This window comes from Tenrec ecaudatus, chromosome 7, assembly GCF_050624435.1.
Source record: "Tenrec ecaudatus isolate mTenEca1 chromosome 7, mTenEca1.hap1, whole genome shotgun sequence".
Lineage (NCBI taxonomy): Eukaryota > Metazoa > Chordata > Mammalia > Afrosoricida > Tenrecidae > Tenrec > Tenrec ecaudatus.
The window spans coordinates 130,784,260-130,924,187 of NC_134536.1; the positions used below are offsets into that span (position 1 = coordinate 130,784,260).

Sequence of the window (139,928 nt, forward strand, 5' to 3'; positions counted from 1 at the left end):
TCTCAATTAAGTTCCCATGCTGGAGCGGGGTGAATCTTGATTCCATCTGAGTGGTGTTTTAGAAAGAGGAAGAACAAACACAGAGACAGACAGAGAGAATCCAATTAGAGATGTATCTACAAGTCAGTCAAGGAACATGAAAGATTGCCAGCAGCTACCAAAAGCTAAGAGAGGGGTGAGGACACTTCTCTCTCAGGGCCTGAAGAAGAATCCACCCCACCAGCACCCTCATTTGAATTTGTAGCCTCTAGGACTGTCAGACAACACATTTCTGTCCTTTAAAGCCTCCTGCTTTGTGGTATTTTGTTAAAGCAGCCCGTGATAGGTTTATTGTGCCAACTAGGCCAATGGGAACATGTGGGCAGAGTTAAAGCAGGTCACAGCTTGATTGGAGGGCAACCGAAATAAAGACAGTAGGCGTCCCATCTCCCTCTTGCTCCTGGTGATTGGACCAGCATGCTGATGCTTTAGCTAATTCTCTGCCTCAACCTGTGTGCTACGCTACCTGTCAGCCAAGCCAACCTACGGACCCTGTCCCTAGAGCTTGAGACTCCTTTCAGACCTGCTTTGCCATGCTGCTGGTGTGTACTTTACTTGAGCTTGAGGCTGATGGAGCCTGTTAGTAGATTTGAGTTTAAGATCCCATAAGAACCTCAATCCCAGCTGTTGCCCTTCCTCGCTCGCTTCCTGCAGGTAGGAACTTGAAGTTCCTTCTCAGATCTATAAAATGGGGGCAAGTCGAGGGTTTAGGATTATTTGGAGAACGGGTGAAGTGCCTTAGAACAGGGTGCCCAACGCAGAGCTGTCAGTAGGCTGGTGGGTGCCTGCTGTCCAGTTGGTTCCAGGGACAAAGGAGTCAACCTTGCCCAGGCCGGCACTGTTCTCACTACCATTGCTATGTTTGAGCCCATGGTTGCAGCTGCCAATTCATCTCACTGAAGGTCTTCCTCTTTCTTGCTTTCTTCTTCTTCTTCTTCTTTTTTTTTTTTGCTAACCCTACACTTTACCAAGCAGGATGTCCTTCTCCTACTATCGATGTGTCCTAAGAGGTCAAGAGAGAGTCTTGCATTCCGTACTTCTAAAGAGCATTCTGGCCGTAGGTCTTCCAAGTCTGATGAGTTCTGTGTTAGTCTGGGTAATTAGAGGAACAAATTCACTGAAACTCATGTATCAGGGAGAGTTTTATATAAAGGTTAAGTGTGCATCAAGAAAACACCCCAACCCAGTGCTGCCCAAGCCCACAAATTCAACATTAACCCATATGTCCAACACCAATCCACAAAGTCCTCCTCAATCTCACAAAACACACACTGACGCCAACTGCAGGAGGAAAGCTGAGTCAGTGAATGTGTAAGCATCTCAGCGCTGGTAGGAGTCTCCACACGGCTGCTCAAGCACCCAGGTCTGCATCAGGGTAGGTCCATGTGGCTTCTCCTTGGGGATGTCTTGCAGGAAGTGAGCCTTGCCAGCTGAAGCAGGGAGCTAGCTAAGGCAGCTGCACCCTGCCCTGGTCCGACCATCAGAAAGCAAGAGACCCGAGAACTCAAAAGGCGAGGCTCACCGAGCCATTTATCCCTCCACCCTTCAATTAACCCCACCTGTGTTTTTCGGCCAGGTGGGCACAATGAACTACCTCCCTTAGGTTCCTTCTAGTAGTTCATGGGTGTCATCAGTAGTCTTCACCCACACTGTAATTCAAGAGCACCCGTTCTTCTTCGCTCTTCCTTGTTTGTTGTGCAATGTCTGCATGCACGTGAGGCGACGGGGAAGACCACGGCTCAAGAAGGTGCTCCTTGGTCCTCAAAGTGACATCTTGACTCATCGCCACTTCAATGAGACTCCGTGCAGCAGATGAGTCTCTGCAACACGCTGATCTCGTGACTCTGAGCAAAGGGCAATCCTCGACGACTGTTGACTCTGCTTTGTTTCTTTACCACGATGTTGCCTCTTGGTCTAGTCATGAGGGGTTTTGTTTACGTTTGGTTGAGTGATAATCAATACGGAAGCCGGTAGCATAGATCTCCCTCCATCAGGAAGGGCTTCCAGTCCTCGCTTTCAACAAGCAATGCTGCGTCCTTTGCTGATGGCAGGGTCTTAAGGTGGTGGTGGGAGATGCCATCAAGCCACCTCTGACTCATAGAGACTCTGTATGCGACGGAGCCAGCCTCACAAATGTTATGATTGAGCAGATTGAGCACATCCTTGCAGCCCTGCATCCATCCATCTTGCTAATGAGACTTCCTTTAATCCTGAAGTCACAGCCTGAGGCGTGGCCTGCCCTGAGCTGCTGCAGCTGCTGCTCTCCCTGCCCTCCCCGCATCCCCTTCACCCCGCCTCTGAAGCATGAAGCTAGACCCTAGTCCTGACAGTTACTCAATCCCCCGGAGCCCAGTTCCCGTAGTCAGTGCCTGGCCTGCTGGCCCTCTCCTTTCAGCAGCCCAAGGGGAGAGGGCATCTTGCACAAGGCACCCCTCGACTGGCCACATGGATCCCCTGCAGCTGATCCTCCTGCTCGCTGCCACAGGTAGGATGCCCATCCTTCTCCTCTTCCCTCAGCCCCCAGGACCTGTCTTCCCCCTGGGCCCCTATTCCTCAGGCACAGCAGTCCCCCAGAATCAAACCTGCTGCCAGATTCTTCATGCATCTGGCCCCTGAGCAGGGAAGGCCTCCCGAGAGAGGCATCTGAAACACTAGGTGCAGTTGAGGGAAGCTTGTGTGTGTGTGTGTGTGTGTGTGTGTGTGTGTGTTTGTAGGAGGGAGGTGCAGGGGCTCTGATAAGAGCCCTTAAAATGGCCTAAGTGTGTGTGTAAGCCTGGGGTGGGACCAGGGATGACAAGGGGAGGGGAGAGGGGACAAAGGAACTGAGGCAGCATGGGTCTGCCACCACTATGGAAGATTGGTACCCCATGTTCTTGGAACAAGCTACCTCTTCCCTTTGGGAAAAGACCCTCTCTGCTTGCCTGACCGATAAGGGAGATTGTCAATGGGGTCTTAGCCTGAGGGGGAGGTGGGTTGCTGGCTGGCGCTGACCCGAGGCAGCAGGTGGATGAGAAGCAGGTGCAGATGGCCACTGTCCATCAGTTCCATGTGGCAGGATGCCAGATCCCAGGAACCACCTCTCAAGAGTCTATCACCATCTGGTTGGAGATGGGCAGGAAGGAGGAGGACCAGGGGAGGGGAAACTGAGGCAGGAACTCTAGCTGAGTCGTTTCACTGGGGGTAGGCTGGGGCTTTCAGTCCATCTCCCCCACCCTAAGGAGGGCCTCCCCAAAATAGCAGCCTCATGTCTCCTCCAAAATAACTCTGAGACGGGGTCCCTCCTGAAAGGGGAACAAAGCCCCAGAAACAGGGAAGCTGGAAGCGAAGCTGCAGGGAAGCAAAGACCATGAGTCCGGTGGCAGTGTGGGCGGCACTGAGGAAACAGCATGATCAGGACAGCGAGTGTGCCCAGCCCGGCCACCCAGGAGCCGGCCCAGGCCTGGCAGGGTCCCAAGGAAGACAGGCCGGGGTCTTGTCCTCATCTGATAGGAGAGATGTGCACAATAGAGCTAGAGGGGACTTACAGACCAAATGTTTCTGGAAAGGGGTCCAGAGAGGGTCAGTTAACACTCCTTGAATACCCCACAGGCCAACAGGAGCACCGGATCCAGGGCCCGGGCTTCCTGGTGCCCCACGACCCTGACCCTGTGCTCCCTTCTCCCAACTTCAATAAGAATGTTAGGGCCCCTGAAGGGCAGGGGTTTTGTCTGATGTGCTCAGTGCACTCGAACATCTGATAAATCAGTAAAGGAAGGATACCAGTGGCACAGTGAGCTGCTCACCAAAAGGTCAGCGGTTTGAACCCACCAGCTGCTCATTGGGAGAAATATGAGGCTCTCTGTTCATAAGGATCGATGGCCTTGGAAACCCTAAGGAGCAGTTCTCCTTGGTTCTTCAGGGTGACTGTGCATCAGAGTGGGCTCAATGGCAGGGTGAATGAGTGAGGGAATGGGTAAATGTCTCCTTCCCAGGCTTGTCGGCAGCCCTCAACGTCACCGTGGTCCAGGGCGTGGCGGGTTGGCCCCTGAAGGTCTTCTGCCCCTATGACACCTCGAAGTACTGGGCGAAGCGCAAGGCATGGTGCCGCCAGCTGGACGAGGAGGGCCCGTGCCAGCGGGTGATCAGCACCCACCGCTCCTGGCTGCTGTCCTTCCTGAAGCGGCGCAACGGGAGCACCGTCATTACGGACGACGCCCTGGGCGGCACGCTCACTGTCACGCTGCGGAATCTACAAGCCCAGGACGCTGGCCTCTACCAGTGCCAGAGCATCCAAGGCAGCAAGGCTGAAGTCCTCAGCCAGGTCCTGGTAGAGGTGGTCGCTGGTGAGTGGCGGCTGGCCACACCTCTGGGCCACCAATGGGCTCGGGTCTTTGGTGTTTGGGTGCAGAACTACCCGCTGGGCTTTCTGAGGTGATGCATTGGGCTGCTCACTGCCATGTCAGCAGTTCGAAACCCCAACCATGCCACAGGAGAAAGATGAGACTTTCTACTCCCATAAAGTGTTGCAGTCTAAGGGACAGTTCTGCCCTGTCCTGTGGGGTGCGGATGAGTCGGGATCAACTCCATGGCAGTGAGTTTGGTTTTGAGTGTTGAGAAACCCACAAGGCAGTCCTTGACCCCCACCGCCACCCCCCCGCCCCCTCAGGGCCAACGCAGATGACTGCTCAGGTTGCTTACAACACACACGAAACCAACTGCTATGGAGTCGCTGGTGGCCTGTCCTGTGGCCAAGCAGACGTGGGCCTTTGGCTTTCAAGGGTTTTACTTGGAAAGGAAGCAGATGCCAGGCTGTCTTCCATGGTGCCTTGGGGTGGGCTGACACCACCCACCTTCCAGCAAGTAGTCAGGCACGTAACCATCTGTACACCAAGACTCGTGGCAGGGGAGGGGTCCCGGGGCCGCTGCACCCTTGCAGGAAGGGCACTTTCTTTCCACTGCAGGAGGCTTTCCTCGTGGGAGGCAACAGGAATCCAGCTTCTCTGATCACTTCAGCCCTAGGAGGGGCTGGGAGCTAGCCGGGGCTTCTCTCTCCAAGTCTCGGCACCACCGTTCTTACGGGCATTGTTCCTCATTGCTCGATTTTACAGGCTCAGAGACTGAGGCTCAGAGAAGTGAAATGGCTTGACCCACACGAGACCAGAGCCCAGGAGCCCACCCCACCGCAGGGTTTCCCAGCCTGCACCACAGGCTGCCCCCAGGAGGAAGGCCTGTATGTTCACTGATGCTCTGTCTCCCACAGACCCCCTTGACCACCAGGATTCTGGGGATTTCTGGGTCCCCGAGGAGCCTGAGAGCTTTGAGGAGGCCCAAGTGGAGCACAGCATCTCCAGGTACGGTGACAGGTCTTCCTTAAGAGCCATGGTCAGACTTCCACCTGCCGGGGCCCAGGCTGGGGTGGAAGGCAGGACTCCCAGAGCCACAGATCCCAAGGGAAGGACAGCAGGAAAGCATCTGGCTATGGTCTTGTCTTAAAACCCTTCCAACCAGCCAATTAGAAAAGTGAAAATACATTCATAAGCTAAAACCAAACTCACCGCTATTGAGTCAATTTCAACTCGATAAAACTGAGTAGAATTGGCCCTTCGGGCTTCTGAGGCTGTAAATCTTTATAAGGGAGGAGAAAGCAAGGAGTGGTGGATGAGTCTGAAATGCTGACTCCTCAGTTAGCAGCCTGACGGATAACCAGCCACTCCACGAGGTCTCCCCAAACGCGTACATCCATGGTAGCTTGTACATAGCTGCTGCCCTAGGGCATCTTCTGCCTTTCCCAGGCAGTCCCTCCCCGCCCCACCAAAAAAAAAACAAACTTAAAGGCAATGACAGTGTTAGGATCATGCACAGCAGGGACTCCAGGACCCTGCTCTGGGAGAAAAATGAGGCCTCTGCTCCTGTAAAGATTTCCAGTCTCGGAAACCCAACGGGGCCTTTGTACTGTGTCCAGCAGGGTTGCGGTGAGTCGGACTGGGCTCGATGGCAGTGAGTGAGGACTCTGTACCTTGGGCACGATGAGAATCCCTTCTGATTGGCCCATGACTGTACACACACACACACACACACACACACACACTCCCATCAGGTCCAGCAGGAAAAAGCAGAGAGGCAAGGTTATGGGACAAATGCATTCAGCAAGATCGTGGCACCTCCATGGCTGGACTCAGGTCTGCTGAGCCCATGCTCCCCCAAGCCCCACAAAGCCCTGTTCACGACAGGTGCTTGGAGGAAAGCACTCTGAGCCCCAAGAAGCTCTTGGTCTCTCCCCAGTCCTCTCCCCAGTTCCCATCTGCACACCACCTCAGGGCCTCCCACCAACCTCCTTGCCTCTTCCAGAAGCCCCTCAGAAGAGGACTCTCGCTTCTCACACACCTTCAGCCTCCTCCTCCTGGCCTGCATCCTTCTCAGCAAGTTTCTGGTAGCTGGCATCCTCTGGGTTGCGGCCTGGCATGGGTGGAAGCTAAGGGCATCCCCTGCCACTGTGCCCAACCATGAGCAGGATGCAGGGCAGCAGCTCCAAGCCCTGACAGGTGAGCTTTAGAGCATAGTGGGAGCTGGGTGGAGGGCCAGGCAGGTTGGCTAGATGGGACTAAGAGGATCATGGGAGGACCTGCTTCATTGCAGAGCAAGGAGACACCTGAGAAGACGGGCCTCCGAGCAGAGAAGAGACCCAGGAGATGTCCAGCCATGATCAACCCATCTGCACATTTGCCTGCTCGGCCACCAGGCTGCCTGGTTCTGCCCTCGCAAGAGGCCACTCCGCCCACATTCTGCTTCCTCGGGCCCCTGGGATTGGGAGCTTCTTGGGGAGAGGCTTGTGGAGGGCATCCCTCCTCCCCTGGGCATTGGACATTAAACCCTCTCACAAATAAATGCTCGGGTGTCATGTCAATGGCATCGGTCTCTCCTGCTGGGGCTAGGGACATCGACTGGGGTGAGGCGAAGAGGAGGAGCTTGGCTCCTTGAGGTCCAACGCTGTTAGGACACCAAGTGCCCCCCAGATCCACAGGCATCTTCATTCTTCCCTCGTCTTCCTCTCCTACACTCCTCATGCCCCCCTCCCTCCCATCAGCTTCCCCTGGCTCATCGCTGGCCTCCCTGCCCCACAGCTCCCCAGCCTGCCCTGCACCACTTCAGGCCCATCCAGCTCCCCAGCTGACTCATCTCCCCACTGTGCTGTTTGCTTCCTGTGGGGGTCCTGCAAGGATGTGAGTCATCCTGTGCCAGAGCTGGGCGCTATGGTCTGCTAGGGGTTGACTGACGCTCCCCCCTATGATGTGTCCCCTCCCCAATCCCAAGTGCGGGTGTCATTTTATTTGGAAGTAGATGATGAAGCCATATCAACGTAGACAGAAATGAAAACCTTCCCCGCCAGGGAGTCACTTCTGACTCACAGTGAACCTATAGGGCAGAGGAGAACTGCCCCTGGGGGGTTCTGAGGCAGCAATTCTGTTTAAGAACGTTTCATTGGCACATGATCCACACATCATACAACTCAGCAATCGAATCCTATGGGGAAGAGTTGTACAATCATCGTGACCACCAACTTGAGGACGCTTCTCTTCTCCTTGTGCGCATTGTTGGTAGCTCTCCACCTCCGCTCACCCTCCCCTGCCATACCCCCAAGAAACCATTCATCCAGCTACTGTCTCTCGATTCACCGCTCCTGGACTGCATCTCAGGGAAACCCTGGCGAACAGCAGCAGCAACAGGACAACGGAACTCACAGCCAGACAAAGGAAAACCTCAGTCGGAAGGAAAGTAGGAAATATTGAAAGAGAGAACACGTTTTAAATTGGTTAGAAGGGAAATCAAATGATAAGGGATTAAGTGTTCGCCTGCCTGTATCCGCAATAACCCACTTCTCAAAGCACTCGGCATGGGAACGAGGCTTCGCACATGCTTGCTTGCTTTACGGTCACAGGGGATCCGTGGGAGGTTGGATCCATGTGTTTTCCCCCTTCATTTTATTTTACACTAAAACAACTTTTAATTAGGTCAAAAGGGAGGTCAAATGAGCCCTGGTTGGGTAGTGGTTATTGCTGGGCTGTGACCCCAAAGGTCCGTAGTTTGAAACCACTAGGCGTTCTTTGGGAGAAAGGCGGGGCTTTCTACTTGTGTAAACAATTGGTCTCTGAAACTCACAGGGAGAAGTTCTACCCTGTCCTATAGGGTTGCCCAGAGTCAGAATCGACTTGAGGACAGTGGGTGCTTGAATGGTAGCTGTCATAATTGACTGTACAATGCGCTGTCTGATAACAAGGTCACTCACATCCCTTGACTTTGGTCAGGGGGAATTCACCTAAGCCTGAATCCATGTGTGGACACTGCCAATGGATTGGGGGCGTCCCCTGTCATCCATGGCCTTTTGCAAACCAGGTGTTCACAATTTAAGCTCTGATACCACTCCCTCCTTCAAATGTGGACTACATTACTTAACAATCCTTAGACCACACAGGCTAGTGTGTGCTTCCTCCCTATGGACGCCTCGTTTAGATGGCTACTTGTTTGGCGATAAGCCGTTAAGACACTATTCTTTCTTACAGTCGGGCACCATCTAGTTTCTTCACCACACATTGCTTTACCATCCAGATTTTCAGTCATCTCTTCATGAGGTTGGGCATCAAGCAGGGCCATCAGATAAGAACTAATTGTTCTTAGAGTGGGGCTAGAATTAAGTGCAAGCCCCCAAATCCACTCATTGATCTATGGTTTATATATGTCTCTGATTCACCTTGCAGATACCATTGCCATTTTATGTTAGAGAACATTATCAATCATCTCCAAAGCATACAGTAATTCTATTGATAGTGGCATTAATTTAGCCAATGGTATAGGATTTAAAACACAGTTGATTAAAGGAAATTAAACAAGTGTAGGCTGGCAACGAATTGTAACACACGAATTGTTGACTTGTACAGACTAAACTCTTCAGTGATTGGATACTATTTACCCAAACAATGGGGGTTGGTGATAGGGCAAAACTTTCAATAATATTCATTGATATTGGCAGAACCCTATCTACCAGATTAATACATGTCTTAATAAAGCAAGGAGGGCATTAAAATGGTAAGTACTGGGTAGTCCTGGCCCACCATTCATTGGGCACCCGGAAGGCAAGAGATCGGAACCAAAGTCCAACAACTGGCAGTTCTATGCCCTTTGGGTAGTAGTCATCTGCGTCTTCTCCCACGAGAGGTTCAGCCTGAAGTCCAAGGGCATACCGTAACTCTGTGCAGGAGGAGGAAGCCTCTTCTTGCTCCTGCAGAGCCGCTGGTGATTTTGAAATGCTGACCTTCCGGTTAGCAGCACAACATGTAACCCATTATGACACGGGAACTCCTTCCTGTGAAGTCTACCAATCCAACTTTCATTTGGCATCCAAGGACACCTATCCCTCGAGCTCAATCTGACTCAATTCCTGCTTAATTTGCTCAGCTGGGAGTTTTTGAGCATCTAAAACGGGGGCAAAGAAACTCTGTGGCCCAGTGATGAAAGCACTCGACTGCTAACCAAAAGGTTGGTAGTTCTAACTCACCAGCCATCCTTCAGGAGAGAGCTGTGTCCGTTGCTTCCGCAGAGGTGTCTGGTCTTGCAAACCTTATGGAGTTACCCTCCTCTGTCCTATAGATACCCGGATGGACTTGATTGCTGTTGTTTTTAGCCGTGGGGCAGGTACTATTATGGGCGCTGGACATGTAGCCATGAACAAAACAGGCCAAGAGTTCTGCTAACGTAGAGATCACCATCTTGCGGCATGGGGCGGGGGCTGAGGCTGAGTGCAGGCCACAGAGTTTGAAGGAGTAGGCAGGTGGTGTGTCAGTGGGCAAGGCTGGCTGCGGGATGCTGGCAGTACAGAGGGGCATTCTGGGGAGGAGCCCCAGTGGTGGAGTGGTTATGTGTGTTGGACTGCCATCTGCAAAGCTGATGGTATGAAACCACCAGCAGCACCGAGGGAGAAAGATGGGGCTTTCTACTCCCATAAACAGTTCCACTCTTGGAAACTCACAGGGGCGGTCCCACCCTGTCCACTAGGGTTGTGATGCGTCAGTCCTGACTTGATGGCAATGAGTTTGATTTTGGTGTGAGAATACTGGGCGGAAAACTTGGCAGCTGTCAACCATGAAGCCTCAATGGTTCACTGAAAAGTGGGGGGCTGGAGCCCACCCAGAGCACCTCGGAAGAAAGCCCTGGTGGTCTGGGCTTCTATGGTGCCCTAGTCTTGACAACCCCATGGGGCAGTTCTGCTCTGAACCCCCGGGGCCAACAACAAGCATGAGGCAAGTGCAGTGGTCGGCAGGGGTCAGAAGGTGCCCTTTGAGTGCTGCTTGCAGGAGGTGGGGGTGAGCCATGAGGGTGGGGAGGTGAGCAGGTGGGTGTCTGGGGCAGAGGTGACAGCGAGGGACGCTCCTAGCTACTCGTCTCCCCACTCCATACATCCACCTCAACCCTGAGCCAAGAGCGAGGCGGACAGGGGCCGACTCCTGCCCGCTGAGAACCTGGCCCACAGCCTGCTGCAGGGGAGGGGCGGAACCCAGTGGGAGAGTCACCTTGTGGCTGCTTTGCCACCAGTCTGGGCTTGGACATCGGCGTTTTGAATCCTTGGGACTAAAGCAAAAACCAAACTCACTGCCACCAAGTTGCTTCTGACTGATAGTGACAAAGGAGAGCCACCCCTGTGCGTCTCTGAGCCTGTCACTTCCTTCTGGAACCGGAGAGCCTCTGCTCTCTCCGGAGGAACAGCCGGGGGATTCAAACTGATGCCACCAAGACACCCTAATGGAGCCCGCTGGCTCCAACCTCTTTCACTCAGTGGCTGTGTGGTCCTGGCCCCCTTCCACCCCCACTTGGGCTGCCCCACTGGGCCTGCCTGGAGCTCCCTGGCTCAGGGACAATCTGCTTCCCCCGGCCTCCCTGACTGTGCGGCAAGAAAAGAGTCCTCACTGAGTGCCATCAAGTCCCTCGGACCTGAGGCGAAGTCTAAGCACCCGCCTGAACCAAGTCACCCCCACCACCTGCTGCCGACTTCAGGGGTACGAATGCTGATGAAACGGCCAAGGTGGCTCCCCAGCCTTGAACCCGCTGCTGCCAACAGCTCTAGCCCTTCCTGGGGTTCCGTGACCCCGGGAGTCGCTAGGAGTGGGTGGGGGGGGTCTGGTCCCAAAGGCCCCCGGGGTCACGGAACCCCAGGATGATCGGGGTGCGTGGGTGTCAATCACAGATGATGTGAGATCCTAGCTTTGCTGCCAGTGTGGAGCAGGTCTCCTTTACTGCGCATGCGCCACCTGGGAGGGCAGCCGTGTGCCGGCGGGAAAACTGTCTTCCAGACTTGTGTCTTAACCTGAGTACCACCCACTGCTGCGGGCCTAGGACAGAGGGGGCCGGGAGAACGAGTCCTGGCCGTGTGGCTGGGCAGCAGATATGGGACGGAAACCCACCCACGTTGCTGGAGTCCCTGGGTGGCTAGAGCTCCGAAGTGACCAGCCAAAAGGTTGGCAGAGGGGACCCACCCTGTGGTGCCTCGGGGAACAAGCCTGACGACCTGTTTCTGAAAGGCTCAGGACCTGAAAACCCCCCAATCCTGGGGAGCCCCTCAGTTCCAGACAACCTGGATGGTTGGCCACTCCATCAATCACAGCCCCCCCCTTCCCCCCCCCCCCTTTGCCCTTAGCCCAACAGCCAGATCCCACTGCCATCGAGTCGATTCTGACTCACTGAAACCCTACAGGACAGAAGATGACTGCCCGCTGGGGTCTCTGAGACTGTCCATCTTTACGGGAGCACACAGCCTCATGTGTCTCCCTCAGAGCAGCTGGTGGGTTTGAACCACTGACCTTGGAGAGAGCAGCTCCATGCCTAACCCACAGTGTCACCCGGACTGTCACATACTACTGGTTTCGTCAGAGAGGGAGGGGGCGGGGAGGCAAAAGCAGGCAGGGACAGCTTTCTCAGCGTCTTCTCCCAAGACTTGGATTCCCTGGGGGGAGAGGGGGCAGTAAAAGCAGTTAACTGTGCTCAGCCGGTAAGGCCTGGAGTTCTGCTTCGGAACGCCAGGTTGCTGGGTCCTCGCTGGAGCCCAGGCCACCATGAGCTGTCATCAACTCAATGGCCGAGGCAACTGTTCCTTGTCTCACCTTCCATGCCAGGCGATTTGCCTTCCAGTCCACTCCGCCAGCCCCACTGTGGTTCTCTTTTCTGGACCCTTCGTTCTACAGGCAGCTCCACCTCTCGGCACCCCCCCCCCCCCAGCCGTCTTCTTGGCTGTGTCTGCAATCTCACTCTGCACTGACTGCTGACACAAGGTGTCATGAGTTCTACTTGGCCCTTTGCCCAGCAGGCCTGGTTGGCTGCACAGTGACGTCACTTCCTCTCCTCAGTCACCCAGGGGAGCGTGGGCAGCCCACAGGCAGAGGTCCCACAGCACTGTCTGCATTCCAGGCACACCACGATGCTGCCAACCCCTCCCCCGCCCCCACCAATCTGGTAGTGTAGTGGTGACGCACTGGGCTGCTGACCACAAGGCCATCGGTTCGAAATCACTAGCTACTCTGTGGGAGAAAGATGGGGCTTTCTACTCTCCTAAGGAGTGACATCTCAGAAACCCACAGGGGGTTCTACCCTGTCCTGGAGGGTTACTGGGGTGGGAGTTGACTCGTTGGCCGTGAGGAGAAGTCTGAATAGGCCTAGGTGTGGAGCACGTGGACCGGGCACCCACCAGACTCACCCACCGATGGAGGGCCCTGCCTCTAGGTGCCAGGCTCACAGCGACATCCCCACATGGGCTCCAGACAGGGTGGACTCTTTCTCACCCCTTGTCACTGTGTCCATTCTGATGTGCGGTGGCCCCATGGGTGTCTACGCAGAACTGTGCTGCGTCGCGGTGCGGGGCTGGCTTTTCGTAATTGGGTTACCAGGCCTTTCTTTGGCGGCACTGCTGGGTAGTCTCAAACCTCCACACTTTTCTGTGAACCAACGTGTACAAGAACCCTTTGCATGCCCAGCTGCCTCCATGTGTCCTTGGCCTTGTGGTGACAGTCCCAGAATGTCAAGCTCTTCTGTGTCCTCAACCCAATTTATAATTAAGATGGAGGTGCACACACATCTGGCTCCACAAGGCAGCACATGCATCCACCTGCTCACCCTCCTGAGCGGGATTCCAGACCCCCCGCTCCCTAGTCTTCGTGCAGCTGGAGAGAGGCCATGCAGTCAGCTGGCCCAGTCAGGACCCCCAAGACGTGACTTGGGAGCCAGTGACACAGAGGGCAGCCGGGTAGCTGGGCCTCACTAATGAGAGGACGTGACAGCGGCCTGCTCCATCCGTCCCTCCTTACTTTCCAGAGCTGGATCTCTGGCCTCTCCCCTGGGGGTTCTGTGGGAGGTCCAAGATCTTTCCACAGGCTGGCTCCTGCTGAGGTCGATTCTAAGAACTCCAACAGATAAGCAGAGTCATCTGGAGATTCTGAGTTAAAAGTTCTCCCCACACCCGAACATGCACATGGACACATCCCACCAGGAATTATTCCTGCTGTCCTGCCTACCCCGTGGCTCTCTGTCCCCTGGGCCCATGGCAGACTGGGGACAAAAGCAGAAGGCTGATCCATTGTGAGCGAGTGAAAGGAGCAGTACCGGGAGCGGCAAGCCGGAGGAGAGAACTCGGGGAGGTGGAGTGGGACAGAATGGGGCGTGGGGTGTGGGTGGGCGTCGATCAAGTGGTTTGAAAGGTGGAATGCCAAGTTGATGCGCTGCGATGTAAACTTCCCTCCTAATTCACAATGAAAAGTTCATTGATAAAAAGAAAGAGATGTGGTGAGTATTCACAGTATACTTATTCGTGGGTTACACATTGGGCTGGCAACCACAAGGTCATCAGTTCGAGACCACCAGCTGCTCTTTGGGGAGGGAAATGAGGCTTTCTACTATGGTGGAGACTTACAGTCTCAGAAATCCTCCGGCAATTCTACTCTGTCCTATATTGTGACGATGCGTGGCAATCGACTCGATGGCAGTGAGGTTGGTTTAGATGAACGAAGTAAGCAAGGCATGCTGATGGTTCAGGTAGGTGAGGGTTAGGCTGCTAACCAAGTGGCCAGCAGTTCAAGCCCACCAACCTATCAAAGGGGGAAAGCTACGGCGATTTGCTCCCCTAAAGATTCACAGTATCACAACCAAGGGGGAAATTCTGGTCTGCCCTATAGGCTCGCCATGAGTCGAGACGGATTGGTGGTGGGGCATGAAGGGGGTCTCCAGGTAAGTCTGTGTTTCTCCAGCAGGCTCTTGCCGACATGGTGTGTTATTTCAAGGTCTTCCCAGTCACTCGTGAAACATGGCATTTCAGTGTAGTTTCAATCTACCGTTCCCTGCCTCTGCCTCTGTCGGGGAGCTATGCATACAGTTGATGCCTGAACGACATGGGTGGAACTGTGTGGGTCCACTTAAATGTGGGCTTTAAAGCTGTTTATTGGCATGTAATTTACACAGCATAGAATCCAATGGTTGAATTCCATTAAAAAGAGTCGTATCATCATCACGACAATCCATTTGAGAATATCTTCTTCTTTCTCGTACTCATTGCTATTAGCTCCCAATTTCCTCCGACCTCCCTGCCAGGCCCCCAAGAGTCCATTTGCTGTCTCTTCAGATTTACCTAACCTGGATTTCATATACAGAAGATAGCTGTGGATTTTAAAACAACAACAACAAAAACAGGTGATGCTAATCATCTCCCTGCGAGCAGCTCATCTTTCCAGCAAATTGTTGGGCTGAGGGGAGGGGAGGGGGAGATGGGCTTTTAAAAATCCTGAGGCTCAGGCCAATCTGATTGGAATCTCTTTGGGGTAGGAGCCAGGCATCAGCACCTTTGAAAGCCCCCCCGCCCCCCAACTACATTCCAAGAGAGTGGGCTCTGGGGTAAGGCCCTTGTATCTTTAGCTTCTTTGCCGGTGTCTTGGAGACCGACCGCCATGGGGCTTGGCACCCATGTTCCTCCATCTGTTCTGATGTTCCTGCTTCTTTTTGGTTGAGAGTCCTGGTGGCTTAGTGGGTTGTGCAGCAGGCTGCTAGCTGCAAGGTCAGTGGTTAGAAACCACCATCCTCTCTTCAGGAGGAGGCCGGCCTCTCTACTCCTAAAAAGAGTTACAGTCTCATCAACCCACAGGGGGCAGTTCTACCCTGTCCTATAGGGGTGCTCTGACTCAGAATTGACAGGATGGCAGTGAGTTTGGGGGGGTTTGTTTGTTTGTTTATCTTTTGGATGAGATGTTAACACACTAATCCCGCCTCATTCAAAACACCATGGCAACCCGTGTCCAGATGGGATTGGAATCCCAGGCAGAGAGGTTACGATTTACGACACACGTTTTAGGGGGGATCACAACTCCATCTGTTACTCGTGTATAAAATATCATAGGGAGAATGAACTAAGCAGGAGATGCTAGTTGAATCTGGGTGGAGGCGCTAGGAGGTTGGAGAGTGGAGGAGGTGGGGAAACGCCACTATGATGAACTCTTCATCTGTTTTGAATTTTGAATCAGGCCAATGTATTACTATTAAACTCAATGAAAAGAGTGTGAGTTTGAAAGACAAAAATCGAGTGCTATTTCAAGGCCTAGGACAGGGTAGTGGGGATTATGAGTAGATATGATGATGATGTCGCCTCTGTATTAGAGTTTAAATTCTGAGCACCCCTGCTTGAAGAAGGTTATGGGTGACAACGACAGCCCCAAAGCCATTTGTCAAGTCCGCACGGGGATTAAGCCTCCACTGAATTCCTCCTGATCATTAACCAACGATACGGATAATCTTGGCTTCCCACAGAGAGCCTTGGAAAGTAGACCACCCCTCTCCAGTCAGCCCAGGGAGGGACAGTCTATCTTCGGGGCTTGCCTGGGTGTGTTCTTGATGGAGATCACTGTACTGGGACAGTCCAGGGGTCACATAGCCCTGAGTCATGCCCTATCAGTCTTTCCCAGACTGCCTTGGCCAGGAGGCCCGGAACGAATCTTGTAAACTCTCCTATCTAACAATGAACACGTCCCAAGTGTGGTCCCATTCCTGCTTGCTTCTGTCATCCCACCTGCCACTGTGATGTATTGATCTGCCACCAATCAGGCTTTGGTGGCTGTTCCCTTTGTTCTTTGCCTTATTTAACCAGAGCCGGTGAGTCCTTGCGCCGTGGCATGACCCTGTGCTCATGGCCTCCCTCAGCTGGGCGATGCATCTGTATCTGTGTGTTGCCTTTGCCCCTTGGTAAGACTTTAATAAATGTTCTCCCTGAATTATATTTGAGCTTCGGGGGTTTTGCTGGTCCCCCTGAAACACCCCACAGAGGAGAGTAATAGAAATTCTCTCTGGGGCGGAGGGTGGGACCTGGAGGGAGCAAATGAGAGGCTCAAGCTCTATGTAGGGGCCACCCAGTCTCGCCACTCCGGGGTTTGCATCTTGGGCTGGGCATCTTTCCCGAGAGGGTTGACAAGGAAGGATTGCAGCCAAATATTGTGCCCTACGCTTTGCCGAGGCACTGCCACCATAGACTAGAAATGGCAGCCTGGTTTACTGTCAGAAAAAGGATTCGAGCCCCCACCCCGACGACCAGCCCAGACTAGGTGGGGTGAAAAAGATCAGACTGAAAGGGAGTCTGTAGCCTGGAATGGCTTCTGTGGTTCAAATGATTTCCTTGTTCAGCTGCTAACATGGGGCTGGGTGGTGGAGGTGGAGATGGAGGTGGGGAAGCCTAGCTATTTACTTCCAGGGAAACCAGCCCTTGAAAACCCCACGGAGCCGTCCTTCTCAGACAGGACGGCATTGCGTTGTCCTGCCTCGCCTTGTCCTGCCTCTGAGTCCGCTCGGTGACCCAGGGCTGGGAAGAGTGTCCAATACAGACACAGAAGACCCCAACCAGGGCTCACCATCCAGTGGCTCGCTGACCATGCAGGAGAGAAAGACAAGCCCCCCAAAATCTTGGGGCGGAGGAGGCCACCCTTAGAGAAGCTGGCATCAGAATGACCTTGGGTCTTCCTCCTTCACAGCGAGACATGGGAGTCTAGAGTCTGAAGACCCTGAAGATCTCCATCCCTCTTGTTCTCATGCTGCCCCCCCCTTTGCCACAACCCCTGCCCACCCCTCCCTGAGCTGGCTCTCAGCCCCTCACACCCCTGCTTTGGGTCTTCTCCCCCTGCTTCCATCACTCCTGTCCCCAGAGCCAGTGCCTGGGCTTGGGAGTGGACGGACCAGGGTTGGACAGGCAGTCCTCCCCGCCCACCGAGTGCCCACCAGTCCGTGGTCACCAAGCCCCACGTGACTGACTGTGGCAGATGTTTCCTGCCCTCAGAGGGGTGCCATGTCACTGCCCAGGCCCAGGCCAGAGCTTACATCTCCTGCTCAGCCATGGGCCCCAACTTGCTCCTGCTGCTGCTCCTAGCGCTCCAAGGTAAGGTTCCCAAGGAGCTGGCCCCAGGCCCCAGGATGGGTGGCACACATGCCACAGGGCCCGGAACATGGGCCTCTCGGTCCCAGTGGCCTCAGCCCTTGCCCTGCACACTCCTTCTGTCCTACCCTAGGTCCAGCCTCTGAGGGCATCCTCCCTGAGGTGCTGCGGGTGACCGAGGGGGGCTACATCCGGGTGCAGTGCCACTACCGGATCCAGAACCTCAGGGGCCCGAAGGTGTGGTGCCGGTTCGTGCCCGAGGGCTGCCAGCCCCTGTTGTCCTCCAAGGTGGACCGCAGGGCCCCAGGCGACGGGCGCTCCTTTCTCACGGACCTGGGCGGGGGGCTGCTCCAGGTGGAGATGGTCGACCTGCGGGAGGAGGACTCAGGCGAGTATGGCTGCATGGTGGAGGGGCCCAAGGGGCCGCAGACGGTGCACCGCGTGTCGCTGAAGGTGCTCCCGCCAGGTGCGTTCCTATGTGCTAGTTGTCCGAGGTCCCCACCTCCGTCTCGGTCCCCGGAACTCTTGGGACACCCCCCCACCCCTGGGTGGGGGCGCGGGCTCCCCCGCGAAGCAATGGGGGACACACCCCTTCCCCAGCGCTGCCGGGAACGGGAAACCACTCCGGCTGGGAAGCCAGTGATAAACCAGCCACAGGGCACCCCCTCTCCAGGGCCCCCAGAAGTGGCTTCCCTACAGGATACGCTGCACAGGCCCCCTCCAACCCCACCCCCCACCCCCCCTAGACCTCTGCTTCTCTTCCAGGACTTTCTACACCCTTGACACATCTGCTTTTCCACTTAGCCTTGCTTTCAACCACGCTATCGTTCGAGCATAGAAACTGAGTTATTTTTCCAAGTAGCTTCCAGCATTTCACTTGCGGACTATGTGTGATGGCTCGGGGCACCGCTCCATATCTTATCTAAGTCCCTGCCTCTTCCCTGAGCATCTATCTAGTCTGAGCCTCGCCCGCAGGCAGGGAGTGGGGCGCATTCCATTCCTGGGCTCTTCCATCTCCTTCAGTTTTCAGAAGTGCGGGCAGGCTCCCCAGTAGCTAAGGCAACCCTCCCAGCCCTCTTCTCAGCAAGGAGACATTCTGTTCTTTCCGTTTCAATTCGCACAGACGACAGCTTTCCAGTGTCTACACCATTATGAAAAGAAATCTTTACAAAACAAAACTTTCAGACAAATGGAAGGATGCTGTAAAAGATCTTGAAAGGTCCCTGGAAGTTCTGTGGGAGCCCTGGTGGACGGTGGGTGATGGGAGTTTGGGCTGCTAACTGCAAGGGCGGCTCTTCGAAACCACCAGCTGCTCCTGGGGAGAAAGATGAGGCTTCCCACTCCTGGGGGAAAAAAGTTGCAGTGTGAGAAACCCACAAGGGGGCGGGTGGGGGGGGGCGATTCTGTTCTGCCCTACAGGGTCACCATGCGTTGGAATGCTCTCAATAGCAGTGTGTTTCGTTTGGTGTTTTTGTGGTGCGGTGGCTTAGACAGTGGGCTGTGAATCCACAAGGCCAGTGGTTCAAAACCACCAGCTGCTCTGTGGGAGAAAGATGAGGCTGTCTGCTCTGCTCAAGGTGGACAGACTACACGGGGTTGCTAGGGGTTCAAATCTACTCCATGACACCCGTGTGGTTGGTGTGTTTGGGGGTTTGTTCATGTTTTATTTTACTGTACAATTCTTGGTAAACGATGCTTGGAGGTAAAAGGGCCAACTTCACCTGCTCCTCCATTCCTTGAGTGGACGCTGACTTGATCTGGTTTGTAGGCTGCTCTTTTCACCCAAGTAATCTGTATACAGTCCCCAAACATTGACATGAAGAGTGTTTCCATGTCCTTGCCTTTCTCCCCCTCCTGTGAAACGCGAGGGTTCGCTTGAGCTCCATCAGACGCCTTTTTGAGCCCATGATGAGTACAGCATCCTACAAATCTCCTCCTGTACATCTGGAACCACCCTTCGTCCGCACTCTTCGACACACTGGAGGCTGCGTGAAACCTTGCTTCTTTGACACTCAGATCCACAAAAAACCAAACTCACTGCCACCAAGTCGATGCCAACTCACTGCGACCCTATAGGACAGGGTGGAAGTGCCCCTGTGGCTTCCAAGACTGTCTCTGTTTGCGGGAGTGGAAAGCCTCGTCTTTCTCCCAGGGAGCTGCTTGTGGTTTCCAACCTCTGACTGTGTAGATCGCAGCCCCAACCATGGTGTAACCCAGTGTAACCACGGTGCCACCCAGGGCTCTGATATCAAACTGAAAAGTCAATGTGACCAAGTGTGATGCACTAGAAAACGCACAGGGACCTGGGGCTCCCGCCCACTGCTATGGGGCTGTAAGAATGGGTGTCTGGACAGACAAGTTGAACCTGGGAGCCAGGGAGAAGGTGGGAGTATCTCAGGCAAGCATTTTACTCAAAGAGGTGGCTCTAGGTGACCCATGAGGCAGCAGGGAGTGGCCTAAAGCATCTTGGGTTGCTGGTGTGTTGTAGGGTGGGGGTAGAATGGTGCCTCTCAGGAACAAGGCACTCACCCCTCCCTTCCGCCCGAGCCGAGGGCCTGGAAGGACTGCCCAGGTTCCTGAGACAGACCCTCAGTGAGGGCAATGCTAGGTCCCAGAGCCAGAAAGCAATGATATTCGAGGAGCATCAGGTGTCCTATTGCCACAGAGCTGAGTCTCAGAGTCAGAGCGAGGCTCCAAGCAAGGGCCAACTGGTGCTGCACCCCCGCTTCCAGTCAACCCTCTAGCCATGGGGTCAATTCCGACTCACAGCAGTGCTATGGGACAGGGCCCAGAGGCCTCAAGCATCTCCATGGCTGCCATCTATGCAAACAGCCTGCCGCCTCTGTCTCTTGGGGGGCGGGGTTGCGGCGTTCAAACAGCCGTGCGCTTAACCACATTGCTGCCTGGTCTCCTCTCCTTCAATCTGGAGGGCAGAGCTCAGCCGGGGCTTGAGCAGGCTCTGGGTAGGGTCACATGGCCGCAGCTGGCACAGTATGGAGGAGAGGCCTTCTGAGAGCCTTGAAAGATGGTAGCCAAGACCCTCACTGAGCAGGTGCACCAACCAAAAGGTGGTTGTGTCAAATCCGTGGCAGAAAGACCTGGTGGTCTGTCCTGCAAAGCTGACAGCCTAGGGACCCCCATGGGGCAGTTTTGCTCTGGCCTCTAGGGTGGCTATGCGTTAGAATCGACTAGGCGGTAGGCACTGAACAGCAGGCATGAAGACCAAGGGCCGTTCCCTGGTCCCGAGGGAGGAGCGTCCAAGGCTCTCCTTCCTCGGATCCACACCCCAGCCCCTCGGACCTCCACAATGGCCTGTGTCCACTCATGTTTCCCCCGGCTCAGCTCCTCGCCTGAGAGAAGAGGAGATCAACAGGACCAACAGTGTGGCTGGCGATTCCTCCTCGGTCCCTCTGGGCAGTGCCAGCCCAGAAACTAGCCTGGATACGAAGAGGTACTGAGTAGAATTGCATTCGGGGTGACTGGGAGGATGGGGGCTGGGGGAGGTCTGACTGGTTAAAGCCCCAGATGACATCCGAGAGGGGGGCTTTCTCATGCCTTCCACCCTGGCGAACCTCTGAAGAGGCAGACTTCTCCGCCCCAGCTCGGCGACGGGTGCGTCTTCAGCCATCTGGGGGTCTCAGCCATCTCATGTGCAGCCCTGAGAAGGCACAGCTCGTCTGCCCTGGTGCAGCCTGCCTGCCTGCCTCATTCCAGTCCCCGATCCTCCTTTCTCCCAAAGATCCTCCTTTCTCCCAAACGTGGCCCATCAGGAGTGTGAACCTTCTTGCCAGGGCTAATCCAGCTGTCCCTTTCTGCCTCTCAGCATCCCACTGATCTGGGGCGCTGTGGTCCTGCTGGGCCTGCTGGTGGCAGCGGTCGTCCTGTTCGCTGTGATGGCCAAAAGGAGGGGTAGGTGGCTGTCTATGCATCTGTCCAGCCTGGCCCCCCTGCTCATGTGCCAACTAGCTTTGCAGGCTAGGCTGGGAGTCCAGGACTGCTCCCCTACAAATGAGTAGTTACGACTTTAGTACAAGGCCTCCATACTCCAGGGTTCACATGGCGGAGGGAGGGAGGGAAGTTTCGGGGGGCACAGGTCTGAAAGAAAGGCATTGGCAATGGGATTGGGTGAGATGCGGGCCAAGGTTTAGGGAGGTAGGCTGAAGGGAGTGTGGGAGCAGTAAGTGGGTGAGGAAAGTTAGGGGAGGCTGAGGGGCAGGCAAGAAGGAAAAGGTAAAGGTAAAGGGGGTGAGGGGTGGGGTGGGGGGTGGGATAGTGGGAGAGGTTCAGGCTGGATTGGGAGTGGGGGCTGGGTGGACCCAGAGCCAGTGCAGGAAGCACAGGGCCCTGCTGTCCCCTGTCCTACCAGGGAACAGGCTTGCTGCGGGTGCCCAGTTCCAGAGCAGCAGAGTCTCAAGCGTGGTAAGAAGTTCGGCCGGCCCCCAACACCCTTTGTGCGCTGCGGAGTGGTCCCGATGAAGGGCCTGGGGAGGAATCGGGTGCAAAACCTCTTTCTAATGCAGGCTATTTGCGACCCGTGGCTTCCTTGGTGTCTCGGCTTCCCGGATTTTGCGGGGGGAGGGGACTTCTCACTCACTGTCATTTAGTCGATTCCCACTCCTAGCGACCCTCTAGGACAGGGCAGAACTGTCCTGGTGGGTTTCTGAGTAGAAAGCCTCGTCTGTCGGCTGCGGAGCCGCTGGTGGTTTCAAACTGCTGGCCTTGCTGTTAAGCCCAGCACATAACCACGACACCACTGGAGCTTCCTGCTTGGAAATCTTCAATCTTCACCGCGATTCGCTGAGCATTTGCGAGGGGCGGAGCTTCGGGGCTCCCAGGAGCTCGCTTCCCAACTTGCATTCTTTCTTTCCAGGAGCAGCAGGCCCCCTCCTCGGTGGGTCAGCACGTGGGCGATTCTGGACTGGCGGCTGAGTTGCCCTCTAACGTGCCCTATGTGAGGCTCGACTCTCCGCCCTCCTTTGACAATGCCACCTACACCAGCCTGCCCCTTGATCCCCTCTCGGGAAAACCCCCATCCCCGCCCTCATCCCCGCCTCTGCCTCCTAAGGCCCCCATCTGCTCCAAGCCTGTGACTTAGGCCACAGGCATCTCCGTGGACGGGCCTCCTGTGAGCCAGCCCCGGGTCCACTTTGTCACCAGCTCCCACCCAGCTAAGTGGCTCACACACCCCCTTTGTGCTTCCAGAAGCCACCAGTCCCGGGCCTCGGAGCCTCTGCCCATCCCGGGCTTCCTAGGGCCTAGAGCAAGGGGTCTCTGAGCAACCAGGGGCTGGAGTGGCTCCTGGAGCGCTCTCCGTGAGCAGCTCAGCACAGCTGGGAGGGGGCGGGCGCGACAGGAGACCACCCCACTGCGATCCCTCCACCTTCACAGCCCTGGGTTAAATAAAGGCATCGAGATGATGATGATGATGACGACGACGACTGCAGCATGTGGGCTCACGCGGGGTGCGGGGAGGGCTTGAGTCCGACTAACCACATGGCTGTGATGGAAGACTGCTCGGCACCTGCCCTGCGGGTGGGGTTTCCAGGGGCATCTAGAAGACAGCCTTGAAGTATTCCCGGCCTCTCACGGCATTCAGTACCCAAGAGAACAGGCGCATTTGCTGGTGTGGAAAGCTCTTTGGCTTTCTGCTCGACACATTGTAACCGGGGGACATCTTTTGATTAGAGGGCTGGCGTCATGAGTACGGCGATTACAGGAAACCCGGCTCAGATTAGGGGTGAGAAGAAACAAGGGGACAGCCAGGAACTGAGAGAGAAGGTCGAAGGAGAAAGGAGGACTTGGTAGCTGTCCGTGTTAGCGGCAACGCGGTGGCAACGTGACTGCGCCCTTCTGCTTGGCTTTACCTCCGGAGCCTGCAGGGGCCGGTGGGGTGAAGGCACAGGGCTCGGCCGAATGGCAGAAGCGTGGCTACGGCCAAGTGTGCAGGAAAGCTAGTTCAGGTCTGAGGGTCGCTCAGGTCCTCTCCAGGACTTCTTGGGAAATGGTTCAACTGGAAAGTTTGCTCATTTTGAGCAAGACTTCAGCGGAGGCCACAGAGCGCTCTGGAGCCCAGCCTTGTTACCTTCACAGGGGGCTCAGTAGAGACAGGTTTTCTGGCCAAGGCAGCTCGGAAGCAAGGAGGAGAGAGCTGCCTGGGGCTCCTAGCTGTGGAGGTGGGAGGACTTGATCTTCAGGGAGCAGAGCAGGATGTACTGAGCTTCCCGACAGAGCCACAGACTGTGACGGAGCCACGTGTCCCTGCTGACCTGGGAGGAGAAGTCTGCCCACTCCTCAAGCAAGCCAGCTTTCCCCCTGGATCGGTCAGCAAGGGACTGCTGGGGAGCGAAGGAGAGACAGAATAAAATCTACCAAGAACCCTCTGGGGAAAACGGACCCTGGTCTGAATGCATCTAGAACAGCAGTTCTCAACCTGTGGGTCACGACCCCTTTGGTGGTCGAACAACCCTTTCACAGGGGTTGCCCAATTCATAACAGTAGCAAAATGACTGATGAAGTAGCACCAACAATAATGTTATGGTTGGGGGTCACCACCACATGAGGACCTGTTTGTAATGGTCACAGCACTAGGAAGGTTGAGAAACCACTGATCTAGAATGTCTCAGAGCCCGAGAGACATAAAGGCCTGTTTTACAGCATACAAGAGCATACAAAGGAAGCTCACCTGGGTGATGGCGGGAGAGAGAGAAAGTGCACCTGTTCCTCACTAGCCGACTCTCCGTGATCTGACATTTCACACTTACGACATAGAAAGCATTCTCCGGCAGCACCTCTGACAGCCCAGGCCCCACACGCGGTCCACAGCCACGCCCAGGGCATCACCTGTCAGCCATGCCTAATGATATGCCAGAGGCCCCCAGGGTGACCGAGGCCCATGAGGAGGAGGAACAGAGAGGCTGAGAGACACCTTCCCCTAGTCTTCTGCAATGTCTCAGTGTGACCACACCAAGTGCAGGGGATGCAGAGAGATACAAGGACACAGGTGGACTGGAAGCAGCAGGGTGAGGGGCCAAAGGTGCTGGGGAGGTTGGAGGCAAGGCAGAGGGAAGGGGGCTGCATGGAGTGGTGGGGTCAGCACAGATACGAGATGACCAAGGCTCTCACGCAGGTTAAGTACCAAGAGGAAGTGGGCGGTGGGCATCACCCAACCCATCTGACCATCCCCATCCCCTGTGGGTTTTGTCATGGCATGGAAAGAGAGCTCACTGTGCCACATCCAGAGATGTTCTGGGGATGCTTGACGGACAGTCACTGCAGGGGTGTCATAGTGCTGAAGATGGGGCACAGCGTCCGACTCTCACATAACATCCACTTAGCACAACAATCTGGCCTTTGGGACCTTCCCATGTCAGTAAGTGAGAAGCGAAACAAACACACTGCCATCGAGCCAGTGCTGACCAACAGGGACCCTCTAGGACGGTAGAGCTGCCCCCATGGGTTTCCAAGACGGACTCTTTCTGGGACCAGAAAGCCCCGTAGGTGAACATTAATTCCACCACTGCTCATGGTAGGGAGCCAACCAAGGTCACGGTTATAAAAGTAACCTCTAGTGACTTCCTCAGTTACAAAAAAGCAGACACCACACCCAGCAAAGGAAGTGCAGGCGAGCTGGGAAGCACCACCGCCTGAAACCAAGCGAACACACTCAACGTCACGCAGGCTGGACGACCACGAAGAAAAAAGCCAAGCCTTGGGTTGCACCTGAAGCCCTCACTGATGGCGATCAGAGAATACAGCCTTCGTTTGGATGATACCGCACCATAAAACAAAGATGCTCACAATTGGGCCTGTAAGGAGCAACCTGATCAATGGAGAAAAGATGGACGGTGTCAAGGATTTCACTGGATACTTGACACGCATGTGCATGGAAGCAGCCGTCAAGCTGAGAAAGCATGTACCGCTTTGCAGTGGGGAAATCTGCTGTCGAAGACCTCTGCGGAGATGGCCTCATGAAGCTGCAGGTGCACCTGACCCAGCCCACGGTCACATGCACGCAGAAGATGCACAATGAACGAGGGAGACCACAGGGCTGCTGCATTTGCTTTATGGTGCCGGCAAAGAATACTTCATGTGCCCCGGAAGCCAGGAGAGCGAAGGGCAGTACTGAGTCAAGTGCAGCCAGAATGATCCTGCCGAGAGACGACGGCAAAACTCCTCCTATGTTTTGGACGTGTTAGCGGGAGGGACGAGCCCCTGAGGAAGGCTATTGTGCTTGGTAAAGTAGAGGGTTCGCCAAAAAGGGGAGAATTCCAAAGAGGACTGGCGCCCATTGTGAGGTGCTGGTGCCCGGGCGTGCTTTGTCCTGCTGGACGCAGGGTCAGGGTCGCTATGAGCTGGGCCCAATCTGATGGCACTAACAACCCTGGCTCGTACCATCGCAACACGTCCCAGGCCGCCTGCCCGCGCCCCCCCACCCCCGCCCTTTCTGAAATTCCAGCTGCCGTTCCGCTAATGATTAAGAGTTAGGAAACGCCTTCAGATCACGCTCTCTGAAACATAGCTTTTATTTCGACAAAACTGTAGACAGACTGCAAATGTTTAGCATAGTTAATGTATGTACATATATGGCGTATTAAAGTGGAGAGCCTGGGCGGTCCATTGTCTTATATACACCAGCACCCATCCCGGTCCCTTCAGAGGAGTATTGGTGGTGTTTAACATGCACTTTCTCGAATTTCTTCTTCCTTGTTGCCCTTGATGCCAGCCGCTCTGTCAAGTGCTGAAAGCAGACGGTGAATGTCAGAAACAGGAGGAGTGTGCACAGCAATGACACACGTCACTGTGGCCCTGGAGGAGACAGGAGGCGCTCTCTCTAGGGCAGCGGTTCTCCACGGTCCTCTGCCGAGACCCTTTCATACAGTTCCTCACGTGGTGGTGACCCCAACCATAACATGATTGTCATTCTGTTACTGTTATGAATGGTGAGACCCCTGTGAAAGGGTCATCCAACCCCCAAAGGGGTCGCGACCCACAGGTTGAGAACCGCTGGTCTAGGGGTTCTTTTCCGTCTCCGTTGTTCTTCGCCTTAACCAGTTACCATCACAGGCAAGGCCTTCTTCTCCCCTCAGGGACCATCCAGCCATTCCAAGGAAGTGCCTATTGTTTGGAGCTGGGCCAACGCAGAGCTTTCTAAGCCAGGGGAGCTATAGACACCCCTAGCTGCGAGGGGCTGGGGAAGTGGTTCTGGTTCAGAACCTAAGGGGTCTCTGTTTCGTGAGGCAGGACCCACCCAAGTACAGGGAGAGCTGGAGCATTGCTTCCGGCGGAGGACTAACACGTTACTTCGAGGGGAGCCTTTGGCTGCTTGGGAATACGAATCTGAGACTGCTCTGCTGACTCTCAGACGAAGGTTTCGGGAAGGAGTGCTTACCTTCCACTCCTAACTGTCCTTCTGCAGAGGGGCTGTCTTTGAGGAATCCCTCCTCTAGCCAAATCTCGGTCAAGCAGGTGTCAGTCAGCAGCACGGATTCTCTATTTCCACATCTCATCACTGATGCTTTAAGCTCAGTGACCCACTGGTGATAGACAGGGCAGGTGACACACCGAGAGAAGAACCCCTTGAAGTACTGAAAGGAAGAGTGGGCCCATCAGCACAGAGATTGGCACCGTTCAACCCCGACGTCTGCCAGAACATGCAACAGGCCTTGTTCTGTGCGCTCGCCCAGGGCTGGGGGGCAGGGAGCGCTTACTGGTGCCAAGTGGGCCTAACACAGCTTGTTCTAGGACACGGAAGGGCGAGGACGTGTCTCTTGGGCTCAAAATGCAGGGCTGTAGGGAAATGTATTGACTTATCGACTGAGCCACTGAGTGGGGGCCATTGAAAAAAGCTAAATGTTAGTGGACTTTTTTAGCAGCAGTGCCATGGGTGGGGGGTGAGGGCAGGATTTAAGGAATCCACTCCTGACCCAGTCTCAAGACTCCCTGGGAGAGTAGAGGAGCTGCGTGCACTAAAGGTAGAGAAGCGAAAGGCTCCAGCAGGAAAGCAGGCGGAACGAGTGAAGGTAAGTGTGTTAGGAAGAGAGGCCAGCGGCAGAAAGAGTAGTAACCAAGCAAGCTGTCCGGTGGAGAGCAGCAGAGAAGCAACACCTGGAGCATCTGGCCCCGCGTCTCTGGGGGGATGTTCACGCAGACGCCCTCTGGCATTCGGTGTACCATTAGCACCTGGCACTCTAGGAAGCGAACAAAGCCATGTGAACCAAACAGCGAGGCGTTGGTTCTTTCCACCAGCTGGCGAGCCTTCCGGAGGTGGTGCTCAAACAGCTCCCACTGGGCGTCCTGGGCGAACCTGGAGGGAAAGAGCCACAGCTCTCAGCTCGGCCCCCTGCGTGCCAAGGGCAGCACCTGGATAAAGCATCACTTCCTGAAGCTCTAAGGAACGGTCGGATGTCTGAGGCTGGGAAACTCACATAAGCGATTAACTCACATCCAAGGAGACTTTAAACAAATTACTCTAGCACTTTATGTGAGCACTCACCCACTCAAAAGTTACCCCATTCCTCAAGCTTTGTCCTCAATGTAGAGAACTTCATCCTCATTCTATTGAACCTTTTTTACTGATGGGAGAGCAAAAGTAAGCTAAACCAGACACAAAAACCAGACCCGCTGCCATGGCGTTGATTCTGAGTCACAGCCAGCCCACAGGACAGAGACGTGCTGCTTAGGGTTTCTGGGGCTATAGCTCACAGAAACAGACTGCCGCCTCGTTCTCCCTCAGCAGAGCCACCCTTCCCCCCGTGCCCCACGAGGGCCCCTGAAAGGGAAGGGAGGCATGCTGGATTGTCCTGCCTGGAAGGGGACAAGGACATAGCTTAAACGGCCTCCTGGTGTCCTTCCATTCCCACCCTTCCCGGTCCGCCTCGGAAAGCGACCCTGGTGCCCGCATTACCACATGGCCAGGGAGGAGTGGAGCCCCAGCATGATGTTGCTCCGAGAGGCTAGGACACAGCTGTGCTCGTGGCGCTGGACGAAACGCAGACATTCTCGGAAGGGTCGGCACCGCCATCCTGTGGGCACAGAGGGGACCCCGACTAGGCCATCACGGCAGGCAGGCAGGGACGGGGCATGGGGTAGCAGGCAGAAGGGGGAGACGAGACCTGAAAGGCAGAGAGCCTTCTGAACCACCCAGTGGGTCTTGTCCTTCAGGGACCAGCAGCCTCGGCCATGCCTTGGAGGTCGGCCTCATGATTGCATGTTCCAACCATGCAGGACAGCCGGCTGCCAGCAGTTACCTTTCCCATAGAGGAGCAGATCCAAGCAAGCAGAGTAGAAGCAGGCCAGGCCCAGGACGTCATGTCCCTGGGAGATGAGTGCCCACTGGCTCTCCAGAACCCGGACACACAGAGCAAATCTGTGGAGAGACACACACTGGTCCAGGAAGGGAGTGGAGAGGACGGGGCCCCGGGGAGCCCCGTGTGCACCTCAAAGTAGAGGTCTTCGAAGGAGGTGGGAGAAAGCCTGTCAGGCAGTTTCCAGAGTCAAATTGCTATTAAGTCCCCAGAAAATGGAAAACAGATAATATGTAGATAAATATAGAGAACAGCAAGTATCTTGAAAGATGGTCCACGAGGCACCGCAAAGGATGGAGTAGTTCTGACTCAGCAATACCACTGCCAACCCCATACACACTGCTTTCTGGGGTGCCTGGGGACAAGACCCCTGGACTGTGGTAACAGTACAGCGTCTCCCTCTGCAGCCCAAACCTCCCTGCCAGAACATCCCCACCCCTTCTAGACAACAGACATCAATGACGGAAAACGAGGGTAATACTTCTTCTCCAGAAATGCAGATCTGAAGAGAACTGCCAACACCAGGTTCTCTAGAGCGCGGATCCTGAAGTGTCTGCATATCTCGTAGGCTTGAAACCCTGGGGAGGTCAGAGAGCAAGCACTGTGTGAGTTCTAGCTAGGACCCTGGGCTCCCCAAAGCCCCAGGCCTGCCAGCCCCAACCACCATTACCGAGGCTGATGGCGAAGTCCAGATGGCCGAGGCAGAGTTTGGTGTAGGCCAAGGCCTGCAGGAGCTGGGCCGTGGCCAGCGAATCCACTCTGGAGAGCCAGCATGCGCTGCTTTTCTGAATGGCCACCTTTTCAGAGCGCAGCCACGCCTCCCTGTCGCCCACACTTTGTGAGTACCGGGAGAGGTCCACATAGGTAGAGATGACCTGTGGAGCAGCAAACATGGGCCACACAGACTGTTCACCCCATGCCCGCTACAGGACTCTGCTCTCATCTGCCCCATCCAGCGGTGTGTCTGCCGCTGGCCTCTCCTCCGGCTCTGAGGGCGTGCTCCTCCGGGCCCCTGCACTTCTAATCTCCTTGTGCCCTCAAGATCATTTCCAGAAGCTAGCCAGCTCCTCTACTTGCCTCTCTCCTTCGCTAAGCTGAGATTTTCTCCTTCAAAATACTGGCCAAACTGCACCTCGTTTGTGTTTTCTTAAATTACATCCGCTTCTGAACTGCTGCCTAGAATCTCGATAGCTCTGTGCAGACCGGGCAAAGCTCCGAGAGCTCGCAGCTTCTGCAAACACTGTCTTCCCTAGGTTGCCAGGACACCAGGCTCTCTTGGTCTTCCTCCTGCTCCGGATCCTTCCTTCTTCTTCTTGGGTTGGTGTCTTTCTCTCTCCCACTGACCTCTGAGCATCGCAGATTTCCTCTCTCTTTGGACTTACTCTCTTCTCTGTACCCGGTTCCTTGGTGACTTTGCCTGCCTCCTGGTTTAAGTATCTTCTACACATTGATGAATTCCACACTTCTAACTCTAACTCAGAACCTCTTCCCTAAACCCTACATTTCTACAAAGGGGGTACTCCCCACAAATGGGGGGGGGGAGCTCTGCTGGGCGGAGCTTTTATAGTATACATTTTCCCTGCTAGTCGGGCATCGAGCCACTCACTCTGAGCCAGGGGCACTGCCTGGGAAGGTTCTCTCTGGTCACAGTGAATTTTTTCATAAAGCAGTTTCACTTGAACCTCATTTTTGTGATGGCCGATTTAAGAGAACAGGGTCCAGCTCTGAAACTTTGTTTCCTGCTGGGGGAAAAGTGCTACAGATACTGCTGTGATGTTGAACACAGCTTACAAGGGCAGCACTATGGGAAAAACTCAAACGTAGGAGTGGTTTTCTTGTTTCAAAAAAGGTAAAATGTTGGTTTATGACAAAACCTCATTCTAGACCTACGTCAGCTTCCCAAATGGACAAAAATGTTGACAAAATCCATGCACTTTTGCTTGAAGATGGATGAAGGGCCGTTAAAGAGATGGGGAAGTGATGTGACTGTCTTGGAGCTCAGTTCAGCAAGTTCTAACAGAAGATTTGGGGATGACGAGGGTCACTACGAAATCTGTGCCTCGGGTTCTGACTGACCAGGAAAGAGTGTCGAGTGGAAACATGGTACACTTTGAAAGATCAACTCTGAAGCCACCCAGGCTTTTTACAAGGTCATTACTGGTGACGAGACATGGTGCTGTTCTTACGACCCTGAAAGCAGACATCAGGCAAGCCAGTGGAAGATGCCATCACCACCTCCCCCCACCCCCCAGATCTTGTCAAGTGAAATCAAAGATCAAGATGATGCTCATTTGGCTTTTTTTGAGCATGTGAGGGTGATAGTGTATTTGGAGTTCGTTCCACCAGATCAGACTGTTAAGCAAGCTTTCTATTTAGAGGTTCTGAAAAGATTGCATACCAGCGTGTAACAAAAAGGCCTGATTTGTGGCAGATGGGTGACTGGCTTTGCCACCGCAACAATGCACCTGCTCATGCAGCCATCTCAGTGTGCCAGTTTTTGGCGCAAAACAGCATGACTCTCTTGCCCCATGTACCTGACTTATGTGACCTCACGCTGTGCAACTCCTTTTTGTTTCCAAGAATGCAGAGGGACAGGAAAGAACAGCAATTTGAAGACGTAGAAGAGGTGAAGAAAAAAAACGAGGGAGATGCTGTCAGCCATCCAAACAGATACGTTTGAAAAATGTTTCCAAGAATGGAATCGCAGATTGGACAAATGTATCCAGTGTAGTGGAGAGTACTTTAAAGGTGATAAGGTTGCTTTGTAAAAAAGTTTAAATACATAGCTTTGGGAAAAAATTGCTTTTGGGGGAGGGGTAACCCCTCGTATGTTACCTCTTCACTGTCTGTTTCTCAGTGCCTGGCACACAGTGTCATCCAACATTACATGAAGGAATGGCGGGAGGGAAGCAACAAAGAACCAGATAAGACAATGAACAAGACACATTTGTCCCTTAAAATCGACACTACTACTCCTTCCACAAGGGCTTCTCCAAGAGCACGACTAAAGCTGTGACCTGCCCAAAGCAGTTCATAGCCAGCTCTTGACAACCTCCTGTGTTTCCGAGAAGCTGTGCTTCCGTGACTGAGCATTTGGAAAGGAACCCTGGTGGTGCTATGGGTGAGGCGCTGGGCTGGTAACGAAAAGGTTGGCAGCTGAAACCCATCAGCTGCCCAGGGGGCAAAGATGAGGCTGTCTGCTCCCGTAAAGATGAACACAAACCCTGGAGAGACAGAATGGACTTGATGGTTGTGGGGGAATCTTTGGGAAGTGAATCACCGGGCTTTTCCATTAGCAGACAAGCCCTTCACCATGTGTACCGCCCAAGGTATGGTTTCGAACAGAGGCACAAAATCTGTCTTCAGTTCAGGAGGGAAAGATAACCCCAAACTCACCCAAACACTGCAAACTGAAACATCCCACTCGAGTATATGAAAGTATGTGAAACGTGGTGGCGTCATGTCTGGGGTGTTGAGGAATCACGTGAAAACCAAGCACTGAGCCGGTCTCTCTCTTCAGCACCTGCTCCCGAGCCTGGGTCAGGGGGAAAGAAAAACTCCCTCACCTGGGCTTCGTCTCCAAACTCCTCAGCTAAATTCTTCTGCATGAGTGTGGCCAGGTAGGCAAATCGGCGATTGCTGGCTGTGGCGTCCAGGTTGTAGAGTTGCCAGAGCAGCGAGAGGCAATGCACCTGCTGCTGGAGGATCGCCAGCTTCTTCTTACTGTTGTCGAGCACGAGCTGGTTAGTACACCCTACTCTGCGCCACCTCCCAACAGTACCGCCCACAAGAAGTCCAGTCTCCCCAGGACAGGGCCATTGCCAGACCTTCCAACTCAGGGATGGTCCCGAGATTGCACTGCTTCTAACTCCGTATGCACTACTGCCAGTCTTCCCTCTCAACCGGGACAATAAACTAGTGCAATTCAATGACTAGGAGGCAGTAGATGACAGGCCTGTCATTTGAAATCAAAAGGCCAGCATTTACTCCAGGACAAAGATCAGAAGGGTGAGAGAAGAGGAATGGAAACAGGAGACACAGGAGGAAGTGAGGTAAGGGGTGTTTCATTGTGGGGATTGTAATCAATAAAGTGAAACAAAATGTGTATGAATGGCATAGAAAGTGGATTTGCTCTGTTAACCTTCACCTAATTTGCAATGAAAGGTTAAAAGAACACAATAATAAATAAATTGGTGGAATGTTACATTCTTTCTCTGCTTTCTGTGTGTATATATATGTAAATCTACAGATGCTTAAGAGCTCACTGCCATCGAGCCGATGACGACTCACAGTGACCCTATGGGACACTCTGGGTTTCTGAGACTGTAGCTCTCTAAGCGAACAGAAAGCTGCATCCCTTTCCCTCAGAGTGGCTGGTGACTTTGAACTGCAGCCCTTGCAATTAGCAGCCCAACACTGAACTACTAAGCCACCAGGGCTCCTCTCCACAGCTATGTCTACGCGTCTGTAAATAGACATGCAGATATTTATAGACATATGTATATTTATTGTCAAGGGTTTCATTTGATGAGGATCTACATTCAGTGATCATGGAAGGATCAGTCAAGAAACCACACACTATACCGCACCGGGGAAATCTACAACAAAAGGCCTGCAGAAAGTCTTTTAAAGCCCGTGAAGACTACGGTGCGCCTGACCCAAGTGGCGGGATTTCAGTGGCTTCATGTGATGCCTGGACAAGACCTAAGGAAGTCTGGAGAAGCGGATGCCCTGTCACTACGATGGGGCACATCATGGATTAAACCGGTTCTGGAGGCTGAGCCTCAGAGGGACCACAGGGTGAGGTTGCCTTTCCCACACGGGCTCTGTCGCCAGGAGGCTCCAGTCACTAGCCGAGGCCACTTGGGTGAAGGAGAGGGTCCGTGAAAGAGAGGCAGACTCTCAGTGAGACACACTGACGTGGTAGATAGTGGCTTAAAACAACAGTACCTGTGAGGATGGCCCAGGCCGTGTTGTTTTTGATTTACAGAGAGAGGGTCACCGGGAGTCAGAACCCCAACCCCTACAACGTATTTATTTGATAAGGCAATACTATTCTCTACAATCAAACGGTTCCAGTTCTGCTAGGCTGGAGGGGTAGGGTGGCAGACCTAGAAATGTGAATTAAATGTGCCTGGAAGGACAAGTGCGGGTCACTGTAAGCGAAGCCCCAGGCTGGGTCCTGGGGTGGACGCAGGGCCCTGTGGCTGAGGGGGCCAGTGCAACTTCGTCTGGCTTCTCACTTTGCACTCGGGTTGTTTGCAGGTCGGCTCAGGAAACAGGACGGCCAGTATTGTTCCAGGAATGTTTGGAAAAGGACGCCAAGCCAGGTCCAAGGGAAATTCCTTTTCAGCAACCGAAGGGCCTGCCTCGCCAGTTTTTTGGCCAAGGTGATCTGCCCCATGTTGAAACAGACCTGGAGAGGGGAAAGGAAAAGTGGGCTTGTCCATGAGGGGGGAGCACCACAGACACACTGGGCTCATTTCCCTCGGGGATGTGCAGTTGAGGTCACTGCGGGGCTAGAGTGAGCTGGTTGGACCAGAGCCTGCTCGGCAGTCACACTAACATGCACCAGCAGGGTCATAAACAAGCAAACACCCCGCTCCGCACAGAAACAAGCCCACTGCCATCGGGCCAGTTCCAGCTCATAGCAACCCGAGGGCAGCAAGAACTGTGCAACCGCGTCGCCATAGCTGCCATCTCCACATCTGTCTCCTCGCGGCCAGCTGCTGGGTTTAGACTGCCAGCCTCCTGGCTAGCAGCTGAGTTCCTGACCAGTAAGCCACTAGGGCTCCTTTGAAACCAGCAGAGTGGGATGAGAGGACAGAACAACGCGAGGGCATCTGCCGCTCTCACGGTCCTCGTACCTGGCAGGGAATGGTGGCAGGGAACGGCTGTCCTTTACCAAGAGCTGCTAGACTATGGTGGGAGAGTCATGTAAGTAGAGACTCGGGCCATCTTGGATGCCACAGACATGAGCTGAAAAACCACCACGCCCCCCAGTTCATTTCTTCCCAGGTCGCATCACAGAGCCCCCCCCCCCCAAGATGTCATCCCGCAAGATGCAACCAAGTACTGTGACTCCAAAATAATCTTGAGAAGGCTGCATTGGGCCTCCTTCTAGAGGGGAGGAAGGACGATTGCATTTGAGTCCAAAGACCTCTTGGTCAAAGCATACATAATGCAACACGGCAGACAATCGAAACGTTCCCTCAGTGTCCCTGCGCATTGTAGACGGTAGGCTTGCTCTCCACACAGATGAGTGGAGGCTTACAGTTGAACCCGTTCATATATGCGTACACTCCAACGAGTCGAGGCCATGAAGGGCACTTCACACAACTACAGACACACCGAACTCCAATAAACACGAGGCTGCTTATTAAGAAACACGTATTAAGCCTTCATGGAACTTACATTTATAGAGTACTCTCAAATCGTTATTAAATATAAAGTTGTCCATATCATCCACTGAGCATCTTAATCTCTGGAAAATCCTCTGATAGGGACATTTTCGCAAAGGAAGGCAGAGAACTTGATAAGAATGCTCACGGTAGCAATGGTTATGATAACCAACATTTGAGCCGACCTAAGTGCACATGAAGGGAATGGCCGCATCACGCTGATGCATCCGTCACTGGCACTTGCCCTTGTTGGCTGCGTGATGAATAAACCACCAGGATGCAAAGATGCTTGGTCTGTACTACCAACCATAAATGCCAGATGCAGCTGAGAATCTCAAATCGGATCCTATTAAAAATAACAATATGACTGTGCATGTCAATATGCACCCAATTTTGATATGAGTTCGGTGGGGCTTCTCCCTGATCCTCTGCTCCTATAAAGATTACAGAGCAGGAAACCGTATGTGACAAATTCCTAGATTTTGAATTTTCATAACCTTGGACCACATCTATAAGTACACACACACACACACACACACACACACACACACACACAGGAAATCTGACAAGACGTAATAGGGTCGCCGTCAAAGGGAAATAACCAAAGCTCCCAGGCCATCCCCCCCACCTCACCTCAGACCTCAGCCTGCAGAAGGTGGCCTCTTCAAACTGACAGATGTGCACTGTCCGCCTTCTCAAGAAGGAGAAGGCCGAGGGTTGTCCCAGGAGACTGCTCGCCTTCCGCAAGTAAAAGAAGGCCTCAGGGGGAGATAGATGTCAGATTAGGATTGAAGGGGGGGATGGGGAGCAGACTGGGGCGAGGGCTGGAGTCCCAGTGGAGGAGCCAGGCGGCTGCAGTAGGCGCTCTCTCACTGCCCCACTCCCGTGTCACGTGCCTTTTCCTGAGTCCCTTCCCTTCCCTCTCCTCTCTCCCTCCCACCTTCTACTCAAGGTTACTGGAAGTAAGGAACCCCCAAGGCCGAGAGCGGGTCTGCTCACCATGTAATTATCGGCAAGGTCCAAGGAGGCTGCCGCAGCCTCCAGGAGGTAGTAAAAGGCACACGTGTTTTCTCCGACGACCAAGCAGTGCAGTGTGAGCGGGGCGAGGACTAACTTCAGAACCCTGTCACAGTGGCACGGCTTGGCGGCCCACATGCCTTTCTCGGGGCTGGTCTGGGCCAGCATCCTCTTCACTCCATCCAGAAAATCCCCCTCTGTTCTTTGTGGAGAAAGCACGGACACTTTGATCAGAGGGCTGCCAGGTCTCAGGGCCAAGTCCCCCGGGAGGCTTCAGGAAGTCTTTCTGTCTCTTGCCTCCATCACTCCATATGCTTTTAAAAGTCAAGAACCGGATATTCAACCGCGAAGCTCTACTAGGGCTCTTTGCAAACCTAGGCCAACTCAAGCACGCGCAATGCAAAGAGGAAAGCGCCATACACGAACAGCTCAATGGAAGCATGAAAACGGCAAGAGGCAAAAATACATTTTTATATTGGCATCCTTGAATTCTGCTGGAGTTTCACCTTCTACACCATCTACTTTACCTGATCTTGTAACAATTCTGCAGTTATGATCGGCAGAAATTTCCCCCTCTTAGAGATGAAGAAGTCGAGGCTCAACGAGATGAATGGATTTGGTCTCACAGCTAATGAGAAGCACAGCCCGAATGAGAGCTCACCTCTTCGGATTCGCTAGTTCAGTGCAGGCTCCACAGGCACCCAGAGGCCGGGCCTTTGGGAGCTAGACTAGAGCTGAGGTGGGAACAGCAAAGTGGGAGCCAGGGAGAGCCTCTGACGGACAGTGAACACCTGACACACGCGGGAGGCGCATTTCCAAAAGGGAGAGTTGTGAGAGCAGAGGCACACGTGGGTGAGTGAGGTGGTGGCTCATGTAGAACACATGCACACATGTAGACTACAGCAAGAAATCAGACTGATGAGTGAAATGGGAACACTGTATAGATTACATGGTGACCCCAAGGCAAGAACGATTAAAACTGATGGGGGGGGGGGGTCCTAGAGAGGTAAGTTATTTAGAAAACAGATCCATGTTGATATCATTTGGGACTGAAAGTCTTTAAGAAGGCAGATTTCTAGTTGAAGACATCCGTTATATGCAAATTCTTTTGCAACTATTCATTTTCTTAACCACTAAGAAATACTTTCCCTGAAGAGAACTGACTTATCAGATCTGTTCATCTGAATTCTGAACTGAGTGTAAGAATCAGTCCTGCTGGTGGTAGGGTATCCACCCCGGGCAGTAGCCTGCCCCGTTTAGTGGTGTCTGCCGCTTGGTCCCCACCCTCCTCCGTGCCCACCCCCAGCACCTCCACCTACCTGCAGCGGCCACTGGAGAAGGGCTCCTGGCTCTGCAGTGGTTTTGTCTGGGACTGAAAGCTATCTGCAGGGAGAGAAAAATGATCATCTTTAGTGATGTGTGCTTGAATCATTTGAGAACATCTTACATTCCTACCTTTATGTCGCAGCTCCACTATATATACGGCAGCAACAACAAACTCACTGGCCTGGAGTCATGGGTTTCTGAGACGGTGACTGTTGACGGGAATAGAAAGCCCGGTCTTTCTCCCGCTGAGCTTGTCCCGGTTTTGAACTGCCAACCATAAGGCTGGCAGCCCTACACATAGCCACCCCAGCGCCAGGGCTCCTTGCTATTATAAAGGTAAGTGCTAACATTAGCCTGCAAACACGGTAGATTGCAAGTCCCTTCATGGCAGCTCTTGGTGATCTAAACCGTTGCCAATGGGTGCAGTTGAGGGGGTTCCAACCCCAGGGGACCCGCGTACAACAGAGCCCAGCTCTTCCCCGTCCTGCACCAGCCTCACAACTGCTCCCTCGCTGAGCCCACCGTTGCAGCCACGGTGTCCATCACACGAGGCTCTTCTTCTTATTGTCCAAGAACAGTGTCCTTCTCCAGGGAGGGTTTCTTCTTAATAACATGTCCAAAGTACATGAGATCAAGCCTTGCCACTCTCACTCCTACAGGGCATTCTGGTCGTCCTTCTTCCGAAATACTTGCTTGTTCTTTAGGCAACGCATGGTCTATTCAATACTCTTTGCCAAGGCCACAATCCACAGGCGTAAATCCTTCTGTGGTCTTCCTTATTCATGGTGTACGCTCCAAGTGTACGTGAGGCCCTGCAAAGTATCAGGGCTGAGTCAGGCGCGTCTTAGGCCTCAAGGCGGCATCTTTACTTCGCAACACCTTCAAGAAGTCTTTGCAGGGAGCACTGGTGGTGCAGTGGTTCCGTGCTGGGCGGTTAACCACAAGCTCAGCCACTTGAAGCCACCAGCTGCCCCCTGGGAGCTTTCTATTCCTGTGAAGTGACAGTCTCAGGAATTCACACGGTGGTTCTACCTGGTTCTATTGGTTCTCTATGAGTCCGCAGTGACTTGATGGCAGTGAGATCAGTCTTTTTGGTTTGAGCTTTTGCATATTTATTTGTCCAATATAATATTCCACTTGATTTCCTGATTGCTGGTTCCATGTGCAATGATTACGGATGCAAGCAAAATTAAATCCTTGACATCTTTTCCCCATTTGTCATGACATTAGCTTATTGGTCCAATTGTGAGGATTTTTAATATTTTAAGTTAGGGTGTAATACATACACAAGGCTGTAGTATGTGATCTTCATCAAGAGGTGTTTCAAACCCTCTATGCTTTCAGTAAGCAAGGCTGTGTCACCTGCTTATCACAAGTTGCTGCTGAGTCTTCCTCTGGTCCCAATGCCACCTTCTTGTACATACAGTCCACTGTCCTCCATTAGTTACTCGGCACGCGGATCGAGTGTGGTGACAGGACACTATCTTGTCGCACACCGTTCCTGATTTTCAACCACACACCATCTCCCTGTTCTGTTGGACCATCTACCTCGTGGTCTGTGTGTGACCCCCACATGAGCACCATGAAGTGTTCTGGAATTCCCATTCTTGGCAATGCTATGCCTAATTTTTTATGACCTACATACTCAAATACCTTTGCATAGCCAACAAAACGCAGGTAAACATCTTTCTGGTAGTCTGTGTTTTCAGCTAAGGTCCATTTGACGCTGACATTCTTCAGTCCATGTCCTCTTCTGAATCTAGCTGCTTCAATTTCTGGCAGCTCCCTTTCACAATCGGAATAGTAACTCCTTTTATTCCAACCCTCCAAACAAGTTCCCAACCCAACGAGGCCGTCGGTGTTTGCTAAATAAAAGAAGCAACGAGTAAACCATGTGTCTCTCCTCAACTCATGGCTGCCTCTAACAGTGGAAATCCCTATGCTTGGGTCAGGCTCATAAACACATCAGAGTAAACCACAGAGCCCAAGACGCAGCAAAGAAAACCATGAGACCACAAGATGCCACCGTCCACTAGAATCACAGCAGCCAACAGAGTTTCACTATTGCCTCGGTGACCTTTATCTTCCAGATTCGACTCTTCCTTTGTGGCTACCTCTAATGTACCAAAAGAGCAAAGACTGATGCTGAGTTCTTAGGTACTAGGGCTCAGAAGCATGGCTGGTAAGACGGAGTGTCTGAGAGAGAGCAGTGCGGTGGGGCGGGTCCGGGTGAACTAACAGAGCTGGCTAGCCCCCTGAGCGGTAAGGATGTCAAACAACAGCTGTGTGCAGCTCCAGGGGACCACCCTATCATCGCAGTGAAGAGTACCCTCTGCAGGCGGGCAGTGCGTGGTCTTCCTAGCCACGCACAGAGGTCCCAGGCCCCTCCAGGACCCCTCCAGTGTGTGGGAACATCTTGAGTCTCCGTCAGGTAGACTCATCAGGCTGTCCAATCTAAAGTGGACACTGACCTGTCAGAAGCAAGGAGCCACACAGGAAATGTGAACGACAGTTTATTTCCTTCACAGTACCAGGCCAGGACATTCACTGTCATTTCCCTCTTTCCCCTTTTAAGATACAAACAGTGTAAGTGCTACAGAGTTCACCAGCCAGTGAGCAACTGCTCTAAGGAGCTGCCATCTCCCTAGAGCCATCAGCATGCTCCACGACAGCTGCACGATTTCCTTGAGGAGCATCGGTCGTATCACCCATATTTTATCCCTTATCACCAGCAATCCATCAGACCTCCACGCGTCCCCCAACAAATGCCAATGCCACAGCCAACACCAACACCAACACCATCTTTTCTGCCGAAGGGCAGAGAAAGAGAAAATCTGGCTGGGGCTCAATGCAGTCTTTCAGCATGGAAGAAGGCACAACTATGAAAAATGGACAAAGTCACAGAGGCAGATTTCCCCTTGGTGAATGCACCTTCCTATCAGCGGAGACAATGGGACGAGCTATTCTCAAACAAACTCACCTCCCTGCCATTGAGGCAATGTCTACTCGCAGCACCCTACAGGACAGGGTGCAACTGCCCCTGTGAGTCTCTAAGACTGTCACTCTGCGTGGGAGTGGAATGTCCATCTTTCTCCCGAGGTGCAGGGCCTCTCAACCTTCCTCACACCGCGACCCTTTCACACAGTTCCTCATGTGGTGGTGACTCCCCCAACCACAAAGTTATTTTCGTTGCTACTTCATCACTGTCGTTTTGCTACTGTGATGAATTGGGCGACCCCTGTGAAAGAGTTGTTCGGCTTCAAAGGGGTCACGACCCACAGGTTGAGAACCACTGGGCTAGCGGCTCCAAACTTCTAACTTTGCAGTTAGCAGCCCACCTTGTCACCACCAGAGTGCCTTCTGAGAGGCAAGCTAACGGAAAGATTAGAACAGAGAGGAACTCTTAGCTGGGGGGCAGTACAAGGGTTACAGGCAATGAAGAACACCTGCCCAATAATCCAGCCTTCTTCAAGCAGCTAACTCCTACCAGGCCCTCAAGATCCAGTTCTGGGGTTAGCTTCCTCAAGGGAGCGTCCTCTCTGATTCATTCCCCAGGTGGGGTCAGCAGTTCCCTCAATAGCTACCCACGTCCTTAGGTAGGCCATTTCCATGGCCTTTATCATGCCACCTGCAACTCTAGTTTAGTGTTTGTATCATCGCCCACTCAGAACAAACAAACAAACAACTGATGGTGGCAGGAGGGCCCAGATGGGAATTTATGCATCTAGTATAGATTTTGGAACTTATTCATGGTGTACTCCTGACAGCTAATGCAGACTCTGATCCATATACAGTCTCAATGTAGAAATACCGAAATGAGCAAGAACAATAGCTAAAAAGTATTATGTGCAATTCAAAGCATACTGCATATCTGAACTCACCTAATCCTCAAATAACACTCCTCCCCCAATTAATTGGGGTTAAATAACTTGCACAAGGTCGTCAACAAAAACAAATAGGACCTCAAAGTTTCCTTGTAACTTGGACATGCTATTTTTTACATCACTGATATTTCAGAGCTATAGGGGCCTTCTTTTCTCCCTTAATCTTATTGGTACTTTCCCCCCCCCTCTTTCCACTGCTACTTTTTGATGAGTTCAAGCCCATGAATCCAGTGACGCGCTGCCCACAACAAAGCCCACGTGGAAGAAGCACACCAGCCAGTGAGATCACAAGGCGTCGAAGGGATCAGCTATCAGGCATCAAAGACCCCACCCCCCAAAAATCATAGCATTGTGAATGAGGGGGTGTATGGAGTGGGAACCCAGGGCCGATCTGTGGGAAACTGGACATCCCCTTGCAGAAGGGCTGCGGAGAGGAGATGAGCCAGTCAGGGTGCAGTCTAGCAATGAGGAAACATCCAGTTTTCCTCTAGTTCTTTAATGCTTTCTCCCTCCACTATCATGGTCCCAATTCTACCTTACAAATCCAGCTAGACCAGAGGATGTACACTGGTACAGATAGGAAGTGGAAACACAGGGACTCCAGGGCAGATGAACCCCTCAGGGCCAGTGGTGAGCGTGCCGGTACCCGGAGGGTGGGGTAGAAGGGGGAAGAGAATGCAAGGATCTACATGTGACCTCCTCCCTGGGGGAGGGATAGCGGAGAAGTGGGTGAAGGGAGACATAGAATAGTGTAAGATTTGACAAAAATAATAATAATTTATAAATTATCAAGGGCTTGTAGGGGAGGGGCAAGTGGGGAGGGAGGAGAAAAATGAGGAGCTGATACCAAGGGTTCAAGTAGAAAGCACATGTTTTGAGAATGATGAGGGCAACAGATGTACAAATATGCTTGACACAATGGACGGATGTATGGATTGCGATAAGAGTTGTGTGAGCCCCCAATAAAAAGATTAGAAAAGAAAGGTCTACTTCTCTGCTCTGAGTTTACCTTGAGGAGAAGGCAGCTGCAATCTCTCTGTGACTACTCGTGTTAGCACGGAGCCGGTATCTTTGTAACTACAGAATCGGGACATCCCACTGGAGCGCTTAGCAGAACAGATGGCAAATCGATGGAAGGGGACAAAGTCCCCCCTGTGGCAGCTCCCACAGCGGCACGCCAGCTCTTGGAGGAAGCAGGCACACTCAAGGTGCAGGGCTCTCTGCTGCTCCTTGGGCCACAGCTCCCGAGCAGCTGCCTGTAAGAGCGGCACTCCGAATTCTAGCACCTCCGTTTCCAGTGGGGGGGATTCCTCATGCAGCTTGCCAGGCGAGGCTGAGCCAGGAGCTGAAATACAGAAAACTGAAGTCAGCCTCTCTTCGAGTCCTTGTAGGCTGTCATGCAGCAAACTCCCCAGCACGTCACAAAACTCAAACTCGCTGCCGTTGAGTTGAGGCCAACCCACAGCAACCCTCTAGGACATGACCCTACAGAACTGTCCCTGTGGGAGGAGCAAGGGTCTCCCAGGAAGCAACTGGTGGTTTTGTACTGCTGACCTTGCAGTTAGCAGCCCAACATGTAGCCAGTATGACACCAGGGCTCGTTTCTAAGAAAACGTTATTTACATCTCCTGGTTGAGATCACTGCCTCCTTTGTTTAAACAATTCTGCATCAATCTGAGAGATATTGACAATATCCAGTGTAGCGTACAGGAGGAAGAAATGACCAGGGATATAGAAGCATATTATATTTTCTAATTACTTTTAAATTGATAGAGCCCTTGTAGTGCTGTGGGCTACAGCTATGGCTCCTTCGTGATGAAAACGTTCATTTTGTCTCCTCCCCGTGACCCTTCCATAAGGGGCTGTCCACTTGCCTACAGATGAGCTTTAGGTCCCCACTCCGCACTTCCCCTCATTCACAAGAGGAGACAAGTCAGTCAGGGTGCAGTGAAGCAATGATGAAACACACAACTTGTCTCTAGTTCCTAAATGCTTCTCCCCACCACCACCACCCACTCACTAACCGGATCCCAATTCTACCTTACAAATCCAGCTAGACCAGAGGATGTACACTGGTACAGATAGGAACTGGAAACACAGGGAATCCAGGCCAGATGATCCCGTCAGGACCAATGGTGAGAGTGCGATACCGGGAGGGTGGGATGGAAAGGGGGAACCGATTACAGGGATTTACATATAACCTCCTCCCTGGAGGACGGACAACAGAAAAGTGGATGAAGGGAGACGTTGGACAGTGTAAGACAGGGCAAAATAATAATTTATAAATTATCAAGGGTACATGAGGGAGCGAAGAGCGGGGAGGGAGGGAGAAAAAATGAGGAGCTGATGCCAGGGGCTTAAGTGGAGAGCAAATGTTTTGAGAATGATGAGGGCAATGAATGTACAAATGTGCTTTACACAGTTGATGTATGTATGGATTGTGATAAGAGTTGTATGAGCCCCAAATAAAATGCTTTTACAAAGAAAAGAAAATGTTCATTTTGTTGTAATGTTGCACCTCTCTGTTTTCAGAGGCAGAGGCCGCTGGTGTCTGGCCTGGATGGGTTTTCTGAGCAGAGATAGCCCAATTTGGGGTTCTCTGTTCAGGCCTGAGAACAAGGGAGCAGCCCTTCCTCACCTGACTTTCTCTCCTTTTCTGTGGTTTGTTCCAACATCTCGACAGAGGAAGGCACTAAAACTGGCTCAGCGGGAAGCTCCTGGCTCTTGGTGATCCAGTGGAACACCTGCACCTCCACCAGAGCCCTCAGCACCTGCAGCAGCTTATGCCTATCCCAGCCAGGCAGGAGGTGCTGCAGCAGCTCTACGTGGAAGGAGTGCCCGATGACGGCCGCGCACTTGACCAGCAACTGCTCCTCTGGGCTCAACTCATCCAACTGGTTTACTGCTAGGTCTACAACAAAGATAAACTCGAATCAACAGAGGATAGGACGTCTTCACATCTAGAACACGCGGTATCGACTGCCTGTCTATTCTTACATTTTCTCTGCCCTCCCCCCTCCTCACCATGAGTCAGAATCAGCTCCATGGCAGTGAGTTGGGTTTCTTGGGGACATACTGCCTTGCTATCACGCTCCCTTGTCCACTCACTCCTATCTCTTAGCTCCTTGTCTCGGCGCCCTCAATTCCCACTCACCTTTCAGTCAGAAGGAATCGGGTCTCTACTACACTATGGAAACTGCTCTCCAAAACCTGTTGTTGGTGCGCCCAACGCAGCTCCCTGAATCACTCCATGGCCTGGGGGCCCTAGCAGTATAGTGGGTACACATTGGGCTGCTAACTGCAAAGAGTCAGTCTTGGGAGCCCACAGGGGCAGTTCTACCCTGTGCTATAGGGTTGTGGTAAGTTGGCACTGACTCGATGGCAGTGAGCTTGATGTTTAGTTTTCATTAGAACCTACACCTTGAAAGGGCTCTTCAGGAAATGCCAGAACTTCTTTCTGAAAGGGTTTTTTTTAAATGAAAACAATTACCACCAAATTACTAATTGCAATGACACCTGTAATTGGTTCACTTGAGGTCCCGAAAAGACATGCCTTTTAACAGCGGTGGGAGAGGCACTGTCTCCAAGTGCACATCATCCTTTACTGTGCAGACACAAAGGTCCTGGGTTTCTTCTGCGCTGGCAGGAGAAATACTGTACATTGTGTATTTCATGGCACTGGCTGGATGGAAAGAAGACTGTGGTTGAGAAATACACCATTTAGGGGCTTACAGAAACATAAAAATACAAGATCGAGGTCACGAAACTAAAAGGACAAAGACAGAGCAGATCACAATTTAAAGTAGCCTCTCCCACTCACTCCAGCTCTTCACTAAGTCTGTCCTGAGAACTGACCACAGCCTCTGGACCATATGGTCTCTTACCTCTGCTCACTGGGCTTAGTCATCAGCCAATAACCCTCACTTCTATTACATCACAATTCTAGGAAACTTAAAAATTTTTTTTTAAATTTACACATACTTCTAACCCTTTCTTACGCTCCTACTCCTCATCCAAATCATCACGTCATGGTTCTCGTCCGTAATGTTCAATGATCTATTTTGGATTCTCATCTGTATGAATCTTATTTCTCTATTCCCACCCTTGAGCAGTTCAAAAAGGAACCATTCTAGATTGATGGATAATTAAGTTCTGTGTGGCAGCTACAGTGTTTTCATGGTAGTCACATAGTTAATAGTGTGCTTGGCTGGGGAAACCTGGTCTGGCCCGCAACGCCCTAAGAGACGAGGTCCGCGCTTCATCGAGTGCAGGCGATGCCATGTTGGAGCATGAGCTCCAGCAGCCGGGCCTGGGGTGCTGGGCTTACCTGAGAGATTCTCCCACTTGTTCTCCTCCTCCTCCTCTGGTAGGTCATGAAACAGCAATATGTCCCTAGAGAGAAGGTCCTGACATAGGGCCTGGCAGTAGAGGGGGTTTCCAAAGCACCTGCGGAGAAGGTAGCTGCAGAGAGGTAAACAGATCGCTGACTAAACAACCCACTGGAAGACCGCCAAGCATAAGGGTACTTGATAGTGAGGACTCTTTCTTCGTTTGCTAAGGTCAGTTCTTGATGCATTAACAGAGGAAAGCAACAACACAAAAATTCAAAAACAATTTCTATTTCACTTTGAAATGCATTTTTAGCAGAACATTTTCCCACAACTATTTTGCTTCTATTGATGTTAAGAGTTATTAGTGAATGATGTTGTTAGTTAATAGAAATGAATGTTTCTCCGCGTAGGGGTCGGACAAGAGCTAATTTGATCACAGGTAATTTACACAGTAAGCAAGCAATTTAAATCCTCACTTCTCCGTGAACATTTAGGTGGACAGCTCCTGCAGGTAGCCCCTAACTGGTTTACTTGAGTCTAGCCCTGTTCTGGAAATTATCATCGTTAATACTGCCACTCTCTCCCCCAACTCCAGTAGAGTGGGGCCTGCCTTCCACTCATACTACAGCCTGGGCGTCTCCCTTCATGAAGTGCCGCTAGCCCTAGCCACTCACATCTGCAGCTCTTGGGGGATGCTCACCACCCCCAGTTCCCAACATGCCATTCTGAATAGCGAGGTCGCTGCCAACATCGAAATAGGCACCAGGGTGGCCTGAGGACACTGCAGGAAGTGCTGGGCCCAGCCACACAGGGGGCCGGCGGGGGTCAACGTCATCACCATGATGATGGGCACACTGGCGAGCAAGGTACCCAGAAACTCCCAGGAAGCAGCGTCCATAAACTGAGCCTCGTCGATGAGGAAAATCAGGGGTGTTTCCCTCACTGCCTGGAAATAACACCAAAGAGAGAAAACCATTTCTGGTTAGAAAGGAAGTCGCCCGGTTTTCCAAATCTACCATGAGCCTACCACCCATAATTTAAATACAATATCAAGGCAAGCTGCACCCTGAATTCAGCTAGTATTTTGTTTTCTGAGTAAATACAACTTCTCAAGGAATGAGTTTCTTTAGATTAGAGCATAACTGAAACATTAAGTATACTTAGGAAATCATCTACAAGTCAAATTTTGAAGCTTCCGAGGATTTCATTTTGGCAAAGACTTCATCCTGTGCGGAGCTCAAGGCGCTTTCGGCCAGCAACTCCCAAGTCAGCTGCACAGTGGCATCACTGGGAAGTGACGGCTCGTGCCACAAATGACCTGACTCTATTTGTGTAGATTTGGGGGGGTGGGGGGTGGGGTGAGGACGGCAACGTATCCACTTCTCCGCATGCCTCACTTTCACCCATTCCAACTGTGGCCGGTCATCAACCAATCTGTGTTTAACACATAACCTTTGTGTGCACTGTGCACTGACAGCATGCGTTTTGTCAGCTGAGCTGCTTCCATGTGAAGGCTCCTGTATGAGACCCCGTGATTTCTGCCTTCTCACTGAGGCACGTCTTGTAGGTGCCGCCCCTTCACGTCTAACTCTTGCGTGAATTCCATCATCTTCATTCGTGTGTTCACATCCCAGTGTCCTGGCCTCCCCTTAGGTGGCACACTGCAAGGAACAGCTCCCCTCTCCCACACCCCTGGGCTATACAAACAAGGGAGTATGTGGGGAAATGAATGAGAAAGAAGGTCATGGATCTTTTCCCAGGAACTCCCTGAAGTCCACTCACGGATCCAGGGCTGAAAGTGCTGGGTCTCAAGGATGCATGCTGTTAGAACGACTTCTACTCACATGACCAGGTAGTTCTGGGCAGAGCCTGCATAGCTGTGTTTCTAGTAAACGGTAGGTAGAATAGCTACCCACCTGCATAGAGACGCCACTGCTTTAAATGGAGTCGTTAAAATTCCATGGAGAAAGAGGAACAGGAAGTGTGGAGGCCCTTTCGGTCTACTGTGTGCTGTCGGGTGGATACAAATGCCAACAGATGGGCCTCATCAATGGGTGGGGCGGACAGATTAAAATGCACGCGAGCCCCATGAGAAGAGTTACAGGTCTGTGGCGAGAAAATCCCCACCTTCTGAAGCACGTGGACGAAACAAAGTCCAATCTCCTTCTGTCTTGCCCGGTCGTCCATGTGCGAAACTTTGAAGGATAAGGGAAACTGACCAGAAAATTATTTTTATATTAGCATTCAAAATTATAATAAAACAACATCAAACATGCAGGCTCAGTCCAAGCGGAAGGGAAAGCTACTGTGTTCTGACTGAGGGAGGGTATCTGCAGGATTGAGCATGGCGCTACGCCGAGCCTCCATCAGTGTGCAGTGCAGGGGTAAGAACCAAAGACCCCTAGGGGTTAGAGGGAGACATCATCTCTTCATACTCAGCCCAAAGCCCCGCCATCAAGGCAATTCCACCTCACAGTGACTCCCTAAGGCGGGGGACAACATTCCTGTGGGTTTCTGAGACTGTAACTCTGTCTGGGCAGAGAAAGCCTCGTCCGGCTCCTGCTGACCTGGCACTTAGCAGCCCAGTGTGCTTGGGGCTCCACTATGTCACGGGGCTCTGTCTTTTCCTATCAGACCCTGGGAGGTGTGTAGGGGTGGGACTAGGGAAGACCGTGACTGGTTGCAACGCCGTTAGCCCAGGATGGATGTGGACAAGAGACTAGCCAGGAAGAGAGGGCGCAGGGCTCTCCTCCCACTGCTGTCTGCGTGGAGCTCACCCACACAAGCTACCACGGACCCCGCGGAGCCCGGCTCAGAGGGGCTTTCTTATTCTCCTTTAGCCAAAGCAGGGCCTCAGAACCAGGCCCACCTTCAGAGAGGGTGGTGAGGGGGATCCGACAAATACCAGTTTTCTCTATTCTTCATTAAACACAATCTCCTTCAGGTTGGGAAGATTGAAGGCTGGAGGAGGAATACATGACATTGTGGGAATGCTCTCTATTGGGTGCCACACAATCCAAAGACCACTGGGAGCTTTTGAGATTCTGAAGTTTATTAAAATTGATGTACCCTGTGGCTAGAGAATAGAGATGTAGGGTTAAAGAATGGGGGAAAAAATCTCTTATAACTGACTCAGAAACACATAGATATAATTGCTGGAGATACTTTACTAGTCTGGCTCCCCCTAATATGCCTAACCCTTAAAATTGATAGTGCAGTCTCTTATATACTATCTCCTTTAGAATTCACACAAAACTGCTATCTCTGCCATTTCTTGCCATTTCACAGGAAGACTGACCTGCTCCAGGACTTACAACTCGTGAGTCGTTGAGTCAGTCCTGGAATCCACTTTCCTTATAAAGGAGAAAACCTATCCATTTTTGTCAAAAGGCTTTCTAATCTCGACTGTGCCGATGACTACTATGTGGTTTTTAAAAAAATGTAATCTATCGATAAAGATGCACACACACATCTCTTGGTCTGTAATCTGTAAGTTGTGGGCAGATCCACATCAGGGCAGCAGTGAGGAGGAAATGAGATAGTTCGTGCAGAGCCCCTGGCACAGCTCCGTGTTCGGCATACACTCAGGGAAAAGACTGGGCTCTCTGCTCCCGGAAACAGCTCTAGTCTCGGGAACCCACAGGAAGGAGGTCACTATGAGCCAGCCTTGACTCGGTGGTCCTGAGAATTTGGAGGAGTTCAATGAATTTTTGTTCCCTTCCTTTGATTCCCAACTCAGTGCTTCTCTAACTCATCAGCTAATCATCTTAGAAAGAAGGCATCCAGAAGGGATAACGTTAAAGAGAAAAACCCAGAGTCTAAGGGTATTATGCTAGAAGACAGAGTGAGTCTAGGGTCCGGCTGTGCATTTAAAAAACCAGTCACATGTGTTGCACAATTAGGAAGCCATTACCTTTACAAAAAAGAGGTCATTAAAAAGGCAGTGGAGCGGCTCCTCCACCATCCCACGGAGCTGTCTCTGAAGGCACTCTTGGCGGTAGTAGGACGGACAGACATCCACCTCAAAGAAGATGGCCATGAGGGTCTGAACGGCATAGAAGCATTGCTTGGAATCTGCTTCCTTCAGCTTCAGTGGCACAACCCTGGCGAATGGCACTGTGGTCAGCACGGAGCCCTGACCCACAGAGAGGTCCCTGGCACTCTCCATCCGAGAGCCCCACCAACAAAGGGAAGCAGCCCCCCGGAGACGCCAGCTGGGTCTCTACCTGTGTCCTTGCTTCTGGGCTAGGAAGTTAATTTCCGCCAACAGCTGGCTTTTCCCATAGCCTTTTCCACCTTCATACAAAACCGCTCTTCCCATCTGGTGCTGCAGACACTCCTGCTGTGCCATTCGGAAGGCTTCTAGTTCTTTCTCCCGGTCTGAAGAGAGACAGAGAGTGCCTAAGACTGTGGGTGTTGTTTTGTTGTTGTTGTTGGTTTTTTTTTTTAAGAAGTCATTCTAAATATTAGGTTTAATTTGTAAAGTTAAATCTCTGGGTATCTCTCCTCCTTCCAAATTCTAAGGCTAAATAACCCTATCTTTTGGATCTGCCTCATATTCTTTCTAAAAACAAACAAAAAACAACCACTCAGAGATAGAGAAATATATGCTGATCTCGAAGGATTTTGGTCCAGAGCTTAAGTGACAGCATTCAAACCAATCCGGTACCATGACGACATGGGGCCTATGAAGGGGTTTCAAAAAGTTTGTGACAAAACTTCTATTATCCTTTAATTCCATTTTCCATAAACTGTTTGAAGCTCCTTTGTACTATGTTCTCTTCGTTCTTTGTGAAAATTTCCACAACAATGATTTAAAATCTTCAAAGTCTGTCCCTGTCATGTGAAGATGACGGATGAACAAGGGAATCCGTGATACAGGTGACAACAGTCAGGGTGCTCCGTCACACCCCGTGGTTGCTAGGTGCCATGTCAAGGCAGCTCTGACTGACAGCACCCTGGTACCAGGGAACCGGCCACTGCCTGCCCCGGCAGGCACCTTCCTCACCACGGCTGCCGGCTGAGCTCCTTGTTGCAGCCACGGTGTCAATCCCTCTCATCGAATCTTGCTCTTCCTCACCGACCCTCCACTTTATCAAACGCAATGCCCTTTCCCAGGCATCTGTCTGTCCTGCGTGAGCTGAAGCCTTGGCATCTTTGTTTCTAAGGGACACACCGGCCGCTCTTCTTCCCAGCGAGGCTCGTTTTCCTTCTGGGCGTCCACAGTACATTCAGCGTAGTTAGCCAACACCCAAGTTTAAAGGCATCCAGTCTTCGGTCTTCATTCGTTGTCCAGCTTTTGCTTGGCTGAAGCACAAGGGCTCAGATCAGGCGCACTTAGGGGCTCGAGGCGACATCTTTGCTTTCTGACGCTTTACAGCAGTCCAAGCAGTGAGCTGCTAACAGTAGGGGTTGTTCAAACCCAGCAGCCATTCTGCTGGGGAAAGATGAGGCTGCCTGCTCCTATAGGGACTGACCGTCTCTGAAACCCTAACACACCACTCTCCTCTACGGGGTGGGCAACATGAGTCTCACTCAACTCGATGAGCAGGCATTTGGGTTTTGGCTCGTAGAGCCACTGCCAGATGCTGTTTAATGTCTTGATTGCCGCTCTTATGGGCGTTGATAGTGGATTCAAGTAAAATGATCATGCTGCTACTTAGGGTCCAGTTGTGAGAAACCTTCTTTGTGTTGAGGTGTGTTCCCTACTGAAGGCCGCTGCCTTTAGTCGTCGTCAGAAAGCACTTCAGGTCTTCTTTGCTCTCAGCAAGCAAGGTTGTCTCGTCTGCATCATTCACTCACTGCCATCAAGTCTGACTCACAGTGACCCTGTCAGACAGGGTAGATTGCCCCCGTGAGTTCCCGAGACTGGAGCTGCTTGTAGGAGCAAAGGCCCTGTCCCTCAGAGCTCCCAGGGGTTTCGAAGTTCGGACCCTGTGAATTGTCGCCCAGCATGTACCCACGATGCCCCCGGGGCTCCATGTCATCTGCATATTGCACTGCTCATGAGCCTTCCTTCAGTCCTAAGGCCATGCTTTCTTCATATGGGTCAGATCTCAGATTATTTGCTCAGCTTATAAATAAATAAATATGGTGAAAGAACAGAATTTCAACACTGGCGGCATTATGTCTTAGGCTTCTCACCGCAGGGTCGGAAGGTTGAAACTTGAAAGTGGGAAGGTGAAGCTTTCCACACCCAGAGAGCGCGATGGTCTGAGAAACTCACAGGGGCAGTGCCGCCCTGTCCTATAAGGTCACTGAGAGCTGGCAGCAACTTGATGGCAGTGAGTCTGGTTTTACATTAGTGGGCTATGCACTGGGCTGTTCACCACGAAGTCAGGAGTTCGAAACCACTAGCCACTTCACAGGAGAAAAATAAGGCTTCCTACTCTCACAATGAGTTACAGGCTCAGAAACCCACAGGGGCAGTTCTACCCTGCCCAGTGGAGTGACTTATGAACCAGAACGGACTCGATAGTAGTGAGCTGAGCTAAGGTTAGGAAATTCCCCTCTAACGAGGATCCATAATAAGTTGGTCCAGCACCAAATGAATAAACTCTGGTTTTCACGTTGCTAGCTTCCAACAGAGGAGTGGGGTACCACATGTATCTGCGGTCACCACGGAAAATCAATGGCAGGTCCTCGTCAATGAACATACACTCATTACGAAGGCTGCTCGCTTTGTTTTAAAATACAATCTTAGAAGCATTCAGTCTGGTGTCTGACTTGGTCTTTAAACCACGTTTAGCTATTTACAGTTAACAAAAACACGATTTAAGTTAGAAAAAAACTTACCTAATAAAGGCTGGTTTTCATTTCTCTTTCTGGCTAAATGTCTCTTGCCAAACATTCTGGGGGGAAAAAAGAACAAAGGGAAATATGTCTACCAAAAATTATTTCAAGGACAATTTGTCCTCACAAGCAAATGCTTTCATATGACTAAAGAGGGACAGAATGCTGTGTGCAAAGGTTTTTATTCAAGTAAGAACCGTAGGAGCAGGGAAGAGTGTTTGTGGTGTTCTAGGTCAGGAACCAAATACGTGACGGAGGACTCAGGGCGGGGAATACAACATCTGGTCAGAAGTCTAATGCTAGTCTCTTCCTATCAGAGTCCAGTAAGTTCACTGAGCACTGAGTTCAAGGATAACATAAACGCTAGACACCCCTTTCCTCTTCTCCTTATTCTGGCAGTAACTTCCTCGTTCCAGACAACTGAATACCTAATGGCCCCTATGCCTGGACTCTGGAAAAGATGGGAATGAACTATCACAAAATGACACTCACACACATCTTCTATGGCCAAGGTATGTGTACATCTTCCCCGGGTTGGAGATGTTCTTCATCATCTTCTCTGGGAGTTTCTTGAAGTTGTAGGCCGGTAGCGTGGATCTTAGGTATGTGACCTCATCGCAGGACACCATCCCTGGGTACGCGGTTATCATTCTGGCCACTAGGCTTACCTTGGGGCCAATAACTACGTCAGGGAGACAGGACCGAGAAAGGGAAAGCATTTTTGGACTATCTCCTCCACCTTCATCCCTTAACCAGAGCTAATAGTTCAATGTGTACCTGTGTATTCATGTCGTGCCACTGCCCCAACAACACCACAGAACACCGGTCCATTGGTGACACTGATGGAAACAAGCCTGGGCATCAGAAAAACAACAATCAGTGAACTGTCAGAATTTCCTTCCCTCTGACTCAGAAGCCTCCAGGTGAGGCGCTAGATCTGCCATTCTCTAGAACCACGAGTCTGGTGTTAGAGCCTAGGCCAGTAAAGGCCAGGGACTGCTGCTGGTCTATATTACATGATGGGAAAAGAGTACAAGTATTAGGGAGATAGCCCAAAGGACCAGAATGGTCTCCCTGCTCTAGGAATTTTAGTTGGGGAGCTATTATTAATAAAAAATATTTTATAAATCAATATCTTATTTCTATCAGATGCTTTATTGTTAAATACTTTCAAACTGATTATCCCATCTAATCTTTTAACAGAAACAAAACCAGAGGAGCTAATTACATGACATTGGTAATGCATGCTTTCCCTTTCCGAGAGTGGTTTGCATTTTATAAGAGGCACTGTTGGTTAATGGAGAAAAACCCCCTCACAGGAGTTGAAGACAGCAGTGTGGCTTTTATTCCTACCTGTTTGCTAGTAATTTCTCTACCGTGGCACTTGTTTCTTTGTGTGTAAAAGAGGAAGGATTGAGTGTTTCACACAAGTAGCAGGTACAAATGTAGTCTGTAAATTTTAAAGCAATATATGCACATGTGAGGGTGTAATAGTTACATGTTGTGCTGCTAACCTTCAGGTCAGCAGTTCGAAACCACCGGCTGTGGGAGAAAGACAGGGCTTTCTACTCCTGTAAAGAGCTCCAGTCTCGGAAACTCACAGGGGCAGTTCTGCTCGGTCCTACAGGGTCACTATGAGTTGCCACTGACTCAATGGTTCTGGTTTACATACACGTGCGATATCATTTTTATTCATCTCTGCTAAGTTTATTCACCTCCAATTAATTTGGGGCTCAATGTTAACATTAGGAATAGAGTTTTTCAAACTCATTCATGTCTATACTTTCCCCATAGCTTTCTAAGAGAAAAAGTCAGCCGGCGAATTTCAACTAGCTTGGTCATGAGGAAACTTAGGCATTTTTCGATACCTTCATTAGAACTAGGTTTGTGTGGAAGGCTGGGAGGCTCTTATTTCCCTGGGAGAACCTGGGGGAGCACAGAAAGGCAGCGGGATCCAGGACAGACCAAGAGGGAAACCGAGGAGTGAGTTAACCAGTCATGGCCTCTGCTTACCCAGGAAACCGTCCCACAACCCCTCTCCTCCTGTGGATGGCAGCCTGCGTTCTGCATCTCCTCCACGTGCAACCATAGGGTTTTTACTCCAGTGATCTGTACGGTTGTTTGTTATGCTGCAGTGCTCTTGAATCTTACCATGTGAGTTCCGTTTCCCCAACTGGGTATCATTTATGGTTATTTCCCCGACTATTCAGTACAAAGTTCAGTACATAGAGATTTTTCAGTAACTCTTGTTTGCTGGGTTCCCTACGCAGGCTCCCCAGCTTTTGGCAGATTCTAGATGCCCTCAACCCCTGCGACTTGTCACTGCCTCCCACCCTGCCCCCAGAGCCCCTGGGGACCTGAGAAGCTCCTCTCTGCCCCACCTTCCTCCTCACTTGGTCTCTGAAAGATTCTCCCAGCAGAAGCTGAAGATGCTGAAGGAGCTCTCCAGAGCATGGGCACACTCGTTTTGCTTCTTATCTCCAGGAAGGCCAAAAATACAGAGGAACATGCAGCCCTGGAATGGATGACAAAGAAGAGATGTTTGCATGGGGAGGGAACACAGGTTACCTTAACTGAACCAACTCTTTGGGAAGCCAGGTCTTTTATTAAATGGTCTTCTTTCCAAAGATTTAAAACAAACAATAGAACCTCACTGCTTTTGAGTCCATTTAGACCCTGCAGTACACAATAGAATAGCCCTTGTAGGTTTCCAAGGCTGTAACTCTTTATAGGAGCACAGTCTCATCCTTCTCCCTCCGAGTGGCTGGTGGTTTTGAACTGCAAACCTCGTGGTTCGCAGCCCAACTTGTAACCCACCCCACCACCGGGCGCCTTAATTGATCTTAACTGGTCTTTGGGAACAGAGAATTCTGTAAGATACATAAAATAGACTCTCAGAGTCACACCAATGTCAAGAACATTTTAAACAAGATATGTTACATACCGAATAACAATAAGCAATAATTTAAAACACAAGAAAAGCTGAAATGAAGAACATTTTAAAAATTCAACTTTTAGCATAGACCTTGGAGTAAGACTACCCATACTTTCATTACCTATAATGTCAAATAATGAGGCTCCTCTCCAAGATTCTCACATATCAAAGCGCTATCCGGCTACACTTTACTCTCCAGAAAACACTGCTTACCCTCTCACAAGGGTTTTTCAACAAGCGCTGGAATAATATGGAGGCTCGTTGCTGAATTCACTAGAACACCCCAGTTCTCAATTCTGTTATTTGAAGTAGTCACGTAGACAAGCTTGTATGGCACAGAGATGATTTTATGTCAACGTGACTTTGCATGAACGTGTAGGGGTGGAATCTACTTATCAATCAGGTCACAACCAGAGGATGCCTCTGTGCAGGGGTGGAGCTGTGTGTGGTCTGGCTTTGTTCTAAGCAGGGACCCTAGGGACCTCCCTCTCTGCTCCTTCACCTTCCTGCTTGCTGGGGCTCGGCCAGTGACCCTGAGCGCTGTCACTGCCGTGCCATGCTTCCATCGACCTTGGATCCTTGCAACTCTGTACCCACCAGTCTGTGTTCTTCCCGCATGCCGCATCCCCTTTCTGTGTCATTGCATGGGGCTACATGAGTCTGAAGAGGGGCTAATGGACAAGTGTCAGACTTACAGACTTGAGGTGGACTGGGCTGGGATGCATCTTTGATCTACAACTACTTTTTGATATAAAGCTCTTTCTTTTATATAGATGAGTGTCACTGAATTTGTTTCTCTACCACCTGGCCTAACACAGCATGTTAAAAAATAAGTGGTGTTTAATTATAACTTGTAACACTGACTTCCATCTGTGTTATATGAGAGCTAAATAGGTCACACAGACGAGTCTCCTGCACACACTTTTCATGCCCATGGGGCAGGCTCTCTTGTACTCACTTTCTCAAACATAAAGATCCGGCTCAGTTGGCCACCCCCTTTCTCAATGGCTGTGGAGATGTATAAGGCAGCTTCCTGGATAAGGTGACACAAATGCACCTTCCATGCTGTCTTGTGGAATTCTAAGCTGACCAAAACAATAGTCACAGTACGGAATTCAGATATATACTCCACAGGCTGGCCTTCATCAATCTGCAAAGGGATAGTAAGTTACTTTGACTGTATCTTCAACTCTCAGCATCATGCTTAGGCATTGCAAGTCTATATACCATGGTGGGTACAGGAGAATAACTTATAGGGGTCAGGCAACAACGTAAAAGGAAATTCAGATTCAAGCAAGATCGTGGACATACAACCCAGTGCACCTAGAATGACAGTTGCTTACTTGACTTTAAACCTAATACACTGATGAAATTTGTCAGAATTGTTATGTGTTAGTTCGATATGTGTTAGTTTGATACGTCCAGCTCCACCAGTCATTATATCTCTTACGAAGGGATTCATGCATATGCTTATATATGCATACTCTATCAACAGATACTTATCAAACTATATGCTCCACCCTGCTTGATGAAGATCAATGATTGCAGCCTTCAGTATAGGTTGTAGCTCAATGTAAAAGAAAACAAAAATCTCACAACTGGGCCAATAGGTAATATCATGATAAATGGAGAAAAGGTTGAATTTGAAGGATTTTGTCTTCACAATCAATGCTCATGGAAGCAGTAATTAAAAGATCAAATGATGCCTTGCATTGTGGGATACTTCTTTAAAGTGTTGAAAAGCAAGGATGTTACTTTGAAGTCTACGGTGCACTTGACCCACATCACGGAATTTCAGTCTCCTCATGCATGTGACAGTTGGACACTGAATAAGGAAGACTAAAGAGCAATTGGCACATTTGAATGACAGTGCTGGAGAAGAACACTGAAAGAACAAACAGAATGCTCCCTAGAGGCAAGGAGGGTGAGGCTTCCTCTCCAGTACTTAGGACCTGCTGTCCGGAGAGACCAGTCAGTCTCTGGCGAAGGACAGCATGCTGGGGAAAGTAAAGGGTCAGCAAAAAAGGGGAAGGCCCTCAAGAAGATGGATTGACACAGAGGCTGCAATGATGGGCTCAAACCCAAGGACAATTGCTAAGGCTGGTGCAGGACCGGGCAGCGTTCTGCTCTGTTGGGCATGAGGTCCCCCGGAGTCAGAACGGGCTCAATGGCACCTAACAACAACAACACGCCCTGCCTTCAGTGCCCTGCTGGCACTCGCAGGTACCCTTTGAAATGCTAATGAGAAAACAGTAGTTCAGAACCACCAGCCACTCCAAGGGAGAAAGATGAGGCTGTCTGAAAAGATTCACTGCCTCAGAATCCCTATCTAAGGTCCTGGGGAGGCAGAGTTGACTCAGTGTCAGTACGTATACCCTGTGTGCAGTGTATTAGGTTCTTCAGAGGCAAATTGGGAAACAATATGGCTTCTGTCTTCTATGATGGAGAAATCTAATTAAAGATATAAGACCATCACATTAATTATAATAGGTGGATATGTGGTAACCTACTGGGGTTACAGCGAGAATCAGGATGAACTGACCTGACACCAAAAGGGCATCACAAGTTTACACACACACACACACACACACACACACACACACACACACACACACACACATTCCTCTCTCTCTCTCTCTCTCTCTCTCTCTCTGAGATGACACAGAAACTAGGAAAGAACCTTCTTCAAAAGGTTTTTCATTATGTGCTTCCGGAGGGTTTGCTCTAGTGCGGAATCTGGATCCAATTCCAGGGCAGTTCTGAGAGTGTCTAAGAAAAAGAAAACAAATAATATTTCATAGGCCATGAGAATGAATCTGACATTTTGGGCGGAGGAAGAAAGAACCACGTCACTCACCAGCACTTGTGCGGTAATGTGGCAGGTAATCCAGACACTTGTCAAAATGCTCATCAAAATCAAATGGGTCAATGAGGCGCATATCCCTCAGCTAAGGAAGACAAATGCAGTTGCTCAATTCTGTGCCCATCCGCCACCTCAGTTATCTCTGGCTCCACAACAGAGGCGCTGAGGACTCTCTCCTCTGTATGCCCTTTATCTCCCATCCTTACTGTTCTCCCTTGTCTGCTTTCCTGGGAGAATCGTTCCAGCCTGCCACCAAACACACTCGGGTGGCTGTTGGCATGGACAGGTAGTTTATGAGCACCCCACACGCTTGTCCTGTGTGACAGACGGGCTTTTTCAGGGTGTGCAGTGGGTAGTCGGGCTTCCTACCTTCACGGCTTCATCGTCCCTCATGATTTCCACTTCAAACATGTATTTTTCACATAATTCCCAGCAGTTCCAAGACAAGACAATCTCATTTGCCTGCGCCAAACGCTGAGCTAACTGTACATCGTCTACATCCCGCCCAATGACCAAGAGGAATTGCCGCTGCTCGTCTCCAATAATAACCTGTGAAATCCGACCTGCAGACAAACCTAGTCGGGAAAAAAGGGAGAAGAGTGGAGAACAACTGAACGCAAGCTACATGGAGGGTTGGGCTGAATCTTCACATGGCTGTAGGCAATTCTAGGCAAAGGGACTCCTGGAGCATCGTTATGTTCGGGTGTGAAAACAAGGAGCGTTCTCCTTATTTCCTGATTGACAATTTGTAGGATCCATCCTGATGAGGATATTGAGAACCCAAAGTTCAAGCATTAAGTCATCTTGTTATTGCCCTCACCTTCAGAATTCCTAGGTGAGCTCATCTTTAACATGCCTTTCCCTGATTTGTCTTAAACACATCTACTGACAGACATTAAAACCAGCCCGAGTTGTGGGGGGAAAGCAAAAGGAATCGGTGGTTTCCGTGCATCTCTAAAATTGCTCCTCATTGACAGCTAGGTCTGGATGGCAGAGACCTTTGAGAAGAGATCAAATCACTAGTTCTCAACCTGTGGATCTCGACCCCTTTGGGGGTCAAATGACTCCTTCATAGGGGTCACCTGATCCAGAACAGTAGCAAAACAACAGTGATGAAGTAGCAATGGAAATAATTTTATGGTTGGGGTGTTACCACCACATGAGGAAGTGTATGAAAGGGCCATGGCATTAGGAAGGTGGACAACCACTGCACCAAATGGTGATACTCCGAAGCTGCTGCCACAGTCCCAGGGCAGAAAAGCACCTTTTCACATACGTACTGACCATGCCACCTCTCCTCACATATAACCAAGGATGAACAATCATTAAATTGCCAGATATAGGACTTACCATTTATTAGTATTGTTATCGCTTTCTTTATGGTCCTGGGAGATTTCTTACTGCCAATATGGTTGTTATTGTTAGGTGCCATTGAATCACTTCTGACCCATAGCAACCGTAGGCACAAAAGAATGAAATACTGCCTGGTCTGGCACTTTCCTCACAATTTTTTTGTGTTGTCCAGAATTTTTATGGTTGCGGTCCCTGCTGCAGCCGTGATGTCAGCCATCTCCTTGAGGATCTTCCTTTTTCACTGTTCCTCTACTTTTCCAAACATGGATTCTTTCTTTAGGGATTGATCTCTCCTGGTAACATGTCAAAGTACTTAAGACAAAGCCTCACCATCCTTGCCTCTCAGGAGCATTCTGGCCATACTTCTTCCAAGGCAGGTCAGCTTCTTTTCTATCACCACATCTATATTTTCCAACTACTGTTCCTCTTGTTTCCAACTTCTGCATTCCAATTGCCATCAACTATCAACACATCTTGATTGCATGTTTGATCAATTTCCAACTGAAGTCATTAATCTAATTATTCAGTTTCTTCATCACTAGCTTTTGTGATTGGTGCATAAATTTGAATAATTGTACTGGTTGGATTTCCCTGAAGATAAGGTAGATATAGCTTATCACGAACAGCATTGTACTGCATGACTGATTTTGCAATGTCCTTTTTGACAATGAATATCATGCCATCCCCCTTGAATGTTCCCAGCATAGTAGATGATTTTCTGATTCAAAATAGCTAATACCAGTCCATTTTAGCACACTACTGCCTAGGATACTGATCTTTATGTGCTCTGTTTCATTTTTGACAACTTCCAATCCTTCTAGATTCATACTTCACATATTCCAAGTTTTGATCATTAGCAGATTTTTGTAGCTGTTTCTCCTTACTTGAGTTATGCCCCATCAGCAAATGAAAACCTAAAGGCTCCATGCCCACAGGCTTTACTGGACTTATGTCACCATGGTCGATTCCACTCCAATAAACCAGCTCCTCCTTGGTCACATTTCGTGTGCCCTCTGATCGGAGCGACCTATCCTCTAGCACTATGCCCAACAAAAATGTTCTGCTTCCATTCCGTAGGCCTCCAGTAGGTGACAATGTTTCAGAGCTCTGCACAAGGTGTTCAGTGGCATCATCCTCCAAAATGGGGAGCCAAGTCCTTGGTTGCCTATTCTTAGTCTGGAAGCTCCGGTGAAACTTGTTCCCTTTGGGCGACCCTGCTGACATTTGAAATACAAGAGCCATAGCTTCCAGTTTTACAGCAACATACAAACCACCACAGGATGACAAAATGACAGACAAGGAATACAGTTGGAGGAGGAGGACAAGGCTTTCTTCCCAGGGGAAGAAAAATCACTAGAACCAAGAGTGATTTTTTAGCCCATCCAATCCAATCTTGGGGTGGTTATATAATGTCCTGTCAACTTGAGAAGAGGTGGGGTCAATCAGATAATAGCCAATAATGCCTCTGTGTGGGCATGACCTTCTCCTGAGGATTCTGGGAACTTCTGTCTTCCTCTCTGGAGGCAGGACCACACTCTCCCTGTGAGACATTCCTGTTGACAAGCCAGAGGAACCACGTGAAGACCCACGCCAGCGCTGAGATGCTTCCACCACCAGTGGATCCACAAGATTTTCCACCCACTGGTCTGTGAGCTTCCTGCATTTGGCGTCATTACATGAGTAGTATGAGTCTGAAGACATATTTATAGACTGGTATCAGACATATGGCCTAATATCGGACTTAGAGACTTGACTGGACTGGGCTTGGTTATTTTCTTAATATACAATTACCCTTTGATATAAAGCTCTTTATTATACACATGCGTGCCTATGAATTTGTTTCTTTCGTCAACCTGGACTAACAACAAATCTAAAAGTAAGAGAAAAACGTTTTAAAAGTATGACAAGCTAGAAAACTTTTGGCAAGGGCTGAATGATAAGATGAAAGGTATGGAATTTACCCAACTTCCTGAAACAACTGAAGACCTGGAAGTAAAAAGCAGACAAAACAATAATTTTCAAGATATTGGTCATCATGTAACTAATGACAGCAGACCCTGATGGGAAGCAACTGAGGTGAATCATATGATTCACCTTATTACGTGGAGAGAATTTCCAGGATGTAGCTCAGGGAGGGGAAACTCAGTGGAAACCAGGAAAGTCCTTGAATTGAAGAAGACACACCTGGGAATTCAAGGAGGCCAAGGTGGCTAGAATCTTCTGGACACGGTGAAGAGTACTGAGGAGGAGAGAACCCAAGAGGTCAGCCCCTCTTAAGTCTTCAGCTGATTCCTGATCAGTGCGCGTGTGAGGAAACTCCTGCAAAGATCAGCATGGAACAAACCTTGGATAGCATACCGTGCTTGGAATAGTTCTTATTTCCACTGGCTTGAATGTCAAACTTAATTCGTTGTAGGTTATGTGTTGAGCGGATAACCACAAGGTCAGCAGTTTGAAACCACCAATTGTTCCAAGGGAGAAAGATGAGGCTGTCTCCCCACTCTAAGGAGTTACAGTCTCAGAGACCCACAGGGGCAGTTTTACCCAGTCCTGTGATTCATGAATATTAGAAACTGCCCAGAATGAAGCGCAGGGAGAAACAAAGACAGAGAAGAAAAAAACAGTCTCAGCGAGCTGTGGGGTATGTTCACACACTTATGAAACCATGGCACTTGCCTGGATACTGCATACACGTGTAAGTATTTCCCAACTTATCCAATTATACACTTTAAATAAGTATAGTTTACACTATCAATTAGTATTCAATAAAGTTCTTATGGAGGAAGAAAAGGCAGGATAGGAGAGATCCCACATAAGACATTATTATTATTATTTATAATATTTTAAGTTTTAGAACACAGAATGATTCTTTACTACTGTTCCTTAAAATAGGGATGAAGGGCTGGAGTCCATGTTTGTCCACAGTCAAACAAGGCCCCCAGGAAGGTTCCCAGCCTCTTGAGAAGGAGCACTGCGGACAGAGCTTTCCAGCCAATCCCAACTCCTCTGCCACTGGTAACACTTTGTCCTCTGCGTGCAGGGTTATATCTTCATTGTATGTGTTTTTGATTATATCACAGGCTCAACATCCTAACTATGTATTAAAAAAAAAAACCACACACATTAAAAAGTCTTGTTTCCATTTATATAGCCATCTATATTATTTTCCTGAATATTTTTATTTTATGTATCTTTCTTAAAGTACTTTCTAGAAATACAACAGAATGATAAGAAAAAAATCAGAATTTTTCTCCTTTCCACAAAAGGTAGCATATAAAAAGAACTACTCTGCAGCTTACCTTTTATTCCCATTCAACTCTTATCTTGGAGATATTTCTGTATCATATCCCCTTTTTTTCCCCTATTGTTCATCTAACCACTTTTCTATAGATGGCTGGCTGGGTGTTTCCAGTCTTCTATTATAAACCACATTGCAGTCAACAGCCTTGTACAGAGGATGCTTTATAAATATACAAGAATGCCAAGGGGATACCTTCTCTAGAGTGGGGCTGCCAGGTTGAAGAATAAATGCATTGTTGGTCCTGATAGAGATGACTAAATTACTGCCATACTAGTTGTGCTGTTTCACTCCCACCAGCAACACATGAGAAGGCTGATTTTCTCACACCCTCACCAGAGTTACTGATATTTAAATTTTTGCCTGTCCATCAGAAAGGAGGATCCCTGGTAGCTCTGTGGCTTAGGCATTGGCTTGTGCTTAGCTCAAACTCCTCAACTGCTCGGTGGGAGAAAAACGAGGCTGTCTGCTTTCTTACATACTTACAGTCTCAGAAACCCAACACAGGTTCGCCATGAGTCAGACTGACAGCGCACTGTCAGTGGGACTGTGGGTTTGAGGAGGTCTAGGTAAGAAACCGTATCACAGTGCACTTGTTTTAAAAGATCATTTTATTGGGGGGGGGGCTCTTACAGTTCTTATAACAATCCATACATCAATTTTATCAAGCATATTTGTACATGTTACCATTGATTTTCTAGACATTTACTTTCTATTGAGCCCGCTGTATCAGCTCCTCTTTTATCGCTCCCTGCTCCCCAACGTGCCTTGTGACCCCTTGATAAATTATAATTATTTTCACATCTTACGCAGACCACAATGTACATTTGATTGCCTTTTATTCTGGCTATGAAATGGAGCATCCTTTCCCTATATGTGCCTGTCTCTCTCTTCTATCCATTTTAGTCTTTTGTGTTTCTACAGTAGGTAAATCCACCCTTTGTTTGTATATGAGTTGCCCACACTTTTCCCCAGCTTGACTTTTTTTTGCATTTTTATAGGTTCCCCCATCCCCACCCCTGACCAGTGGGATTGCCCTTAAAGGAGCTACTACCTATCTTTAGCTGTAGGTCCTGGCCTTCTCTGGTATGGTAAATTCCAAACTTCTCCTGTATTTCCAGGCTGCACTTTGCCACCAGGGTAATAATGTCACTCAGTTGATTCTGTTTCACCGTCCAGAGCGCCAGGAGCACATTCCCTGCAGAGGCATAGGAGAGGTTGACAGGACCCGGACTCACGTGGCCCAGGGCAGTGTCCCAATAATAAAGACCAAATTGATGGAGTGTATATTGCATGTAGGTGCTAGGCAACGTATTTTTACTCTACCCATAAAGCTAGGTTAATATCTGCCTGAGATTCTCAAAACCATTCACAATATAAAAATATGGCAAGGTAGAAACTTAAAATGCTCCCAAAGCTTAAGAATGTTTTTAGTAATCTTCCCTCCACTGGTATGCTGACAGAGGGGAAAGGGTACTAGCAGAGAAATTTCTTAAATGTTTGCTGACATTTAAGGGCTGCTTTAATTAAGTCAATTTGAAAAGATGGGCCAACTCCGGGGCATTCTAGCTCTCATTGAACCTAAGAGTTCAACAGCTAGTTTCTGCTACTAATGCTCAAACAGCTCATCTGTTTCTTTAAGAGTGTTCCTACAGGTGCGTCTTTCCCTGTTGGTCAAGCTAAGCGTAAAGCCCTGTGAGTTTAATATGGGCAAGGCTTGTCCAGTGGACCCGGAGATTCTTTGAGGCAAGAGACTGTCTTTCCAGGATTCAAGGGTGCAAACAATGCAGTCAACACAGATGTCAAATCCCAACCAAGTTTCTCTCACTCAGTGTTTTAAGTGTTCAGAAAATTGAGAAATACCTGTTATATTTAGGATATCCCCTCCAAAACAGAGCACATCTGAAATCACATCAGGAAGAGAGAGGGAAATGAGTCAAAATCAGAGCTAGCCCACAACAGAATCCTATATGGTCAAAAGAATGGCCCAGTGAGTCTTGGGTTGTCTTTTCTGGACGATTTATTGACTCCCAAGCTCAGTCTCCCTTCTTTTCCAAAACTGTTTATGACCAGATCCACCTTCTCTTTCTCCCTTCAAAGCCACCCCTTCGTGGTACTCTTTTTCTCAGCGTCTCAAGGCTGGGTGGGCCCTCTCCCCCTCTCTACTGGATCATTCCCACTAGCATCCTAACACAAACAAAGAACCCACCTTTTCCTGTAGACATTGACACTATTTTTTTTGCTGTTTTCCCAGAAAAATGTTTCAAGAGCTGACTATATTATACTATGTCCCCACCCTATGCCACTTTTTTTTTTTTTGTATACCTCCTGCTCACTCTGGAAAGTTTCTCTACCACTCAGCCCACCTCACTCTGAATTCCCTTATGTCATCAAAATTACCACGTTCATCCACCCCAGGCATCTCGCCAAATTCAATGATGTTTTTTCTGACCTTGTTGTACTGGACATTTCAACCCAGCTGGCTGCTGACTCTGGGAAACACATTTCCCCCGCACTTTTAGATCACCACACTGTCCTACCTCACTGCTTCCCAGGCTTTGGGGCAGGTTTTTTCCCTGGTTATAATCCTTACCTAGAGTTCCTCAAGCTTCCATCACAGGCTTGTTCTCTTTAGGTGCAATTTCTCTGTATGAACTCCATTGGATTTTAGTTTTAAGTATCATGCCATCACTTGGCATTTTTATCTCTATCAGATTTAGTCTCTGAACTCCAGGCTTTATCACAGGACTGAGGTGACTTCTCGACTTCTTGAATCACTTATTGGAATCTCAAACTCAGCATATTAAAAACAGAACCCTTACTTTTCTTCCCATCTCAGTACACAATGCCGTTATCAGCTCAGTTACAAGAACCACTTGCCTCTTACATTTCACTGAAATCCAATTCATCAGCAACTCATAGCTCTTGAACCTGCAGAATACACTGTATTTTCCTGCATATAACTTGCCCGCAAGGAGCTATAATGGTGCTGTGGGATATGAGTTGGGATGGTAACTGCAAGGTTGTTAGTTTAAAGTCACCAACCACTTTGTGAGAGAAAGACGAGGCTGTCTGCTCCCATAAGGATTTTGTCTCAGGAGTTCTACATAAGGTTGCTATGATCCTACTTGAAGGCAGTGGGTTATAAGTTGGGCACACAAATAACTCAAATGGTGTGCAAAGGAAATTAATGCACATGTCATTTGCAGGCAGAAAAATATAGTACTTCAAAATAATTCTCTCCCATACATCTCCATTTCCAAGTCTAGACTATGGTTCTCAACATTGGTTGCACCTTGGATGGAATTATGAAACTTAAAAACATCCTGGTGCTGTGTTTACACCAAGAGGTTCTGAATATTCTGAGTCCGGATTTTCAAAAGCTCCCCAGGAAGGTGGGTAATGCGCAGCCCAGGTGAATTACCACCCCAGACCAAATCTCCACGATTCCAGGCCTGCTTAAATAGTCTCCTTTACTTTCCTCTTACTACTTACCTTCCACTGGTCCCCTATAATCCAATCTCCGTGATGCAGCCAAAGTGAACTTTAAAAGGCGTAAAAGCAAATCATCATGCCCGGGAAGGCATGTTAAAGGATAGCTGCCATTCAAAGAGGAAGGAGCGCTAGCGGGGCGGTGGGTTGGGCACGGGGAGGCGAGCTATTGTTGGCAGTTCATAACTACCAGCTGTTCTGCTGATGAGGTTGTCTACTTGCAGAGAGATGTTGTCTTTTCTGTCTGTTTTTCATGTTTAAACTTCTATGTCCCTAAAGACTCAGAGTCCATGTCAGCTTTACTTTTCCTTTTTTAGCCATGCTGACCCATGTTTACATCCAAGGGGCAAGGAATCAGCAAGGTAGGGAAGGCTGTGGGCCTTGTTGGCTTGTGTGTTTTCAGGGGAGCATATTAATGCAGTCGCACGGGCCATCTTAATAGATGAAATCAGTAATCGCACCCTGGTAGCCCCACAAATGTGGTTCTCTATTTTGTACCCTCACTCCAGTCCTCCCTCTGAAACTTCTTATTCCTACTTTCTCCCTGTCCCACCATCTTTGGTCTCATCATATCTTTTGGTATAAAAAGCACTTTTAAAAAATGCTTCCTTTTTAAAATGTTACCTTATAATAACGGTGTCATTAAATACCATGTTTATTTTAATAAAATTAACTTTGCTAAGAATAATGTTTTCTGGTTTTGTCCATGCCTTGCTGTATTTAAGACAGTTGTCATTCTTTGTTTAAATCATTTTATTGAGGGTTCTTACAACTCGTTACAATCCATACATCAGTTGTATCTGGCATATTCGCACATATATTCCATCACTCTTTTCTAGAGTCATTGGTTTTTTACTGATGCATAATATTCTCTGGTACGAATGTACCAAAGTTCATCTATTTCTCTGTCATTGGAGTTTTGGGTTGTTTCTATGTTTGCGCTGTTTGGAAACTGCTGCAATAAACATAGGTGTGCGTGTCTGTTCATGTTGTGTTATTTTTTAGGTTAGACACCCAGTAGAGAGATTGCAGAATCACAAAGTAATTATATTTGCACTTGTATAAGGAAGTGTCACCCTGATTTTCATAATGGTCCTACAATTCTACAATTTCTCCAGCAACGTATGAGCTTTCCAATCTCTGCACACACTCCCGGCATTTATTTAATTTTGCAAAAAGTGATGTGAGGTAGTTTCATTAATTTGTATTTCTCTTACTGCTAATAAACATGGACATTTCTTGATACGGTTGTTGGCTGCCTGAATGTCACCTTTGGTAAACTGTCTATTCATGTAGTGTTCCCATTTTTTCATTGGGTTATTTGTATTTTTCTTAAGATGTTGTTCTGTATAGATTTGGGAACTTAGCCTTTCATCTGATGTCTCTTTACTAAGTATTTTTTCCCCCTACCTGGGGGTTTTCTTTTAGCGCTTTTGATGTGCATAAATGTGTTTTCAGAAGATCCCACTCCTTTATTTTGTTTGAATATTATAAATTACTTGGTAGTATGCTTATGCCTTGAATTAGGGCCCTTCAGCTTATCCATTTTTTCTGTTATGGTCTCTATAAATATGTATATTAAGGTCTCTGGTCCATCTTGACTTCATTTTTTAGCACAGTGTGAGGCATGATCCTGTTTAATTCCTTTGCAGGTGAAGACCCAGTTTTCCTGGCTCCATTGTTTGAAAAGGGAATCTCTTCCCCATTTAATGTGTTTTAGTCTTTTATAAAAAATTGGTGTCTGTAGGTATTTGGTTGATATTTCTGGGTTCTCAATTCTAATCCATTGGCCTTCATAGATGTTGTTGTACCAGTATCAAGGTGTTTTGATTACCAGAACTATGTACTAGGTTTTAGAGTCTAGAAGTGAAAGGTCTCCTACTTTGTTTTCATTTTCTAATAGTGTCTTCTTTACCCTGGGTTTCTTTCCTTTCCATATAAAGTTGATTAGTTAAGTGGAGAGCAAATGTTTTGAGAATGATGAGGGCAAAGAATGTACAGATGTGCTTTACACAACTGATGTATACATGGATTGTGATGAGTTGTATGAGTCCCTAATAAAATGTTTTAAAAAAATAAAGTTGATTAGTTTTTCCATTCCTTTGAAGAATTGTGGTGGGATTTGGATTGAAATTGGGTTGAACTTGTCAAGTATTTTTGGTAATATTGTCATTTTCTAGTCTACCTATCCAGGATGATAGCTTGTTCTATTTGTGTTTCTTTTGGTTTCTTGTAGGGATGTTGTGTGGTTTTCCTTGGATGTTTGTTTACCTGGTAAGATTTATTCCGAAATATTTTGTTTTGTGTAGTTATTGAGAATGGTATTTTTTGTGTCATCTTCTTTAATATACAAGAATCCAAATGGTTTCTGTATGTTGATCTTAAAGGCTGCTATGCTGCCAAAATTTTCAATTACCTCCAGCATTAAAAATAATGGAATCTTTGGGGGTTTTTAGATACAGGATTATATCCTTTGCAAATAGTGTTGTTTCTTCTGTGCCAATGTGGATACCTCTAATACCTATTTGATGTTGTACAGCTCTGGGTAAAGCTTCCAGACCTATATAAAGGTGGGGATAAAGGGCAGCCCTTTCTGGTTCCTGTTTGAAGGGGGCCTGCTCTCAATTTCGCTGTACCGAGATGCTATTGGTTCCGCTTATGTGGCTTCTATCATGTTGAGGAATTTCTCTTCTATTCCTGTTTTACTGAGTGTTTTTATCAGAAATGGATGTTAAATTTTATCAAGTGCCTTTCATGTGTCATTTGACATAATCATATGGTTCTTATCCTTTATGTGAATTACATTGCTTTTGGGAATCCTTGTATATTTGGCACGAATCCCACTTGTGATATATTATTATTTTGATGCTTTGTTGAATTTTGTTGGCTAGAATTTTATTGAAGATCTTGGCAAATATATTAGAGATATTGGTTTATAATTTTAAATTCTGGTGATGTCTTTGCATGAGTTCTATATCAAAGTTATAGTTGCTTCATAAAATGATGTTGGTAGTATGCTGTCCATACACTGTGAAATAGTTCATGTAGAATTGGCATTAACTCTTCCCTAGATGTTTGATAGGATTTAGTAGTGAAACAACTTTGATGTTGGGAGTTTTTATGACTAGATCTATTTCCTCTTGTTATAGGTTTGTTAGATTTTCTACATTAGTCTATGGCAATTTAGGTAAATATTGTTTTTAGATATTTATCCATTTCTTCTACATTTTCAAGTTTCTGGAATACAATTCTTCATAATACTTCTAAAAAAATCACATTTGGCTCGGTCATAATATCACTCATTTTATTTATTCATAGAATTTGCTTTTTTTCCCTTCAGTGGTTTATCCATTTTGTTAAATTTTTTGTAAAGTACAATGAGTACTAGAGAAAAATGTAAATTTTGTTTTTGTTGAGTGGAATTTTATGTATTTAAGAGATCAAGGTGTGTTGATGCTTCTGTCTTTTTAAATTTTCTTTCTAGTTAATCCATCTTTGGTTGAAAACCTAGTATTATAGTCTATTTGTCTCTTCTCTTTTGTAAGAATTTATTTTGAAGGTCTTTTTTGGGTGCATATACATTTATTACAATTTCTTGTTCAATTAAAGGTTTCTTGCTGATGGTGCTGGCTATCAAAAGATAGAGCATCTGGGATCTTAAAGGCTTGAAGGTAAACAAGCGGCCACCTAGCTCAGAAGCAACAAAGACCTCAAGGAAGAAGCACACCGGCCTGTGTGATCTCGAAGTGTTGATGGTATCAGGTATCAAAGAACAAAAAGTCTTATCCTTGTGAATGAGGGGGTGGAGAGTATGGAGTGGAGATCCAAAGCCCATCTGTAGGCAACTGGACATCCCCTTACAGAAGGGTGTTGCAGGGAGGAGATCAGTCAGGGTACAGGGTAGCAATGATGAAACACAACTTTCCTCTAATCCTTTAATGCTTCCTGCACCCACTCACCCCTCTACTATCATGATCCCAATTCTACCTTACAAATCTGGCTAGACCAGAGGATGTGCACTGGTACAGATCAGAGCTGGAAACAAAGGGAATCCAGGACAGATAAACCCCTCAGGACCAATAATGAGTAGGGGCAGGGTAAGGTGGGGTAGAAAGAAGGAACTGATCACAAGGATCTACATATAACCCCCTCCCTGGGGGTTGGACAATAGAAAAGTGGGTGAAGGGAGATTCCAGACAGTGTAGGACATGACAAAATAATAACACTTTATAAATTATCAAGGGTATGTGAGGGGGGTGGCAAAAAAAGAGGAGCTGATACTAAGGGCTCAAGTAGAAAGCAAATGTACAAATGTGCTTGACACAATAGACGTATATATGGATTGTGATAAAAGTTGTATGAGCTCAAATAAAATTAGGAAAAAAGACTTGATAAAAAATTTTCTAAAATTGATTGTGGTGATGACTGCACAAATCTTAATATGATTGAAAGATTAGATTGTATGATATGTGAAGTACATACCAATAAAACTATTTTTTTAAATAGCGGTTTCAATAGTTAAAAGAAAAAAATAAAGCTTTCTCATTACATGGTGACTGTGGTAGTTACATAATTTCATGTCAACTTGATAAAGGGGTGGAGTCTAGCCTGTCAATCAGGTCACAGCCTGATGATGCTTCCTTGTGGATGTGGCCTTCTCAAGAAGACTCTGGGAACTCCCTTTTTCTCCCTGGAGGGCCACACTCTCTCTGCTTCACTTTCCTGCTTGGAGAGACGCTGTCACTGCCACTCAATCCAACAGACTTTTCACCCAACAGACTATGATCTTCCAGCATTTGGCATCATTGTGAGTGGGAAGAGGAATTTATAAACTAGTATTGGAAATATGGGCTAATATTGGACTTAGGGATTTGACCTGGACTGTGCTGGGATGTTTTCTCAATATATAATTACTTTGATATACAAGTGCCCCTAGAGTTCTCTAGTCAACCCAAACTAACAGTCAGCAGTTACTACCTTCTTTGTCTTTCATTATGCCATTTACTTTGACATCTATTCTTATGCCTGGGATGGATTTTTTCCCACCCTTTGACTTTGTCTTTTATTTAAAGTGTGTATCTTGTAAGCAACATATTAATGGTTTTTGTTTTGTTAGTCTTTGTTTCTTAACTTGTGAATTTAATCTATTTACATCAAGTATTGTTATTGTTCAATATAGTTGTTGGCGTCATTTTATTTTTTAATGGTGATATTTATTTCAATTTTCACAATTTTTGTTATATTCTTTATTGGTTGTCATCAGAACCTTCTTTTTCTGTTTTATCTGTTTAACTTGCCAATATGATTTTCTTTTTTGTTTTGTTGAAGCTTTAACTTTTTGAGGGTTGCTTACTTTTTTGGTGGTTTTCTTTCCACAAATGATTTGTTGTCTTTTGCAGTTTGGTATCTTCTCAGTTTGACTATTTATTGTTTACTGTTCCATTTAAAAAAATCTTCACCGCAGTGTTCTGTGATTCCTTGCTTTGATGTATTTAGTTCTATTTTCGTTTGAGTATTAAAGAGCATGTGTTTTCCGTAATAATTTTGTTAGAAAAGGAGTTTAAAGTCTTGGAAACCCTGTATTGGGTCACTAAGAATTGGAATACGCTCGATGGCAATGGTTTGGTTTTGGTACAAACATAAAGCACATAATTTCTCTAAGAGACAATCATTAAGAATATTTTATTTTTGAAATAAAATGCATATAAACATGCTGCAGTGAAGTAATATTACTTGGTATGGCTCTTTTATCCATAATTTTATAATTTCCAACAAGTGACTGGGTGGGCTCATGCAATTAAAGTGTAAAAGTCTGATGAGTTATGCCATTTTCCTGGGCATAAATTGAGCCATTTCAGAAGCAAGAACAGAGGGAATCCTGCCATTGACAAGATCCTTTCATGAAGTGGTAGTGACAGTTAAGGCAGAGGCCAAGGCACCAAGACGATGAGATAGCACAGGCTTCTTGGTCCATGGAATGAGTAAAGTTGAATGCTTTGGGGCGGTAGTGAGCTACGGTATTTAAAAGCACTAAAGGAGTTTTATAACATGTGCAGGGCAGACCATGGGCCACACAGCTATGATACTGGGGGAGAGAGACAAGTATGCCAACATGGCTGAGCAGAGGTGCTTCAGACAAAAGGACCCTATCCTTGAAGTTCTAATCCTGATGTGTGGTTAACTTCCATAATCATGAATGATGTCTGTGAGTCCTATGTGGCCAAGCCCCAGATTACTAACTCCATTGTGGAAGGGACAGTTGGTGTTAGAATGGGGTAAAGGGAGTTAGCAGTTGGAAGCATATCTGACTTGGGTCTCATAGGCACCAACCTTGCACAGATGTAGAGTCGATTCTTCTTCTCCTTTGTTTAGCCATAGTAAGTCGGATGGGACCCCCACACCCTTTCTTAAAAGAGAGTCCCTCCACCCCTTTCTGAATGCTGAGTCAAAAGGACACAGTGGTAAATAGAGGCAAAGAACTAGCCTCCCCTTCAAAGGCGTCCTCTCACAGCCCCCAGCACCACACCTTGTTTCCATACAAGTCACTCACGCTCCACGATGTCACTAATGTAATAACTGAAGATGTGGGCCAGTTTGTCCATGTCATGCTCCGACTTGCACGTGAGGCTGAATCTGTCCATTAACGCTGTAAACCCTGACCAAGAAAGCAAAATTGACCAGACGTTAGCTGCCCATCAGACCAGTGTAAGGAAAGCTGGGGCTGAGTAACCCCATTATTCTTTTAACACAGTGTCACTTAGAAAGCAAAGTGCTCAGGGGCAGGCAGGCAGGCTGCTGCTTCTGGAAATTCAGATTCCCAAGGACCACTCTGTCCACGTTTCCAGGAGCTGCAGTCAGGGAAGATTCACCCATCAGCACCCTTTTTATCGGAAATCGGTTTCCTCTCTCCCATTACCCTGGTAAGGCTCTCAGACCAAGAGAAGGTTTCCCACTTGAGAGGGAGAAACCACCTACAAAGGGATGGGTCAACGTTTTGCTAGGGAAAACTCATGAATTTCTTGAAGATAGGCACCTGCTCTTACTCATCAACACACACATGCCAGATAATAAACGCTCTCATTAAGGGGTGGGGAATGGCTGGCCCTTGGGCCTACAATCTGCAAACCAAACTCACTGCCATTTGGTTCTGACCCATAGCTACCATACAGGGTAGGATGGAACTGCTTCTGTTGAGCTTCAGAGATTTTAACTCTTCAGGGCATAGGGAAGCCTCATCTTTCTCCGGCAGAGTGGCCAAGTGGTTTGAACTGCTGACCTTGTGGTTAGTAGCGTAACACTTAAACTACTCCAATAGCAGGGCAGCCCATCAGACCACGTTATACCGGCGGAATCATCACCACCAGCTAACATCACATGGCTCGCCTACGTGAAGCAGTTACAGGTCTCACATGAAATGTTTGACCAGTTTGGTCGGGACACATTTTAAACATCCATATAGCTCGCGGCAGGGAAAAAAAAAAAAGATTCCCCGCTCCTGCGCCTGACATTTGTCGAATGAATACGACTTCAAGCAGCTACTGTTATCGGATGTGGGCAGTTTTGACCACGGTGCATTTACTGCCAAACGCGCAGGATGGGAAGGAAACCTGGGTTCAAAGGGAGCCTTGTGGGCCCGCGACGGTGCCTTCCCCGAAGTCCAATCGTCCCTAAGGGGCTCCTCCGGGTCGGAAAACGGCGACTCGAGGTTTCCTGGGGCGGCGGCGCGCAGTGGTTCGCCAGGGACCAGGCCCGTAACCGCCGCGGCCGCCCGAGCTAAGGCCCAACGGCCGCGCCTTCCCTCGTCCTCACCCGTCACATGGACGCCCAGCAGGACTCCCTGGGCCGTGGCGAGCTCGGGTTCCGACTCCCCGGGCTTCCGGAAGACCAGCAGGTCGGGAAGCAGCGCCGCCAACCGGGCCTCCACGGGCCACAGAGGCGGCGCCGCCTCCCGCTTGCCGGGCGCCATGGCGGCGGCGGGCTGCCCGCCAGACTACTGGAAGCGGCGGCGGCGGCGGCTGCGGACGCGTCGCCAGCCCTCTTGCAGCAGCCAATCCGCGCAGCCCCCTTAGGAACGCGCCAATCGAGAGCGGCGGCGGGGCCGGCGCGCCTGCGTGACCCCGCCCTCCCGCCGGCGCCCCGCCCCCGGGCGGGGCCGCGCCCTCCCGCGAACGCTAGCGTTATTTCTGGCGGGCTTGAAAGGTTCCGGTGAAGTTTCTACGGGAAGGCTCATCACCCGTGAGGAGTATCGGCAGGGTGGCCTCTCCCCCGCACCTCCAGAGTAGAAACTCGGTCTCTGAAGTTAGTTGGAGTAATTCCTTTGGGAAAAACCGGAGTACAGCAAATTTGGATCGCTGTTTTGGCGTTTGCTTTCAATCGTTAGGCTGTCACATCCCTTTTCCTGTGCACAGGCGCCCCGATGACATCGTGGTTGCGCGTTGGACTGCTAACTGCAGTATCACCAGTTCGAAACCACGAGCCCCTTCGCGGGAGAAAGAGGTGGTGGGGCCGCTCTGCCCTTGCCTGTCAGGTGGCTGAGTCGGAAACTACTTCATAGCAGTGAGTTTGGATTGGAGTCCCAGAGTCAACCCAGTAGCGGTGAGTTTGGTTTGGAATTGTTCTGCCCGTTCAGCAAAAAGTAAATCCAAGTGGTCTGCATTGTTTGTACATCTACCACACCTCGGACACCAACTGCTATCTTTTGTGGAGCCCTGGTGGCACTGTGAGGTGCTCAGGCCGCTGCTAATGACTGATTGCAAACACCTCCCACCCACCAGCCCTTTGGCTGCAAACTTGGAAGCTCAGACACTTTTGTCTTTAGCAGCTATGAATTTTTACCCACGGAATCACTATACATTATAATTAGTACTCCAGTAGGAAGACCAGGAGCCCTGGTAGCATGGTGGGTTGAGTCAGGCTGCTAACCATAAGGTCAGCAGTTCAAAACCACCAGCTGTTCCGCAGAAGAGGACTTTCAACTCCAGTATTTAGCTTTCAACACCCACAGGGGTGGCGCTTCCCTGCCCTTTGGGGCCATCGTTGAGTTAGAATCAACTATGTGGCACTGAGCTTATCTTCAACCCACCGTTGCCAGAAATCTCAACGTAGATGGGTCAAGAAAAGGAAGAGTAAGATATATAGCCAAGAAGCCCAGAGACTGACTGTCCATAGGGACTGAGATGGCTTAAGACCACTCAGCAGGATCCTCTGAAGAAAGGCCTGACCACCTACTTCAGAGAAAGCACACCCATTGAGAACCCTATGGAGTTCATCAGTCATCCCCTCTGACACACTGTAAGCCAGAACCGACTCGGGCTTGCTTTGGTTTCTATTGTTTAGTCCACAGGGATCACACATGGGCCAGTCCAGATTCCAATACTGACAAGCATAATTTACTGAGAAACACAAGGGATGTAGACACTTCAAAATTCAACTTGCTCTTCAGTAGTTTTACAAATTTATTTTAAAAAATAACAAGTGCAATGACATCAATGATTGATCACCTGTACTGCCCCTACTCCTGTGGGAAAAGCCTTCTGTAGAGTTGAGTCCCAAAAGTAAATCAAGACATTATCATCAGGCACCCAGTAACGAGAAGATGCTGTTGGCCCAGTGGTATACACACTGACATGTTCAATGTACCATTACAATTAAAAAGCTCAACATGGACAATTATCTGGAAAAGAGTGCACCAAAGAGGTGAAATACTATGCATGACACCAATTATTCATTTATCCATCCACTCTGTGTTCAGTAGTAATCACTACAGTCACGAGGACGAAGATGTAAAAACTTCTAGTAACAAAAGAAAAACACCAAACTTCAGACACCCCCACCGCCCCCGCAGCTGTGGGCTAAAATGACCACAATAAAGGGTCACATGTTCTCAGAAATGCAGTGATGGAGTTAACAATTTAAGCATTTTAGATTGAAAAAAAAAACACAACCTAAACTCACTCGTTTTCCCACCCCATGCAAAAAAAAAAAAAATCAAAATTTAAGAATGAGGTTGAAAAAAATGAGGTTGATCTTATGTACAAACTTACAGACACAAATAAATAGCAGTTTTGAATGGTTCTTGGTTTAAGCACTAGAGATTACATTTGAGGAATTTCTGAAACCCTGCATTTTAAAGATTCCCAACTAATGAATATTAACTCATTGTTCTTAGAAATAGAGCCATCAAATCAACAAATAGGGGTATGTGTGAGGGGGAATACTGAATAAAGGTATTATTTGTAACCTATCTGACGAGCCACAAGCTTCTAGTGGAGTCTACCAAAGGGCCAGCCCTCCTGACAATGTAAGAAGCCAGGACAAATGACTAGATTCCAGGGACTAGGAAGAGTTCCCCCTTCCTATTCCTTTGCATAGCTCTGTCATCTCTACTTGTACCATGACGACCCTCTCCTCTGTGACTTTTCCTTTAGGGCGCTCACTCCTCTCCCTCTCAATACAGTTAGAGTGAAGTTCAACGACAACAGCGTTTCCTTCCTTCTACAGTAGTCGGGAACTCTTGGAGGCTCATCGCCATTCTCCCAGGGTTCACCCTTTGAGAGAAGAACTAGCTTGCGGAGTCACAACCCACTCCTGGAACTGTGGCTCAGTTCTTGCCCTGCCAGGCATTTCTGTCTCGTCTGGGGTGTTCCTCCAAGTTCAGAGGCAGCAGTGTGGACACACTTTTCTGCACAAGGGCTGTAGAGACGGGAAAAGGGACTTGGGGAGACTCAGCACTATGGGAAGAATGAGAAGACAATTTGCTCTTGGTGGCCTGCTCAGCACAGGGCAGACTGCCAAGGACTGTGTTTCAGACTTCACCCTTTTCACACTGATGCTAGGTGTGAATGCAAATGGTTTTCTTCAGCTTAATGACTCCCCCTAGACATCGACAGGAAGACCTGGAACAGCATGCTATGTGACAACATGTGCATGAGTAGACAGAAGGCTTTCCTTCTCAGAGGCTGAACACACACCAGCTCTTCTACTTCCCAAATGCTAGCCCCACACCCAGGATCGGAAATCTCTACTTCTGCTGTGGGGAAACTACTACAAATGTCCTCAAGCACTCCAGCATAGCAACTGCATCATCATTTTGTTTCCCACGTCAAGGTCCAATACCCTCTAAGTATGTCTGAGAGCTGCCGTAGTTTAGAAGCATGATCCAGAGGACCTCTCAGCAGACCACCAACTTGTCAACGTGAAAGGAAAGAGATTCCGCGATGGAGTTTTAAGTGCTTAAAACTCTTTTCTTGGCTTGTGTCCAAAACCACCAATCTGCCATTTGGGGAGACCGAGATTCTTATTACCACAGAGTAGATGAAGGTACCTCAGAGAATTTATTTTCATAAAAAAGGATGGAACTTCCTAGCTTGGAAGCCAGTTCTGCATACAGCTGTCCATTCTGTTAGATGGAAATCACCACCAGAGGGAGGGATGTGTTCTAGTTAAGTTCCTGTGAGGGTGGGGGAGGAGTATGGCTGTGGGCTCCCGCCTGCAGTTAGGTTAACAAAGCTGTTCTCCTCGGCTGAGATGGCTGGCTGGCTTTGTCAGTCACGGTAAGTGCTGTATTTGGTGCTGCTGAGCTGGCAGGGATCCCTTGCATCATCGAAATCCACGAAATGTCAATGTCATCAACAGTCTGAAACCAGTCCTGACTGAAGGGTGAGACAAAGGCTTTCAGCTTCAATTTGCCAGACAAAGCGGCAAGTATAATACTGAGCCACTTATCAAAAGCTAAGTGGCCTCTGTCCTGCCGAAAAGGACAGAATATGATCATGAGTGCCCTCAACTCTCTGAAGAGTTGACCGATTTCCTGGATCCGTGGCAAGGAACATGGCCTTCATCAACTGCTTCATGTGACCCAAGGTTAGGACACTCGGATGATCTGTGTCATTGCTTTTTCATCAGCCTCGTTAGGATCCTAGAGACAGAAAACACAATAATGACAATTACTTGCAAAAGGAAACATCAGGGACGTCTTGACGCTATGTCTGCATACATGGCTTAAAAAGCTTCAGCCCCATTACGAGAGACGTGACCTTACAAAGATTCAGTTCTTACAAGTTTAATATCAAACACTGAAGATTTCCTCTTGCCTATGCAGAATAGAAAGCATAAGGGCAGAGGGAAGGCCAGGAGCAGGAGGAAACAGAGCTGGACGTGGCAGACACTAGACACACTGGTTCTTTGGCAGTTTTGGTACACATGCTGTACAGATGAGAAGGTGAAGGGCCTTCAGGGAATGGAATGAGCTGTGCATGTAAAGGTCACATTACAGTGTGGAAAGTGGACCAGAAGGAGAGGAGACAGGAGGCTGGTTAGGCACGTTACATTCATCTAAGCAAAAGACGGGAGAGGTTTACACCAGACTGTTAACAATGGGCAATAAAGAATAGACTCATCCAAGTTAGAGTTTAGAGGTAAACCCAAGAAGACTTCTTCATGTGGACAGTTCCAGCTTCACAAAGTGGGTCAATGTCCAGATCTCTTGTTGAAATGAGTAAAGACAGGTTTCTAAAACCAGGTGAATCCTGGAATTAAATTGCTTCTGCTGTACGACTGATTAAGCATTTTGCCTTAGGTAAATTACTTAACCCCCTCCTAGACCTACGATTCTGTATTTGTAATAAGGAACAAAGACCACTGGATCAGAGGCCTTTAGTACTGTAATTAAGACCAAAAGGAAGCTAAGAGGTAATGTTCTATCCACTTTAGTGAACTTGAGGAACACCAATGTTCCTCAGTGTGAACGGCAAGATGCTGCTGCCAAAGTGTTCAAGCCAAGAAAAGCATGCAGTGAAAATGTGGCTTCTTACCTGCATATGAGGACTATCTTTTTCCTTTGGAGAGAAAAACCGCCCACCTTCACCACGCTTCCGGGCCATGGCATGGCGGTGCCGAGACTCATGCAGGTATTTCTAAAACAAGTGAAGGGCGCCTTAAGCACTTGTCAGACGAGCATAGTTATTTAATGCCCAATCGCAGTCTCAAAAACGTAGGTAGCTATGATCAACCACACGAGCAATAATTAAGAATTACAGAATGGAACTATGGAATATTGTATATCTGTAAGATATCCCACCCAATAAAAGGATTTTAAAAAGAATTATGAGAAAAGGATTTGGAGAAAGCACTAACAGTATAAGGAAGCTTCTAAAAGTTCTTGGAAAAGCTTATTATCTTTTAACTTCAATTTTTCAATGAACTTGTGGAAACCCTTTCATGTCCCTGTGTAGCTTCCCTAAAGCACCACACCACATGGACCATTCCCTAGTTCCCAATATGCACCCTCCTGTCCTGCTTTAAAGTGGATTGGTGCTGACCCAGACCTTAAAGAGCGCCCCACTGCATTTCCAGGGAGGCCTCTTTCTCTCTCCCATGGTGCAGTGGTGGGTTTGAGCTGTAGCCCACCAGACTATGGCAGTCACATAATCTCTCAATTGAGTATGGGATAGAGGCTAGCTTGCCAATTAGGTCACAGCTTGATGACTTCATTTGGAGGCGCTGAGGAGATACATAGCTCACTGGAGGCCAGATACACTCTCTCCCTTTGAGACATTCCTGGTGACAAGCCACATGGAACTACGCTGATGGAGCCGGAGGAGCCATGCGGAGACCCACACCAGCACTGAGATGCTTCCACCACCACTGGATCCACAAGACTTTTCACCCACTGGCCTGTGATCTTCCTGCATTCGGTGTCATTGCATGTGTTGCATGAATCTGAAGAGGAATTTATATAGACTGGTATCGGACATATGGGCCAATATTGGACTTATGGACTTGATCTGGACTGGGTTGGGATGTTTTAATATACAATTGCCCTTTCTAGAAAATATAAGTGTCTATCTGTTTCTCTAGTCAACCCAAACTACCACAGAGACCATTAGGGTTCCTTTCTGGTTTAAGAGCAGAACAAAATTTTTGTTGGGCTGCTAATAAATGGACTGCATTTCCTAGCCTTACTTGGGGCTAAGTGTGCCATGTAACTGAATTTTGGCTAACGAGATAAAAGTGTAAGTATCATATGGAATTTCCTGAAAGTTACTTGCAAGAGAAGGCGTATTTTCCGTGCCCCCTTTTAGGCAGCCATGTGCGTTATGAAAAGCCTGGGATGAATATGAGAGCACTGACAGAATGGTTCTTCAGACAAATGTCACCAACCAGGGAACAGTTTACCTTGGAACTTCTTTTATAGCACTGTTGTTTTGTTAGCATCATTGTAGCTGCATTTAGCAACAACAAATAATAGCTTGTACAAAAGGACAACAACCACTGAACTTCAATTATCTGCAAAGTACTTCAGGACACAAGCATACAAAAGTTAGCTTCCAGAATGGAACCTTGCTGCCGCCTCCCACAGCCCGCAAGATCACACACACCCTCCTTTCCTTTGGGATCTTCCCCTCTGCCTCTAGCTTAGCCCTGGCTTGTCGTCTCTTAAGAATTCGGTGGTACTGCTTGGCGTTCACATAGAGAGGCTCTTCCTCCAGCATCTCTGCTCCAGGGAGAGGGATTCTTTGGATGGCGGGCACAGATCCAGCCCCAGGCACCATCTGTATGGAGAGGAACCCAGAGCTTATTAGTGGCAGAGTAAGGATGTGAGCTTCCTGCTCCGTATTACCTTTTTCCTCATGAATGCTAAGAACAGCAGCTTTTATTGAGTGCTTGTTTAAATGTAGACCAAATCCTAGACAATGTTTATACGAGCAGTCAATATTTTTAACAGACAGCCCACTGATTCGGCCCTGGGAGTGTAGTAAGGGCTACCCTGAAGACACACAAGCCAGGCTTAAGTCACATACACCATGGCCACAATTCCTAGGAATGACTGCTAGTAATTAATGGCAGGAAGAGCAGTGATACGGTTTCACCCACTGCCTTCAAATCCCTGCAGCATTTTCAGGTAAACATTCAACTGCTAACCACAAGGCTGATAACTCAAACCCGCCAGCTGCTCCAACAGAGAATGCTGAGGCAATCTGCGCCTGCCAACTGTATAGGATCCCCGTGAGTCAGGATCGACTGCAGGGTCGGAAGTTGGGTTTGAACGATTTAGATGTACAGGTGCTCACAGACAGAGGAGAATTACCCCACAGCATTTCTGAGGCGGAAATCTTTATGGAAGCAGGCTGTCAAAGCTTTCTCCCATGGAGGGGCTTGTAGATTTGAACTGCCAACCACTGTACCATCAGGTGCCTCCATAAGACATGAAAGTAGCCCAAAGGAAAATAGGTACAGATTGACCAAGTGATACTAGACACAGTCATGTAAATGCAATTGCTTCATATAACTGAACCCTAATTTCTGTAAACCAATAAAACTTTATACTGTACGGACTGGGGGGAGCAACAGGTTCCCACGTCTGCTTTTCTCAACTACAGTCACCTCGGAACATGTCCTTAACTTCTCCACTGTAGGCCCAGTGGACCAATTTCAATGTAAGAAGATCTGGCTTTCACCCATAGCACCCCATGCTCCTGCCTCTCCCTTTATCTGGCTTCTCAATATACATCATAGTATTTCTCTATTGGTTAAAACAGTCTGATTCTTACTTTTCTTATTTTTTTCACTGTGAGCACTATCTTTCTACTTCCCCCATATTAGTGCCAGACCTCCCCTCATTACTTTTTAAGATTGCATAAAGCCAGTTGTTCACATCCATTTATTCACTGCTTTCATCTCCAGAGCCTAGAATAGTCCCTGGCAGATAGTGGTAAGCGCCCAGGATAAATTATGGTCCATTGCAGTATTTATTTAAAAAGAGATCTTTGAAACTGCTCCTCACCCCTCCCCGCCCTGCCTGGATCACTCTCAGTCCCAAGAGGTCACGATTATTTATAGGTTTTTAAGAAACAAAACCAAACCCATTGCTGTAGAGTCGATTCTGACTCCTAATGACCCTAGAGGCCAGAAGAGAGCTAGCTCCTAGGGCAGCGGTTCTCCACCCGTGGGTCGCGATCCCTGGGGGGGGTGTCAAATGACACTTTCACAGGGGTCACGCAATTCATAACACTAGCAAAGTTATAGTTATTAAGTAGCAACAATAATTTTATGGTTGAGGGGCCAAACAACATGAACTGTATTACAGGGTCGTGACATTCGGGAGGTTGAGAACCGCAGTCCTAGGCTTTGCAAGCTGTGAATCTTCATAGCAGACGACTGCCACTGAGTGGCTTGGTGGTAGAGGAGCCCTTCACCGCCCTGCCACTAGGGACCCTGTTTTTTAAGGAAGAATCAACATGCAATCTCCAGAGAACGTCAGCGAGGTTCATGGCAAATGAGATGCCGAATGTGAACACAGTAAAAGGCTCCCTCTTCTTACCATGACCATCCCTCCTGAATTGACGACATTGCCTGCCACCGGCAGTGTTACAGTGACAGTCCCTTGCCCGCTACTGGTTGTGTTGGTATTGGCTCCTGTCTGGACAATCTGGGCTCCTGCCAGGCTGGCTGCTGGGATGGTGATCATGCCTGAAACAGGGACTGTAACTTTAAGAAAATAAAACATAAAACAAACAAAAAACAGGCACACAGAAAGAAGGGAGCACAGTTAGTCCCTCTTCTACCTGGCCCACACTCATGCACTCTGAAAACCAGCGCCCTCCAAAGCCACAGGAGAGAAAAGGCACTTTTTCCCTCACTGCCTGATATGCCAGGTCCCAGCTCTCAGTACAATCTCTGCTTACACACAACATTTCTCTGGGGATTCCACTCCGTTCCCACAGCGACACAAGGAGTTTGGAGGCCTCCCTCTGTACTTATGGTGCTTGTGCGAATGAACACTCTGCTCTGGGAGATGATTTTGAAAAAAAATGGTTTGCTCCAAAATAATGATGAGACTTTCACTTGCATGACTGATAATTACAATCACGTCAAGCATTCCCAATCACCAGGTTACCAATAGATGGGTGTAAGGTATCAAAAAAATACTAGGATCGCATTTGAAAAATCCTAAGCAGCACCTGACTGTTGGAGCTCACCAGTCTGCTGGAGATCCTCTGAGGGCTCAGTCTGTTTCCAGAGGAGCGGTTCGAGCACATGCAGTTACGGTAACATCTGGAGCTCATAAAGGGCAAACATTTTAAGCTCCAACATAGTTGTAGAACCTAACTAACATGTGCGCTCTGTGTAGATTAAGCTGAGAGATGTCTCCCCAAACCCTCAAGTCCAGTTTGAGGATGTCTGTGCTTCTATCGGCAGTTTTCTCTGATTCCCAGTCCATGTAGATTCACATCGTGTTTCTAGAGCACACCCCGCTCCTCATAGGAGCTCTCCATTATATGTGTCTGTTCACATGTTTGCACCTCACATCCGAGTTCAGTGGGTTTGAAGCCTGGACCCTGCAGTTAAGGAAACCCAATGTCCACGTAGGCAGAGAGGTCTTTTGGGAAAGCATGAGCAAGGAGGGGCCTGGGGAGTGGTGGAAACAGGCTGCAATAGCACTCTACATGTCAATTTGATTTCTGGTCCGTTTCTTCTTCAACCAATTAAGAAACACTTAGTTTTCAATCTTCTATTTAGAAATATTTCTCCCCAAAGAGCATTAAAAGGTTACCTAATCAACGGAACCAGTCTTTTAACAAATATGGGAGGAAAAATTCCTACAAAATCAAAGTTGGTCATGAAATGGTGACAAGGAACCAACAAATCAATAGAAGCCCAGAAGAAATCTCTTTTACTTTCAAAATATATGTTGGCTAGAAGTGCATTACTAAATCGCCAAAAGAGGGAGTGGCTCAAGGCACAAAGAGAATCCCAAAGAAATATACTTCAGGGTGCCTTACCTTGCTGAAGAATGGTGCCGTCTGCGTTCACGGGCTGGTAGACGATGGTCTGCCCTTCAGCCGTCTGCGCCACTTGCTGACCCTGCACAGCGATCTGCTGCTGTGTCTGCAGGAAATACATCACAGCGCTGTGCGGTTCATTCCGCAGACACCACAAAGAACAGGACCCAGTGGCACTTGTATTTGTTTTTAAGGCTCAATCCTTTTGGAATGGTCTTCCTCCCTTTCTGCAGTCGCTGTGGGCGGTTAAGTTGGTTCCCTGAGCAGAATGGGCCCAGAGGACTTCCCAAGGCGGTCATCTCCACGGCTGCTGGCCACGTTTCCCTCCCGCAGAGCTGCTGCTGTGCTTGCAGTGCACACCCTTTCTTTGGTGTGCAGCCACACGCGCGCCATGCACCGCCCGGGCTCCATGAAATATCTGGTTCAGTGGTCTGACCCTTTCAGGCCAAAATCTGCCGTGCACCAGCGCTGAGAGAGCTCGCAAGTTACCTGAGTTTGGCCAGCAGTGACAGCAGTCTGAGGCTGTTGGATGATGATCTGCTGGGTCTGGCCCTGCTGGCCCTGCACCTGCACAGCTTGGCCCCCCTGGATCTGGATCTGCCCTGGTGGAACCAACTGTATCTACAGAAGACAACACAAAGAACAAATGGAATGGGATGAAGCTCGTCTCTGGCAGTCTCTGGGTGGTGCCAGTACTCTAAATTCCTCTGAAAAACAGCAAGCATCCTGACGAGGGGGCAAAGGAGGAAACCCAAGTCCAAGCCTGCTGAACGTGTTTTCCATTCATAAAAGCAAGGAGGGAATTCTGGACATTGCATGCATGCTTGTTGCTATTATGGAATCAGTGTCAGTTTTTTTCAAGATATGATAGAAGAGACATTTTATACCTTGGAAGTATATGAATTCAATAAAAGTACATTTTGAAGAGCTTTTATCAATGAAATGCTGTATTTTCCTAAAACAATCCTGGGGGGCGGTGGTACAGAATGTTTTTAAAAAGGCTGCTTGTTACTAACTGCGGAAGCTGCATGCTGAATGCCTGTGGGTATCACTGTCCTGTTCCTGTTGCTTTCATCTTTGAACTTTACAAATGTTAGTTACTGTCCAACTTTAAGAGGAAATTCTGTAGATTAGATATGAAACCTTTAAACATAAACTTTATACTAGCTTACTAGACTCCATATAGTAATGACTCATATTTAATACATTAACTAAACAAAACTGGCTGCCATTCAGTTGATTCCAACTCATAGTGACCCTCAAGGTCAGGGTAAAACTACCCTGTGGGCTTCCGAGATGGTAAATCTTTTATAAGAGTAAAAAGCTTGTCTTTCTCTCCCTTGAAGCTGCTGATGGTTTAGAACTGCTGACCTGGAGGATTAGTATAACTTGTAACCACCCCACACCAGGGCTCCTTCATATTAACATCATACCACATTTCAATCACTTAACATTTCCCTCCTACCCTAAAGGTAATCACTATGCTATAACTGGCAAGAATTTAGAACAGATTTTTTAAAGAGCGCATCCACAAACAACGTGTTACTGTTTTACATTGAATAAACAAAACCATATTGTATGTATGTATGTATATTTCTGTTCAATCAACATTGCTCTCAGCATAAAGCTAGTTGAAACAAAATTAATCCATTCTCATTTAGTTTCTGGTTTGCTTCTAACAGAGCATGTTAGTTTTCCACTTGACAATTAATATTCCTCAAGTTTTCTGGGCTTTTCCTACTGCCTCCCCCTCTCCCCCACCGTCTTACTGGGGTCCCTATGTCCATTCTCCCTTCTTTCCTGCCTTCTGGGGACCTTGCCCTGTGGTTGATTACTCTGTGGACTAGCTCCTCCTGAGCGCTGCTTTCCCTTTAGGCCTCTCTGTTTGGCTGGAATGTGATCCGGATGGGTTCAGAACCAGATTGAAAGGGTGTATGAGGACCACAGCCTCAGCGGTTCCATCAATCTGCCAGACCACAAATCTGCTTTTTAAAATGTTTAATGATTTCATATTTTGCTAGCCTTTTGTGGTTCTAATTTGCATTTCCCTTATTAGCTAGTAAAATTAGGCTATGCCTACATGTTTGTCTGGCTTTTAAAATCGACTTGGCTCCTGGGTTGTGTGCTAAACCTCAGCTAATCATCTTGTATAGCAAGGGGTGCTACCCTGCTCCAGTCCTGCATGTCAGAGCGCACCTACACACACTGGCCTATAGCCTTTCCCTCGCTTACTCAGCACCTCTGCTCATTTGTCTATCTGGTTGTTAGTTTTGTACTAACACATACATTCTGTTCTGGATATAGATCTAAATATGCTAAAATTATCTTCTCCAAATCTTTACCTTATTTATTACCTTTACTCATGCTATACTTTGGTATTTTTTTCAAGGAAATCAAGTCTCTTAAAGGTTTTCTAAGTTTTAAGGGAATGCTTGAAGAAGGAGCTCATTGAATAGTGGTCCGGAACCACTATGTATTTACTATTCTAATGCCTTCTTTGCTTTATCATGACATGCATTAAATTGGAAGCATGGTTCTACCTTTGTGATAGAATGTTATTGAAAGTTTTGCCCTATCACCAACCCCCAGTGTTTATGTATAGAGTCCTGTCACTCCAGAGTTTAAGCTGCACAAACCAACAATTCATGGATCACACTAATGTTGCCAGCCTATATTGTTGTGGTTTCGTTTCCTCAGCAGTGTTTTAAATTCTATACCACTAGCTAGATTAACGTCATTATCAATGGAATGACCTCATGCCCCAGGGGAATGATTGATATTATTCTCTAACATAAAATGATAATGTCTGTGAGACATATAAAAATCATAGATACTTATGAATGGATCTAGGGTTCACATTTAATTCTAGCCTCAATCTAGGAGATTTATTTCTTAATGCTCACCTTCACTGAGTTCACTGGAGGATATGGGTTGTGTTAGTCTGGGTAGGCCAGAGACACAAATCAAGGGCGACTCCTAGGTGTATGAGAGTTTTACACCTAGTCCAGCCTAGTCCAGATCAAGTCCTTAAGTCCGATATTCACCCATATATCTGACACCAATCTATAAATTCCTCTTCAGACTCATGAAACACATGCAATGATGCTGAATACAGGAAGACCACAGGCAAGTAGATGGGAAGTCTTGTAGATCCAGGGGCAGTGTAAACATCTCAGTGCTGGCGAGGGTCTCCATGTGGCTTCTCCAGGTCCAGGGTTTTGGCTGCATCAGGGTAGGTCCATATGGCCTCTCCTCAGGGATGTCTCAAAGGGAGTCAGCCTTGTCAGCAGTCTCCAAGGACGAAAATCTAGGAGTTCCCAGAATTCTCAGGAGAATTCTTCGTATGTGTCTAGATACGTACCGTTTTCTTACTATAGAATACAGTCAAAATTACTACTCTTAGATCAAAAGATTTATGTATTAACATTTAAAGAGATAGTGAGATGCCTTTCCAAAAGGATTTAAAATTTTGAAAACTAGAGGGCTTTTTTCTCTATTTTCATTCTCGTACTGAGCGTACTTCATTTTTGCTAATCTGATGACAAACACTTTCCGGTTGTTAAGATCTGATAGTGCGCAGTTGTAGTTTGACTTTTGAGCGGCCATTGCAATGAGTTGTCAAGCTGCGCGGGAGAAGCAGGGTGCCTGGGGAGGGTTGGCTGGTGTAACAACGAGTAGAGAAGGGTGAAGGGTAAGGGACCACATCTGACCTCTGCCTCGGTGAGTGTGATTCTCCAATGCTGTGGTGGAGGCAGAGGTCAGACGCCGTCCCTGTGCTTTAGACGAGTGTCCTTCCTCTTTACACGTCTTCACACGGTCGTACTGGACGTCACCGGCGTGCGTTGCTGCTCTCAGTTTCCATGGAGTCACACTAGACTCAGAGGACCCCGAGGGTGCACACAACAACTGCGCTCGAAGGCTTTCAAGTTGTCACTTTCATTTTTTTACTTTTGAGGGCTCTTACAGCTCTTGTAACAATCCATAGATCAATTTTATCAAGCGCATTTGTACATAAGTTGCCTCCTCCACCCTTGTGGCCCCTTGATAAATTATAAGTTATTTTTTCATATCTTACAATGACTGCTGTCTCCCTTCCCCCACGGTTTGTTGTTCATCCCCCTGGAGGGGGTGGGGTGCTGTTATGTGTCAGTCATCACCATCGGCCCCCTCTTCCTTCACGAAGCTATAACTACCAGGCCTTACTTCTTAGGTACCATTTGGGGGTGCTTGAAAGCCCAAGAGTTAATAGTACAGAACTTAACCATTTGTGTGACTCTGTGACAAAGGTACAAAATGAACTAAACAAATGAGGTAAAATTAGATACGACAGCAATCATTGCACCATTTACAATAATCGATCATTTTAAACCTCTAGTCTGACAATCCGCCTCAATGTGTTTTTTTTTTACATGGCTCACCTGCTGCAAACCCTGTGTCCCAGACACAGGTACTTGCATGATGGTCTGACCTTGCCCACCAGGAACAGCCTGGACCATGATGGGTTGGCCAGTGGATGTGATTAACTGTCCTCCACTGACTTGCACCATTAATGGCTGCCCCTGGACCTAGAATGTAAAAAAGAAATAAGAACAGTGAAATAACGCAAAGACACAACCAGGCTTTTATCAAAAGGTAATGACGGGAATTATGCTGCTGCCTTCCTGGGGGAGGGGGAGGGGAGTTAAAGAGACATTAAGAAACTAGGTCTGGAAAGCCCTCAACTTATCTATTTAAATATCTACAACATTTGACATCTCTGATGAAATGAAGTTAAATAATTTTAGGTCAGATATGATGAACTACATTCGCCTTTTAGAAAGTCTCAAAAGGCACAAGGTATTTATCACCAAACAGGCTAAACAGATGATAGACACTTGAAACATCCAGGCTATTTGGCTTTTTAGACAAGTAACTAGGACTGGTCTTTCGGATGGCTGGAGAAGCAACGCGAGGGAAAAAGGATTGTGGTAAGGACGGTTAATACAGGTTCTACATTAAGCTGAAGGGGCTAAATAACTGTGCCCAGTAGATGGCAGGAGGCTGGGTGGCAAATAGCTGTAACAGCTTATGTCCCAGAGTCTCCTAAGTATAAATGAAATGTATACCTTTAGCCCTCGGCACACATTCTGCGAAGTCTAGATACATTTGTTATTTAAAATAGCTCACTATCAAAAAGTGACTTTAGATTTTCCTGCAGTTTCCCAGGTGGAATTCCTCATAACAGACCCTACAATATTAACATGCTTTAGCCTCAACAAAAACAATGTTAAATATTGAAAGCACCCAGAATAATCAAGTGTACAAATAAAATCTGCAACTTTCAAGTCCCTTTAAGTCAGCAGTTCTCAACTTGTGGGTTTCGACCCCTTTGGGGTCGAATGACCTTTTCACAGGGGTCACCCAATTCATAACAATAGCAAAATTAAAATTATGAAGTAGCAATGAAAGTAATTTCACAGTTGGGGGTCACCACAACATGAGGAACTGTATGAAAGGGTGGCGGCATTAGGCTGAGAACCACTGCTATAAGCAAACAGACTACTCTGGAAGCCAGAACATTCCTGGAGCTCTGTAACATCCAGAGTCCCAATTTAAAACAGGCCTAGCTAAAAGAATGCAAGGAGGCCCAAAGTAAACCACCTCAGAAATGTATTAAAATGATAGAGAAAAAAGGTCAACGTCAGCCAACCTATATTTAGGACACAGCAGCTAAAGCAGCTCCGTCAGTCCTGGATGTACAGGCTACTTACAAAGGTCACTCCCACCACCATCACCACCACCACCACCACCACCACTGGATCAGAGTCATTCAGAAACTCAAACCCAAGGTTCTATTAAACTGTCCCTTGGAGAAACTCCACTTGGCTTCTATGGATTTTATACAGCCAGATCTTATAAACTTCCTCCTTCCCTTTTCCAAATCAAGCACTCCCCTTGTTACACCAATGTCTGCATATGCTATGAGTAAAGATTAAAAAAACTTAGGGCACAAATAACTAAAAGAACTATTTAAAATTCTCAAAATAATGAGACCCCTAGAGAAAAAATTTTCATTATTTCCATAAAGTGTTTTCCATTTCTTTTAAGTCACAACTGTAAGTGGGAAAGACAAGTTTTAAGGCACATAAAATAAAGGGTCATTTTCATTTCTCCCCTCATCAGCATGCTACATGTGCACGATAAATGACATGGGACTCTAAGGAGCCCACTGTGTTGACAACGTAGGAACGGTCGATTACAAGGACACATGCACCAGACAAAAAGCCATTCATTCGGTTAAGAGCATGTTACGTTCCCATTCCAGAAGTGGTTAATGGCAGCCCCAAATTCTTTTTCACATGTCAATAAGATGAAGCAAGCATGAGTGGCATGAATAACAAGCTGTTGAAGTCTGAGATTCTAATCTACTTGAGAACAATTGCAAGCTCAGCATCTTTCAGCTGAATTCAAGTTCAGAATTGGTTGAGTATCCTAACCCTACTGGTCAGCAGGGAGAGGAAGCCTGGGAGGGCAGAGGGAAATGATTACAGTAGTTAACAGCAGGGCCCGTAAAGAAATGAAATGCCATTTCTACATGGCAGGCCCTACTTTCAATCATTTCCCAGTCAATGAAAGCAAAAAGGCAGCACAGCCAAATCTTGCCAACTTCCCCCAAAATATGCTAATTCTGATCAAATGAGCTTGCAGACAGAGAAGACTACTGGATACAGGCACTGATCACATTTATGACCCCTACTCATAGGACACTTAGCGTGAGGTTAAGGAACTACTATTGGTTAACCATTAATTTTTATACTGGTTCTAACACCTAAGATGTATACAAGGTATCAACCCCACGAGTCATAGGTAATTGTCACAGATCTAGACAGGTCACCATTTCCCCAGGAAAGGTAGTGGATAGGCGGCAAATACTAAGAAATTAACATGATTTAGTGATTAGAAAACTCCTGCCAACTACAAAGATAATTGTTCAGTTTAATTGCCCTTTTGGTAGAAATAAAGCTTAATTGATATATACAGGTACGCCCTCCAAAAAAGTCCCAAATCTACTGCCAGCAAGTCAATTCTGATTCACAGCAACTCGACGGGGCAGAGTAGAATGGACCGATAGGATCGCCAAGGGTGTAAATCTATATGGAAGCTGACAGCCTCGCCTTTCTCCTGTGGAGTAGCTGGTGGTTTTGAACTGCTGATCTTGTGATTAGCAGCCTCACCATGTCCATATATTTCCCTCTCTATTTTTCTAGCCCAGGTTCATGGAATTTTACCAAGCAATCTTGTTCAGAATCTCAACTCTGAGTAGGATCAAATGTCACTGGTAAGAATGCCGTCTCGGAGGTCCCTCATGCCATTTTCTTCCCAGGCATTCCCATAGAAGTAGGTGAGCCAAATGCGGCTTCCAGAAATTGTTACCTGGAGACTGCATGAAACATTAGGCATCTGTGAAGCCTCACAAACAAGTTAGCAGCACTGAAGACATGCAACCGACTTTGCCATTCTTACTCGAGAGCCAAGTACACACAGCACCAGACAGGATGGGGGAGGGGGCCATGCAGTGCTCACAGAGAATCGGAGAGGGCACCACTACCTGGAGGGTCTGAACTTGCTGGCCTGAGGCGGATGCCACCTGGGCCTCAGTCTGCAACTGGACAGCAGTGACACCACCCTGCTGCTGAGAACAGGAACAGGAAGAGCTTGAGATGTGGCAAGAAGGAAATGTATAGTTCAAGATATGAGACTGCCTTACCTCTTAGATGCGAGAGGGGCGTCATCTTCTGAAATACCACCCTATGCAAGACTTTCAAAACCAGACAGACTCATCGGTGGCATCACTACCGAGTGATGCCAGAACGACTGTCTGTAGCAATGTTATGCAGTGGTTCAGCACAAGCTTACTATGTTTTACAAGAATTAGATTTTTTTTGCAAACTCAGCTTGTATGTACCAATAAAGGAGCTTCTAAAATGTCATGTAAATTTCATCTCAAAGTCGCTTTATGAACTACAAAGCTAAAAACGATGTGCTGATTGAGTTCTTAACCCTCCTCCTGCGCTCTGCTCAGAGGTGTCATTTGCACGCATTGCAGCAATGTTTGAGGCAGGTGGGTATTTCTGTATGTGCTACAAGAATGCACTGCTCGTTTCCCGGACGCCGGTGTTTTCATAGGCTCTGACCTTGCCCTGGACGGTCTTTAAGTGTCACCATCGACTCGATGGCAGTGAGTTTGTTTGAAATCGTGTCAAATTGTATGGTGGTCTATTGACAATATTGGGCTAATTACTACTTGTGAACCTGTTTCAACGTTTTTGAGAATGTAGCAGTAATTAAAATGGAAGGAGAAAAAGTTTAAAGGCTTCTACCAAGTTACCAATAATGTCATGAAAAATGCTGTTTTAATGCACAGAGATCTTACAAAATAATTTAGTATTCACATAATTTTTAAAGCGTTACATTTAAGCAATTTTATCCCACAATTAAAATGCATAATTAACATGAAAGATGCTATGAGCCTTGGGAGGCTGCTACCACAAGCTCAGAAGCGGGAAGCCCCAGCCACTCCTCGGGCGGGACAGGGCTTTCCACTGCCCCACAGGGTCACTGTGAGTTGCAATCGATTGGCTGGCAGTGAATGTGTTTGAAGGACTCTGTATGGGCTGGTATGGGAAGAGATTCCATAGGTGGGGGAGTCTGACACTATGGGTTTACCTAGTGAGTGACACCGACCCTAGGAATACCGTGGTGGCCCACTAAGTGATAGCTGTTTAGCCGAAGGCAGCGGTATTGAAAACATTAACTCTTTATTCCCAGTAGAATAAAGGGTAATTCAAGACACACTTCCATGACTCAAAAGGGTCAAAAAAGTTTTCATCATTAAGGCAAAAATTATTAATGCAAACCTTCCTTATAAAGGTATGTGACCCTTTTGCTTATTCTAATGCTTTTTTCATTTCCTCAAATGAATTCCCAAGAATACAGTTATCAGGTTTTAAGTCTTGAAACTACAATGAAGAATTTCTAAGGCCTAAGATGGGAAGAACGGAGGTCACTGTTCTGATATCCCCAAATGAAGGTTATTGCCACCCAACCGAACTGCCACAAAAGTGGTATTTTCAGTGACTCAGTTTAATTTTCACATCCTCCCAATGGCAGGTTTAGACAGATCCCAAATTCCCTCACCAGCCAGAAGCCTGCTCTGATTGGAGGGCCCTTTATGGAAATCTCACCTCTGAGAGGACGGATGAAGCCAGCTGCCAGAATCACAGCAGCCAAATGGACAGCAGAGGCAGCGAGAAAGATAAAAATGGTTTTTTGTTTTTGTTTGGGAGTGGGGTGAGAGGGCTAAAATAAGCCCAGACATAAATAAAACACCAGAAAATATAGTCAGTATAAATTCAAAAGCATGACCTATCTTAATTTGGGATAAATGAGCAGCAGGGAATTCCTTTGACGGATGTGTTTGTCTAGTATCTAACCATGACTGTCATGCTAAACCAGAAGTCTTCACAATAAGCACTGTGGTGGCACCTGGGTTTGCTGTTGTGGCCAAGCACTTACTCAGCTCTAGCACATTCCAGAGAAGCAGCCACATTGTGTTTAGGGAAAGAAGAAAGAAAAAACACAAAGCTCCAAGATTCTACCTGAAAACACAGAAGTTGTGACTTCTAGTGACAGAAAGGGGTACTTTATTATTAAGTCAGCCCCCTCCCCCACCCCTCACAAAAAGAGAAAACAGATCCTATGTGGCCATGGGCTGGATAGAATTCTAACCAGAGGGAATCGAAGGGCAACCACAATAAACCTGTCTTCAAACAAAACACTTCGCACCAGTCCTCGAACCCCAGTATTTGACAAGATTAGGCATCTCAGATCATCCCCGCCCACCACAGTCCCAGACCAACCAACCGAGCGGTGCCTTACTGGCTCCACTGCCGCAATGTTTAAAGCTGTGTTGCTCCATCCCATACCTGCTGCTGGATCTGCCCAGCCTGCACGACGATCTGCTCGGTGGAGCTGTTGCTGTTCGTTGTGTACTGCTCCATGTTAGACGGCCACCCACAGGGAGCTTGGCTCTGGTGAGGCTAAAAGACTGGGAGCTGTGCTCCTGTGAGAAAGAGAAAGGGCAGGAGGGAAACTCAGGGGAGAAAGGCAAGCTGGTAATTAACACTGATAAAGGTATTTTGCTTAGATGTATGCGGAAACAGGATAAAAGAATAGCACATCTTTGTGTTTAGCATCACTTTAGGCTTTGATCAAAGGGCAATCATCACAAAGATCTGAAAATACTCTTTTCAAAATGCTCTTAATGTTTTGGGGGGGCAACCTTACTCGGCCATTGGTCTTTACAAGGCTAGGCTACACGGGGCTCATGGAACCCTGAATAGAGGGCAATATTTTCACTTTAGAGAGCAACTTTTCTTTTCTTTGTAAGATCATTTTATTGGGGGCTCTTAAAACAATCCATACACCAATTGTATCCAGCATATTTGTACATAAGTTGCCATCATTTTCTAAGTATTTACATTCTACTTGAGCCCTTAGTATCAGCCTCTCTTTTGAGGCCCCCCACCTTTGTGACCCCTTGATAAATTATAAATCACTATTTTCCTATCTTACACCCACCGCTGTTTCCCTTCCCTGGCTGTTTCCCTTCCCTGGCGGTTTTTTCTCGCCTCCTCTCCACACCTTCCCTCTACCCTCCTGGTATCGATAATCCCATTTCTTTTCCTGAGGGGGTTATCTGACTTGAATTCCTTGTGTCCTGAGCTGTTATCTATCCCTGTGTATGTGCTCCAGCCTTGCCCGTGGTGAAAGGCAGCACTGGGGTCATGATAGTGGGGCGTGAGGAAGCCTCAAGGAATCAGAGGAATAGTGTGTTTCGTTGGTGCTATACTGTGCCCCGGTTGACTCATCCCTTCTGTGGGGGGATGTCCCTTTGTCTACAAATGGGCTTTGGGTCCCTGCTCTGACCCCCCTCGAACTCACAATATGTTTTTGTTTGTGGTCTTCTGATGTCTGTTACCTTATCCTGTTGACACCTCATGATCGAACAGGCTGGTATGCTCCTTCCACCTGGGCTTGTTGTTTCTCTGCTAGATGGTTGCTTGCTTAACTTCAAGCTTTTAAGACCCCAAACGCTGTATCTTTTGAAAGCTGGGCACCATCAGCTTTCTTCACATTTGCTTGTGTAACCACTTTGTCTTTAGCAATTGTATCAGGAGGGTAAGCAACACAGAATGTCAGGTTGTTTGAACAAAGTGTTGTGTTGAGAGAAGGCATAAGCAGAGGCCCACAGTCCATCCACGTCTTCAATGTATTACCATATAAATATAGGTACCTATGCCAATACCTCTATTTTTATGAATTAACATGTTTACATAAGTGTACACCTATTGTTAGGTAGCTCAATAGGGGATTGTTCCTCTCTGTGCCAAGCTGCCCCTAAAGGAGGCTGGTGCAGAGAATCAGACAAGCCCAGCCAGCCATAAAGGCAAGAGGGCATGCACAAGTTCAAGGCTTTGAGACAGGAAGCCAGTACACTTGGGAGGACCCCAATCTGGGCCAGTGGGGCTTAATTCAGCCAATGGGGTCAACCAGTATTATGGAAGCCAGAAGCTTCGAGACACCCCTCCCCCTTCCTCTGGCCAAGGTTTCCATGTGTGGGTGTGAAGTGCCCTGAGAGCGCCTGTGTGACACCTGAAACAACTTCTATCCTTTATAAAAACTCACTTGGATGACAAACCAGGCTTCAGGCGTGAATTCTCTCTTGTGAAGCCAAGCCAAGGACCAAGGTTATTTCCCACCCAAGGAATATAGCACTAGGTTTATACCTCTATCCATAGCTTTGCTTACTAGATCTTTCCTGTTTCCTTTTACCTTTCTCCTGCCCCTCACCCTTCTTCTGCCTTAGTAATTCCTCTCAGCTAGATTGCTGTTGCTCCAACACCCTCAAGATCTCTACGTCCTCCTCGTTGATTTTAATTCCCTAGTTGTTCCCGTCTACAGGAGCTGCTAAAGCGCCGAGAGGACTGTAGGACCGTAGGACCGACAACAGCTTGACACATGATGACTCCGTGATGGAGCATACCATGACAGAGGGCAACACTGGGGACACCTGGTGGGAGTGAGTCCAGTCTGAACTCCCCCAGCAGGGTGAACCAGAAAGGAACATAACAGCTCAGCAACAGGAGCAAAGCAAAGCAACTGGTTTCTTTGATTCTTAACAAGTATCTGCTTAGCTTGTAGGACATGTTACTCGAGCGACTGCTCCACTTGCTTTTCAGATTCTGTATTTCAACCAATACCAAAGCATGGAAATAAACTATAAACAATGAGCCCTGGTGGTGCAAAGCTAGTGATGGCTCAGGTTCCGGTTGGAAGACATTAGGAATAGCCTGCCTGCCCCTATCGACCAGTAATTCCAGGGACCAGTGAGCCATGTGCCTCAGCCCCAAATGGAACAATGAAAGCACAACCCTACCTTGGAATTCTACACATTCCCTTTATTGATTTACCTTCCTTCCCAACTCGCTCTTCACAACATTAAAAAGTGTGACTCTCGGTTTCCCCAATGGGGGCCAGTGGAGTTAGCCCGAGATTTCAGGGCTCCGTTTCTTTCTCGCCCTTTCCCTTCTCTCCTCTCCCTCCCTGGCAGTGTGGATTCTCTGGCTCCCTGCTAGAGTCTGTGAATCCCTCCTGGGGATTCCTCTTTTTCTTCCCTCTGGCCTGGCTTCTTTGCAGCGAACTTAATAGCTAGCAGTTTGAAACCACCAGCTGCTCCTTGGGCTTTCTGCTCCAGTAAAGAGAGAATCTCAGAAGCTCACAGGGGCGGTTCTGCCCTGTCCGAGAGGGTTGCTGAGGTGCCACTGACTCAACGACAGTGAGTTTGGTTTGAGCGTTTTTATATCAACAAGAACCCTGGTGGCAGAGTGGGTTGTGCCTTAGGCAGCTAACCTCAAGGTAAGCAGTTGAAAGCCACCAGCTGCTCCTAGTAAAAAGATGAGGCTTCCTCCTCTGCACTGCCAGGGCTCCTCTGAAATATGTGGTCATGAGTAAGAAACACAATGGCATGCAGTTTTTCTTCCTCATGGATCTAAGTGGAGCTAACGTGTTAAAATCATGTACCAATTTGTGGACATTTAAACCCACTGTGTTCTGAAGGGTAAAACACCCCCAACCCCACCACCAACAAAATAGAAGTAGCTTCCAATTAAGTAGCCATTCTATGGTACTGCAGAAGTCATTCAACTTGGGATCTGAAAGCAGCTTTTCAACAGCCATGTTCTTCTTACTATGAGCTTTGCTTGGCTGACCTGGAGCTCTTGTGGACCAAGTTTCCCACCAGATGAAGTCAGCCTGGTTTAGCCTGTCTAACTTTTGCGTCAAACACAAAGGCCTGAATGTTTCTTTTCCTTAAAGACAGGCAGACAAACACAAAGGGTGTTTACTTTGGCTGACATGAAAATTCTCTGCAGAGCCTCTGCCTGCCTTTCAACGCACATAGCCAACCACTGGGAGCCCTTTCTACGGGGATCTCTATTTTAAAGCAAAAGCGTAAAGCACAGGTTACTGTATTTGACGACTAACTGGAGGAAGGAGGCCCCAAGTTGACACAAACAGTGATTGCGCTCAGCTGCTAACCAGAAGGCTCAAGTCTGCAGAGGAGCCTCAGAAGATTTGGTGCTTTATCTACTTCTGAAAAACCAGCCACCAAACACCTTATGGAGCCAACTTGGCTTTGACATACATGGTGTCAACCATTAGCCAGAATCGACCCATCTGGGTACTGGTTGTCAAGTAAAGTCTAGAACAGTAGTTCTTAAATGCTTAGTAAGAAACACATTTCCTAACCTGTAACAGAAACAAAGTTTATCCCTATGCAGCATGAGATGCACCTTGGAGTTTGCTATTCTACCATAAAATATTGTATCACTAAACTGATTGCGCAATTCAGACAGGTCCTAAACTGTCCAGCAAAGACTAATCTAGGGAACAAAGAGCTGCCCAGTATCCCCCATCCTCCTATAGTGGTTTCTGGATTGAAGCGCCGTAATTTGTCCCTTTTCTCCCTGCAAATGACATAGTGAGTACCCAGACACAGTCCTAAATGGTTAAAGAATAAAAATCAAATCCTAACCAGGATGCTAACTTCTAAGTGTCTACGTTTATTAAGGAAGTAAAAACCTGTAATGGAACCCAAGAGAAAACAGGTATGTAGGAGTCTGGAGAACAGAGTCCTTCCAACAGCAATAAATCAAAGGCTTTAGGGAAAGGGAGGGTTGGGGGTGAAGTAGGAGAAAGATGAGACTTTCTGCTCTCATCATCATTTACAGTCTAAGAAACCTACAGGCACAATTCTCCTCTGTCCGATAGGGTCATGATGAGTTGGAATCGAGCCGATGACGCTAAGTTGAGTTTGAGTCATTTGAACTACTTTATGAGAAGAATTTAGATATACGATGCAGGAAAGAGGGGAGCAGCTTAAAGCGCAGACTCAAGGGCTCCACGCCGACAGCAACTGGAGGCCAGGTAACACACACAAGCCCCACAGACCAGATTCCAGCTCACGGTAACCGCGTTTCACGATACAGTGGCCACCTTTCTGAAGCACAGCACCAGGAGTCTGTGGGTTTTGTCCTCCAAACTATTCATTGAACACTGAGGAGCCGTTAGCAGTAGAGCCCAGACTACTTTCTCAAATACTAGGCTTCATTCAGTATGTGCTTCCACAGGGCGGGGTCTAGAAGGTGGTTGATAATGAAATAACCAAGCAATAACAACTACCCTTGTTTGCTGGTTTCAATGTGCCAGATGTACCATCATTAAACAGGCAGACTATCACATCAATTCCAAGGGCATTTTGTTTATTTTTATATATCAAGGATTGTACAATCATTACCACATCAGTTTTAGAGCACCCTTCCCCCATGGTTACGTCACCTTTAAATGAGTTGCACACTCACTACAATCAGTTCGAGTGGGTCCAACAGCACTTTAAATACAATTGTACACAGAGCATTATTTTACTTTAAAGTCACACACTGTCATCATTAATATGGATCATGCATATATTCAACAAATTTAGAAAATTACCGAAACAGCAACAAAACACATGTTCCAAAAAGCAACAACAAAATTGTCCTTCAAGTCTCAGTAGCGGAGAGACCACTGGACTAGGCGTCTTCTGAACCATCCGATGGCTCTGACCTGCGTTTAAGTGTGATGATAAACACGGGCACCAGGAAGAGGCGACCTACTCTAGCTGCCAGGGGCTGCACCAGGTGCATAACATAGTGAAAATAATTTTTTTAAGTTCCAAGAGAGAACTCTTCTCTTCTTCCCCGAAAGAGAACAATCACTGGGATGGGATGCAACCCGTCAGAAACTTGTTTTTCAATCTCGGGAGAGAGGGGGACCAAAAAAGCAGATCTTTTCTACTTGAACCTCCAGACAGGTTCCAAAACTGCTTCTTAAAAAGTCCTCAGCAAGAAAAATATAAGGGGCCTTCCACCAACCCGGCTTTCCAGGCCCAACTCTCCTACTGCCTATCCCTTCTCTGCCAGCATTGCTCTTCCTGCCATTCTGTTTGCTCTGCAGAAACCACATCATTCTTCCGGGCCAATTACAGGGCGGCAGCGGGAACCTTAATCGAAGCTGGTGACACCTCATGCACCAAGTGCTTCCTCGGGCGCTGGGCTCCTTTCCAGCACTAACCGGTTAAGCATTGATCCTTCATCTATCTGGCCCTCTCCACCAGGCGGGCGTGTCTCGCATTTACTTCTACCCACTCCCTCTCCCCATCTCACGGATCGAAGATACCGGGCACAGACTAACTGCCGCCAACCGAGAGGCCCTCACAGCCCAAGGAACTGTGCACGCCACTTTCCATTCCATCACCACCTGATGAGGAACCGCTAACATGGGACTAAAAGAGGGCACCAAAATAAATAAATAAATAAAAATAAATAAATAAAAGAGGGTACCAGAAAGCACGACCCGGACCCACTAGACTCGTCAAACCCGACAGCCGAAGCCACCCAGAAAGAAGGAACAATCTAGTCTACTCGCGGGAAGGGCAAGAATCCGCGCTGGACGACACGGATGTGAACTGGGTGCTCGCTAGGCAGCCTCGGCGAGGTGGGGGGGACAATCTTCCAAGAGCGCCGGTTTCAGGCACCCTGGGGCAGGTTTTACAAGCCGGGCAATAAAGGGAGCCCGTTAGGTCGGGTTCCCAGACGGAGGGGAGCAGGGCGGGGAGCAGAGGAAATGACGAGCCAAAGGGGGTGGGAACGGCGTGGGCCGGGGACCCGGGCCAGCGGGCCGGCTGGGAGGAGGGGCGCGGCAGGCCGTGGGCGCGCTGATGGACCCCCTCCCCCGGCCAGGGAGGCGGCAGGGGCGGGCCGGCCCCGTTTCCCCGCCGCGCTCCGGCCCGGGGACCTCGGGGGCCCGTGGACCACCAGACCGGCCGCCACCACGACCCTGGGGGTGGGGAGAGTTCCCGTCCGGGGAGTTAACTGGACGCCTGCAAAGGCAGGCGAGACTGAGGAGGCCGAGGCGGCCAGGGGACAACCGCTGCAGCCCAGGGCGCGTGTGTACCTGAGCGCAGGGGCTTTCGTGGCGCGCAAGCCAGCCCCCGGGCCTGGGACTTGACAACCGGGCCTAAGGGTCCGGGGGAAAGGGAGGCACCCCCGACTGGCATCGGCTCCCTGCGAGGGTCGGGAGCCCCAGGCGCCTGCTCCCAACGGCGCCATCCCGGCCGAGGGCGGCCCCCTGCAGGCCCAGGCAGGGAGTGTCCCGAGGCGCTCGTAGGCTCCAGGCCGGGGCCTCAGGCCGCCCGGCTCGGCTAAGCTCAGCTCGACTCCCCGGGCTCGACGGGCGCCTGGGCCTCTCCTGAGTGGTCAGCAAGACCCGCCAATCGGGGCGCTGGGGCCGGCTCTGGGCCGCTGGATATTGGCTCCTCACACTCACCGGGTCTCGCTCCCCCGGTTCGCTGCCCGCGCTGATTGGCTCCAGTACCGGACCCCGAAACCCAATCAGAGGCTCCAGCCGCCGCTACCGCCGCCACTGCCGCTGCCTCGCAAAATGGCGAACTCGAACAAAGGGGAATCGGGCCTCCCTCCAACCGTCTCCGCGCAGGCGCCTCGAAGGCCACACCCCCTAGCTCTAGTTCTGGGCCCGCCCCACCCCCATAGAAAGAGCACTGCGCAGGCGTCGCCCGAAGCCACGCCCACCTCCCTGATTTGACACTTCCCGGGCCGAAAGAATACGCAGGCGCCTTCGCGACGCGTGGGACCCACTCCACACTGCCCGGAACATAGCTATACGCAGGCGCCAACGGACCCAGTACCCAGCAGCCCGCCCCCTTCTGTGCGGCCGCTGGAGACACACCCCTAGTGCTAGTGCGCAAGTGCGGCTCTCCCTAAGCGCGATCCGCTTTCTCTTTACGCATGCGCGGGCGGCGGCGGCGGGAGACGGCTGCATTTATCGCCGGAAGTTAGCGGCCATCACCAGAGAGCGCGGGCTCGGCCAGCTAGAGGGGCTGGTTTCCGCCCCGCTACCGGGTTGTGGGCGGCCATCTTAGGTGCGTACCAGTGAGGCCACAGCGGGATTGGTTCCGTGGCCCGGCTTGCCCCTTGCCCCCCACCTACCAGGGCCGGATCCGGGTCTCTTCCTCACGGGGCGGGGAGCTCTAGCGGCCGTGAAGGGGGACCCCGGTAACGCTGGGGCTGTGAGGCAGTTTCCCTACGCCCACAACGCCACCCCAGGGCCGGTCCTCCGCGCTCGCTGAGGCGCCGGAGCAGTAGAGAAGGGGAGGCTTCCCTAGAGTCCGCCCCCAGCCCCCCGAAAAGGGTGTGAAACTTCTCGAGAGGTCGCGTTTCCTCTTCCTCCGCTTGCAGCTCTGCCGGCCCTGGCCCAGCCCTGTCTTGCCGCCCTTGGGTGACTGTACGCAGGCCCGTCCCTGCTTGCAGGTTCCGCCCACCCATGAGTTGCTTTAGCTTTGGGCTGAGAGCAGCGGACTTGCCCTAAATCGGGCTCTGTCCCGAGGAGTGTCGGGGTGGATGAGTGTGAGAGTGAGTGCGTGTGTGTCTGTTTGTCTGTGTGTGTTAAGACCCCCCCCCCCATCGCTTGCTTCTCCGTGGTCCACTCAGCCACGCGACGTGAGTGCGTCTCCCTCGCCCTTGGCCCCAGGTGCATCGTGTCCTCCGTCCTAGAGGCTGAGCGTGGAAACCTGCTGCGGCAGCTGCCACGTGGGGGCCGTCAACGGTGCTTCAGCCTGCCCGAGCCCATTGCTCTTTCCTTTCTCTAGCTGGAGAAGCCTTCCCATTCTGCAAGTAGCGACTTAGTAACATGGCTGACAGCCCTAAGGAAGACACGGAAGAAAGCCGAGTGCGTACGAACTTAATTTATGGGCGACTGAAATTAAGATAACCAAAGCACACACCCCACCCCTACCCCCAAAAATACCCCGGAGTTGATCCCGACTCATAGCGACCCTATGGGACAGGGTAGGACCGCCCCTGCTGTGGGTTTACTAGACCATAGCCACACCCAGCAGTCGGTGGTTTGAAAGTGCACCAGTGAGGTCAGAATTCATAAACACTTTTTAATTAAGAACCGATTGCCTCCACCCCCGCCCCCCCCCCAGCAGATTTACTTCAGAATGGAGAATACAGCCCTAGTTAGGGACCGTCCATCACTGATTTACATGCGTTCATCGGCCCTAATTAACTTCTTGGAGCCCTGGTGCGGTAGTGGTTGGGCTGAGGTACGGACTGCAGTTCAGAACCACCAGCAAGCAGCTCCTTGGAGGAAGCCTGGGCTTTCTACTCCTGGAAACAAGTTACAGTCTGGGAAACCCGCCAGGGGGTCACCATGAGGCAGCAGGGTTTTGAGAGGTGACACCTCCTTAGCTTTGAAGAGTTCAGGCGGGAAGTCAGATTCCTGGGGCCGGAAGGGTTGTAGTACTGGGGACCCTGCAGTAAAGGAAACGGAAAGAGGCAGCTTAGTATTTTTCAGTACGTAATAAAAACTCTTTTCTTTCACGCATTTTAGATCACATATGTCAAAGGAGACCTTTTTTCATGCCCGAAAACAGACTCTCTGGCCCACTGCATCAGTGAGGACTGTCGCATGGGTGCTGGGATAGCCGTCCTCTTCAAGAAGAAATTTGGAGGGGTACAGGAACTGCTAAGTCAGCGTGAGTTCTGAAAGCTGGAACGTCTTTTGCATCTCTCTCCCCCTATGTTTATTTCACAAGATAGAGTGTAACAAGAAGGGCTACTAACCAATGTGGATGCAGCTCAGGGCTTCCAACTGGTGATGTGTGGATTTTCTACACCACTGGAGCAGACCTGAATTTTTAAAATTTGGGTGAAGCAGAATTATACCTAGTGTCGGAGACTTGGATGAGGGGCGAAATAGCCCTTTTTAGGAGCATGTATGGGAGATTAGTCCCAGGACGATGGCAGGTGACAGGCCTTCAAAGCAATAATCTGCCATCTGTGGGCCACCTCCTTTTCCAACTCTGTGGTTTCAGAGATTTGGTTGCCATGTAACGAGCTTGCTGCCCGGGCTCTCTAGGATGGAGATTGCATTTCTAGCAGGCTGTCGACCTGTAGTTTTTCCGCTTTGGGTTGTTAAGGTACACCCACATTTTACAACTTCAGACCCATTTGGTCTTGTGTTGCAGTAGCCAAAACAGAATGGGGGAGAACCCATTTGAAGCCCTGTTGTAACTATTCAAACGAGGTGTTTCTTGCACAAGAATTGCACCTAGTTGGAGCCCTCATAGCACCAACAGGAAGCTTGTGAAAGTTCGGAGTGTACTGACTGTTAGCTCCTTCCCGGAGAGCGTTAGAAGCTGTGAAGTACTCAATAATGCCCGCAGTGAAAAGTTGGACTTTCATTCACTACTCCTCTACTTCGGCTTCAAGAGGAGTTTAGAAATTCCTCTTCCTTACCTCCTTCTTTCCTGTCAGTTTGTATCAGTGCTATAATGCCGGAGCACGGAAATGAGGCAGACAGTTGTTGACACCCCATTCCAGGCTTGCTGGAGTTAGTCCCCACCAGGGATTCTCATCCCAGCCTCAGATAAGGAGGATTTTTTTCTGACTTGTACTTTGTGATGTTGGTTTGTTTTGTTTTTTTAATATAACACCTGTTCTGCATTGAAAACTCCTGATTAATCAGAACCTTTTATAATTCTTCTGTATGGAAAAGAATAAAATGGAGAGGAAGGAATGTATTTGGGATTAGGGGCAGGGCCAAACGCAGGCACATGGCAGGTCAAGGCGCCGAGGGGAAACGGGGCTCCGTGTTCCTAGGAGACCAGCTCCTTGGAGCTTGAGAGTTATTTCTGGGTCCAAAAGGTGAAGAACTCCTGAGCGAGGAGCCTGGCAATTCCGTTTTCCCTTTCTCCTATTAAGTTCTTTTTCTTCTGTTCTTAGAGAAGAAAACTGGAGAGGTGGCTGTCTTAAAGCGAGATGGGCAGTACATCTATTACTTGGTAAGATGGCTGGGTCATAAGTACTGGTAACCAGTGAGCACCCTGTGCTTCCTTTCGTTGGTCATGATGCTCCATTCAAGCCAAGCCAGGCTGTCAAAGACTTCCCCTTTGGGGCCAGCTCGGATGCAGTGGGGGTGGCCCCTGGAGCCCTGTGTTGAAAAGGAATGGGAGGCTGAAGCCTCGCGCCGTGGGAAGTAGCACTATACCTGCCGCAGGCCTTCCAGGTTTGTGCGAGAGTTTGGGGTGCCTCCCCAGTCTCGAAGCCAAACCATAACTGGGTCCTTGCTTCATGATAGTGAGATAAAACAATAATCTCTCCAAAGACAAGTCATAGATAGCTCTTCTCGGGCCCTCAGCCTGAGGGTGAATTCTGTAGTTGTCCATAGGTCTTCAGCCCCGGAAGAGCCGAGACTCCCTTAGACAATGCTGCTGGTCACCGACCGTCCCAGACCACCACATGGCTGATGGGCACAGCAAACAGAGAGAGGTTCTGCCTTTTGGTATATTGTGCTCAAAGCTGACGTGGGCTCTGGTGATTTCCGATCTTTGTAGCATGTTTGAGACACTGCCAATCTCTTCCTGGCTTTTTAGACAGAAGGTAAAAGCAAGCACCATTTCTCAGTAAATAGAGGCTTTTCTGACAGAATTTTCACATGGCTCGGGTAGCTTGTAATAATTTCTTTTGAAGAATTAATACCCAACTCGTCCCGAGGAGTTAGAGATTAATAATGTCCATAATGTCCAACTCTTCCAAGATGTACTTGAACTCCATTCTTCCCCGCTCCTCCCTTAAGTACATTCTCTCGTGTCCCTGGGTCTTGTGAGTCACAGCAGTGCCCCCACAGAATCTCAGGAAAGTTTGAAGCAATGTCCAACATGGCGGTAGGTGCTCTTCAGTCCAAAATTCGAAGGCAGACAGTGGTGAGCCAGATGCAGGTAGGTACAGAGCCTGAAGCTGAAAATTCCCCAAAGTCCCAGTAGGCCCTCTCTCTCCGACCAAGGCCCAGGCAGGGGAGAGAGGTGGGGCTTGCCGGATGGGGAGACCTGACTAGAACTGGGTGGCAGCAGCATTGTGTAGCCCCAGAAAGGCAAGAGCGGGGTTTGGTTTCCACCCATTACTGAGGTGGGTTCTTACAGATGTCATGAAGGAGAACAGCCTGATTCAGACACTGTACTGAAGTCAGAGCTTCCTCCCATCCGACGCGCCTCTGTTAGTAGAGAAGGCTTCCACACAGTCCAGAAGTATATCACACCAGGAATTGTGGTTAGAAGGGCCATGTTTGCCTCTACCCCACAGCTTGTCTCGGAAGGAGCAGAGATTGTTTGTCTACCTTGTTGTAGAAGACGGGTAAGAGGTAGGCTGTTCTTCCCATGAGGGCCTAGGAAAAGGAAAAAGGGGGTCATGTGACAGCATCTGGGTATCTCAGGCCTTCCATTGAGAAGGTTTCCTCGAGGCTTCTGACCTCAGGGTAGAAGGGACAACCTGGCTTTTGCCATTCATGCTGTAGACTTACTTGCTGTCCACATAAATGTATTTTGATGATTAGTATTGGGGGTGGGGAATGTCCTGACTTTTCATTGCCTATCGTTTTGAACTAAATGAAAGTTTGCATCCTGTCTTTGAACTCAGATTACAAAGAAAAGGGCTTCGCACAAACCAACTTATGAAAACTTACAGAAGAGCTTGGAGGCCATGAAGACGCATTGTCTGCAGAATGGGGTCACCAACCTCTCCATGCCCAGGCAAGGAGGTCCTGCGCCCTCAGTGGAGGGTGACCTGGTTGGGACGGTTACTGTCTTACCCAGAGGCAAAGACATTATGTCACTCAAAATCTAAAAGCTGGACAACTCTCCAGCTTTGTAAAATCTCCAGGGAGCCAGTTCCCTAACCAGCAGCCTATCTTAAGTCCGAGCTGTGGTTGAGTGAATCCAGTAGCGCACTAGAAGCACACACCGTCCTCAGCCTGTGCTCCACACACAGAAGGCTGGAGCCGTTGGAGTTTAATACAGTGTTGAGTCCCCAGCCTCGGGCACCTAAAGCTCAGCCCCTACTCCTGAAGTGCGTGACTGAGCCACTGGCATTTCTATCGTAGGCCATGCCCGGGTTCCTCAAGCCATAAATTCTGCATGAGGACAGTTGTGACTTCTCAGTACGTTTTAAACTTAGTGGTCAGTGTGGGTACTAGCCAGAGGAGTTGCCCCTGGTGTGACATCTTCACATGGGAGCCTAGCTAGCGGGTACTTCTACAAATGGCATTGGGGGTCCAAGAGACCCTTTGCTGCCTTTTCAGGAAATAGGCCTGGGGTCATCTCTTTTCTTCCTGTCATTCCCATTGATTGCAGCCCGTGCTGACCCCCAGGTCCCACCTTGCGTGGGAGTGTAGACGTGGCGTCCCTTCTCTTGCACTAGCCCTAGTGTCGTGAGGGCCGGCCCATGCATCAGAAACCTGGGGAAAAGTACAATCCTTTAAGGACTGAACCATCACAGTACTGTAGGAAATTGGCAGTTTTAAGCCTCTTCTCCCTCTCCCCCACCCCAGGGATGTTGAGGATCAATCAAGTAAGTAGCCTGTTAGAAGAAAGGTAGGTACCAGGTGGTAGAGTTTTATGAACTGCCGGAGGCCTCTCCCTAGGCCATTGCCAGCACCTGATGCCTGGACGGTGGCCAGCTCGGCATTTCCCCACGATCCTCTGTGACTTCCTTCTTGCGGAGATACCATCCCTTGTTCTCTTCTGTGTATCTACCTGAACGTGCCACCAGCCTATGTATATTTCTAAGAGTGGCCGCCCTCCCACACACAGCCGACGCGTCTCCATCAGTAGGCACAGGGATGGCGAGTCGGCTAGGTCCAGGTGGAGCCTGAAATCACTGGGAGCCTCACCCCACCGCCATCGAGTCGATGCCAACACATAGCCACCCTGTAGGACAGAGTAGAACTGTCCCTGTGGGGTTCCGAGACACTAGCTGTTTACAGGAAGCTCTCTTACAAGGCGGTTTCAAACTGCTGGTCTGCAGTAAGCAGCCGAAGACCATCCACTGAACCAGCAGGGCTGAAATAATTGGATGTGTGCCTTATTGGACAAAGTGGTGACGGTGGGACCCCAGGGCTGTCCACCAACAGCCTGGCGGGCACAGAATTGGCTTTTCACCCCTCGCTGGCGGCCTGTGGTACAGGCCAGAAAGTGCCGGCTGTGTGTGGAGAGACCCTGGAAGGAGGGAAGGAACAGTTCCCCAGAGGCTTCCCTGCTGCTGTGGAGATGATGCATCTGCTTTGTTTTTTCCAGAATTGGGTGTGGTCTCGATGGCCTGCAGTGGGAGAATGTGTCCACAATACTGGAGGAGGTGTTCGAGGCAACCGACATCCAGATCACCGTGTACACGCTCTGAACAGGCGCACCCTGCAATGTCCGACTTCTGTGTCCCCTGCTGGGCCCGAAGGCTGCACTGACCGGCCCTAAAACGGGCAGAGGAAAGCATCCTGTGAAGTAGTCTTTCTCCTGGGCTCGGGACTGGACTGTGCCTGGTGGAGGGGCTTGGGGATTGGTTGGTTGGGGTTTTTTTAGGGAGGAGGGAGTTGGTGGCTACCAGGAGACAGATGTTGGGCCTCTGGCCCCACTTTTGCTCCAGTGTGCTACCTGGTTCGGTTGGCCACTAGGTGGCAGCATTGATGCTAATTCTCTGCTTTTTCAAGAGAAACTTCAGGGAGGATGAAAACATCTCAGTCTTTTGTCTTGTGCACACGCGGTATTGTCCACACGTCTTCAAATTGACCCCAGGAAGTGAATTATGGGTCTCTTTTTGTTGGTCATTTTATTGTGTTGGATGATTTTACTTTTGTTTTCATTACAAAATGGAGTTCTACCTTGTTGACAAGCAATTTGTAGTAACAAGAATGGTTTTTGTTGGTCTGGGCTTGGGTGTGATGTTCACCTGTAACTTCATTTCAAAATCAGGATCCAGGGGGAAGGCCCAGCAGCATACTTGGGCCTGGGCAGGAATTGTGAGTCAGGAATTATGCCCAGGGCCGGCTCTCTGTGACCACACGCGTGTGAATGCCATCCTGAGACCAGTGGAATCAGGTGTGAAATGCCTGGCCAAGTGCTGCTCACACCGTCAGGGGTTTGCAACAGCATGCCTTCAGACAGACACACCGAGGCCTCGCCCCTCCATTCCCCTCAAACCAGGGTGGGCTGCTGCAAAGGAGACTGGAGGGCAGGCCTGGGAGGCGAGCCCCTTGCCCCGGCCCCTTCTCTCCTCGACTGGAGGGAGCCGTGCCAGGTGCACTCCTGGTTTCCTGGTGAGGGAAGACTGGATTTTTCCCAGATGTTCTGTGTCGAAGCTACTGGGAAAACGAGTGTTTATTTCCTCTTGGCTGTGGCACTGAGAGTTAAAGCAGCCAGACCTGTCACTGATTTTCTCCGAGTGAGTTCTGAGCCCGTCACAGAGCTTACTGTGTTCCCCAGCACCACAGGACGACGGGGCTTTAAAGGACTGTAGACACACCGGAAAGCACTGGGGAGGCACTAGCCGGGTCCCTTCAAGAGAGGCCTCATACCACCTTCCAGCCTGATAGGATAAGAGGCAGCTGTTACAAAAGCTATTACATGTCTCCCTCATCTCCGTGTGGAGTGGACGGGGTCTCCATGTGAGTAGGGTAGCGGCAGTATAGGGGCAAACTTGGAGACTCCTGGAAGCTTTGTGTCTGTCCAGGTACATGGTCAACTCCAAGAGAGGCAAAAAGAGGGAGAGGCATACGCAAGGTAGAAAGTGATGATGGGGTTGTGAGAGGAAATGAAAAAGTATGCAACACCTGGGCTAAAACACAGGCCTTTTCGACTTTCTAAAAACTCAGGGTTAACTATGCTCTGGAGTGTGAGCCTACATAATTCTCTTAACATGTCCAGGATGGGAGGTAATCGGAATTCAGATAATTTGCCTTGTCACTTGCAGCTAGTCTGGGGTCAAATTCCAGTGGGTTATCTTTAGACTGGAAGCCCAGGCTGATAGTGAGCACATTGTTCCTGGAAACCTCCTTAGAGTTTGCCAGGCGTCCAGAAATCCACACACGAAGATCTGCTGTTACTGAGGAGACACTGAGAAGTGAGAATTTCTGCTTCCCCTAGCCATCCCAGTCTTCAATACCACATATGACATGCTTTTCACAATCTGTATCCAAGCACTGGTATCTCCCCGTGTCTCACCCTCCTCTACTTCCTCAGTGAGTAGCTACTGATCAGGCATCGGGAGGTGGGATTGCCCTCACCTGTTTTTCCTTTATCCTCTCCCATGGGTCCATGAGTCAGAACCGATTCGACAGCACCTAGCAACAGACAACATCCCGGGCTCACCTTTCCTAAAAGTGCCATGAAGATCGGGACCCGGGTGGGAAGTCTATGTGGGAGAGTTGGTGTCCCCGGGCCGAGAACAGGGCCCGATTGGTTTAGTCATTGCCAAACCACTTGGTAACGTTTCAGTTTGGTGATGGTAACTGCCAACCATCCACATTCCTTCAAATAAAAAGGCTTGGCTACAGACCACACACCACTTCAGTTCTTTTATTAATTCTGCTGTTTTTGAAAACAGCATAAATGCATTTCTGGGTGTATTTCAGAGACCTGCACCGTGGGTGTGACTGGCTCTGTGTTTCTCAGTCACAAGGAGCATCAGCCCCATGGTGCCTGCTGCCCCCAGGTGGTTGCGTTTGCCTCCGGGCAGCTCGCTTTGCGCTATTCCAAGAGCAGCCTGAGAGCAAGCACAGCCGGCGTGCAGCACACGATGAGAGGCGCGTGTCCAGTCCTCTGAAGGCCCCGTCCAGTCGGATCGGTTGGTGTTGGATGCTGTCTGGCTCCAAGTGCCATTAGGAAGACATGGTTGTTCCAGATGGCCATGCGTGTCACTACTGTCTCCTGGCAGCAGGCAGACCTTCATGAGAAAACAGCATGTTAGCCAGAGCCCTGCTGACCCCAAACTAGAGGGTCAAAAATTTAAATCTAGGTGTCCCAACAAGGCCTTGAATTCCTGCTGGGTGGTCTCCCAGGATTTCTGGTGACCCCAGGATGGGATCTGTTCCTTTCATATTTCTGTCCCAGAGCGAAGGCCACAGATGAGATCTGCCTTCACAGTTCTCTTACTTGGGCTCTTAAATCCTATTCTGTCCCTTCCGTAGCGAACGAGAAGTTTAACAAAGACTCATTTCTTTTGAGGCTTTTCACTAAACTGAGCCATCTCGGGACTGTGACCATGACTTCATGCCCATGGATGGTTTGTTTTGTTGTTTTCTTTCCTTTTAACTTGGTACATTTGAACCTTTAGGAACTTGACCAACTCAAACACAGGACAAGGAAGCATGCTAATTGGCTTGGATACTACAGTAATCGGTTAAAAATTAATTTGATTTAAAAACGGGATTTCCCCTTAGAGATTTGTTTTCCGCCCCCGCCCCGGTTTTTTTTTTACTTGTTTAGATTTGTTGAAGATAGATAAGACTCAGTTATCCAAAATGAAAAGATATTTTAAATCTACTTGTTCACAGGCCTCCCTTTTAGAGCAGCGTTAGCTTCCTGATTATTTGGATAAAAGCAAAAAATAAAATCCCAGAGGGCCTGCTAGTCAAGACAGCTGGAAGAGGTGGTCCCGGGCTGGAAGTCCAAGAGTCTGCCGCCCACCCACCACTTGCTGCTGTCCCCAAACCTTCCAGCCTGCTCCGCCAGGGCTCTTCCTAGACCTATGTAGATTTGTCGTTACAGGGACGGCCCCGATCCTAACAACCTTACAGGGGGCTTGGGAAGCTGCCTATTTGCAGCCGTCAACCTCAGAAATGTTCCACTGCTACTTGGCGTTTCTCAGGGTGGAGTCTGCTGGGGACAGGGGACGCCGAGGCCACAGCCTCTTCTACGGGCACTAGGAGAAAGACCCCTGAAAGAAGTGGCATCGCCTCAGGAAAGCACGTTGCTTCTGTGCTCTCTTGGTGGGTGGGTGGTTTGAGGATTGGAGATGGGTTCTAAGAGGGCGGTGGTACAGGAGATTTTGATGAGTTACTTGGGCCTGACAAACGGCATTCATCATAGCCCTTCTGGATGTGCAAACTAGGACAGACCAACTCCAAAAAAAGCCTGTCGCGGAGCCTCCAGCCCACCCTTTCCTGAGGCTAACTGGCCCGTTTCTCTGAGAGTCTAATTTACCCTCAGCAAGAGGCCAAATTGGCCTTAATTGTGTCCTAATTATTTGCTTAAATAGCTAATCTTTACTTCCAGTTCTGTCACCTCTTGATATCCGGAGGAGGCTACTTCTGAGCTGCTGCCTGATTTACAAGCATCGTTTTAACCCCTTGCTGATCCTGTACAGTAATAATACACTGCTGAGTCATGCCCGGTCCTCTCTTCTGCTCAGATGTTCAAAACAGGAGGAGATAGTTCTTGAATGAGATAAGACCACACAACAACCATGGATCTCTCTCAACGTGCCATCGTGGGTTTAAAAAGCTGAAGGTGCCTCTTGAGGACAGATCCACTGGGGGAACTACCTGCACAAGGACCAGTGATGAAGCAAAGAGGTTCGGAAGGAATGAAAAATCTGCATCCGACAAAAAATGCACCGGTCAGATTGCACCTGGGGGTGAGAGTCTGGGACATCAAAAGTATACAGGGTCACGAAGTCTGCACATACACATGGCATGTGTAGGACCTTTAAACAGCATCTCTGTTGTTATTCAGTAGCGATCTAATCCTACTATGGGGAGTCCCTGCAAGGCTGTGGTTAAACAGTCATGGAGGAACCTAAAGGTTAGCAGCCCAACCCGACCCGTTGTGCCACAGTCAGCCTTGGTAAAGATTCGCTCCCTGCCATTGAGGCACTGCTGACTCAGCGAGCCCCTGTGGGTTCTGAGACTAGCTGCCATGGGAGTAGAAGGCCCAGTCTGTCTCTCGAGGAGCTGCTGCTGGTTCACAACCGCCAACCCTGCAGATCACAGGCCACGAAAAGCCCAGTGGGGCAGTTCAACCTTGTCCTGTAGGATCTGAGTTGGAATCTACCACACCCCGTGGCCCTCTCACAACAGACTCATGTCAGCTCTCCAAGCCTGGCGGTCCCTGTCAACCTGGACTGCCCCAGCTCTGGGGCAGTTTCGCAGGGCATCTAAGACTTCCGGAGAGGTGTTGAGAGGAGAGACACACGTGACTGGGTTGTAAAATGTTTTCACGACCAACCAATGCCAAGGAACATCATGCCACCGTTCACCCTCCCTGTCCTTGGCTCATAAAGTGGCCCGACCCTAGCCCCAGAGGAACTCACGCGAGGCGGGGCCCAGGGCCCTACTGCAGGATGTCCCCCAGCTTCTGCTCGTAGTAGAGGAAGTTCTCCTGAATGTCCTCCCAGGGCTCAAAGGCCTTGGAGTCGCCCTCTTCCTGCTCCACAAAATTCTGCCAGACGTACTCGAAGTCCTGGGGCTTCATGATGCGCAGCTTGCAGCCGGCCTCCTTCAGCTTCTTCAGAGCGGCCTGGACCTCAGCCTCCTCCCACATGAAGAGCCGCCCCACCAGGATGAGCAGGCGCAGGTTCTTGGTCTTGCTCAGGGTTTTGATGATGCGGTCGGCGCAAGCCGCGCAGGGGCTGGACGACACATACCAGGTGACGTTGTAGCGCAGGGCCGGGTCGCAGGCGGGCAGGATGGTGTTAAAGAAGGCCTCCTCCGCGTGGTTGGTGGCATGCTCATCCTCCAGGTAACCCCGCGACGCCTGCACTTGGCCCCCCTTGCCCTGCACCTCCACCACGTAGCAGAGGAAGGTCTTGTTCCGCCCAGAACTGTACTCCACGTTCCGGAACTGGAACTTAAAGTAGTGGGCAGGCAGCCGTTCTCTGTAGGGGAAAAGGACAAGGGAGAGGAGGAGACATGGCTGATGCTAGGGCCAAGGGCTCGTCGGAAAGGCGTGAGAGCGGTCAAGAGGGTTTATCTGGATGAGAGGAAGCACTGTGGAAGGGCATTGTGGCTGGGGCTGTATTCTGGTAGTCCACGTAGGAGGGGCACTCCTGGAAGCCAGTGCGTCTTTAATCCAGCCTGAGGGGCTGAAACTGGGGTGGCGGGGGCAGGCCGCGGAGGTCCTGGTCCATTTCCCCAGACCACTTAGATGGGAGTGTCCGCAAAGGAAGGGCTGAGGCATCTCCCAAAGCTCCGTGGATGATTCCCATAGGAGGCCAGGTTTGAGAGGCCACTTTCTAAGGACAACTTGATCAAGTCGCTAGCGTGCCTGATGCCACCTGCCAGAACCACCCAGAGATTTTGCTGAGCGTTTCATGCCAGCCTTCCCCACCCCCACCCCCACCCCCTTTGTCATAAATGTCGATTGCTTCCTGGGCAAGGGATGATCTATGGTGTGGAGCACACTGCGCCCTTAAAAAATCCCCAAACAGAAAAACACAAAACCCAAGCCCACTCCCACTGGGTGGAGTCGGGCACGTAGGGATCCCACTGGATGGAGTAGAACTCCCTGGGGTTCCTGAGGCCGAAAGTCCTCATGGAAGCAGATGGCCAATTGGTGCACTCTTGGGACTGCTGGTGAGTTCTCAAAGGCCATCTTCCAGCCAGCAAGCAGCCAAGGTTTAATCCACTGCGCCACCAGTGGGGCACCTGCTGATTGTACAAGAATCTTGATGGGTGGGGCCAGAACTTAGCTTGTGTGTAACCCTGAGTCACTTAACAAAAGACTGGCCCTCTCCCCTTCGGGTGCGTATAATCTAGCTAGGAGCATTAGCAGGATTGCCGAAAACACATTGGTAGCGCGGAGACCGTTATTTGGCAGGTTCTGGAGTGGAAGAAAGGCCCCCTGAGAGCGCCGTCCAAGGAATACAACTGTGCCTGCGAAAGAAGGGGGGAATCGAACTGGGGGAAAGCCCACCCCGCTCATAGCCACCCTGCAGGACAAAGGAGAACTGCCCCCGTGGGCCTCTCAGACCGTAACTCTCGACGACTGTAGAAAGCCTCACCTTTCCCCTCTGAGCAGTGGGTGGTTTCAAACTGCTGACCTTGATCAGCAGCCCAACATAACCAATATCCGCGAATATAATTTTAAGCACATGCTGGCACACATTAGGCTGCTGTACATCACAGGGGGCTTACCTTACCGGTGGAGAGCTCAGAGCGGCGTGGTGTCCCCTCGGTATCCAAGAAGCTCTGAAGCTCGCCTGCACCGGCAGGGTTTTTATACCTTAAGGCAAACAACTTTGCTTACGTCACTGTTACCTTGATGGCTCCGTCTGGTAGTTTGGATACGTTTTACCAGTGGGCATCTGGAGCTTGTTTACTTGTACAAACACCGTGACTAAGCATTGATCCTTCAGCTACTTTCAATATAGAGTTTCTTTTGCTCATGTCAATACCCACCCTACACGCCTATGCAACTGGGTGTCAGTGTGGTTTTGAGGTATCTTTGGGAACCCAGCATTCACTGGCTTCAAGGAGGATCTGGGAGATCAGGAACCAGAAGCAGCAGAAAAGGCTCAGGTTGCTTTTTTAAAAGTTTGGTACAAATGGTTGTCACTGGCTGCCTTTAAATCCGCTGCTACACAACCAAACAAAACGCTGCCCGTGTCCGTACCACCTCACTCTCAATAGAGACTGCAATTGCTTTGTCCCCTGGGGTTTCCAGTGGCCGATCACCAGAACAGATCACCCAAGTCATTCTTCCTTGCTTCCTGGTCCACCTTAGTCTGGAGGCTCGCTGGAACCTGCGCAGGATCACACCAGCTCACTGACAGGCAGGGGTGGGGGAGGGGGGCTGCACCCCAGCTCTCATGGGCATAAGAGACTGGAGGGGCCAGGAAGGAAGAGGAAGAGACCGAGCTGGAGAAGTGGAAGGGTCTCCCCGACTGCCCCTGAAGATCGACTATGGTGTCAGGAACGGCTGTCCCCTCTCTCCACTCCTGCCCTGTCTCCAGAGAGGTCACGCAAACACTTGGCCTGCAGGGGAATCCCTGATGTCCCAGGCCCTTGGCTCATTAGAGAAGAGCAGTGGGTGCCCAAGAGCTGAGTAAACTTGAGTCCTATCCCTGCAGGGCGCCCTTCACCCCCCTACCAACACCCCCCCCCCCCAGATCTCCTCCTCCACCCAAGTTTCCATGTCCCCTGTTGTCATGTTGTTTCCACTCTGGACATGGACATGTTGGAAGACCCAGCCCCAGGATTCCTTTGAGCTCTATTCTTAGCGCTCTAAGTCCCTGTCCTGATGTGGAGGGTGTGTGTGTGTGTGTGTGTTTATTTACTATTGCAGGAGAATGGGGAGCTGATGATCCCCCCACTTCTCTGGTGAACCTTGCTAGGAATTCCCATAACACTCAGCGCTTCCTGTGACACCCTCCCCACCAGGTCACTCCCCCACGCCCTTCTCTTCCTGGAGAGGAGTGGGGAAAATGAGTGGGGACAAGGCTCCCCAGAAGCACAGGGCCACCCTTCTTTGCCCTTCAGGTCCTGCCAGACCACCCTCCCCTCCAAGTCCAATCCAGAGCCATCAGGTACCATAGATTCGCAGTTGGAACCTTGGGAAATATTCTTGGCTACTGGGTTGGTTGGCTTGAGAGCTCCAGCAATACAGGAGTTGCTGGTGCCTGGGTGGCCCCTCGGGGTTTCCTTCTGGGAACCCCACTCCCCACCCCACCCCCAAGCACTGCTCCAACCTTGCCAAGTCCCCACCAGCAGAAAGAATGTGGCCCAGCATGCATTTCCAAGTTGCTCTACTTCTCTCCGCCACTTTTAAGCTCAGACATTTCTCCCACCCACCCCCTCCTCTTCCCTAGGCCGGAGGAGGGGGTCCAAGAAACCTGAAACCCCAGGCAGAGGGAGAAAGGTCACCTCTCTATAAATATCCCATTGCCTACCCCTCTGGCCAGCAGCCCGATGGTCTGCTCTGCCACTCAGCACTGAACTAAGTGCTTCAGGAACAGAAACGCTTTCAAGGTGCCAAGAGATGGCGGGGAAGGATTTGGTACCTCGTCCCGCCCTCAGGCTTGTTCAGAGACTGCACTTGCGGGCTGCTGGGGCTGAAAGCGCGGAAAGGATGACCAAGTTTCTTTGGGGCTGCCACAGGCCGAGACAGCCAGGCCCAGAGGGGGCCCCAGATGTCCGACGTTTCTCCAGGGAAGTCAGACAGCACGGGCCCCTCCGGTGGCTTCGTAGAAGCACAATGTAAGCCCACACTGTTTTGCCCACTCGCAGGAGGAAGGAAATAGCGACACCTAATTCCTTGGATGCAGGAAGCCTGGTAGGAATTTGTAGTGGATCTGCTAACCAGTGAATTTCTAGTTGGGTTGCTAACCATCAGGTGGGCAGTTCGGAACTACCAGCTGCTCCGAGGGAGAAAGATGAGGCTTTCCACTCTGTAAGGAGTTACAGTCTTGGAGACCCACAAGGGCAGTTCTACCCTGTTCTATAGCGTCCATGTGAGTCCACTGGACGGCAGTGAGTTGAGTATTTTTAATTTCTTGGATAATCACAACATCTTTTCCTCTTTTCGCCATGTGAGCATATGGATAAACCTAAGTATCATATACTTAAGACGTATATCCCTTCATTCCCAGCCCTAGCAAGTATTCGACTGTTCCATGGCGTGTGTGTGTGTGTATGTGTGTCTGGGTGGAGTAGCAGGAGAGAGAGGCTGGCATTAGATTTCATGTGGGTGAAGTGGAAGGTGTGTGTGTGTGTGTGTGTGTGTGTGTATGTGAAGTGGAAGGTGTGTGTGTGGGGGGGTGAAGTGGAAGGTGTGTGTGTGAAGTGGAAGGTGTGTGTAGGGGGGGTGAAGTGGAAGGTGTGTGTGTGTTTATGTGTGTGAAGTGGAAGGTGTGTGTGTGGGGGGGTGAAGTGGAAGGTGTGGGGGTGAAGTGGAAGGTGTGTGTGTGTGTGTGTGTGTGTGTGTGTATGAAGTGGAAGGTGTGTGGGGGGGGTGAAGTGGAAGGTGTGTGTGTGTGTGTTGAAGTAGAGTAGCAGGAGAGAGAGGCTGGCATTAGATTTCGTGTGGGTGAAGTGAAAGGTGTGTGTGTATGTGAAGTGGAAGGTGTGTGTGTGTGTGTGTGTGTGTGTGTGTGTGTGTGTGTTGAAGTAGAGTAGCAGGAGAGAGAGACTGGCATTAGATTTCGTGTGGGTGAAGTGGAAGGTGTGTCTGTGTGTGAAGTGGAAGGGGTGTGTGTGTGTGTGTGTGTGTGTGTGTGCGTGTGTGTGTGTGCTCCTCCAGAGTGGCAGGAGAGAGCTAAAGGCTGGTCGTCGATTCCTTCAAGCTAATCACCCCCGAGCATCCATGTCTTTATGAACAGAAAGCAACAGCCTAATTCCACCTCCTCCCCCAGCCTCAGAGAGCATCTTTCTAAAGCAGGCTTCCTCCCCCTTTCTGAAACACGACCGTTCCTATTTCATCTACTTCCTCCCAACCTACTGGGTCTGCAATGCTGATGCTCCTAATATCAACGGGAAAAAAAATTGGGATGATGCTCTGCTTGGTGGAGGGAAAGGGATGTGATTACATTTACTAGGAAAAATTTTCCTCAGGTTCCCCTTAAAAGGCATTCATTCGCGTTTCCTAAGCATAAATCTATCCGGTGAACCTGGAGGGCAGAAGAGGCGGTGTGAGATTAAATATTTGCACCAAAATAATCCGTGAAGTGGAAAATCCACTCCCAGGTAATTGAGTGTGGACTGGTTTTCAGCTTTCCCTCCCAGACCTTCCAGCAGTGAGCTCCAAGAGGCAGCCTGGCCTGGTTCAATATCCTTCTTTCTGTTTCTGAGGACCACTCGGGCAGTGGATGCTAAGAGGTGGGCCTAGGCAGAGGAGTGGAGGAGGAGCCGCAGTGGGTTCTAGCAGCCTGTGCTTATAGGAGCTGAGAAGGGGGCCAGTGGGCTGGGTGCACCTTGTTGACACTCGATGAAAATCTACCCAAAGCACGGCTGGAGCTGTTCCCTTGCCCTGAGTGACCTCTCCTTGACACAGGATGCTCCGACTCCCAAGAGCCTTGGAAGCAGGCTGGGACACCCGGTCACTCTGCGGTCCTGGATTCCCAAGGGACTCAAAGACAGCAACATCCAGGAACCTGGTCACCCATGCTCCATGCCGCATGCGTCAAGTCACTGCAACTCAGAGCCAACTTGAGAGCACCCGGCACGCTTAGCACTGGACACGGGTCCCAGAGTGCCCCATGAGGACGTTGCCCGATGGCCAACACCCACAGGGCCGAAGCACGCGAAGCGTGAACCCCGGTGTTAACCCCAGGCTTCAGTTCATAATATTGATCGGTATTGGTGTATCAATTGGAATGCACGCACCACACTGACGCAAGACGCTAATCGTAGACACGGTGTGCAGGGAGGGGACAGGGAGACGAGGCTGCCCGTGTGCAGTATTGCTGGACACCTGAGACTGCTCTGAGAATAAGATGTATTTTGGAAGCAGAACCTTTTTGGGGTTTGGGGGTTGGCTGGTTTTAGTTTTGTGACATGCCTAGAGGACATACCCCTTCCCCGTCAGCGAGTTTCCAGCAAGCTGTTCACCGTTCTAAGCTTTAGTTTCTTCCTCCGAAGGCAGGGTTAGGATTCCAGTCCTGCCGGGTTAGGACAGCGGTAGGCACTCAGTGTGATGGATTGACCCAGTGGCCGTCACCAGGGGCTAGGGCCTGGGAACGAGGTTGAGGCTGGGCCAAGACGACGGGCCAGGCCTTGCTTCATTCTGTCACTGACACAAAAGCACTACCAACAGCAGGGCTGCTCAGCGTTGTGGGATGGCGCTTCCTCTAGACCCCCACCCCCACCCCCACCCACTCTATCTTTCAGATAACAGTGACCAAACCGGATTCCGTATTGATTCCTCCTCTCGCTTCAGAGGTTTCGCTTTCAGTGGCCTGCTGGTAAAGGTCTCACACCACGCTTTCTGGGAGGGGGCCGCCAAAGAATCCCCGCTCTCTAGCGTTTGTCCCTTTCCATAGTGTAAATACGCCCACAAGGGCCTGATTTCAAAGGATCATTGAGCGCAGCTGCGAAGTCCAGCACACAATGGCCCAGCACACCGCTACAATTTTAGAGACCTTTGTTACCACCGCTTTCCCCCTGTTGTTTGGCTAATGTTCTTAGATCCGTTTTTCTAGCTGAAGTGCCTTGTTCTAACCAGAATCATTAAAAGCAGGACTCCTGACCCCTTATTCCCACGGAAACCCTCCCTTTCCCATCCAGAATGTCTTAGGAGACTAAGCCGCCTACTCTCTGCTAGTTTGGAGCCCCTGGGTGGACCGTGCCAACAATGAACAGGTTTGGTTGCTAAGCGAGAAGTTGGAGCTTCAAGTCCATGCAGAGGCACTCTGAAGAAAGGCCCGGTGGTCTGCCTTTGAAAGACAGCCACTGGAGCCTCCTGGAGCACAGTTCTACTCTGACAGACACGGCGTTGGAAGGAGTTGGAGCAGCCTGGTAGCATAGTGGGTTACGAGTTGGGCTGGGAACCGCAAGGTCATTAGTTTGAAACCACCAGTCTCTCTGCGGGAGAACGAGAGCTACAGTCTAGAAACACACAGGGGCAGTTCTACCGTGTTCTCTAAAGTCTCTGTGAGCTGGAATCGACTCGACGGCAGGGAGCGCGGCAGCTGGTAGCGTCGGTAATTCTCAGTCCCCCTGGGACCGTCTAGTAGAGCAGCTGCCGTGCTGACCTCTTTGAATCTAAAGCTGTCCCTTCGCCACTTTCTGCACAGACACAGCCGCACCTCTGCGCTATTTTTAGGCTATCTATTTACCAGGAGGCGCCCAGGACACAGAGCTCCAAAGCTGTTGCTTGTGGCTAGGACATGCTTTGGTGTCCACCCCCCCCCCCCCCGCCCCCGACTGCTCCGAGAGGACCCTCCGACTGCCTGCCCTGCTGGGCTTCTTCACCTGAGCCCCTGGCGATGAAGAGACCTGGAACCCAGCACCAACAAGCTGTCCCCTTCTGTAAACCAGAAAACCAAACCCATTGCCAATAAGTCGACTCCTGGTCATAGCTGCCCTCTAGGACAGAGTAGAACTTCCCCGTGGAGTCTCCAAGATGGTCAGCTTTAAGGAGACGGCCGGCCACATCGTTCGCCACAGAGTAGCTGGTGGATTTGAACCATGGACCTTCTTTTAGTTAGGGCTCTAGGCTTAACCGCTGAGCCAAATGGGCAATCGTCTGTCTCCCTCTGCTGCAGTGGTGCTGAGAACGGAGTGAGCCCGCGCATGGGAATTATGCTACGATTTATAAGTCCTCGGACTAACCAAACATCAGAGGACGTCCCCTTCAGAATCCGCCCCGCCACCCCCCCCCCCCCGAGACCCTGAAAACACGCTCAGCTCCACCAGCGCAGATTCCTTCCCTTCTTGACCTGCTCTGTCTCAGTGCTTGAGAGCTCACAACACTGCACAGAGTGGACAAGGTGTGTGTGTGTCTGTGTGTGTGTGAGACACACAGACAGACAGACTAGGATCAACACAGATCAGCATGCTTTATGGGTTAGAAAAAGGGTCTCCTAGCACTGGAATTGAGGGATTCTCTTAGCCTGGATACTCTAGGCTTTCCCAGATGTCTATCTTATTCAGTGTGCAGCATGGGGTGAGGGTGGGTGAGACGAGGCTTGTGGACATGGGTAAATGGAAGCTTGGGTACTTCTCAGTCCTTCGGACCTGGGACGCATTTTCCACCCGTTCTTTTTGAAATCAACCATAAGCCAAGCTGGAAGGGGCCTTAGGAATCAGCTGGTACAACTTTTCCATTACAAATGGAAACCCAGAGGCCAGGATGAACAAACGAATACACAGCACTTGCCAAACGGACAACTGCAAGTCAGAATGACCCCCCCCCCCTCCAACAACCAGGTCTCCTCCTGTGTCTCCAGAGCACCAGGGCCCCATGCCTGCTGAGACCCCTCAGATGTGCCCACCCAAAGTCATCACAGGCCCTGCCAGAGGCCCCCCTACTGTGGGAGCAGACCCTGGGGCCCAGGGTGCTATGTACTCTTGGTCAGGAGTCCAGCGGAACCCCACACTGAAGGGATGTGAGAGGGCAGAGGAGGTAGGCCGGGTTTGTCTTTGAGAACAGCACACTCTGCCGAAGACAGAGTGGACCCCGCCCCTCCCTCCCTCCATCCCTGTGGCTGGAGTCCTCCGTCCATCTGCTGTGTTGGCTCTGGGTGCTGTGCCCGGAGTGCTGTCTCCCTAGGGTGACTGTGGCCCACTCCTAAGGAGACTCAGAAAAGATTTAATGGGAAAACAAAAGGCTTTGCTGGCCGCCCAGCCACGGGGAGCATGAATCTACCGACCCCTGACCCAGGACCTAGGAGGAGCTGGACGCAGACAGGCAGAGAGGCCTGTCCGGAGTGAACTGGGGAGTAGAGAGATTCACGGAAGGCAGAGGGGGGATTGGAACAGTGGCCATGTTTACACATGCCAGTCTCATCTGACGTCCCCTCGCCACGCTTCCTAGCGCGACACCACCCTTCCCCTGAGATGCAGGAGGCCTGAGGGGTGGCTTTATTCTCTGGAAAGGGCCCTGGTGACTCTGTGGGTGCTGGGCCGCAAGCTGAGAACCGAGAGAAGAGGCTGTCTGCGCCCCTGAAGATGGACACGCTCGGAAACCCTAAGAACTGGGTTCCGCTTGACGGCAGGCAGTGGGTTTGGGTTTTGCCACTAGCTAGCAGGCTCCAATTTTCACCCAGAGAAGCCCAGGAAATATGACGCTGCCCCTGGTGGGCACACAGCTGACCCCCTGCCATCCCCACCCTCAGTGTGGGCCGCCTGCCTCCAGACAGCGAACACTGTCCCAGGGAGGAGGGCCCCCATGGAGGAGGGCCGGGCCCACCCCCATTCTTACCCTGTAACGATCTCGAAGGGGGGCAACTCAATCAGCTCCTTCAGCTTCTCGGGGTCGTCCTCCAAGTGCTCCAGGTCCTCCCCATTCTGGGAGGCGGGCGCTGGGCCTTCAGCAGCCTCGGGGACAGCGGCTTCCTTCTGGGCCATGGAGGGGCTGAGGCTGGGGACTTGCAGAGAGCAGGGCCTGGCGCAGGGGCCCCAGCAGCTGTCAGCAACTCTGCCTGGCTCAGGAGGACAAGAGGAGGCCCAGCTGACTGCAGCCACCCGTCTGGGTCACTGCATTTATAACCAGAGGCCTCCTGCCCCTCCCCCAGGCCTGCTCCCTCCCCCCTCTCTCCTTTTTTTAAATCGAGTGATGAGGGCGGGTGCTGGGCTTGGGGGAATGGAAAATGTGGCCATTGGTGTCCCCTATTTATCTGCAGGCAAAGACAGGAAGCTGGCAGGTGGGAATGGCTTGGCTTGCTGTGCCCCTCCAAGCCCTACCTCTGCATGCTCCACATGCATTCACGGTCTCCCCCTCTCCTTCCACCCTTACTTTATATCCCACCCCGGGGCTTCCCACCCAGCCTTTGCCAAGGCCACTGAGGTGGGCTTGTAGAAGCGGCTCCTGAGATTTTAGCAGAGAAACTCCAAGTAGCGTCAGCAAGATGGAACGTGCTAGAGGGCGTGTCTGCAAAGAAACCCTGGCCAGGTGGACTGGGGTGCTGGGGCCCAGGAAAAGGAGGGCCCATTTCGGCAGAGGCCAGAGTTGTAGCTCAGAGGGGGATGTGGACTTGCAGGTTAGAGACCTGGTGCACTGTGGGGAACCCCCACCCCACCAAGGAGCCTCAAGTAGCAATCACAGCTGTCATTAATTACTAAATGTCAAACTAAAACTAAGCTCACTGCCATCAAGCAGATTCCGACTCACAGCACCTTCGTAGGACTGCCCCCTGGGGGTTCCTGATACTGTAACTCTGTAAGGGAGTACAAAGCCTCACCTTTCCCCTATGTAGTGGCCGCTGGGTTTGAACTGCTGACCTGGTGGTTAGCAGCCCCGTGTGTAACCCAGGGCACCAGTAAGCTTAGAGTTTTTGAGTTGGGCCTGGGAGAGTGGACTTGCATGTGTTCACAGGTTGCGGCGGGAGCGATCCCCTTCTGAAAAGCCAACCGTGGGAAGCCGTAGGGAGTCAAGTTCTACTCTGACACACTCAGATGGGACTGCACGGGCCGGGGTCCATTCAGCAGCCACTGGTGGTGACGAAGGCCGGGACCCTGTAGGTCTTTGTACGAACCGTGCCTTTTCCACCGAGGGCCATGGGAAGGCACTGTTTGTAAACAGTGCTGACCCACGATCGGAGATTTAGATCTAGACAACTTACAGCATCCCCTGGGCTGTAGGGCCGAGAATAAAGATGATGGGGAAGAGTAGACACCGGAGGGACCAGATAAAAGCCCATTGCAATTGGCGTGGTGCCCGGGGCCTCTAGAAACCTCCCAGAGCTGGGTGGCCTCAGAAGATGGCTGGGGTGGGGTAAGGGGTGGTGGTTTGCAGGTCACCTGGCGGGTTTAGGCAGGAGCCGCATGTGTTCGTGTTGGGAGCAGTGTGCACACACGAGGTCATTCCGAGAGGAATCGAGAGGAGGGGCCGGGGCCACCTCGTGACTGACAATGAGAATCGGGATGCTGGGGACAGGGCCTGAGAACAGCTCTGAACAGGGTTGGGTTGTGGAGATGAGAAAGGGCTCTTTTGCAAGATGTGATTAGAGAATCGGAGTCAGAATGGGATAGAGTATTTGGGGTCCCACCTCCAGGCGTCCTGGTGGTGCAGCCAGTTTCACACTGGACCATGCACCAAAAGATCAGGGGCTTGACTCCGTCAGCTACTCCATGGGAAAAAGGGGAGGCAGTCTGCTTTCTCCAAGGTTGACTGCCTTGGAAACCCTGGGGCGAAGGTCTACTCTGTTCCATACCATCACTATGAGCCAGAATCGACTTGGTCGCAGTGGGTTGGGCTGCCAACCCCAAGGTCAGCCGTTCGAAACCGCCAGGTGCTCTGTAGGAGAAGGAGGCTCTCTACTTCAGTAAAGCGTTACCGTCTCGGAAACTAAAAGGGGCAGTTCTATGCCGTCCTGTAGGGTCGCTGTCAGTTGACGTCACTCCATGACAATGAGTTGGGTGTTTGGTTTTGCTTTGGCTCGCTCTGGTGATGACAATCAATGACACGGTCACTGCGACTGGCCACGGGGCGGGGGGCGGGGGGGCGGGTTCCGAAGGCGAATTTGTGCCTTCCACACAGAGAGCAGGTTGAATTCCCAGCCACCGCACCTGTCGTGGAGGCTTGTGGGCTGCTATGGTGTTGAATCGGTTTCAGCGGTGTTTCCCAAATAAGATAAACTAGGAAGAAAGGCCTGGTGGTTTCCTCCCAACATCCAGCCCATGCCAACCTGATGAATCACAATGGTCTGAGTCATGGGTGCGGCCTAGAACTTCTTAGCGTCTTGTTTCATTTCATCGTGCACAGGTTTGCCAGGAGTTGGAGGGGCAGCGAACAACAGCAGGATCCATTAGACCCAGGACAAAGCCTTCTGACCAGGGATTCATTCTCAGGCATTTCCCCCAGGGCGTGTAAGGAGCTGGGGCTTGGGGCGGGGAGGTGTTGATGGTAATAGTGTCCCAGAGATAATGCCTGCCCTGAAAAAAGTCGGGAGAGCTGAAAACAGGAGCGTTCCTTCACTCATCACAGGTACAGCTAAAGAGCTCACCTCACTGCTTCATGGAGCCGATGTTCACGGAGGGCAGCTGGGCACCAGGCACCGTCACAGCCAGCCAGACTACCCAAATGGATAAGTCCTTCCTTGCCAGGCACTCCTGGTCTTCCCGAGTCCAGCACAGCATGCAGGCCCTGCAGCAGACCTCCCCTCGCCGGCTGTGTGATGACCGTGGGTGGACCTTGGTTTTTTTTTGAAGGTTAGGGACCTGCAGCTCGGAAAGGTGACCGCCTGGCTAAGACTTGAGTTCCACCCTCCCAAGTGCAAGTTCAGCCTTCTTTCTGGAGCTGTGCACGGCTTCCTCCAATGAACACACTTGGAGAGCTTCATCGAACGTACCTCCCTCTCCCACCACCCAGCCCAACTGCAGTCACCTATTGGCGAGCCGATTGAGGGAGTGATGCCATGGAAGAGATAAGCAAGGAGCGCGGATTGTGGTAGGTCCCCGTTTCTGATGACGAACTCACGTCCCCCTCCTTGAAAGGCTTACTCTTTAAGGATCAGGGGGAAAGCACAGACCAGTTACTGTTGAGTGGACTCTGACGGTGGCCATCCCAGGTGAGTGAGGGCGGGGCTGTGCTCCACAGGGACTTCAAGGGCCGATGATGTCTCGGAAGATGATCGCCAGGCCTTTCTTCTGAGGCACCTCTGGGTGAACGCCAACCTCCGACCTTTCTGGTCGTGGCTGAGTTCATTCACCCCACCACCCACAGATGCCTCCTGAAGAATGGGTTCTTATACAGGGATCTTCAAAAAGTTCATGGCAAAATCTCATGGTCTGTTCATTCCATCCTTCCCTTCCCCCCACTTTTTGGTGTCCCCCTCCTGGCGGGAGTCTTGGTGGCGTTGTGGTTACCCCTTGGATTGCCAACAGCAAGGTTGGCAGCTAGAAACCACCAGCCTCTCCACTGGAGGAGATGGGGTGTCCTAACCCCACAAAGAGTAACAGTCCCAGAACCCCACAGGGGCAGGTCTGCCCTGTCCTACTGGGTCACCCTGAGCCAGAATCAACTCGATGGCAGTGCGTTTTGTTTTGCTTTAGTATGTTGGTTGTCAGGTATGATCCTTAATTGGGAGAGGGGAAAAGAAAACAATGTTCATATGTCTCTGGCCGAGCCCTTGCCTCGCTGTGTGATTTCAATCTAATTGCATGCTCTCTCTGGGCATCAGCTTTCCTGCTTGGACACAGGCTGATCTGTTGCTCCAACTTCCAGCATGGCCAAAGGCATGAAAGTGAGGAAGTGGGGGTGGTGGTTGAGTTCTCAACAACTCCATCGCCACAACCCACTGCCATTGAGTCAATTCCCGCTCACAGCACCCCTAAGGCTCTCCCGGCTCTGAGTCTGTAAGTCTTCCAGGGAGCAGACAGCCTCCTCTTTCTCCCACCGAGTGGCGGTGGGGCTTGAACGCAAGCACACAGCGTTCCCTTTGGCATTTGGGAGAGTGCCCCGGTGAGATCCTTGGGCTGATGACAGACAGCTTCCTTTTCCTCTGCTCCGGTTCACCTCCTCCCTCCGCCTCCCTGCTCTCCCACCCCAGCATCCATCCCGGGAGGACTCTCGGACAAGCCCAGGCTATTTGTGGCTCCTCCTGGGGCCCTGAATTCCTGGCTGGCCCCTGGTTCTAGTCTCCAAGCCAGGCCAGTCTCCCAAACTGGCTCCAGAGCACACCAGCTAATCTGGGGGGATCAGGCGCCAGAAGCCCGACTCCCCCCCACGGCAGCTGCTACTTACTCTTTAGGACGGTGGATCCCCGTCTCCCAAGTGAACCCTACTGGGCACCACAAGACCAAACCCACTGCCTTTCAGTGGATTCCAGCTCCCAGGGACCCCAGGACAGAGCACACCTCGTCCATCCTTAGACTTTCTGGGACTGTAAACCATGTGGGGAGCAGACAGCCTCATCTTTCTCCCATGGAGGGGTTGGTGGGATTGAACTGCCCATCTTCAGGATAGCAGCCTAACAATCCGCTGAGCCACCGGGATTTTCCAGTGGCTGATGTTTGGGGAAATAGATTACTAGGTCTCTTTCTTCCAGGACACCTCTGCATGGACTTGAGTGGCCATTCTTTCTCATTAATAGTGAATTAACCGTTGCCCCACGCTGAGTGTCCTCCACACCTTCTAGTCTCCCCTTTGTTCCCAGTCGTGGGGTAAAGTGGTTAGGGGCAAGACCTCTGACAGCGGACAGCTCCTTGACTTGGTCTACCTATCTGCCTCCCTTTCCTTATCCTTGAAATCTGAGGGGGGTGCACGAGTTCATTTACATGATATGCACAGGGCAACAGCGGACCTGTTGGAAGGACAGTGTTAGTGCCGGCTCTTACAGGACGGTGGAAAAAGCATGAGACTTAGAGGCTAACTGACCTGGTTCAAGTCCTCCCCCTTCCCATACCGACTCCTTGAACTAACCATCCAGCGGCCATCTGGTCAATTCTGTCTCAAAACTGCCCCCTGGGTCGGGGGTTCCGAGGCTTTAAATGTTTAAGGGAGGAGACAAGCTACTCCCCCTCTCTCTGGGCAGTGGGTGGATGTAACCGATGCATCACCCACAGTGCCACCAGGCCTCTGTCCCTCGTGTCTTCCTCGGCTGGAAGTGTGTGCGGTTAGGGAGTTGAGAGAAACTCTGGGTGGGGCAACTGGCTACTATCACATGAACTGTGAGGTTGGAGGCTGTAGTTCACACAGGTGTCTTGGAAGAAAGGCCTGGCGATCTCTGCAAAAGCTAGCCATTGACAACCAGATGGTGAGAGATCCGCCTCTGAGTCATAGAGAGAGCTCTTATTGTATCGTGTGCACGTGTGCGTGTGTGTGACAGGTGAGGTCTATAGAGACAGCACCGGAAACCCAAAAGGGAATTCTTCCAGCCTACCTCACCGGCCTCCTGTCAGAGGGGGCAGGAGATGGAAGCAGTGGGGCTCTCACGATGGCCATGTACTCAATTCCCACTCCAGTGGTTGGGTGCCGCGGAGTCGGCTCTGACTCACAGAGACCTCGTGGACAACAGAACAAAACACTGCCGTCCTGCGACCTCCTCATGGTTGTTGGGTTTCAGTCTACTGCTGCCTCCATGTTGTCGATCCATCTCGCGGGGGGTCTTTCCCTTCCCCCCTGACCGTCAGCTTTCCCAAGCCTGATGTCCTTCTCCAGGGACTGGTCCCTGCTGACGATGTGCCCTAAGTACCTGAGATGTGCAGCGACCCAGGGTAACTTGAGCCTGCCTCTCCCGGTCTCATTTCCCGTGGCCCTTTCAGAAAGCATCGGGAGGTCTTAAGAAGTGGCTGAGAGGAGGGGCAAGATCAGGCACGGTAGTTCATGGGGTCTCCGCCAGCATGGGGAGCTGCCCAGTGGGCAGGGCGGCCAGGGAGGAGGACAGGGTGGAAAATAGAGGCCTCACCGAGGGAAGGTTTAAATTGTCACTCTGTGAAAGAAGACACCTTGGGGCACCTTGATGGATTGGGTGCTTAATGTGCAGGGACAGCTGGAACCCTAACAGGCCGTTGCCCCAGAGACCCAGCGCAGGCATCCCCGCCCTTCTGGTCACTACCGAGACAAGGTACACAAACAACTGAGTGGCAGGCACCAGGCACTACACACCCTACTCCCTGCCTAGGGCAGGAGCCTGCCCCCTCTGGCAACCGCTCTGTTGATATAAACATGGGTGGGTGGCCAGGGCTTTGAGCCTCCTGGGCAGCATTGGAACAGGGGGACAAAGGGTCTCCCAGAGCCCGGGGCCTGGGATGGGAGAAGGCACCAGACTTCCAGGGAAGGGCAGGGGACTCAGTTCTCTTTCCCGACTCCAGGCAATCCTCCTTGCCACACAGGATACCCTGTGGTGACAGTGGGCCTTTTGTCCTGCTCACTTCGGTCCTCCAGTCCAGCTGCCTCTCCCAGCACTGCCTCCCTTCCAGAGGTAGGCGCTTTGGATCTTTGAACAAAGTGACCTGATAAGAAGCACGGTTAAGGTGACTAATTATGTACCTCTTTGAAGGTGCTGTTTCCAAGGCCCAAAGACAGCCCCGAGGAAACAAGGTAAACTTAACCATCAACTTTTGAGAGAAGAAGGGCAGGCCTCAGAATGAACAATGTGTGGGAGGAGACAGAGATGACTGGAGCCCAGGTGGTGTCATGGCGAGGAGTTGGGCTACTAACTGCAAGGACCGCAGTTCAATACCACCAGCCGTGCCTCCACTCTTGTAAATAGTTGACAGTCTTGGAAACCCACAGGGGCAGTTCTGTTCTGCGCCTATAAGGCTACTATGGGTCGGAATTGGCAGGTAGCTCTGGTCGTGTATTGGATCATGAGTTGGACTCCTCTCCTCAAGGTCAGCAGTTCGAACCAACCAGCTGCACCTTGGGAGAAAGAGGAGGCATTCTTTTCGGGAAAAGCGTTCCAGTCTTGGGAAATGACAGGGGACGTTAGAGGGTCCCCACTGATGGCGGCGAGTTTTTAAATTTTATTTGATTTTAGATACAGATGAAGAGCTGGGTGGCACTCCAGTTGCTGAAGGAAAGGTTGGTGGTTCAATCCTGCTCTGTGGGAGAAATGAAGAAATCAGTCAAAATGAAAACACCTATCTGCCACAGAGTCAACTTGGATTCATCACCACCCTGCAGGGCAGAGAAGACCTGCCCCTGTGGAGTCTGAGGCTGTCAATCTTTATAGGGGTGGAATGCCTCGTCTTTCTCCTGCGGGCTGTCTGGTTGGTTCAAACTGCTGATCACCCAATTAGGACCCCACTCCTGATCCAATATGCCAACAGAGTTACCTGCTCCTATGAAAGATTTTGAAAAAGCCACCCCTCAAAAACAAACAAAAAAAATACAACCCCCAATAAATTAAAACAAACTCGGTGCTTCTGACTCATAAACTCACTGTCATTGAGTCAATCCTGACTCATAGCAACCCTATAGGACATAGTAGAACTGCTCCTCTGGGTTTCTGAGGCTGTAACTCTTTGTAGGAGTAGAAAGCCTCATCTTTCTCCTGAGGAGTGGCTGGGGTTTTGAACAGCGGACCTTGCCATGAGCAGCTTGACTCTCTTAATAATCACCACACTGCTAGCATCCCAAGTGTGTGAAGGGGTCCCCAAAGGTAGAGGGAGGCCTGAGTAGGGCCTGGAAGATCTTGGCGGGCACCACCTGCGAAGCCCTTGAGCGGGTGGTGTTAATCCTTAAGTGCTCCACTGCTGGCAGAAAGGGCGGGAGTCCAGTCCACTCAGCGGTGCCTCCCAAGAAAGGTTTGGTGGTCTGTTTCTGAAGCATCAGTCTTGACCACACCCTGGAGCCATTGAACTTGGTGCACCTTGGGTTGTTATGGGTGCGGACTGACTCAGTGGCATTGACCATGAACAATAGCACTTGCGGATGGGACCGATGGGGGTTCGGTGCTAGACTCCCCTCCTGTAATGAGAGAGAATCGGATTCATTTCCTAGCCAAGGGGCCTCGTGCGTGGCCACCATCCATCCATGTGTGAGGAGACGCTTGCTGTGTGTCTGTGATGTTGACTGTGTTTCGACGGAACTTTCCGACGAAAGCAAACTAGAAAGAAAGGTCCAGATTTCACGGATGGATCACCATGTGTTGATCCTGTCCCAGGTCACCCTGAAGCAGACCTGCTACACGCGACTCACCCAACGCACTGCTATTGAGCTGAGGGTAGCACTGTCCTGGTGAATTTCTGAGACCGTAACTCTGTATGGGAGTAGAAAGCCCCTTCTGTCACCCTCAGAGCAGCTGATGGGTTTGAACTGCTGACCTCGCAGTTAGCAGCCCCATACTTAGCCAGGATCCTGCAGGAGACAGTGGCAGCTGCTGTAAGAACACCACCTGAGAGTAAAAGAGGCCTGGGAGGAGGCCCCTGTGGTTTGTTTTGTGGATGGATTATTGTTAGGACGGTGGGGAACACATGGCTGCCGGCCATCTTTGGACAGAACAGTGCTGGTTCCTGTCCCGCTCAAAACCGCAGGGGCAAGACGGTCAGTTGCTATGCAACGTCTATACTGCCATTGTTTTTGTGAGGCAGACATTCAACCAAGTGAGTTTCCCCCCCACCCTCCTGTTCCAGTGATTGTTCAGGTTCACCTCAAGTCTAAAAATCCTGCTCTGTTCTGATGTGGCTTCCTCAGCCATGCCGGCACTAGGAACATCCGGTCTGAAGCCCCAAGAACCAGCGAACTAGGATACATAGATTGAGATGCTTCCCGCTGCCTCCCCACAGCTCTCTGGAAATTAGGGAGCAGATCGGCGCAGACCCCCGTGTAGCATTCACCTCACCCCTACTCATTGAGTCAGTCATACTCAGACTCTTTATACCCACCCGGAGACCAATGAAAGAACGCTGCCCAGGGGCAAGGAAGCGCCCACAGGGTCTGGCTCAGGGGTGGGATGCGTCTGGCAAAGACAGCTGGCAGCTCCAACTTCACTGAAGCACAAGTCGAGGTAATAAGAGAGCAGGGCTCAGCTTGGGAGCACGCAGCTGAGAAGTGTAGGTAATGGAAGGGCAAGAGGCCAGCCGGGTGGGGGGACTGTGGGATTAAGGCTGAGTCCAGGAACCAAGGAGCAGGGACAGAGGGGGCACTTTGAGGACCACCTTTGGGCTCCTAGGATCATAATTTGGGGGTGGACAAAGGCAGGAAGCCCTTTAGCGTGGCTCATGCTCTATTAGGTTTGGGGCACTGCCCAAATTAAGCTTCTTTCTTGGGCCAATGTCCTAAACTCAAGGCACCTGTGCCCCTGGGTTCATGGCCACAGCTAGCCCCCGGAAAGGCAAGGGCAGGTGATAGGTGTGTCACATCTTTGAGATTCAGTTTAACTCTCCCCCCTCCTCCACTGGCCAAACAGGGATAAAATTGGTAGCAAATATTTATAATGCCTATGGGAGAGGGTCTGTTGTCCATCTGCCCCTTAGTGGTATTGTGGAGGCTTGCCTGTGTTGGGATGCTGGAAGCTAAGCCACTGGTATTTCAAATCCCAGTGAGGTTCATGCATGGTGGACAGGTTTCGGGGGAGCGTCCAGACTAAGATGGATTAGGAAGAAAGGCCTGATGACCTACGTCTGGATGTTAGTCGTGGAAACACTCGTGAGCGACAACAGACTCGTGCCTGATAGGATGCCAGCGGACGACACTCAAATTACACAGTGGACTCAGTCACACCAACCATTGTGAGGTGGTGCAGGCAGGATCACAGGATCAGAAGAGACTTTGTCCTGTCACACATGGGGTCATGTATGCCAATTCAACAGCAACCAACGATAACAGCATACAAGGCGACAGCTCAATATAGCAGACACTGTGCGGTGCTCAGGACCACTTAGCGACCCTGGCCAGGATAAGGGTACGGACTGACGTATGCAGTGTGGCTCTATCAGTCATGACTTCCGGATGAAACCTACACATTTAAAAGAGTTCTTCCTACAAATGGACCCCGAAATTAAACGAACAGCTGCTGTAAGCAAACTGACGGGGGTGATGGTAAGGTCTGCCAGAATGTTCTAGAACACAGGGAGGCAGCTGTTTTGTGCTTCAGGCTCTGGTCAGGCAGACCCACAGACCTGAAGGGGTTCACTCCCCACTTTCCTGGTTGTTAGAGAGCGTGGGAAACCTTGAAGCAAGTTGGGATTCAGATTGTAGAACGTATCAGGACCAGAGGTGCGTGTGCAACAAATCAGCCTCTGGGATTCTGCTTCCATGTAGAAGTGAAGCTAGTGCTTGCTTGCAGGAAGCCTGTTGATGCCAAGGTTAAACACTTGGCTGCTAGCCAAAGGTTGGTGGTTCGAATCCACACAAGGACTCCGTGAGACACAAACCTGGTGGCTTGTTCCTAAAACAACTTCCAAAGATAACAAAACCAAACCCATTGCTCTCCAGGGGACAGCAGCCCCATAAGGCAGAGGACGACGCACAGGCTTTCCAGCACTGTCATCTTCATGGAGCACTGGCTCCCATTGGCATCGATTCAGTGGCCACGGCTGGTTTGGGTTTAATCTTTGTGAAGAGTAGACTGCTGCAGCTTTCTCCCAAGGAGCAATCAACCATGGCTCCCTCAGGGCCCCCTTGGTAAAGCTCACCGCCCAGAGGACTCTATGGGGTCACTAATGGACTGGTTGGCACATTTACTAGCCCACATGTACTGACCACGTATCCTGGGCCAGATATCTTTCTGTGCACAATTTCATTGGCGTTTCCCCCGAATGGAAATCCACACCTAACAGTGGACTCAACAAGGCTCCCCTTTTTACAGACCGGGAAAATGAAACCGTTTGGAATGGTGCATGAGCTTACCAGTTAATAAATGACAGGGTTAGGATCCAGTCCCAGGATGGTCTGATGCCAGGGCTCCAACTGCAAGCCATGTCACTTAGTGCCCACACTGGGGGCGGGGTGCTGGGGACTTCACCTATAACAGGTACCAGGAAGGCCCATGGCCGCACTTGGAGAAGCAATCCCAGTGGGCAGTGCTGAACTGGCTGTACATTGGAACCACCTGAGACACTGGATAACGATAGATGTTCTTCCTTCCCCCTAAGAGAGGGTTATCCCCCTTCTTTTCTTTCTCTCCCCAAATAGGTCCGGTGTGTGTGGGGGGGTTGTTACTGATCAACCCTGTGAGGAGTTCCCAGTGGGCCCACTAGGCAGTAGGGTGGAGACCCATGACTGCAGGGCATCTGGGCCTCCTGGCTGGTCTTGTAGAGACCCTGCTTGAGCCCATCAGGACTTTGAAATAAAAGCTGAAGAGGAGCGAAGAGACAGCTTAACAAGTAACTGAGCCGCTTTAGAAGGAGAAAAGAAGGTTTGGATAAAAAACTCCCACTAGATGAACTTTTCCGCATTCTAAGGTATACCTCCCTGCCCTAGTGCTCTCTCTCTCTCTCTCTCTCTTATTGTAACAGTCATTAGTTGCAGGTGTAAGACATGGAAAATATCAAACTCACTGCCACCGAGTTAATTCCGACTCATAGAGACGCTATAGGGTCAAGTAGAACTGCCCCCCGTGGCTCTCTTAACTCTCTCTCTTTTCTTTTAGTTGGGATTTAATACATACATCCTGTCATTCCATACTCATTCACAGAGACTGTAACTCTTGGTGGGAGCCGAAACTGTCACCATTCTCCCTCGGAGCATGGAACACATCAAGAGTTTATTCAAACGAAAAATGCAAGATGATCAGCATAGTGCCTTGTTATAAACGAGTTGGATGCCACTTGACTCTGAAGGGACTTTCATAGGTTGCCCGGGAAGTTCCGTCCATTGTCTCTGAACTCCACGTTTCCACCACCACCTCGAAGCCCCCTCATGTTTAATTTTGCTTCTAGAGAAGCTTTCCAAAAGATTTTGTTTCTCAGCTGTGTTCGTCCGGGTTGACTAGAGAAGCAAATTCATCGACACTCCTATGTGTACAGGAAACAGCTTTATATAAAGAGTAATTATAAATTGTACATTGAAAAAACACCCAGCCCAGTCCAGATCAAGCCCATAAGTCCGATATTAGTCCACATGTCCAGTTCCAGTCTGTAAATTCCTCTTCAGTCTCACGCAACACATGGAATGTGTTCACAGGTCAGTGAGTGGAAAGTCTTCCGGATCCAGTGGTGGTGGAATCATCTCAGCTCTGGGTTGCATCTCCACGTGGCTCCTTCAGCTCCAGGGTGCTGGCTCCATGTATCTTGTCAACAGGGAGTGAATGTGTGTCCCTCCTCCAGCGAGCTATTTATCTCCTTAGCGCCTCCAAATGAGGTCATCAAGTGGCGACCTGATAGACAGGCTAAACTCCACCCTTCACTCTTTAATAGTCCCAAGTTGACAACAGATTATGTAACTACCACATCAGGTAATAAAAACTCTGTGTCCTCACCATGCACCATGGCTGGGGGCGGGGACAGTTTGCTGAGTGAAATAATTCAGGAGCAAAAGAACCAACACTGCGTGATCCCGCTGACATGAAACAAGCTGGTATCTAGGAACCCAGGCGGCGGGCACACCGGGTGTGGGTTCACAGCGGTGAGATGTTTGGGACAAAGATCGCAGTGATGGGGACGTGACATGATATATGTAATCAAAATCACTGAACTGTAAGTGTGGACGTTGTTGCTTTCCTGGTGTCTTGGCGTGTTTATCTTTACCACAATAAAACTGAAAAGACCAGCGTCTGAAATGTTTCTGTGGGTTTGGAAGGAGTGGATGTTGGTGTTGGTGTCCGCCCCCCCCTGCACCTCATTGCCATATATACACTTAGGTGTATACACACACACACACACTTCCCACCCTGAAGCCCTCCACACCACACACTCCAAGCCAGTACCAGGATTTTATTATTTGCATGTAAATATATATATAGTATGTCTCTCTCTCCTTCCCACTTTGACTTCTATGGAAAGGAAGCACCATGTCCCCAGGTGACCACATTGGGACAAACCACCCTTAGGGAATCAGCAATTCTTGGCTCCTTCCCTCCCTGACCTAGTGCTGAAGCCTTGCTTGCTGCCTCTCCCACCCCTTCCCTGGCCACTCTCTCTGCTCCCACCCTGCCCCATCCTCAGCAGCTCTCCTCCCCCGTGGTGGCCTGCAGCTAGGGCTCTGGACATAGGCTGTCCCTCCACAGGTGATAGGCGATGGAAGCTGTCACGGTGAGCCAGGCCAGGTAGGGCAGCAGGAGCAGGGCGGCCAGCTTGTTGATGGGGTGCCAGATGAGAGCGGTGCTCACCACCAGGCCGTAGAGCAGCAGCAGGTGCAGCAGGGCCTGGGACAGAGGGACAGGGCAGTCAGCCAGGCTGCCCGATGGAAACAGCCCGAGCCCTGTGTTCAGCTCAGCTACATTCCTGGGCGTCTTCATGCACCCGACATACAGGAGGGGGGACAAGTCTAGGCTCCCTGGCTGAGCTTGGTGGGTCTGCTCGGGCCTGGGGGGTTTCCTTTGCCCTCCTCGTGAGTGCCTTACCAGACCGGTGTTGTGGATGGCAAAAAAGAGGACCAGGACGGTCCAGCTGATGGTGAGCTGCACAGCATACAGGCCAAGAGGCAGGACCAGCGGCCGCCCGAAGCCCCCTCCCAGGTCCTTCCACACCAGGTACGAGGCATAGCTGTGGAAAGACGGTGGCAGAAGAGCTCCGAGGGAGGGCGCGCCATGGCAAATGGAAGGGGACTCCGGTGTAAGGACTCTTGGTGACCAAGAGGGGACCCTTGTGGCCACAGTGGGAGCAGGTGGGTCTGGGCAGTGGGTGAGGAGCAGTAGGAGTTGGTGGGAGGGGTCCGGGCTGGTGAGGTCGGGGAGGGGCTGGGAGGAGTGGAGAGGGTGGAAGCAAAGGGCTGGCGGGAACTCTAGGCAGGCCTGGAAGGTTTCTGGGAATGTTTTACAGCCTTTCATTGGGGGGCCCCTAGAAGTGGCAGGATGGGGTACCCTCCCTTGAAAGTCCACATGGAGCAGTAGTTCAAGGTTGGGGCGCCTGGTTTCCACAGACGTCAGAGGGGCAGGATAACAGGCAGGCTGCTCAGGGAACCAGCCCCCCATCCTTTTATAGCACCCTGTTAGAGACTCCTGGTGGGGTTGTGGTAACGTGTTGGGCTGCTAACCACAAGGTCAGTGGTTTGAATCCACAAACTGCTCTTTTGAAGAAAGATGAGGCAATCAGCTTCCATAAAGGTTTATGGACTCAAAGCCCTACTCTACCTGTAGGGTGGCAACGAGTCAGAATCGATTCGATGGCGGAGGGCCTGGGGTGGGGGGGTCCAAGCTGTGGGTCCCAGGGCCATGGTGTGAGAAATGGCCACTCACCCTACGACTGAGTACATGCTTGTCCAAACCAGCAGGAAGACTTTGTGGGGAGGGCACCAGGCTGGCTTCCTCTGGCCCTCACACCAGCCAGGCATCCGATGACGGGCAAAAAGCCAGACCAGGATGGGCCCCAGCTGGGGGAGGGCCACAAAGATGGCCCCTTGGGGCCACATTCTGCTTGAGAAGGCCCAGTCTGAGGAGGCAGAGAACAATGTAAGTACGAGCTTTCTGCTGCCTCTGCCTCCACCTCCTGACCAGATCTACCCACTGGCCTCGCCTCGGGCCCAGCTCCAATCTTGCCTCCTTTGAGGTATCTTTGCCCACAATGCCTTGCTCCTTTCTGACTTCCACAGTTTCTGATTTCTTCATTCCACTCACATGACCCTTGCAAGCCACTGTCCAGTACGGATAACAGCTTCTTAGTCGAGGGTCCCTCCTTTATTGCGTGTTCGGCTCTGGGATGCTGGTCTCGGAGGGGCCACCTTTCTGGTCCTCACAGCATATGGGGGTTGGCCGGGTCCTGGGCAAATGCTCCACAGGGACAGTGTCATAAATGGAACCCAGCAAAGCTGACAGTCACCCACTAGTCCGGCTCTGTTTGGAAGGCCCAATTGTTGAAGGCAGGACCCTGGGCATCCTTCTTGGGCAAGAACAGGGCTGGCCAACCCGCCCCGGCTTATCTTATCACACCAGACTGGCAAACACCAGGGACCCCTGGCAGCCTGATCTCCCGCCAAACTCAAACTCCGCGGAGGGCCTCTGTGGGCTCCTGAGTTTGCTTTTCTGCTTGGACGAGGTTCCCCCTGCTCTTCCTCACTTCTAAGATCAGGATGCCAACCCAAGGGCCCAGGTATCTTCTGGTCTAACTTCTCACAGAAGCAAACCACCTGGACTCTGGGGAAAAGGAAGACGAAGCTGCGGCATTCCCTTGCATGCCATTGGCATACAGGACAGTGCACGGGCCTGCTCCGAACCAATGACCTGCTCGATAGCGTCCTTCGCATCGACAGCTGGTATTTTGAGCTGGTAGCCACGATGGCCAGAGCTTACAGGAAAGAAACACTCACCCAGTCATACCCAGTGCTCTCAAGGGACTGTCTCCTTCATCCTCTCCTGTCAAGGGTCCCTAACTGTGTCCTGAAGGGTCTTGGGGCAGGGCTGAGCAGCCTGCCTGCCTGGGCATCTGTCCAGTCCCCTCCATGCTCTCCTCTCTGTCCTTGCGCTATTTTCCTTTCCTCGGGCTCTCCCGCCGTCTGTCCTGTTTCTACCCTGTGTTGAGTCCCCTCCAGACTTGTCATCTCCCCATCTCCACTCCTGTTTCCTCCTGACCCATCCCTACCAGCACTTCCTCCCTCCCAGACCTTGCACTCCCCTTACCTCGGCCGCTCAGCTCTCAGACGGGGCGCCTGGGCACATATGAAGGCCGAGGAGGGTGGGGGCCAGGCAGAAGGGTGGAGGGGAGCTCCCACATTACCTATCACCAGACACCCATCTGGGAGGCCTCTCAGGGTAGCCCCTCTGATAGAATGCTTGAGCCTTTGGCACTGGGAGACTGTAACCTTCTGAGACAGCTCAGCCTTAGGCAGCTGGCTGCTTACACCTGTGGTCTCTGCATCTCTGTGAACCAGCTTTGTGTTTGTGTCCGCAGAGGTGGCGGCAGGGCCCTCAGATTTCCCCAGAGCCTTTGTAACTGGGAGAACCCCCAAGTGAGGTAAGCACCAGCTCTGGAAATGAGTTCATGGCACGTGGTGGACACAGCCTGATGATGGCCTCCTGCGTGAAATGGGCAACCACGCTTGGAACTCTAGCTTGGCTGACCTTGTACCGAGCTTCAGGACTTCTTGGCTCCGAAGATAAAGCAGTGGCCTGTGTGAGTCAGACAGAGCTTTGTACAACAAAGCCTTCCATCTTCCGGCCACGGTCCTGGCTCGAGTGCTGGGGTATCCTTTCTTGCTTGACCTTTCCCAGAAGCCAGCTGCTCCCCATCCACTTCTTTGCCACACCTGTCTCCTTGGGGGAACCCAGCTCCCCCGGGAGGAAGCAGAGCGCAGGGGGTTGCAGTCCGGGACAGGAGACTAGGAAGTCACAGACTGTGACCAAAGCAGCCGCAGTCACTTGTCCTCAATGGGGCTCGAGCAGTTCCCCTCGGTGCCTCGGCTGTGGGAGGCAAACAATTTGGCAGGTACTTTAAACTTAGTGGTCTTAATTACGACAAATTATGAGCCCCTGCCTGATTGACTATATTTGCCTTTAAAAAGAAGGCTCAGAGGGGGTCTCTGTTACCCAATGCTGCTGTCTTAAAAAGTACCACAAGTGGGTGTCTTTCTAGGACAGAGATTTATTTTCTCACAGTCTATTAGCCACATCGAGATCTCAACCAGGTCAGTTCTTTCTGTTAGCCTCCCTCTGGATTTCTGGCATCTCCAGCAATTCTTGGGGGGTCCCTTTACTTTTATAAGAGGCCTTCAAAAAGTCTGTGGAAAATTTTCATCAGCTTTCAATAACTCCAATTTTTCTATGAACATTTGGAAGCCCCCTCATTGACGTGTCCTTGAGTGGGGTCTGCATCTGACCTTGCATGGCTAGTTGGCTTTTTTTTTTTTTTAGCAGTGATAAGGGTTAGGACCCACCTTCCATTGTTCTTGTTAGGTGTCTGTTCCGACCCATAGCAACCCTCTGCACAACGGCATGGAACAAGGCTGGGTCCTGCGACATCCTCACTATTGTCCCTAGGCGTGAGTCCGCTGTTCCAACCACTGTGTCAACTCATCTCATGAAGGGGCTTCCTTTTGTCCGTCTCCCCCTTCTACTCAACCAAGCTTGATGTCCCTCTCTCCTG

The 139,928-nt window shown here is 50.0% G+C and overlaps 7 protein-coding genes across 19 annotated transcripts; 3 read left to right on the plus strand and 4 right to left on the minus strand.

The window, feature by feature from the left end:
* The first annotated feature begins 2,484 nt into the window (after window positions 1-2,484).
* On the plus strand, window positions 2,485-7,189 carry TREM2 (triggering receptor expressed on myeloid cells 2). Its single transcript, XM_075553793.1, has 5 exons — window positions 2,485-2,524; window positions 4,011-4,361; window positions 5,279-5,369; window positions 6,367-6,560; window positions 7,140-7,189. Exons 1-5 carry the CDS (start codon window positions 2,485-2,487, stop codon window positions 7,187-7,189), a joined length of 726 nt encoding a protein of 241 aa, XP_075409908.1.
* A 10,223-nt stretch (window positions 7,190-17,412) lies between these two features.
* Window positions 17,413-22,727, plus strand: TREML1 (triggering receptor expressed on myeloid cells like 1). Its single transcript, XM_075553794.1, is given in 6 exon segments — window positions 17,413-17,455; window positions 17,586-17,922; window positions 20,808-20,903; window positions 21,276-21,361; window positions 21,819-21,871; window positions 22,332-22,727. Coding segments are annotated over 6 exon segments (1,011 nt in total).
* A 3,254-nt stretch (window positions 22,728-25,981) lies between these two features.
* On the minus strand, window positions 25,982-74,437 carry LOC142453634 (adenylate cyclase type 10-like). Its single transcript, XM_075555137.1, has 32 exons — window positions 74,257-74,437; window positions 72,998-73,102; window positions 64,819-64,857; window positions 64,010-64,153; window positions 58,674-58,879; window positions 58,299-58,389; window positions 58,122-58,210; window positions 56,400-56,591; window positions 54,900-55,021; window positions 53,284-53,360; window positions 52,999-53,188; window positions 52,510-52,565; window positions 49,941-50,094; window positions 49,628-49,817; window positions 47,842-47,928; window positions 46,389-46,660; window positions 45,711-45,844; window positions 44,937-45,065; window positions 44,022-44,294; window positions 42,393-42,728; window positions 37,493-37,556; window positions 36,156-36,375; window positions 35,790-35,915; window positions 33,999-34,171; window positions 32,322-32,478; window positions 29,426-29,630; window positions 29,237-29,333; window positions 28,699-28,817; window positions 28,356-28,473; window positions 27,557-27,755; window positions 26,841-27,036; window positions 25,982-26,189 (listed from the first exon to the last, which is right to left on the minus strand). Exons 1-32 carry the CDS (start codon window positions 74,411-74,413, stop codon window positions 26,125-26,127), a joined length of 4,782 nt encoding a protein of 1,593 aa, XP_075411252.1. The 5' UTR covers window positions 74,414-74,437; the 3' UTR covers window positions 25,982-26,124.
* A 1,441-nt stretch (window positions 74,438-75,878) lies between these two features.
* On the minus strand, window positions 75,879-102,000 carry NFYA (nuclear transcription factor Y subunit alpha). Of its 9 annotated transcripts, none has more exons than XM_075555140.1 (10): window positions 101,876-102,000; window positions 94,196-94,332; window positions 91,816-91,902; window positions 88,649-88,795; window positions 84,720-84,851; window positions 84,231-84,336; window positions 82,769-82,935; window positions 80,826-80,999; window positions 79,260-79,361; window positions 75,879-78,364 (listed from the first exon to the last, which is right to left on the minus strand). In XM_075555140.1, the coding sequence occupies exons 2-10, from the start codon at window positions 94,268-94,270 to the stop codon at window positions 78,311-78,313; spliced, it is 1,044 nt and encodes a 347-aa protein (XP_075411255.1). In that variant the 5' UTR covers window positions 94,271-94,332; window positions 101,876-102,000; the 3' UTR covers window positions 75,879-78,310. The 9 variants fall into 9 exon arrangements, with proteins under 9 accessions (XP_075411255.1, XP_075411258.1, XP_075411256.1 ...); XM_075555143.1 differs by lacking the exon at window positions 101,876-102,000 and adding an exon at window positions 101,196-101,349 and having other exon boundaries at window positions 91,819-91,899; XM_075555141.1 differs by lacking the exon at window positions 101,876-102,000 and adding an exon at window positions 101,196-101,349 and having other exon boundaries at window positions 91,816-91,899.
* OARD1 (O-acyl-ADP-ribose deacylase 1) lies at window positions 101,661-110,261 on the plus strand. Of its 5 annotated transcripts, none has more exons than XM_075555148.1 (6): window positions 101,661-101,808; window positions 102,535-102,614; window positions 103,281-103,425; window positions 104,675-104,733; window positions 106,364-106,476; window positions 108,019-110,261. In XM_075555148.1, exons 2-6 carry the CDS (start codon window positions 102,576-102,578, stop codon window positions 108,119-108,121), a joined length of 459 nt encoding a protein of 152 aa, XP_075411263.1. In that variant the 5' UTR covers window positions 101,661-101,808; window positions 102,535-102,575; the 3' UTR covers window positions 108,122-110,261. The 5 variants fall into 5 exon arrangements, with proteins under 5 accessions (XP_075411263.1, XP_075411266.1, XP_075411264.1 ...); XM_075555151.1 differs by having other exon boundaries at window positions 101,676-101,808; window positions 102,417-102,614; XM_075555149.1 differs by lacking the exon at window positions 101,661-101,808 and adding an exon at window positions 101,872-101,941.
* Window positions 110,262-113,043: 2,782 nt separating this feature from the next.
* APOBEC2 (apolipoprotein B mRNA editing enzyme catalytic subunit 2) lies at window positions 113,044-122,714 on the minus strand. The gene is made up of 2 exons (XM_075554107.1): window positions 122,569-122,714; window positions 113,044-113,587 (listed from the first exon to the last, which is right to left on the minus strand). The coding sequence occupies exons 1-2, from the start codon at window positions 122,712-122,714 to the stop codon at window positions 113,044-113,046; spliced, it is 690 nt and encodes a 229-aa protein (XP_075410222.1).
* A 13,172-nt stretch (window positions 122,715-135,886) lies between these two features.
* Window positions 135,887-137,262, minus strand: TSPO2 (translocator protein 2). Its single transcript, XM_075553795.1, has 3 exons — window positions 137,090-137,262; window positions 136,256-136,397; window positions 135,887-136,057 (listed from the first exon to the last, which is right to left on the minus strand). The coding sequence occupies exons 1-3, from the start codon at window positions 137,260-137,262 to the stop codon at window positions 135,887-135,889; spliced, it is 486 nt and encodes a 161-aa protein (XP_075409910.1).
* Between the last annotated feature and the right edge of the window lie 2,666 nt (window positions 137,263-139,928).

Bases quoted from the DNA above. Each gene is read 5' to 3' on its own strand.
- TREM2 (XM_075553793.1), top strand. From the start codon at position 2,485: ATGGATCCCCTGCAGCTGATCCTCCTGCTCGCTGCCACAG. The intron at 5,370-6,366 runs GTACGGTGACAG...TGCCTCTTCCAG, and splicing joins GTGGAGCACAGCATCTCCAG to AAGCCCCTCAGAAGAGGACT. The intron at 6,561-7,139 runs GTGAGCTTTAGA...CCTGCCCCACAG, and splicing joins GCAGCTCCAAGCCCTGACAG to CTCCCCAGCCTGCCCTGCAC.
- TSPO2 (XM_075553795.1), bottom strand. From the start codon at position 137,262: ATGTGGCCCCAAGGGGCCATCTTTGTGGCCCTCCCCCAGCTGGGGCCC. The intron at 136,398-137,089 runs GTGAGTGGCCAT...GTCTTTCCACAG, and splicing joins AGCATGTACTCAGTCGTAGG to CTATGCCTCGTACCTGGTGT. The intron at 136,058-136,255 runs GTAAGGCACTCA...CCTCTGTCCCAG, and splicing joins CCATCCACAACACCGGTCTG to GCCCTGCTGCACCTGCTGCT.
- APOBEC2 (XM_075554107.1), bottom strand. From the start codon at position 122,714: ATGGCCCAGAAGGAAGCCGCTGTCCCCGAGGCTGCTGAAGGCCCAGCG. The intron at 113,588-122,568 runs GTAAGAATGGGG...TTTCCCCTACAG, and splicing joins CCCTTCGAGATCGTTACAGG to AGAACGGCTGCCTGCCCACT.
- NFYA (XM_075555140.1), bottom strand. From the start codon at position 94,270: ATGGAGCAGTACACAACGAACAGCAACAGCTCCACCGAGCAGATCGTC. The intron at 84,337-84,719 runs GTAACTTGCGAG...TATTTCCTGCAG, and splicing joins TCACTGCTGGCCAAACTCAG to ACACAGCAGCAGATCGCTGT. The intron at 81,000-82,768 runs GTAAGAAGAGGG...CTCTCCATACAG, and splicing joins ATTCAGGAGGGATGGTCATG to ATGGTGCCTGGGGCTGGATC.
- LOC142453634 (XM_075555137.1), bottom strand. From the start codon at position 74,413: ATGGCGCCCGGCAAGCGGGAGGCGGCGCCGCCTCTGTGGCCCGTGGAG. The intron at 64,154-64,818 runs GTATTTCTCAAT...ATGCCTCTGCAG, and splicing joins GGATATCCTAAATATAACAG to GGAATGTGCTCCTGGCGCTC. The intron at 45,066-45,710 runs GTAAGCCCAGCA...CTTTCCATCCAG, and splicing joins CAAGTGGGAGAATCTCTCAG to CCAGTGCCATGAAATACACA.
- OARD1 (XM_075555148.1), top strand. From the start codon at position 102,576: ATGGCTGACAGCCCTAAGGAAGACACGGAAGAAAGCCGA. The intron at 103,426-104,674 runs GTGAGTTCTGAA...TTCTGTTCTTAG, and splicing joins ACAGGAACTGCTAAGTCAGC to AGAAGAAAACTGGAGAGGTG. The intron at 104,734-106,363 runs GTAAGATGGCTG...CTTTGAACTCAG, and splicing joins GGCAGTACATCTATTACTTG to ATTACAAAGAAAAGGGCTTC.